Consider the following 113,998-nt stretch of genomic DNA (forward strand, 5'->3'; position numbering starts at 1 on the left):
GTATAGTTAAAGCGGCAAAACTTTCCAGAGACAAGGCCCCACTCTCATCAAAAGTCAATGGAACTTCGGTCTCATCTACATGTCCCCACAGGATAGACTAGAGAGGTGTGAGCTGGAACATGCATTAAGGCATGATCTGCACCAAATGTTAGAGCGACCTAGAACTGGCCAACACTACAAAATTAGGTTGACCTAGCTATGTTGCTCAGGGATGTGAAAAATTGACACCCCTGAACAATGTAGTAAAGCTGGCCCAAGCCCTGGTGTAGACATAATGCTTCTCGGAGAGGTGGATTTGCTACCTTCCCTCACTGAAAAACAGATGAACCCCTTCCGTTACTATATTAAGTGCTTCTGCTGTAGCTTTTCTAGCGTAGACATACTCCCTAGCTACATCACACAGGCTTGCAAATTATTTCATTGACTTAGCTACCACCTCCTGCAGAGGTGGAAAAACTCCTGTTAACATGAAGCATCTACACTACAGTGCTACAGTGGCACAGTTGCAGCAGTGTAGCTGTGCTGTGTAAATATACCCTAAATGTTATACAGTAACTGCCCAGGGAAGACTCTGCTAGCACATACTAAAGGCTGCCTAGTTCACCTTAACATATTCCATAGTCCTGTTCCTGCCAGCAGGATCTACATGGAGCAGATGCAGTGCATTACTTAATGCGTGCTGCAATTCACACATACACACACCTGATAGTCTGTATTGCGAGGCTGAATACACAGTCCCACGTTGCCTCCCCAATGCCCCAGCTGTCCCATGGCAAATTCCACAATGCAGTTCCACATTGTCAATATAAAATCTGTAGTATATTGAAACTGAAAATGTGGGAGTGTATAAACAGAGTTTAGTATAAAAAAATAAATAACACAGGGGATACTGTACTGGATTGTGATCTTGATTTCCAAACTATAGAATGTATACATAAAAATTCCAGTGAATTTCCAGTCTGTCTCATCAGATACTGCACAGAATCCAGGGACCTTGCCACTGTATTTAGGCCCAACTTGCGGCTGCATATATGGGGGCTTAGATATAAGAAAAGCAGGAAAATGGATGCCACAAGTTAACAAATTATTTGAAAAAGATGCTGATTGTTATTCAAGAAAACCATGCATCGTAACAAGTTTTGTTGCCTTCGAGGAGGAGATTATTTTGTAAAGAAGAATCTTGGTTGTGCATTTATAGCTTGCAGCTAAGAGGTCCCAGTTAGCAGTTAATCAGCCATTCTGTCTCCTGTCCCTGGTTTGGGGGGAGAAGAGGGAAGGAGGTGGGAAACAAACAGGCAATAAATTCCAAAGGCAGGTATTCTGTGATAAGAGGTGATGATGAGTTGAAAAGCAAAAAGGCTGTGGGAAAACAATAGAACAGGCAGGGAAAACTTTAGCCATCTATCTCAACCCAATCTTGCTCAATGCTTACCAGAGCAGAGGTCACCACCATCCATAGCCCATGAGACTCCTGATGTATTCTTTTCATTCACCAATAATCTACAAAGAGATTTAGGGTGAAATCCTGTCCCCACTGAAGTCAATAGGAGCTTTGTCAACAATTTCAGTGGAGCCAGGATTTCACCCCTGAGAGTTTTAAAGCAACCTTGAGCTCCAAGACAAACAACTGTCTTGGGAGCATGAGAGAAATACAGGTGAGTTGAGAGAGTGGGGCCTAGAGAACCTATGTTCATTTGAGGATCTACTAGCCTGGAGGAAAATTCAGACTGGAACAGCCAGCCATGAGAAACTGAATCAAACAATGGAAGCCTGGAAACCAGAGTAGAGGTTTAAACTGGAAGATAAGACACCAACATCAACTAAACACTGGACCGGCCAGGGGAAAGCAAGGGACTGACACAAATGGCTGGGGAGCTGATTTGGTAAAGTGGTGGTATTCCCAGTAATTCTAAGAAAGAAAGAAACACACACACACATACACACACAATTACATTACATTTCATTTAACATTAATTTTTCACCACCTTCCACAGTTCCTATCAGCCCTCTTGTCAGGCAATCACACTGGCTCCCTGTTCTGAGAATAAGGCTTAAATTATTCTAGGTTCTAGTACAGTAGACTCTGCATACACTTATCAACAGAGCTTCAAGACCATCACAACAGATATTAAACTGATAAGAACAGGTATAACTTAGATAAAAAAAATTTTCCCCCAAGGTCCCAGAGACACAGACAAGGTTTTCATCCCGAAGCCAAAAGACCAAAATCATCAAGACACTTGATCATGGCCTTGCATACGCCAAAAGACTACTCACACTTGATCTTAGCTCACAGAGATGAGAAGACCATCACAACATGCAGTTAAGTGGCCTATATGCCAGTCCAAAACAAGGCTCTTTTATATTAAGAGATACCAGCGGACTTTCCATAAATTTCTCACTTAGAAAATACTTGTTACACACTGGAACACCCCAAGTGATTCTCACAAATGCTGTATAAAAGAACTGTAGCTGCAACGTATTTATAAAGAGAAAAGATTAAGATTGAAACTTCATACATTTTAGATTGTGAGCTCTTTCTGTTCTGTGAGTACATAGCTCCTAGCACGATGGGGTCCTAGCCCATGGTTGGGGCTCTTAGGCACTATGGGCATACAAATAATAAATAAATAAATGAGTTGCCACTTAATACATGCAGGATGCATAAAAACATTTAATACAAATAGATTAAAATTCAGTTAGAAAAATTAACTGCACCTTATGAATGTTATTGCAACAGTATCATTGCACTCTGGGGGGTATGAATCAACGTTCACGTTGCACTCCTTGTCAGTACGTGGCCTGGGCCGGGAAGCTAATGATCCAACCAAATTTGGTGATGAATCCTGGTCACGTGTCACCTGAGGCATGTTGCACATATGCTAAGAAGAAGAAGATTAAACATTTATTTAAAAAAAAAACAACATAAAAGAGAAGACTGCATTGTACTTTGATTACAACAGGCCGGCTTCTGTGTGTCACACTTGTTACTGTAAAATAACTGGTTACTATATTGTCAAAATGACATTATTGAATGAGCAACCAAAGATTATATGATAGCAGTGTCCTAGGATGGAATCCCGTTGGTCACTAAAAATGGTCACCTTATAGCCAAGAGTTGTGATGGCAAAAAGAAACCTGGTGCTTGCCCAGGTACAGCAGTTTCATTTTCACCTGTGCTGTCTACGTCCCCATGAGAAACTCTGTTATTTTTGTACTGACATTCACAACACAGTGTAGAATCAGAACCCCTTATCAGGCCTTCAGCAAAATCCACTTTTCAGAGTGGTTGAAATTTTCCCGTGGAAGAACAGAAAAAAGAGCAGTATCAACAATAGTCCTGCTGTATATTATCCCATCCATTATTGTATTTGTAAACCTGCCCTTTGGTAGTAATTTGCACTTGTTGCCACTACTCCGCTGTCCAAAGCTCCCCTGGGCCAGGATCGCCAATGGAACAATGCCAGTTTACACCAGATGAGAATCTGGCCCAGAAGGAACCAAATTCTGATCACATTGACACCGTAAATCCACAAACTGAACAGGAGTACTTGTGGCACCTTAGAGACTAACAAATGTATTTGAGTATAAGCTTTTCTGGGTTACAGCCCACTTCTTCAGATGTACAGAATGGAACATATAATAAGGAGATATATATACATACAGAACATGAAAAGGTGGAAGTAGCCATACCAACTCTAAGAGGCCAATTAATTAAGATGAGCTATTATCAGCAGGAGAAAAAAAACCTTCGTAGTGATAATCAAGAGGGCCCATTTCAGACAGTTGACAAGAGGTATGAGGATACTTAATATGGGGGAATAGATTCAATCTGTGTAATGACTCAGCCATTCCCAGTCTCTATTCAAGCCTAAATTAATAGTATCTAATTTGCATATTAATTCAAGTTCAGCAGTTTCTCATTGGAGTCTGTTTTTGAAGCTTTTCTGTTGCAAAATTGCCACCTTTAAGTCTGTTACTGAGTGACCAGACAGTTTAATGTGTTCTCCTACTGGTTTTTAAATGTTATGATTCCCGATGTCATTTGTGTCCATTTATTCTTTTGCGTAGAGACTGTCCAGTTTGGCCAATGTTCATGGCAGAGGGGCATTGCTGGCACACGATGGCATATATCACATTGGTAGATGTGCAGGTGAACGAGCCCCAGATGGCGTGGCTGATGTGATTAGGTCCTATGATGGTGTCACTTGAATAGATATGTGGACAGAGTTGGCATTGGGCTGTGTTGCAAGGATAGGTTCCTGAGTTAGTGTTTTTGTTGTGTGGTGTGCGGTTGCTGGTGAGTATTTGCCTCACGTTGGAGGACTGCCTGTAAGCGAGGACTGGTCTGTCTCCCAAGCAGGGGTGGCTCTAAACATTTTGCCGCCCCAAGCACGGCATGCAGGTTGCCTTCGACGGCTTACCTGCGGAGGGTCCGCCGAAGCCGCGGGACCAGCGGACCCTCCGCAGGCACGCCTGTGGGAGGTCTGCCGAAGCCGCGAGACCAGCAAGCCACCGAAGGCAGCCTGCCTGACGCCCTCGCGGCAACCGGCAGAGAGCCCCAAGTGGCTTGCCGCCCCAAGCACGCGCTTGGCGTGCTGGTGCCTGGAGACGCCCCTGCTCCCAAGGTCTATGAGGGTGAAGGATCATCTTTCAGGATAGGTTGTAGATCTTTGATGATGCACTGGAGAGGTTTTAGTAGGGGGCTGAAGGTGACGGCTAGTGGCGTTCTGTTATTTTCTTTTTTGGGCCTGTCTTGTAGTAGGTGACCTCTGAGTACTCTTCTGGCTCTGTCAATGTTTTTTCACGTCAGCAGGTAGGTATTGTAATTTTAAGAATGCTTGATAGAGATCTTATGGGTGTCTGTCTCTGTCTGAGGGATTGGAGCAAATGAGGTTGTATCTTAGAGCTTGGCTGTAGACAATGGAACATGTGGTGTGTTCTGGATGGAAGCTGGAGGCATGTGGGTTAAGTATTGCAGTCAGTAGGTTTCTGGTATAGGGTGGTGTTTATGTGACCATTGCTTATTAGCACAGTAGTGTCCAGGAAATGGACAGCTTGTGTGGATTGGTCTAGGCTGAGGTTGATGATGAGATGGAAATTGTTGAAATCATGGTGGAATTCCTCAAGGGCTTCTTTTCCATGGGTCCAGATGATGAAGATGTCATCAATGTAGCGCAAGTAGAGTAGGGGTGTTAGGGGACAAGAGCGTTGTTCTAAGTCAGCCATAAAATCCAGAGTATCTCCATGCAAGGACTCTAGCAGCTCAGGATCTTTATTTGTGTTAACAACTCTTTTATCACCTCAAGCATCAATAGTTTGCAGTCTGATGAAGAACAAGTGATAGACGCTGCTTCCTAAAGTCAGCTATGATTAGTCATATAAGTACACTTGAAGAAGGGAACTCAGTCATTGTGGTGATCATTATAGCTTCCATGCCCTGAAGTGAAGAGGCTTTGAATGCCTTTTCTTGTGGTGACAGGAGACAACTTGGAGAAGAGAACTAGGTCAAGAGAAGAAACATATCTGAAATGAGTTCCTGGACTGCAGACTCTTAGGGGGAGGAACTATGTCTTCACATATGTCTATACAATACCTAGCACAATGGGGCCCTAATACTGATGCTCTGTAATAGAAATGTTAATGAATTTTGATACTAAGAGGATTTTGTTCCCCAGAAGGCTCCCTGCCAGATAAAGAACAGGCACGTACTAGGTGTTTGCAGTGGAGGTCCCTCGCAGAGGAAAGTTGGGGATAACTGATGCAGTTTCCTGCATTTTAAAAGTGTGGTATTACCCTGAAAAGTTACTCTGTGAAAATGACAGTTTGGTTTCATATGCACTGATTTCCATCTCACATTTGCTCAGTTTGAAAGTGAAAAGATGTTTTTTTTTTCAAATTGCCAGCCTTGCAAACTGCCTTGAGATTGAGCATCAAGATGGGCTCCTGCATTTCATGTCACCAGCAGTAGAGGTTATAAAAGCCAAGTCAGCCATCCTCAAGTGAAACCTCCCAGTCTCCAGATCATGCCTTCAGCAATACCTCTGCAAACTCATTCAGTGAGGTTAACTGAGGGCATAATCTGAAGACAATAGGGTTGTTCTGTGTGCCTGTCTCTTTTGAGTTTTCATTTCTCAACTCACTATGGAGTTCCAAGAGAGCAGAGGGGTAAGGAGCCATTTTACTGCTCTAGGAGCTGTCTGTGCCTGTTTTTATCCTTGGAGAGGAAACTGAAGTTTTCAAGGTGAGAGGAGCAGCGGTCTTCAGTCCCCTCTTCCCTCAGAGCCTGGCAAGGACAGGAAAGAGGGGACTCCTTACTCTCAGGGAGCTAGCAAAGAGACATATCACCAACTAGAACAGTCTGTTAGGAGTCTCTTGACTTGGGAAACCTGAGTTGCTTCTACTTTACCTACTGGACAGAAGTGAGAGGCAGTGTGTCCCAGGGGACAGAGCACTGGACCAGGACTCAGGTGACCTAGGTTTTACCGCCAGCTCTGCCAGTGGTTTGCTGAGTGATTTTGGGTACGTCCCTTCACCTCTCTGTGCCTCAGCTTTTACAGATAAGGCTAACAATACTAACCTCCTTTGTAAAGCACTTTGAGGTCTACTGATGAAAAGCACTGCATAAAAGCTAGGTATCTCTATTATTAAGGCTGGGAGTCCCCAAAAACCCAAGGGTAGACAACAGCTCCTCCTGCAGTCCTCAGCTGGAAATCCCCCTTCATGGTGAGTCCTCACTTCACTACCCAGTGAGGAAATGACAGGTGGTGGAGCAAGTCTGCCTCGTGCCAGAGGAAGAGTTCTCCCTTGGCTTTTAGCAAAACTCCTTTACTTTAACCCCACGCTATGACCCTCAATCCACTGGATGTACCAATAAAGTCATGTTTGCTACTTAAAAATGTTTACGATTCATCTATACGAGCCACGCAACTGACACAGGGCAGAATTGCTCTTTTTATACTGCATTTTGTTGTGCATTTTTCCATGTCTCTGCAGTCATCCATGCAGAGTTGTTGGCACCATGGGGGTACAAGTGATGTTTCCAGATTTTTAAAACAACGTGGATCCTTGCTTTTTCCAGTCACAAGAGAATCCAGTTCCTTGCTGCCATCCACTCACAGTATTGTTGCTCTGTCCTTTATCATCTTTGCACAACAGCTTGACACATAGAAGTTAATGCCCCATCAGGAAACACACTAGTACGGACTCAGTTCATCTGGATTAAAGATGCCTTTCTATTTGTTCATAGTCTTTCATAAGATCAGAGAGGATGTACATTACCCAGAGCGTAGCAGCAAACCCATGTTTGTTTTTGTCACTATCCCGTCCTCGGACTGTTTTGCATTATGATCTTTCCATCTCTCCAGCCACTGATTTGTAACATTCATATCTAAAAACACATCCCTCACATGCCAAGTTTCCAGCTTCCCCCAACAACATGGATTCACTGACAGGAACTTGAGGGTGGCAGGCCTTGGTAAACCAGTAGCGCAAGTTTCTTTGACCTTTTCCACCTTTCCAGCATGACAACTTTCATGGTCCGGGTTGTAATTATTCTGCCACTTTTCAAGAATCTTGTCTTTGTTTAAATTATTGAACTCTGATATACCAGCAGCTTCAACAGTTACCATCTGTGTTTTTTATTATATAACTTTAAATCAACTCCACTCTCTCAGCTTAGTATTTTGCAAATCCAAAGGCCACTGAACTGATGTTTGCCTTGTTACCACCACACTTTTACATTTCACTGACACTCTCCAACTCACTCATGCACTTGCCCAGAGACTGAGTACAGGTGGAGGCAGCAAATAAGCCAGTTAGGTATGTAGTTAGCCTAATTATGCATGAGTGATGGCACTTATGTAGAGTAGGAACACGTAGTGAGAGCAAACAGAGGGAATGGGTGATTACTATTCATGTCGGCATTTAAGAAAGCAGCACAGTCCACTGTGCTTATCTGGGGCTTATGGCATCTGACACCAAGGCAAATACAGTATTTTGAAAAAATGTTAATCAAATATTTTCTTGGAGAAATTCTTTTGAGAAAGGGGCCTGATTCTGTTTGCGTACACTGATTTTATACCTTAACACACCACTGACTTCCAGAATCATACTAGTGTTCTTGAGAAGAGAACTTGGCCAAAAATGTTTAATTTAAAACATATCACTGGTTACGCTTCTTGGTATTTATTTTTTTTTAATGTCCAAAATGTGTTTGGAAAAATAGCTACTTTTCATAGTTCTTTTTAATATAATGTGCTAGTTCTATACACTATTATAATATCAATGCAGTATTTCCAAGTATGACTGTGTTACATGTAAATATGTCATGAATACATATGAACACAAGAAAGCATGTTAATGTTATATGTGACTTCCCAAGTGGTCTCCAAATAAAGGCAAATTACAGAGCGACTATATTCATTCTGATCAGTGCACAGATATGCAGATCACATGTGCTGCAGTACTGAGACACAATGAGATGTATTAGTGGATAAAAATCCTTAAAAACTGAACTTCTCAGAGTTTGTGGCTTTTAGTCACAGTCTCCTTGTTACCTTAATACAGTTATTTCAGGTCTAGCATTATTTTATAATGATTCTAATAAGAAAAAAATTCTCAGTGGAAGGATATGAGACACTCTTCTGAATCATTCTTTAATCTGTTCATTTACACAGATCTACAAAAACCACCAGATGTCCCAGCAGTTCATCTCATGCCAGTTTTTCATAGGTACGTGTCCTTTGGGCTGGCTGAGGACTTGGTGTATGACTGATGGGGAGAGCGGATTCAGAGTGGTGTAAAGCAGCCTAATGGTCTAAAAAAACCAGTCCATTCACTTCAGTGGAGTCACACTCAGTTTACAAGAGGTGATCAGTTTCCTACCATGAGTCTGCAGATTACTGACAAGGGGCCTGACATTGCTTGCTTTTCTCACTTGAACCAGTCTGCTGAGGTTAATGGGACAAATCACATAAGGTAAAAAGGATTCGGCCCTTAGCCCATAAAGACCCTTCTGATAAAATCAATCAGACTGTAAACCAGTTTTGGTGCAGGGAACTTTTCCTTGCCTTTCATACCAATAATGCAGTGTAAAGAAATTCAGTCTCTTGGCCATTGTAAGATTTATTTATTTTTATTTTGTCACCAATGCTTAGAAATACTGATCACTGATATGGCCCACACCTGAACAATATTCTTACATAGGCTTTTTGAACTGCAGAGGAACAATGTCAGAGTCCAACACTTCCATTTTGTTTGGTAACTTTATAACTTCAAAACAAACAACTCACATATTGGACCAGATCTTCACCTTGTGAAATCAGCCTGCATTGATTGACGCCAGCTGAGGACACAGCCCTTATTTTTTTGAAAAAGGAAAACTAGTTTTAACCCTAGGGACACATTTCCCATTTTTCCAGGCTAATTATACATTCTTGAGAGCAAAGCAAGGAGTGAGGAATATAAAGGGTTTGCACTCTCTGTTCCCCTATACTTTGCATAGTTATTTGCACCAGTCCAAAGTGCATATACAATGCCTCCATTCTGTTTTGGTGGAGTTTTATGCCCACTTTGCTCTGGTATAAATGCCTATGCAAGGTGCAGGGAAGAGAGAGAATTGTGCCCACTGCCTCCTTTCCTAGAGCAGAGAAGTAAGAGCGCTGGCTGCAGACGAGGTGAGGCGAGGAAAGGCAAGGCAAGGCTGCACAGGGAATCAATGAGGAGCAGCCAGCAGAGCCACAGGCAGTGGAGAAAAGAGATCAGGCTGCAACAGGAGGCTTAAGAAGGGGAAGATGGGAGGGGGAAAGGGGACAGCGGAGAGAGAGAGAGCGAGCGAGAGCGCAGTATAAAAGCATCACTCACAGAGCTCACTCCTCTCTAAGGAGAAAGAGGGGGAGAGAAAGCTGGACTGGAAGAAGAGGAGGGCCAGCCACTTGCAATCACACACACACACTCGGTGGCAGGAGAGAGTGAGAGGAGCTGGCCTAGGGTCATTGCAGGAGAGAGACAGAGAGATGGAGCCAGGTATCCAGAGCGCAAGCAGAGCAGATCGCTAAAGCTCTGCAGTCCAGTCCCCCTGCTGCTGCTGCCGCACTGGGAGTTTAGCTCCGAGGAGAAGGAGGGGACAGGCACCAGTCTACCCCGGATTAGCCCAGCAGGGGAGGAATCCGCAGCGCCCGCCTGCCCGCCGCTCGGCAGCGGGATGAAAGGGCAGCAGCAGCCCGCAGCAGCATGAGGGCAAAGGGAAGTTGCCGCCGCCCTGCCGAGATGAGTGTCCCCGAGGCTGCAGCCCGCAGCACCGGCAGGAAGAGGAGGAGGAGGAGCGGGGCTCCAGCACCTCAAGCTCAGAGCTAAACTCAGCCCCGGGGCGAGCGCTGGGCGCAGAAGGGAGTCACCCCTCTCCGGGGCAGGAAGGGAGCCATCCGCCCTGGGATCCGGCTGTCAGAGGGCTCGGGGGATAAAGCCGTGCCTAACGGCAGCCTTATAGGGGGTCGGTAGGGCACTGCCTGGGAAGGGGGCGCAGCCCGTGCAGTGTCAGGGGAAGAGCCAGAGATCGCGCAGCGGGTTCGGGGGCGCCCGGCCCGTGCACTGTAAGGGGAACTGGGGGCGCAGCAGTGCAGTGTAAGGGGGACTGGAGGACTAGGGCAGCCTGTGCAGTGTGAGGGGGGTGCTCAGCCCGTGCAGTGTTAAGGGAACGGGGGGGGGGCAGGGGCGCCCAGCCCGTGCAATGTAAAGGGAACTGGGGGCGCAGCAGTGCAGTGTCGGGGGGGGGTAGGGGCCCCCAGCCCGTGCAGTGTCGGGGGGGGGTAGGGGCCCCCAGCCCGTGCAGTGTCGGGGGGGGGTAGGGGCCCCCAGCCCGTGCAGTGTCAGAGGGGTACGAGAGAGCTAGGACAGCCCGTGCACTGTGAGAGGGGGCGCCCAGCCCGTGCAGTGAAGTGAGGCTGGGGGGCTAGGGCAGCTCGTGCAGTGTGAAGGGGGGCTAGGGAGAACCAAGTCCCGCACCGTGGTGGGGGAGGACCGCGCAGCTGGCGGAAGCCAGCGGCCTCCCCTCCGCTCAGCCTGCAGCAATAGCCCGCGGTGTCCCGGCACCGGCCCCGCCATGTGAGGGAGCCCAGCGGCCGCTCCCTGTTCGCCTCCCCCTGGATGCGGAGCGCGGCCCGGGCCCCCGCAGCTCCCACCGGCTGCAGGCTGCCCCGCGCGCCTGGCTCCCCAGCCCCCCGCCCCGGAGACCCCCTGGCGAGCCCATGCGGACTCCGGAGCGCGGGGCTGCCCGCCGAGCCCCCTGCAGCAGGCCCGGGCCCCGCTACCTGCTGCCCCGCGCAGCAGCCGGGCAGCGGCGCGCTCCTCTCCGCCGCCTGCTGCTGCCCCGGGGCCTCCCGTCCCGGCGTGGCTCCAGCGTGGCCTGGCGGCGCCTCCACCACCCCTGCCCGGCCCGACGGCGGGGCGGCTGCTCCTGCCGGGGCTGCTCCGGCGGCGGCGGCTCCTCCTCCTCCCCGGCTGCTGCCGCCGCTCCTGCGGGGCCCTAAAGCCGCCCGCTTCAAGAGGATGGTGCGGCTGGCGGCGGAGCTGCTGCTGTTACTGGGGCTCCTGCTGCTCACCTTGCACATCACCGTGCTGCGGGCCAAGCCCGATCCCCCGCCGGCCAACAGCACCCAGGGCCAGCCGCAGGTGAGTCCCGCCCGCGGGGAGGGGAGAGAGGCAGGGGCGTTTCCAGCCGTGTTTGCAGCGCTGCCATGTGGCTCCGGCCCGGGGAAAGGGGGTGGAGGGGGGGGGGAGCCTGCTTGATGCGTTTGGGGGCGGGGCGCCGCCCCTCAGCAAAACTAAAGGCGTGGGTGGGCTGCCCCATTGCCTGCCGCCCTCCTGAAGCCGGATCGGAGGCAGCCCTCGGAAAGTGCCCCCATGGGTGGCACGAACGTGGGGCTGCACGATGTCCATGTGACAGGTGCCGGGGCTGGGACCTGGCTTGACACACGCGTGCTGCTGCTGTTCACGTGCAGTAATGCCCCTAGGAATGGGGCGGGGAGAGAGGGAAGCTTGAATCGCCTCCTTCCTGGTTACCCCCACGCCGTATAAATGCTCCTGCCCTCGGGGGCTTGTCACGTCTCCAGCCTTACAACGTAGACGGATTGTTTGAATTCGTGCGAAGTGGCAACCAGAGCCTCGTGTTTGCGCTGCGAAGGTGCGAGTTCAGGGGGCCTGCACGAGACTAAATGAGATGTAGAGGTGTTGTGAAGCCACCGGGGCTGAAATCTCTGCAACTCCATGCCCCCGTCTTCCCTACCCCATCTTTTCTCCTCCTCCTTCCCAGCCCTCTCCCTCCTGCTTGTCACAGCCATTCTATCCCGACTTGGCGACTTGTCTAGCCATTCCCACACCCACTTTTATCAAACTAGTGTTTTAAACTGCTAGTTGCATTCATATTGCCCTGGGGTGGGGAGAAGTAGATAGGCGTAGCTCCCAATTTTTCTCATATGATTTGGTAAAGTTGCAAGTATTTCAGAAACTTCTGGAGAGACTTGCTGTATTTTTGCTGACTTATTAATGTCATTTTCATGTAAATGATGAAAGCAGACCTCTCCATGTGCCAAGGCTCAAAGGTGGGATGTGAGGTGTGGAAAAGACCCCAGTGAAAAACACCAAAAATAATTCAATTTCACCCTTCAGTGTAAATAACACTCTCTCTAACCCAAGCTTCATGATTCTTTGCTGCTGACAGAAATAATTTTCATTTCAACAATCAAAGGACAAAATGTGTGTAACACTAGTAATTTGGGACCAAAATGAGTGGTGCCCCTGGAAATGATCTCAGTGAATTTTAGAGCACTGTTTCTTGGGCTTTCCTGTTCTTCTGTTGCCAGCTATTTACAATGACTTGAGACCAATAGTGGAAGATGTAAGATCAAATTGAATACATCTTAAATCTCTAATAAAGTGGGTTTTTATACTGATTGGTTAATTTTTTTTCTGTCTAAATGCAGGTATAGAAAAAATAAAATCATACATTGTGCAAAGAACTGAGAAATATATAATTAATAATAGTAAATTTAAGTATAATTACATTAAAATCACTTCTTTCTTCTTCCTAGTTAATAGAGGACAGGGCTTCCTATTCAGCACTCCTTATTCCCCTTGGATACTTATTCTGCAATGCTCGATATGAAATCACTAGCTTCAGCGGGTCTCTGCAAACGTAGCAGTCCACCCATGCATTCTACATTGCAGGATCAGGCTGTTGCTCAGACCATTTCTTGTTGAACTAAATGGAAGTCAGAATTGAGCAAAGTGCCTTAATAAGGTCCATGGTTGAATTCTGTCTTATACACTGAAATTTTATCAGTACACTGACATTCCAGTTTTTTAATATCTTTAAGATTTCTAGTAATAATATTTTGTAAATGATGCTTGCTTTCCACATGAGTTCATGAAGTACCTTAAAATTATATTTTGTGGAAAAGTAAATTTGGAGAGGTTTTTTTATGAGGTGTTTTCTATCATTAGAATTACCCTGTATTTGCCTTTCCTGACAGGCTAATGAGGAAAACATCTGGGCAAATGGAAACATTAGGTGATACCATTTCTCAAAGGAGTTCTTTTTAAAGTACTACATAGGGATAAGGGTGAAAGAAAGGAAAAGTCATCCTCTTCAGAAAATTTTAGTAAACTAGTATCTATTTAGTTGACCAGCTGCTGTTAAAATCTGTTGACTTCCAAGAAGTCCCTATATCCTGTTTTAGAAAATTATCTGTTTATAAAAGAAGTCTTTGCCTTTAAGCACATGATGGGTTTAGCAGTTCAGTATTTTTCATAATGTTTTCCCATTTGTAGCATAAAATGTTTTGTGTACTTCCCAACTGAATTGATTTTGCAGTTATGTATTTGGGAGAGCATCTCTGTAACAGACATTAAGGGCAGAGAGTATATCAAACCATGGTGAATATTTGAACAGATGGAAATTTATCAGTCTGTTGCTTTCATAACTTGCAGGGATTCATCCTCTAGCCAAAAAATATTGTAATCTGCTCTAAAAAAATTGCATTTCAGAATGTTACTGGGCAGATGTTTTCATACAGGGTATTTTTATTTTTTAAAAGTTTGCTCTGGTAACAATTATTTTGTGCTGTTAAAGCACAAGATGTATGCTGCTCCCTTCCTGAATTCCTATGTGAAAAGTGAATGTAGAAAGTAGAGAACCATAACAGATAGATCCGTTGTTACAAATAACAGGTAGTAAATCAGGTTGCTGTTAGTTTATAATTTTTTTTTCAACTGGTTGATAAAATCCATACATATGTAACAGCGGTCAGCTTGATTATATGCACAGTTGTTTAGTTTGCTCAATATATACAGTTATTCAGGTTGTTGTTCTGTGATCCTGTATAGTCAGGGGTTATGGAAAGGTGTCCTGAAATCATTCAGTGTTTACTCTTTTTCTTCTCTTATTGATTTTTGGTATTCTGTCTTTGCTGCTCTGCTAGTGCTGTGAAGAGAAAATAAAAGCTACTTATGTAGTGGAATATATGATTAGATAAATTCTTCTTTTGATAAAATCTGTTGTATGCACAAACAACTTGTCATACCAAGAAGGAACTTTCTGTGCCACAACCATTTTGAAATGTAACTGAGTAGGAAAAGTTGCATCAAAACCTGCAGGTATACCAAAATTTTTAACACTTTAAACTCTGACCTGAATCGTTGGTATCACTAAGAGGGCAAATTAAAATGATATTTTCTACTTTATGACTAATATCTAATATAGACTATGACACTTTGGAATGTCAGTAGAACGATTTGAGTGAGTCAGGTGAGCATAAATTTGGCTCTATATGTGTGAATGGGAATTCAAGACGAAAGGGAAATGATTCAGTACATTCTTAAGTGCCTTTCCTACATAAGCAGCAAAGAATCCATATATATACTGCCCCTGGAAATTTCCACCACATGCATCTGAAGAAGTGGGTATTCACCCACGAAAGCTCATGCTCCAAAACGTCTGTTAGTCTATAAGGTGCCACAGGATTCTTTGCTGCTTTTACAGATCCAGACTAACACGGCTACCCCTCTGATACTTTCCTACATAAGGATGCCTTCTGGATCAGGCCTTATGGACTTCAAGTGTGGCTACAGATTTACAGACTATAAATAAAGGTATTTTATATTTATATGTAAAGGCCTTTAATTCAGTCTCTTTGGGAGAATCCATTCCTTCCCTTACTCCTTGCTCTTTCAAATAACAGAAGAGATTCCAGCATTTTAGAAGTGAGGTTTTATGTCTGACTTCTTTTTGCCCTCCAATTAACTCTCATCATCAGATTGGTAGATGAAAGAATTTCAGATAAAACTCTCACCCTTAAACAATTTGCTTCTCCCTCCATTCTTCTTTTTACTCTTGCTGTTCTCCCTACATGTGTGTCCATTTCCCAGCCATCTGGTAGGTGTTGTGCCTCCACTGCTGACCACAATGTTCTGGTAGCAGCAGCACTGGAGAGAAAACACTGATTCAACCCTAGTCATATTACTTTGCTGCTCCTGCCAGGGTTGTGCTGTGTGTAGGAGCACAGGTGTTACTACTGCTGCAAAGAGAGACAATGGGCTTGACTCACCATTGTACTACTGTTGGTTTATATTAACTGGAGAAACACACCCAAGCCTTCTTGTGTTCAGGGATGCACTCTTTATGGATTTATATTGTGCTTTCACTAACACTTAAGTACAAATAGCTGATGAGTAGCTCTTGGAATTTTTCAAGCAAAGATAGTTTCATAACACCAGAGACAGATGGGTTATAAGTATTTTATTCTATTCTCCAGCACACATTTTGTTGCTGCTAAACTTAGGACCCGATCCAGCAAAACCTTACTTCAGAGGATAGTTCTTATTTATGCAAGTATCCCCGTTGAAGTAATCTGAGCACTGTTTTACAGGACTGGCTCCCTATTTGCTCATGAAGATTCTATAGCAAACTTGATGGAATAAGGTGGCATGTTCCAATACCAGTTTCCTTTCTTGTTTCCTGTGGCAGTCCTTTAACATACAATTTATCTTACAACACATTATTAGAATTGCTGTAATTATTAACAGGTGTGTCCATAACTATATCTGAAAGACTGAGCTTGATAAGTTTATGGAGGGGGTGGTATGATGAGACTGCCTATAATGGCATATAGCCAATTTGTGACTGCTAGCAGCACATAGCTCCAGTGGCCAGTAATGGAACACTAGATAGGGAGGACACTGAGTTACTGCAGAGAATTCTTTCCCAGATATCTGCCTGGTGGGTCTTACCCATATGTTCAGGGTCTAACTGATTGCCATATTTGGAGTTGGGAACGAATTTTTCCCTGGGTCAGATTGGCAGAGACCCTAGGGGAGTTTTCACCTTCCTTTGCAGCCTGGGGCACGGGTCACTTGCAGGTTTAAACTAGCGTAAATGGTGAATTCTCTGTGTTACTTAAAGTCTTTAAACCATGATCTGAGGACTTCTGAAAATCACCCTTAATCTCTGGCTGAGTTACTGGAGTGGGTGGGTGAGGTTCTGTGGCCTGCGATGTGCATGATGGTCCCTTCTGGTGTATGGGGCCATGCTCAATCAGGGCAAACTGAAAATTACGGGGTAGACGATTCCCAAAACTAGTGTCTTATTCTAACAATTAGATTCACCAAGCCAGCCACAAAACAGCTTCTACAACACCTTACTGGTTATCAAGATACTAAAGCACAGATCTCCTGGGCTTCCTCCCACATAGCCAAGTCAAATATGATGAGAATTACTTTTAGTCTTGTTCACCATACATAAAGTTCTGCCAGTCTCAAGAGATCAGACACATCACCCACCAGATCCATGAGTTTTTTCGTTCTTACCCAAATACATGCTTATAGCCGATTCTTATAAACTAAACTAAGATTTACCTAAAAAGAGAAGAGAGAGTATTGTAGTTAAAAGATTGTTATACATACAGCTATGGAGAAAGTTCCTAGGTCAGTTTCATAACAGAGATGGTAAGATTGCTAATTTGTAGAAAGTATTACCAGAATCAGTTCCATAGGTTATAGTCCAGTGGTTCTCAAACTTTTGTACTGGTGAGCCCTTTCACATAGTGCGACCCCTCCCCCTTATAAATTAAAAACACGTTTTATATATTTAACACCATTATAAATGCTGGAGGCAAAGTGGGGTTTGCAGTGGAGGTTGACAGCTCGTGACCCCTCATATAATAACCTAACAAACACTTGAGGGGTCCCGACCCCCAGTTTGAGAACTCCTGGCATAAGGGGTCGGCAGGGGAGGAGGAAGAGTTCTTAAAATGTTGATGTGTTCTCTGCTGTCTGTGGTAGGAAGTGTTTCAGTGCTTTATAATGTGTACGTAAGCGTGCAGCTTTGTTGTTTTTACTACTCTTTAGGAATATTTAATCAAAATGCAACAAGATATCCATTCGGATACACAGTAACATACCACAAAATTCTTCAGTTGCTCTATCAATCTAAACAGGATTGCTGTATATTTTTGGAGACTTTTAGGCTGAGGATTTGGACCCTAATTGAGGGTTTCTCAAACAGGGGTCGCCGCTTATGTAGGGAAAGCTCCTGGGGGTTTGGGCTGGTTTGTTTACCTGCCCCATCCGCAGGTCCAGCCGATCGCGGCTCCCACTGGCTTCGGATCACTGCTCTAGGCCAAGCTTCCCGCAGCCCCCATTGGCCTGGAGCCAGTGGGAGCTGCAATCGGCCGGCCCTGTGGACGGGGCAGGTAAACACACCGGCCTGGCCCACCAGGGGCTTTTTCCCTACACAAGCAGCGACCCCTGTTTGAGAAACCCTGCCCTAATTCCTATTAATTTTAAAGAGGATTCGGCATCGAAATCACATAGGCATCTTTGAAAATCTTTGTGTTAGATTTTTCCATTGATAGCTTTCAGACAGCCATTGGCCTGTTAAATAAAATGAGTGATAAGCAAGCACTCCTCATAAGTGATTTTAAGGCACTAAATTGTGATCTGCTCGATCAACTGTAGTATCTGAGTGCCTTCCAATAGTGCCTGAAGCAACATGACTGACTTCTGTCGTATGTGGTTCATTTCTCTCATCCTCTCTTCAGAGACTTGCAAGCAGAGTGTAAGTTTTTGTTTTGGTCAGGATGTTTAGTTTCTGTTTAAGGGTACATGCTGCTCTGTCTGTGTTCGAGAAGGCAGGTTGAGGGAATGTACCCTACACTTGGAGAAGGTGGTGAGGTTTGTGAGGGTCCTTAGTTTCTGTGCGAGTTTGATACACAGATTCTGACTGGCCCTCGGATTGTGTTTCCTGCCATCTGATAGTGTTCCATTGTGCTGGAAAAGTGGATTTGTTGACCCTGGTCTTCATCCTGGAGCTTTAGGTGATCTGTTAGATATGCCACCTTCAAGGTAAATACCAAGACCTTGAACTTGATTGGATACTCTTGGGGAAGTTAGTGTAGAGAGCGGGGACAGGTTTGACATGCTTGCCATAGCTTGTGGTGTTGAGGAGATGTGCTACAGTGCTCTGTATTAGCTGGAGTTTCCTAAGGGCTGATGTCATGATGCCTGGGTATATCACAATATTTTATTCCAGGTAAGGAAGGTGAATATAACCAAGGCTAGGATCAATGTCTGCCAGAATAGGACAATCTCCTAGTAACCCGTGGTGACAGGAAGTGTTGATTGTGAATGCTGCTTTGTAGAGAGTTTAGCATCAGCTAGGAATTGGGAGCACTCCTGAACTACAGGCAGAATTTACTAACTCTGGATGCGTATCATCAGCCAAAGGAGGCTGCACCATGCACATTTATTCCAAGTGTTTTCCTCTGCCCACCAACATAACCTTTGTCTTGTTCACATTCCGCCTCAGTCAGTTGTTGTTCATGAGCTGATCTCATCCAACCACTTGGCCATCTTGGTGGTCGTTGCATGGTCATATATGTGGTGAAAGATTAAGTAGAACTGCATTGTCTGCATAGTGCTGGTATTTCAGTCAATATCATCTTGCCAGTTGATTTACTGGCTGCATGTAGATGTTGAAATATAACCAGAGAAAGAACTGATCTTTTTTGGAACTCCACAAACAAGGGCTAAATCTTGCCATCTGTACTCAAGTTAGTGATCACTTATTCTCAGGAGCGAATGGGACTACTGGAAAGTACCTACCAGCACCAGTAAGGGTTCCAGAGCATAGCCCAAAGAATTTTGTGAGCCCATCTGAACTCTGAAAGATTGTTGTACAAGTACATCAACTATCTTTAAACTTTATTTTTAAAGTATTTAATGCCAGAACCTTGGACATCCATGTAGGATCAGACTATTTCTTTTTCTTGTTTATTACATTTAACACACTATGTAAGAATATTGAAGAATGATCACATAGGGCCTATGATTAACTAGAACTGTGGAGTGGTTTTTATACAAAGAAAAAGCATTTTACAGTAGTCCCTTGGAAAGTTTAGCTTCACTTGATGAAGCATACCTCAGTCATGCAAAGAGAAATAATGACTTGTCAATTCTTTCTTTAAGCAAAGAAATTTAGCTTTTTTAGCTTATAAAAATGGTAAGCAAGTGTAATATTCCTGGTGGTTTTCCAGAATAGTCTTGCCAGTGCAATTCATTTCTAAGTTTAAGAAATCGTGTAGTTCTGTTCTTGGGACAACTTTGAAGAGAGAGATGGCTTCCAATGGAGCAAATAAGGGCTTGTCTTATTACAGAATCTTCACCAGTTTAACTCAAATCAGTTTTTAAAAATGAATTTAGTTAAACCAGTGCAAACCCTTGTGTAGATGCTCTAAGTTTAAACCTGGCGTATGTGGATTTAAACTGCATCTGTATACAGGCATGCCTGGTGCCAGCTGACTCCATAGAAAACAGATTTAAACACCAAAAGTGAAATCCTGGCTCTACTGAATTAAATGAAAAGTTTTGTCATTGATTTCAGTGGGACAGGAGTTCATCTGAAGTTGCTCTGCTTTAACAAAATCATTTAAAAACCACGTCTTTAGTTAAACCAGTGCAACTTTGTGTGTAGACAAAATCAGCTGAGAGTGTGAGTATGCCATTGCATCAAATACCAACTTACTTCAAGCTAACCCAGAGACTGCCCATGAAGTGTCTCATTTGTATACTGATTTTTTTTTAATGAAAAACATGGGCTTTGAAGAAGCCATCACATTCACTTTCATTGAAGCTGTGACATCAGCAAGAATTTAAACAAGAGGTTCTAGAGATAGAAAGCTAATATTAAAATATTTTGCTCTTCGAAAGGCATTTCCCATTTGAAGATCTCAGACCTTTTTAAAAAAAAATATTAACTAAGCCTCATCTGATCCACGTACCTTATCTCCTAGAGATAGATTCGTTTACCAGTGGAAAGTATGTGTAGTGGGATACAGCAACTGTTTGTAGGACCATGCAACACCAACAGTTTAAAATGGGAAGTTATCAAAGAATACTATATCTAATTAAAGCTACAGAGGACAATGTGAGGTAGGCGGAATGTGATTTCTTGAGCTGGAATGTGTCCAGGACACTAAGATAAACACCCCACTCTTGTCAACCCTCCCTCCAGCTCTGCTCTTACCTGTATCCAGACATTTACCATGGGATACTCCATTATCATTGCTGGTCAGGCCTTTGGCTTTCCCTGTCATTAGAAGATCACACCTTCAGTTGTAGGGACTTCAGTTCCACTCTGAAGCACTGGTTCAGTAATTAAGAAATGGAAAAGATAATCCAAAACAGGAAGTGGTAGTACTTTTTTTTTTTTTTAAAGAAACAGACTTGAATCTTCTGAAACTAGTTTAAGAAAGACTTTTAAAGTGTTGTAGCATCAGGATTATCTGAATGAAGGAGAAGAGTCAACTTAGTTTACAGTCCTGTAGTCCAGTCAAAGCCCTGGTATGGCAGGCAGTGCCTGTTTCCATAGGGCCAGCCCTAAAGCCCAATGAAGTCATTGGAAGCTTACCTTCTAGGACTTGCCACAGCACAGCAGCATTCAAAAACAACAACAACAAAACAAAAGCTGGTGTTGGTCCTGCTTTGAGCAGGGGATTGGACTAGATGACCTCCTGAGGTCTCTTCCAATCCTAATATTCTATGATTCTAAGCCACAAAACAAAAACATGCTTTCTCTTTCCATTTCCTGGAGGCTACATCTACACTTGGAGCCAGGGATGTTATTCCCAGATGGTGTAGATTTACCGGCATTGGCTCTGCTTGATCTAGTGCGCTAAATGTAGTAGTGTACTCGAGCCAATGTGCTACAAGTTGCTAATGCCACGGTAGCACAGTCAGTGAAGAGCAGTGGCACGGGCTAGCCACTCCAAGTACATACCCACTCGGGGCAACTAGCCCATGCTACCACTCCCACTGCCCGTGCTACCGCAGTTATACTACTATTTTTAGCATGCTAGCTTGAATGGAGCCAGCGCAAGTATATCCATGCAAAGTAGGAATTACACCACTAGCTCCAACTGCCATCTCTCTCAAATATACCTTTCTTCATCTGAGCTAGTGGGGGAAGGGAAACTCACTACAATGTTTCTAGGCCATGTAAATATTGCTAGGTGACAAGTGGTGTGTGAAATGAGCGGTTGGGCTGAATCCAATTTCCCAGAGGGTAAATGTTCACAATACAGACCAAGCTCTCAGTTGGCACTAATTGCCACTGTCAACAAGGGTGACAATGAGAGGCCAAGGATTGGCTTTTCTGTATCAGTGCACTTTTGTGGTATTTTTTTTGGAGTAGTTCGTATTGCAAGTTCCTGTTCTGTGGATAAACAGTTGTCTTCATTATTCATGGCTGATAGTATAGTACCAGCCATGAGCACTCAATTGACTGTTGAAAAATTAAAAAAAAAAAAAAAAAAAACAGCTTCATCAGTGCACAAAGATCAATCTTTAAAAAAAAAAAATTATGGTAGGTCCCAATAATTTCAAAGCTAATCTAATATTTTGCATTTGCTACAGCATAATAGAGCATGTGCATTCTCAACCAAAAAAATGCATTTTTAAACTATTAACTATTAGGTTTTTAAAATGTTTCTTTTGAAAACTTAAGGGAAACAAAGCAAAAAATGTTACCTCATTTACAATTTTGGTTTACCATCTTCATGTTTCTGTTTTCTCTTTCATGTTCAGTTGTCTTCAGTCATTGTGTTTGATTTGATAAAGTAGGGCAACTATTGTACTTTTTTCCTCTGAATGTTGGTTGGTTGTCATTGTTTGTAATGTGGCCCCTGGGGACTCTGGAGACCAATCTTTTGTTTGTTCATTCTTCACCATTAATTTGTATGGTTTTTTTCATTGCCAATTTTGATTGGATAGTTTAATCGTATGGGGGATTTTTTTCCAAATTCAAATTTTGGTTTTGAAAGTTTTTACTAACAACTCAGTGGCAAATTAAAAAGAAAAATAAGTCTAACTCAAACTGAGTGAAATTCCTTTTTTTTTTTTTTTTTGTAATTTTAATTTTATTTTTAAACCAGCCCAGTACCCACCAAGTTAACTGAGGACTTATCACAGGGAATCAGCTCTTCCAATGACATCATGTGTCATGTTACACAGATGAAGGGCAATGTATAAATAGATTAGAAAAATAATGGCTAGCTACACAGTGACATTTTCTAACCTCTTTTTGAGGTGGGTACGCCTAGTTATTTTTCAGTAAGCAACCTCTTTCTTTCATGCAGGATCATAAACTTTGTTCTCAAGCTCCTTTAATTTGGTTTGCAAAAGTTAGCCATTCTACCTAAATAACATTATTTCAAGGTTTTATTAACTGGGCTTTTGCTCAGTCTCATGTTTGCTGTTCCTTCTTATCCTCTTGGACTTATCTATAGCAGTCAGCTATATCTACCATCCTTCTTCACTATTTCTGCTCAGCTTTTGGGTAGTCAGGATTTTACATGTTTGCCTCTTATCTACAAGTACCTGGTTGTCTACTCTGAATGTTGAGTAAACTTGATAAGTCTTGCTCATATGACTTAACTGCGATTGCAGTGTAGTTGTAGCCTTGTTGGTCCCAGGATATTAGAGAGACAAAGTGGGTGAGGTAATACCTTTTATTGGACCAACTTCTGTTGGTGAGAGAGACAAGCTTTCGAGACACACAGTGGTTCCTGAAGAAGAGCTCTGTGTGTCTCAAAAGCTTGTCTCTGACCAACAGAAGTTGATCCAATAAAAGAGATTATCCCACCCACCTTGTCTCTTTTCGCTGCTAATGTCATTCAGGATTCAGTCTTGACCTCATCATTGTTCTCTTTCTTCTTGGTGAATGGCAGATAGAGATGAACGACAGATCTGTTTAAGTATCGATACCTGCTATTCATTTTCAAATTATTTGGTGCCCAGAATATCACATGCTGGATGCACCAGGATTCTCTGATGACTAACGTGGCCCAAATGTAAGTCTTTCTATTGACCATGAACAGCATTATGTCCTTTCCCTGGATTCCACTTCACTGAATGAATGATGCAGCCTGCAGTAGCTGTATCGTTCATGGATCTGTCCATCCTTTTCAGTTGCAGTCTTTTTTGTTTCTTAATTACACAATTCATGGTCTCACCAATATCATTTCCTCATTATTTCTAAAATAGAATTTTTGAACTTTCTTTGCTCTTCTTTACCACCATTTTGGTTCATGCACCAATTTTCTGTTGCACTGGTTATTGTCAAACTCATTGCTTCCTTTGAAAAAAAAATTTTAAAATTGCTGTACCTCCTAGTTTTTTCTGTGTTCTGTACTGTCACATTACTTTACACTGACTGCCCATGAAAGTGAGAATCCAGGTTGAAGTTCTGCTGATGATCTTTATGATTGCAGAGACCTCCACTCTATTTTACATTAGGGAGCTGATTTCAGTGTACTTCCACGGTGGTTTCAACATGCATATCATGACCTGCTACTAGATAATCTACAGCTACCACTTGTGTATTCAAAACTCCAAGCTTTTCAACACCTTGCTCCATTTTGGAATTCTTTGACCACAGAGAAATCTGGTTAACCAGCCCAATTGCTATTTCAAATATAAACTTAAGTATTTAACTTTTGAACATAAACTTAAGTATTTTTAGTATTTAACATTTGAGCTTGTGTTGTAATTTTAAGCACTTGTACTAAATGTATAAATTTATCAATAAATTATAACAACTGGAAATTTGGTGTGAAAAATTCCAGAATGAAAACATTATTCAAAAGTCTGAAAACTTCCTGTGTTTTGTGTTCTACCATCATGAAATTTAAGTATGCAAATAACATGAGTATACAATTTTCAGCTATAGATTTAATAATGAATATGACATCTGACAGATTAATCTAGAAGCATGATGTTAGTATCTTGGCAGACTGCTGAGCAAATATATCTTGATGTAACAAGAACATAATGAAAATTGTGGTATGAATATATGTTTTATAATTTCTTGTGGGGAAAGAAAAGAGGAAAAATAAATTGACATTCAAACCAAAGACATTCAAAATTCTCTGGATAGTTAAATATGTTGTTTTTTATATTACAATTTCTCATTGTTTTCTTAGTTTGAAAAAAGTGATTCGAATACAACTAATGATAGAAAATAATTTTAGCATTTAAATGTTTCCTTTTATGCTTGTAAATTCTTTTGAGTGGTTAAAAGAAAAGATAAGTATGTTGTATGCATAATCTGAGGTATATTGAGAGATTTCAAGGGACTTTTGTATAGCACAAGTCTGTCCAAAATATTATTTAAAAAAAACAATTTGTTTCTTTGTGATCACATACTGAAAATTGAAATAGTGATAGTCAAACATTTGGAAGTTCCAGATTTTAGTGTTACGGGTTGGGTTGCAATCAGCTCCACCACTGTGCTTTACGTTAACAGATTTAATGGTGTCAAATTAAACTATTCCCTATTGCCTTGACTTTTTGTTGCATCCACCTGTTGTCGCCCTTTAGACACTTTAATAATAAGGGTGTGATCTTTTTTCAAAAGCTCAGAGTTGGCTGAAGCATTCTCCCTTTAAAGTCAATAAGAGTTTCATCATTGGCTTCTATGGGGGCAGAAATTAGGCTAGTTTTCACAGAATCACAGATCATTAGGGTTGGAAGGGACCTCAGGAGATCATCTAGTCCAACCCCTGCTCAAAGCAGGACCAATCCCCACTTCCCTAAATGGCCCCCTCAAGGATTGAACTCACAACCCTGGGTTTAGCAGGCTAATGCTCAAACCACTGAGCTATCCCTTCCTCATTTTAAGCCCTTTTGAAAATCCTACCCTAAATTCTTCAGAGCTTTTAGTTATCTATATATAGTGCCTAACAATGGGTCCCCAACATAGGCACTGCCACAATACAAATAAGAAAGTGATAATTTAAAGAGAGAAAATACGGAGTGCTTAAGCAAGCTGTAGAAGGAAATGTTAGTGTAGTGACAATTGTTGCCCTTTAATACAAATGTGTCCAAGGGAATATTGTGACAATAAGTCTTGAATGCAGAAAATGCCAGGCCTGAAGTCTAAGTCATTGGGAACATCACAAAGAAACTAGATGACTAACATTTCCATGAATTTTCCACTACTCTTTAGGCAGTTGTGAGAGCAGTGATCACTCATTTACCCATCACTAAGAGCAGAACAGTTCCAGCGTTGTTGTTGTTTTTATAAAACATTTGAAATTGAAAATGCCAAAAATCCAAACAAAGTGAAGGATGAATTATCACTATGTTAAAACTAATAGGTAGCTACTTCAGTCATTCAGTTAGGCAGCAGCATGATATTTTATCAGAGGAGTGGGGGGGCAGGTGTAGGACTGCTCCCTGCTTTCTTTCACTTCCTTTTGCCCTTTGTTTTTTTTCTGCATCTTAGAGAACAATCGCAGCTGTTGGTCACATATTTTATGTTCTTCTCTTGTCTTGGAAACAAACAAGATGGCAGCAGGTATGTCGTTGCTCACCTCTATGAGGGTATAGTCATGCAGTCATCTAGACCCTTTCCACCTTGAGTAGCTTTTCAAGAAAACCAGAGAAGAAATTCAGAAGGATGATATCCCTCTCACTACTCTATTGCATTTTCTCCATCTAATCACTCTAGGTTGCAGGTCAGGACTGATTTAAACATATCTGGATAGTATGGTCAGGGGCGGCTCTAGGTATTTTGCCGGCCCAACCATGGCAGGCAGGCTGCTCTCGGCAGCTTGCCTGCGGGAGGTTCCTGGTCCTGTGAATTCAGCGGCACGCCTGCGGGAGGTCCGCCGAAGCCGGGGACCAGCAGACCCTCCGCAAGCATGCCGCCGAAGGCAACCTGCCTGCCGCCCTCGCGGTGACCAGCAGTGCGCCCCCCACAGCTTTCCACCCCAAGCATGGGCTTGGCGTGCTGGTGCCTGGAGCCGCCTCTGTGTATGGTGGTACACGCCAGGCCAGATCCTCCAGTGATGTACATTTGCCTAGCTCCATTATCTTCAGTGGAGCTATGCCAGTTTTACACCAGCTAAACCACTGGCTGAGAGTCTTCTTCCTCGACTTTCTCCTGTTAAGAGCTGGCTGTTCTTCACAACTAAGCCTTTCTGCACAGTCACATGTGCATAGCAAAAACATCCCTCCTGCAGAGATAATCAGGGCCTTGGGGAACCTGGATCTTTTCTGATCATGAGTCCACCTTGATCCAGAATGTTTTATTGTTATGGTTTAATACAGCACCTAGGAAAGGCTTTGGACTGTGCGGAAACTGAAGAAAACATTCTGCTTAGAAAATATCCGTTTACCCCCTTTACCTGTGTAGTCTTTGATATCAGTGCTCAGATACTGCAATGCCAGGTGCCAGTAGAAATACTAGATACAACCCCCCCACCCCCAGGGCGTTGATTGCTTTCCCTCTCTTAACAGTAGAGTTTCTGACAGAGTAAACCCTGTTCTTAGTAACGTCTGCTCAAGTCCCAAGCCAATGTCCAGTGAAGCCAATAGAAAGGTTCCCATTGTCTTCAGTTAGTGTAGCATGGCCCTTTTAAAGCCCCAGGCACTCTTATGTGCTATGTAAGATAGATGAAGATGGAGTTCCTGCCTCAAAGAGCAGAAATTCTAAGATGAAAAGGAAGAAACAGAGAGGTACAAGAGTGGAAGGAAGAGTGAAGCGGACACTTTGCTAATGCAGTCATATAGGATACTAACATACATACCATTTCAGGATAGTGACTCGGGTTTAGTTCTCCTCTCCCCTTCTCTCTCTTCACCCCCCCTCAAAAAAGTCAGATCATTGACAAATTCGCTTTAACATGTCCAGTAATGGAAAACTCATATTAATATTTGAATATTAATATTAAAACGGGATTCAATACAGTGCATGCATTTCTTGTATGTATAAGCAGAGGAATATCAAGTAGGAACAGGGAGGTTATATTACCTTGGTATTTGGCACTGGTATAACCGCCAGCGGAATATTGTGGCCAATTCTGGCGTCCACAATTCAAGGAGAATGTTGAAAAATTAGACAGGGTTCAGAGAAGAGCCACAAGAATGATTGAAGAATTGAAAAACATGACTTATAATGAAAGGCTCAAGGAGCTCAATCTATTTATCTTTTCAAAGAGAAGGTTAAGGGGTGAACAGATTGCAGTTTAAAAACCTACAGAGGGACAGAAATTTGATAATAGAGGGCTGTTAAGTCTAGCAGACAAAGGTTGGAAGTTTAAGCTAACCACATTCAGACTAGAAATAAGGTGCAAATGTTTAATAGTGAGTTAATAGTATAGTAACTAACCACTGAAACAAATTACCATGGATTCTCCATCATTGGAAATTTTTAAATAAAGATAAATGTTTGTTTAAAAGATATGCTCTAGTTCAGCCACAGCTGTTGGATTTAAAGCAAAAACTTATTCAGAGAAGCCCATGGCCTGTATTGTGTAGGAGGTCAAACTAGATAATCGCAATGATACCTTCTGCCCTTATCTACCAATCACACATCAGCTGTGTAGGCATCGGACACCATCAAGTGTATTCCTCTGATGAGGTCTAGTTTGAAATGATAGAGACAGCTTGTTGGGTTAATGCACTTGTGAGGGTTCCAGATTCAAAGCTTGTGAAGTTTCAGTAAGCACTGTGGGCCTGAAACAGATAATAGTTTCTGGATTCTGAAGAATACATAAAAAATGAGCCAGATTCTCACATCTGATCTGGCTTCTGGGCACTGTTGAGGTGGTGCAAAGGAAGCAAAATCTGTAATTAGCAAGCAGAGAACTCTACTGGCAGGGGGAGCTCTCAGCTTGCATAAAACAGATGTCTCCTGCCTACTCTCCACCACAACACAGAGTGAAGGATAGAGCTCTGTTTCACAAATTCTCAGGTAGCATAAGGTCCTTTAGGGACTACAGCAGAACCTCAGTTACGAACATCAGAGTTACGAGTTGACTAGTCAACCACACACCTCATTTGGAACCAGAAGTACATAATCAGGGAGCAGCAGAAACAAAAACAAACAAAAAAGCAAATACTATACAGTACTGTATTAAACATAAACTACTAAAAATAAAGGGAAAGCAGTGTTTTTCTTCTGAATAGTAAAGTTTCAAAGCTGTATTGAGTCAATGTTCAGTTGTAAACTTTTGAAAGAACAACCGTAATATTTTATATAGAGTTACGAACGTTTCAGAGTTACGAACAACCTCCATTCCCAAGGTTCTACTCTGTATGCTACTGGGTTAAACTGGAGCAGCCCCATGGCTGCTCTAACTCATGCTGGTGCTGGGCCAGCCAACAATTTATCTGAAGAATAATGCTGTCTTATGGTAGCCAAGCAGTATGAGCATGGTAGCAGACCACCATTTGTCATGTTTACATTCTAAGGGACTTCACTTTTTCAGTCTGGGGTAGAATATTGAACTTTGAGGTGTTGGCCTCAACAAAATTCTGGACTAGGTTCCTGGATTGAGATACATTTGGAATTAGTATCTGTCCTATTCAGGTTCTTGTACATCCCATATCACTATAGTAATCTGTCACCAATCTCTTCCCTCTACACATACCCATTTTTGGCAAATGAGTTCTGTCATACTGCCAAGTGGGAAGAGAGAAAGGAATCCTCTGTCTATACCAGGGATCAGCAACCTTTCAGAAGGGGTGTGCCGAGACTTCAGTTCTTCATTCTAATTTAAGGTTTTGTGTGCCAATAATACATTAACGTTTTTAGAAGGTCTCTTTCTATAAGTCTATAATATATAACTAAATTATTGTTATATGTAAAGTAAATAAGGTTTTTAAAATGTTTAAGAAACTTCATTTAAAATTAAATTAAAATGCAGAGCTCCCAGACCAGTGGCCAGGACCCAGGCAGTGTGAGTGCCACTGAAAATCAGCTCGTGTGCCGCAGGTTGCCTACCCCTGGTCTATACTATCCACTGCACTGCTGAAGTACAGTGCATAGAAAATTCCTGACTCTGTCTTAATCAAAAACCTATTGTCTTTTCGCCTTGTTAAGAGGAGAAAGCTCTGTTAAGAGGTCACAAAACAGCCACAGCCTGACCAAAATAAATGTAGAAATGTATTACATTGCTCTTTAGAAGAACTATTCTACCATTTGGTTAGGAATATTCCTTTGTGCATTAAGAGGTTAATTTTCAGCCTGATGCATTGGATTTAGCTGTTCATCATACTTAGTGGTTAAATTCTGTATGTATAATTGAAAATGTATCCTGTTAGTGGGCCAGAGTCTCATGTCACCTGTGTAATATTATTGGGATCCATCAGACAGCACAATTAAAGATAGTCCTAAAGTTCTGCTTAACAATGTGGAAAAAGAACTAGATATCAGTACAAAGGCATGTCAGTTGTGGTGTGGCTCTTTTTTATAAATTGAGCACACCTGCAATAAAGTTGGCAGTCTGCACTAGTGTCTTTGTCTGAAATCAGTCTTAATCCATAGCTGATGCCTTCTGATACAGCTACTCACGCAAAACCAAAATGCTAGTACGTGGTGTCAAAAACATTACAAGTTACCCCAGTGCAAAAACAGAATGACTCCTGAAATCAACAGGAGTTGCACTGGAGTAATACAGGTGCAACAGAGCATAATTTGAGTCTTTAGCTTTGCCTGTGAGTTACAGCAGTGCAATTTTATTAAATTTTAAAGTTGATCTAGTTACAACGCAAACCACTAATACAGGCATGGTTACATCAATTTAAACTTCACTTAGATCAATTCAATTTGTCAATATATTACACAGAGCTATTCTAAGTTGATTAAAGATAATATATTTGATAATTCAAGTTCTTCAATTTCCATTTTACTTTTTGAATACACCACTTTCATTTAACAGATATTTTTCAAACCGTGGGCCAGTCTACTAAGAGGCCATCCTTAAGAAAATTACAATTTCCTGTAGGAGACTGTATGGGTGCATGCATACATGCACTCATTAGGGTTGCCACCCAGCTGGATTTTACCCAGACGTTCCAGTTTTTGGCTTCTGTGTCTGGGTCCCCTTTAGGGTTGCCAGGTGATGGGTTTTCGACTGGAAAATCTGTTCGAAAAGGGGATCTGACAACCCTAAATGGCACTCAAACCTAAACTCCGGTTACTGCGGGATGGGGGGAGGCGCCAGGTCATTAACCCACACCAGCTCCTGCTCTGCTGGGGCCGCCTCCTACATGCAGGCAGGCTCCTTGAGACAACCCAGCAAGCAACGGGGTGGGGGAAAGGAGCGAATGATGGGGGCGGTGCCTTGGGGGAAAAAGCGTGGCAGAGGGCAGTGCCTCAGGGTCCAGTTACCAGCAGTTAGAAAGGTGGCACCCTAACACTCATGTTTTCAGGGCTGAGGAGAGAATTAAATCAAGATGGAAGCCATAACGTTAATCCCTGCCTACCTGGTTACTAACCATCTGTAAGAGAAGAGTGTATAAGGCAAATATCCATTACCAAAGGTATGTCTTCACTGCAAAGAAAAACCCATGACTCTGAGTCTCAGAGCCTGAGTCAGGTGATTTGGGTTTCTGGGGCTCAGGCTTGCGGAGCGGTGTTCCCCCTTGGCTCCGAGACTCACACCCCTCAGCCGGTTTCTGAGCCCGACTCCAGCCCAAGCATACATACACTGATATTGTTAGCTCTGCAAACTGAGCCTAGTCAATTGATCTGGGCTCTGAGACATGGCACTGCAGGTTTTTCTTTGCAGTGTAGACAGTAAACGGAAATATAGCCCCAGGTTACTATACAGTGATTACAGAATTATTTTATTGATTGGGCCTTGATTTTACTGACCTCCATCCTTCAATTCTATATCAAATGTATCCCTTCGATTACATCTGATTCACTTACCTTGTATTTCCTGCGCAAGAGACTGAAATAATTCAGCAATACTACAGCAATGAAAGCCTTTTATAACTTCCCATTTTTAACATGACTGTAGCGTCTGCAAATGTTAAAGACTCCTGAGAGTAGCCCGGTAACTAAGATGGATTACATTTCTTATTGTATGAAGATGCAATGTAGATGTTGGTGGCATTGTGTAACTGATTTTTAAGATTAGTCTGGATTTAGTTCTGTCAATGTTCACTACGCAGATCAGATAGTAACAAAATAGTTAATGATTCATGGGACATGAATGCTGCCATTTCACTTTAGTTGAAGAGCATGGGTATTTATTTTAAATCATTTTTTGTTAATGTCGTTTTCTTGAAACCAGTCAGATTCAAGTGTTAAGCCTAGCTAAAATATATTTCAGTTAGTTCAGTAAAATAGTTATGTATAGTGGAAGCCTTATGGACTATGGCTAGAATGCACAGAGTGTTTGAAAACCTGTAACCACAGTGATAGTTTTTTAAAAGAATGTTCACCGCATGGGATTTTTAAAGGTGTTCTATTTTCCCGCCCCCCACATTACAGCTTCACAGTATTGTACATGATGTCCTATAAAGAAGATATATGTCTGTGACTGAGCTTTGAAAAAGGGCCATGGTGCCTATTCCATTTAAAGGGAATGAAGTCAAGCAGTAAATTTGCTGGTTGCCCTTTTCATATTGACTGCATCTCAGCCAGGAGTTGGTCTTTGATGTTGTAACAATAGAGAAGAGGCAGAGGAGGAGGATTATGACCTCCAAAACATCGAAACAAGTCTGCATTCACTACAATTGTTGTAGACGACAATCCATGTATATCACAGGTCTGCACCACACGCTCCACCTTAACTGTCTGTGGGAAAGGAGGGCGTCTTGGTATGAGTAAGTAGTTTGCAGTTTCTCTATTGTCAGAACTACCTGTTCATTATTTCCACCTCTCTCTGGGCTTTAAATATTTCTTTTCTTTCTTCATCTTATTCTCTTCTATAACCTAAAGGAGGGGTGGGAAAACTGTGGCCCCCGGGCCACTTCTGGCCTGTCAGACCTTTTTAATCCAGCCCTTGAGCTCCTGATGAGGAACAGGGTTGGATTTGCCCCGCTCCGGTGCTCCAGCCAGGGAGCGGGGTCAGGGGCTTGCCCCGCTCTGCGCATGCCGTGGCTCCATGCAGCTCCCGGAAGCAGCGGCATGTCCTCACTCCAGCTCCTACACCTAGGGGCAGCCAGGAGTCTCCACACGCTACCCCCGCCCCAAGCGCCGACTCTGCAGCTCCCATTGGCCAGAAACCGCAGACAATGGGAGCTGCAGGGGCAGCGTCTGCGGATGTAGCAAAGCGCAGAGCTATCTGGCCACCTCCACGTAGGAGCTGGACGTGCCACTGTTTCCGGGAGCTGCTTGAAGTAAGTGCCGCCCGGAGCCTGCACTCTTGACTTTCTCCCATGCCCCAATCCTCTGCCACAGCCCTGATCCCCCTCCTGCCCTCCAAACCCCTCAGTCCCAGCCCGGAGCACCCTCCTGAACTCAGGGTGTAGGGAGCATAGTTGGGGCAGCACTGGAGGTGCAACACTAACTCTGCATCACTGTGAAGATGCCCTGACACTGGGGAGAGCCTCGTGTGGTTGCAGCAGAGATGCTTTGTACTCGGAAGACCTGGGCTATAGATGGAGATACTAACACATCTCTAAAATGAGCAGTAATTAAGCCTGATCATTAACTTGTCCTATCTCTAGCTGCCCATCTAATCAAGGCTGCTGAGATGGCGGGAATGCCAGGATAAGATGCTATCGAGTCACTAGGTTTCTTGTTGATTTGGTGGATGATCCCCTGGTTATGTTTGGCAAAGGTCAGGTGACCATACATCTGTCAGCCACAACTACCTCCGACCACCAGGCTTTGTTGACTCAGCTGTGGACACTGGCAGGTGTGGCGAGCATGGAGAAATACCAGAAGGCAGTGTTGTGCAGTTACTCATCTACCCTGACAGCTCTCTTCTGCAGAAATCAGCTGAGTTCAAATATGCCACCGCTCTGATTCAGTCTAGGCTGATGACCATTTAAGAAAAAGGAAACTTTTAGCAGCAGTTCACAGACACTGTTCCCGACCAAAGCTCTGTCTCCTTTATCAGGCCCAGATGATGCAGGGTCTTTGGTTTCCCAAGATGCAGACTGATGAAAGCAAACTGGCCAAAGCTCAGTTCAGTTAAGGCTGGTTAAACGTAGCAACTAGAGTGCTTAAGGAGAAACCATTAGATCCCACAGTGCTTCTGAAGTCACGGGTACCTCTAGGGGCCAAAAATGCCTTTCTCCATCTTGTTTGTTGTGCCACTTGTGACCATTTCTCTTGGATGCAGACCCTGCCATAGTTACCCATGCCTTTGTCCCTCTCCAGGAATAAAATTGTTTTTTCTTTTTTTTAAATAGCATATTAAAAGTGAGTCAAAAATAGGGCTTTGCATGGAATGACTGTTGCTGAAATAAGATTTGCTTGTCACTTTATGGATGGTCAGAGTAAAGTCGAGTTTAATGTTATCCGTGTGATTGCTTTGGGTATTAACATTTTAATTCTTCCCACTGTCCATTATGAGAGGAATTTTCAACTGAAGTCAGTGCTTGAGTTTTTGCATACATCAGTGGGGAGGGGGACTTAAGGGGATATGCCAGGTCCCCACTACTCAGTTCTGCGTTTCTTAAAAAGAAAGATAGCTGAAACACCAGTCAGCCTCCCCAGCACCTCTCCCCCACAAGACATACTACCATCACCCTCAAAATTTGAGGGCTGACTACAATGCTCAGTATTGGACATTAATCCCTCCCACTCAAACACAAAGTGGAATTAAACAGCAACAATGAAACATATGTGACCATTATTCTGCTAATACGCATTTCTAACTTTACTCTCATGAGTGGTATTGGGAAAGTCAGTCAGACTACCCATATGAGCAGTTACATGTGTAAGAGTTTGCAAGATTGAGGCCTATTTAGGTAGCAATTTGGTTTTGGTTTTAAAATTAAGGCCTACATTTTCAAGAGCAACTTTTGGTGCCCAAATGGAGACACCTTAAAGAGCCTCAATTTTCAGAGAATAGATGCTCTACATTTCCTGAAAATCAGGTACTTTTATGAGGATTCAAGTTGGGCATCCAAGTGTTGTGATCCCAAAAGTCACTAATCACTTTTGAAAGTTGAATCCTAAACAAAATAGCCCATGGGAAACGGTTAGAGGGTGATCTTACCAAAAAATGAGGCCAGGCTAATGCCCAAATTATACATGATTTTGGCATAACTGTCCAGCCTGTGTCCCCACTGCACCATTTAAATTTTTTTTACAGTAATTGCCCAAAACATCTGGGGGCAAATGCTAAGAAATTGACCAATGCCAGAATCTCCTCTACTCTTCTTGAATCTCTCTTCCAGCCAAGACAACATTTTAAGTAAGGTTTGATTCTGCCCTTCTCACCAAAGCCACTGAGCAACCTCACTCATTTAGCTCCTAGCAGAGTGAAACAGGTGCTTCTCTACTGCAGCCTTTCCTGACTTCTGCTTCTCTTTCACTCTCTTTGCTTTCTCTCCTTTTTTTGGCTTTCACAGTTTTGTGCTCTCCTGACCTTGCTGACTGATTGTAGTGGCTTCTCCTCTGCCGGTTCTCCAGTCTTCTTCCGCTATGCCATGGGTTCCTTAGTTCTTTTGTAGCGTAATCTGCATTACTAGAGGGGAGCAAAGAGAGGCAGTCACATCAGCCACCTCCCTTTCAATTTGCAGTCACATAATGTCCCTGTGGCAATTACAGACATTTATTTGGAAAAGTAGTATTAGGAAAGTAATGTAACTAAGCAGCAGGAAGCAAGGAAGAGCGAGCAATATATAGCCAGCCACCTCACCACAGACCATCAGCAAGCGCTTCACAAATTTGCAATTTTTTCCTGTATACACACTGGGGCATCTCATCCAGCTCCAAGTAGATGCACCTCTCCATCCCAGTCCAGATCTTGTTCACTCTAGCCATTTCTCAGACATCTCCTTTCAGATGTCCCACTGCTCTCTCCACAATTGAACTGCTGAATTCAGAGGAAGTTTTAAGATGCCCAAATCATTAGTAAGGGGACACTGGTACCAAGCTTGATAAAATGGTCATCAAACTCCTCAAAAGTAGGGTCTTAAAGCTTGCAGGCTGAGATTAATTCTCAATAGAATTCCACTGTAGGTGATGGATTTACTTCTAGGATGAATTTGACCATCAATGTTAATGTCATTAACATCCAGGTGGCTTCAAGCATTCGGTGCAGCTAATGAGTTTAAAGACTCAGTTAATTTATTGCAAGAGTAACTTAGACTTCAGTAGTGACCTGCAGGGGGTGGGGGTGAAGAAATGAAGATAAATATTTTTTTCACCTACCTGTCTGATTCAGAGGCATCTGCCTTGTTCAGTTCCTGTATGATATTCATTTCCTGTCGGCAGTCTAGTGGAATGCCCATTGAGTTGTTTGAAATTGAAACTCAAGTCATGCTTCTTTGATAGGCTCTAGAAAATAGTGAAAGAAGAAGGGAAGCTGTTTTTAAATAATATTTTTGTATATAGATGGTGTATGTATAGTATAAGAAGCCTGGTTCTTTTAATGTCTGCTTGCTCAGTTTCTTCCCCTTGCAACCGCGCCTCCCTCCCCCCACAACCTTCCAGGGGCAGAAGGAGGACATAGCATCCTCTGTAGCTTGTTTCTGAAGCAAGAAAGCTTATTACCATTGTGTATGCAGATGCAAGTTATTCCGTTGGAATTCAGTCATTCATGTGACCCTTACCCCCCAATCCTTTCAAAATGGAGATGCTCACATTGCACTTCCAGGCTTAAAAATATATTGCTTATATAATGAGCAAGGGAATAGATGTGGTATGTGACCTTGACCTCATCATTTCACGTCTCTGCCTCAGTTTCTCTGTCTAAACTGGGGAGGATATTTACCTGACATGACTGTTGCAGTGATTAGTATCTGCACAGTGCTTTGAACATATGAAGCACTAATTATTATTGGCAATTGTTGCCTCCTCCCCCCCCCCCCAAAGCCAAACAAAAAAAGGTGGGGGGAGTGAATGGGAGAGGGGCAGGCAAGCAGACTTGCAGTGGTTTGGTGGTGTTTTCAGTATCCAAGATGCTAGTGAGCACAGGAAACATCACGTTTTTCAAATATAACATGTCTGCTTTCTTGCTTCCCTGTTATTAACTTTTGATTGTGTGATTAAGTCATCCTGTAGCTTGTGACCCACATGGAATTAACACTTTCAAGTCACCAAGGAAAACATCTGCCAGATACTACAGCCGGAATATCAGACCCTTCTGTAAGCCCAGGGTGAATATTTAGTGGCCTTTAAAAGGAAGGCATAGATGCAGGGAGTAATTGTTTGTTGGAAACTATAAATGGCTGAAGGAAACATTGAAACTGTGAATTGTTTTCAAGCAAGGTCATTTTTTCCGCTTGGGAGAGACAAAAACTTCAATTATTAGCCTGGTTTACATCACTGAAATCATAGTCTTAGTGACTGAGTGGAATGAACTTGTGAAATATCATCTTAAAAAGCCACAAGATCATCTTAAAAAGCCACAAGAAGAATTTTAGATGTAGGTATCTATTGTCTTTCAATTACACTGACTATACATGCTGACCTGTAAAAACCAGACCAAAATATTGCATTCAAACAACATTAGCACTCTGGATTTCTGGAATATTTTTGTGGCTTTGATTCTAGCTTTTAGCAGATACTTTCAGTCTGCTAGGACTTGCTTATTGTGTGTAAAAGATGACGTGATTTCTAAGTATTGGGATTTAGATTACATAGACAAAATTCAGCCTTAGTGTAAACAGGTGCAACGCTATTGAATCTTGCTCCGCACTGAGATGGCTAAAGGCTTGATCCAGTGCTTGTTGAAGTCAAAGGAAGGGTTCCTGTTCACTTCGGTGGGTGATGGATCCCACATCCTTGGTGATGGCCCCTCAGACCAGGGTTGCCAACCCTCCCGATTTCGCTGGGACACTCCCAGAATCAGGCTCGATCTCCCAGAGGCTACTGAAGCCAAACCAGGAGATTTTAGGTGCTGAAATTCCAGTGGCACAGCAGGACTAAGGCAGGCTCCCTGCCTGCCCTGGCTCCGCGCTGCTTCCAAAAGCAGCTGGCGCAACCCTGTAGCCCCTGGGGAAGGGGCCGGGAACTGCAGCCAGTGGGAGCTGCAGGGGCGATGGTTGGGGGTGCGGGCAGCGCACGGAGCCCCCTGCTCCTCCCAGGGGCCGCAGGGATGTGCCAGCTGCTTCTGAGAGTGCCGCGGGGCCAGGGCAGGGAGAGAGCCTGCCTTAGCCCCACTGCGCTGCCTGGCTGGAGCCTACACCCCACACCCCCTCCTGTCCCCAGCCCTGAGCCCCCTCCAAGAGCCTGCACCTCCTCCTGCACCCCAGTGCCAGCCCTGAGTCTCCCTCACACCCAAACTCCCTCCCAGAGCCTGCACCCCTCACCCTCTCCTGCACTCCAATCCCCTGCCCCAGGGTCAGCCCAGAGCCCCCTCCCACACTCCCGAACCCCTTGGCCCCAGCCCAGAGCCCACACCCTCTCCCACCTCGCACCTCCCTGCCCCAGCCCAGTGAAAGTGGGGGAGAGCAAGCAATAGAGGGAGGAGGGATGGAGCGAGCAGGGCGGGGGCAGGGCCTTCAGGCAGGGGGCAGGGCAAGAGTTTTTGTGTTTATCCAGTTAGACAGTTGGCAACCCTAAATCAGGGTTGAGGCACGTTAGCAGAGAAGTTGGCATCGCTGCCTTGCTGCACCTGTTCTGTGGACACTTCCTTGTCCAAGGTGGTCAGGACAAGATCTTGCACCAGTCTTAAAATTTAAAAAAGCTAGCAGAATTAGTACTTCCTGTTGTAACGCGATGGTACTGAAATACAAGTGAAATAGGTGGCCTCTGTTTCAACCGTTCCTTTGTATTTTCAACTATGAAGTCAATAAGTTTTTTGCACACAAAGCTGTTGCTAGCTAATGTTTTAAAAGGGAGATTTTCAGAGATACAAAAGGCAATTGGATGCTCACCTCCCGTTTAAGACTTTGAAAAAAAAATCTCCTTAATAACAGTTAAATTTTGTGCTGCTCCTCCTCCTTTAAGACCCCACATAATTCTTCCCCTCCCTGCATAACAATCCCCATAGCTTTATCTGCTGCAGAATAAGTGACTGTGTCCTGTCTTTAAAACAAATAACTTGCAATGGAGACTCTTTTTTCCCCTGCTGACCTGGAGCTCTGGCCACAGATAAATCCCCTTCTATTGTAAAAAGGTTTACAGAGATTGTCAGTTCCTCACCTTAAGGATGAGCTGTGCTGGTTGTATTTTAACAAGTGATGAGAATGTGAAAGATGAGCTAGAAATGGAGCATGAGGATATCAGCCATCCTGTAGAATTTGTGTTCAAAAACTGTAGCAAAGAGATTCCAACTTTGGGGATAGGAGGGTTGGGTTTGTCCCAATCCTCTGAAGGAAAAAACATTGTTTGCAAGGACTTCAGATCTGGAACCAACATTCACCAATATTGTGAAAGACAAGGAACCTGGCAAGGAAGAAGTCACCCCTGAAACTGAGTTAAGGATGGATTGGCTCGAGACCTTTCTAAATGCCGTATTTCATTCAGCAAATGAATGAGTCTACACATAAAGGAAGCATAGGTATAACTTTGGCCTTGTGCTATAGATCTGGGGAATTCAGAATAGTAAACACGAACAGTTCATCTACACAAAACAGCAAAACCCTAATCCTGCTGTCCTAAATCATGGACCAGATTCAGACTGGGTGCAACAGCAGTGAAATTGTATTCACTTAAACTAGGTCTGAATTAGGCCTTGCAGGATGATCCTTTCAGGAAATGGAGACCCTAGCTTTCCTAATACACTTCTACCCCGATATAGCGCGACTCGATATAACACAAATTCAGATATACCGCAGTAAAGCAGCGCTCGGCGGGGGCGGCGTTGTGCACTCCAGTGGATCAAAGCAAGTTCGCTATAACGTGGTTTCACCTATAACGCGGTAAGGTTTTTTGACTTCCAAGGACAGTGTTATATCATGGTAGAAGTGTATTATGTACATAAGAATGGCCATACTGGGTCAAACCAGTGGTCCATCTAGAACCAGTTTCCTGCCTTCCAACAGCAGTCAGTGCCAGATGTTTCAGAGGGGATGAATAGAACAGGGCAACTATCAAATGATCCATCCCCTGTCGCTTGTCGCAGCTTCTGTCAGTTAAAGGTTTAGGGACACCGAGAGCATGGGGTTGCATCTTTGACCATAAGGCTTTTTGAGATGGGGCAACCAGAACTGCATGAAGTATTTAATATGTGGGTGTACCATAGACTTATATGGCAGCATCGTGATATTTTCTGTCTTCTTATCAATTCCTTCCCCAATGATTCCTAATATTGTGACAGCTTTTTTGACTGTTGCTGCACATTGAGCAGATGTTTTCAGAGAACTACCCACAATGACTCTAAGGTCTCTTTTTTCTGAGTGGTAGAAGCTATCATTTTGTATGTATAGCTGAGATTGTAGTTTCCAATGTGCATTACTCTGCACTTATCAGCACTGAGTTTTGTTTAATTATGTACATGTGCTAAGTTACCTTGAGTCATATTTTGGTTGCTTTGGCACTTTGGGCAGTGGGACTCAGATACTATTGCAATGGGCAATGCTACAAAATCGCCAGCTAGCTAGACAGAGGTCACCTCAGCAGCCCTCAGGCCTGGCAACCACATCATGAACACAGAGTAGAAGAAGAGTAGCACTAGGCAATGTAAGTGGTCCCAGAGGGGGGAATAGCTAGGTCAAGATATAGTCAGTAGGGCCCAAATCCACAAAGATACTTATGCAACTAAGTTCCAATTATAGGCACCTGGGTAGTTGCCATCTAACAGGCAGTTTTGCAATGCTTTGAGCAACAGGGGGCAAGTAAATACTAGTTTACTATATTATGACTGAATACAGCAGGCCAGAGCATCAGTTGATGTAAGTCAGCATAGCTCCACTGATTTCAGTGGGGGTTATAATGATGCATTGGCTAGAAATTTGAGTCAAAATTTTTAGAGAGAAACTCGAAGGCACTGCTGCCTTTGCATCTGCTTTGCTCCTTTTGCTACATATTTCTTTGCAATGAAAGAACAGTCAGACCATTTTTGTGGATCACAGATGGGACACAGATACAAATTTTATATCCATGCAGGAATCTAGCCATTAGGATTACCATCAGCATAGGGAAGAGGTTCTCAAACTGTGATCCGCAGACCGAGCTCCATTCAGGTGGTCTGCAGATAGTTCCCTCTAAGGTGCATGCCTGGGCGGCCACACATGAGAAAATGAACAGCCCCCTCCTAATTAGTGGAGCCGCGCAGGTGTGGTTCCACTAATTAGGTGCCTGGACCCTGGAGAAGACGCACATGTAAGGTGAGGTGGTGGCCTTGGTGGGAGGGGGCAGTGGGGTGAGGTAGGGGAAATAGGAAGAGGGGAGAATGGCATGAGAAGAGGGGGTGGGGTGAATTTGGGACGCGCAGGGTTGCAGCGACCAGAGAAAGAGGCAACTTTCTCCAGCTCCAGGGCTGCGGCTGCTGGGGAGAGATAGCCCTCCTTTCCAGACCTAGCTCGGGGGGCTGCTGTGGTGAGAGAGAGACCCCCCCCTGCTCCTTCCCAGCACCAGCTCAGGGGCTGCTGTGATGGGGGAGAGACCCACCCACCCTCCTTCCCAGACTACTGGTATTAAAATATGAGTTGTGTGTTTTTATTTGTAAAACAAAAAACACTAATTATAATTATTATTATTATTATTATTAAGGGGTTTTTTATATTGTGCTTTTATCCAAAGTGCTTTTCAGTAGTTAGCTAACGGTACAAACAACATTTGGAAAGATCATTACATGGTCTATCAAGACCCTCAGCAATTTTCAAGTGTTCCATGAAAAAAGAAGTTGGAGAACCACTGGCATGGGGTACTAACCCTGGAGCCCTAAAGAAATGTAACCATACTTTAGGTATAGCAACAGCTTACCTTACATATAACATCACAAAACATCCCCTCTAACTGGACAGCTGATTTTGTCAGGGTCAGGATATTTCTAGCTAAAATAAAGCCCTTCACCTTCCAGGGCAAAGGAAAAGAGTCTAACTCCCCCCCTCCTTCCCCTCCTCCAAGCAACTGCACCCTGGTCTTGGTGGTTTTATAATGGGGACACCTGCCTGCTAAGGATTTAATTAAAACCACCAGTTTATCTTACCTCTGGCACTGAACTATTGAATGGCGGTAAGCATAATAGTAGCCACTCACTCCTGTTATGTGAAGGGGTATTAACTTTTGTAACCCCAATTCAGGTCAGGTAGAAATGTACTTGAGTCTCTTACTAGCAATCTTGTGTGTCACCCTTGTTACAAGAGCTACAGGTCAATACTGCATTTGAATTTAAACCAATGATACAGAGAGCTGGGGCTGTGCATATCTCTTACTAATTCCATCAGCTATGTAGGCTGCATTAGTGTAGAAAATTAAGATGCTTCTGAAATCACAGGAGAAACCCTTTATGAAGTGGATATTTAATTTTGCAATAGAAGTCATCAGATACCCTGCCCCAAAACAGTAAAATGTCACATTTCTTCATTGGTTTCTGTCTGTCTGAATTTGTTTTATAGCAGCAATAGTGTCTTTTGTCAGACGTACTCCGCGCATAACTGGGAAACTGTTTAATCACAGTGTTCCAAGATACTGATGTAAATTACTCATTATCTAACAGTAATCTAAAGCCTTAAACCAGTGTGCCTGTCAGAAACACGTACATTAGCTGAAGGTGGCTAGACTTTACAATTAATCTGTCTATTAAAATTACATACGGGCTCTGTATGTGCCATCTCCTGTTTGCATGCCTTTAATAACTAGCACTGTGATTGACGGTACTCAGTGTTTGGGAAGACCTTGTTACCTCAGATGCCCTTTATTATGCCTCTCTAATGTGTGATAACAGTAGGTAAGCTTTACCCTGAACAAGAGTTTACTGAGGGCTCTTAGTTTTTCATGTTACTGAGATTACTTTTCTGCCTCTCTCTCCTTCCTGTCCTCTGCTCACTCTTTGTTTAGGAGGAAAATGATGGTCATTTAAAGGAATTATAAAGTCTTTAAATCATGATCTGAGGACTAAATATTTCAGCTAGAGGTTCAGCTACAGGAGAGGGGTGGGTGAGGTTCTGTGGCCTGCAGTATGCAGGAGGTCAGACTAGATGATCATGATGGTCCCTTCTGGCCTTAAAATCTGTAAGTTTGTGTCCAAGTGAGTTTGAAGGCAGATGAGTAAGAGCTGTCCAGTTCAGCATGTGATGATCTTTTAACCCTGCGAAGTCCAATGTGAACTTTGCATTCAGTACTTCTGTTTTGATTTCGCTGTGGGACAAAACCAAACCACTTTACGATAAGGATGCCCTTTTATTGTTTTAGGTCATTAGGGGGCATGATTTTCAAAAGCACTTTTTGATCTTGCACCACACTTTTGCAAGTCAGGGTGTGAAGGCCAATCATTTCACATGTGGATGCCTAAAGTTTGGTGCCCATGTCCATGATGGGGGGACCTGCTGGAAGACTGAGATTGTCAAAAGATCCTGAAGGAGCGAGGGTACCCAAGTAACATTGAATCTTATCTCATCTGGTCTGGCTGCAGATTTATACTATTGTAATGGAATGATTCCCTGAGAGCTGAAGCTGAACTCTTTGGAAAATTCTAGTGTTATATTTTACATACTTGGGTGCCTAGCTTTGGGATGTACATGTAAGGATTTGTGTGCACCTTGCAGAACGTACAAAGACTGCCTGAGCAATGTTGTCCTGGTATTCTGCTGTTTGCACACAAGCTGTCTGTCTGATGATCTTCATCAATTTAAAGTTGGAGATAGGGGTCAGAGTAGCCAAGGCTGGGTTTTATTGTTGCTGTTTTTATTAATGGTGTTATTTAATGTATTCCTTTCTCCCCAGAACACCCTGGGTGCAGATGGCCATTCTGCTCCCAAAACCAGCTTCACGTTAAACCCCAAAGACAAAAGACAGTATCCTGACCACCAGGCAGCACACAGGCCATTCCCCAAACAGCGATTCAGGCAGGAAAATGGACACACATCATTACAAAGAGATGGACCCAGATCCTTCCTCTTGGATCTCCCAAACTTTCCTGACCTGTCAAAAGCGGACATCAATGGACAAAACCCCAACATTCAGGTACACACTTCATTAAGAATGTGATATTTTACACACTATGGAAAATGGCTTAACCCAACCACGTCAGCTTTAAGCTTTGCTTCAGTCCCTTAGTCGCTGCCAGCTGTGCTTTCCTATACCCTTCTTATGTGTGGTATCCCAACCCATAGTGTTGTTCTGTGGAGAGAGAGTCTGAATACTTTTTGCTTACCTGGACGTACAGATCCCAGTTCCCCCTGAGCCCTTCTGTTAATACCACTGATTGCACAGAGCTAGAGGTGGAATCATAGTTTTCTTGCAGATGTCTTTCTTTCATCCTCTTGTCATATCGATATTTTCCATTCTTTGGTTTTGGGCAGCGTTTTACCTCTTTTATTCTGTGGCCAACCACTGGCAATGTGACAGTCAGGAAGCTAGTATTTTGGAAATTATGGTCAGATTCTCATTTGTTACATCAGTGTAAATCTCAACTGATTCCACAGATTACAGTGGAATGACTGCAGATTAGATTCTCACCTAGGGATTAAAATCTGGCCCTCTGTTCAGAAAACAAAGAATTAAATGTTAATCTTAGCAGCAGCCACCTTGAGTAGAAAGTCCCTCTCTCCACAAAAATCTGATATGTTTTTAGTCAAAATCTTCTTCCTGGTTTTGGAATAACCTATTACAAGTCACTTGCATTAAAGGCAGAGGGTTAGGAAGAAAAAAATTAGCAATTTAATTTAGTGTCTCAAAGAAAAATCTGCATTAATAAGCAGTCACGTTTAACCAAAATAATGTAGTGAACTATTGATCTGCCTAAAACATGTGTTTACAAAAACATAATGCATGATTATAACTAGTTCTCTTATTAAATAAATTCCTGGCACACTATACCGATCCACGCACAAATTTATCAAGGTATATATCTCTCTATTAGGCATCCATGCCTAAAGATAAAGATGTACTTAAGTTAGTCACAGACATTATTAGGAAACAACAAAATGTAACAAAGCTGACGCTCCATTACTTCATAGACAAGTTGCAATATTCCAAATTTTTACAGCTTTGGACCTAGCACCATTCCAATATTCGACAGGCCTAGGTAGTAAATGTGTGTATTTTGACTGCATGTTGAATACATGCTTTCTGCTACTAGAAGCCTTCCAGTTATATATTCATGAATTCCTAGTGGAGGGTAGTCTGAGAAGCTGTACAAAGGCCTGAAGCTGCAGACTGAGGTAAATAGTATGCCACTATATGTATATATATATATTAACAAATAACAACGTAAACCACAGAATATAGAGGGGGGGAAATACGTTCCCTGGCAGGAAAGTTATTGAATGCTTAAAGCCAAAGAATGGATAAATGAGGAGTAACATTTTCTTGGCTTCCCAATACAAATTAATAATTGTTGTTGTCATTCTGAGCTCGTTTTTTCACTGGATGATGTGACATCTGAAAACTGGACAACACATGGAATGGTTCACCGGCGGCGACCATGGGGTCTTGGGCCTGAGAAACTTAGCCTTCTCTCACAGAAAACATTGGGTAGCTGGACCAAGATTTTACGGAAACAGGAGTCTAACTTTAGCCTCCTCAATTCATTTAGCACCTAATTCAATTTAAGCACCTAAATATGTGGCCAGAATTTCAGGCTAGTTACTTAGGTGCGTAAATAGGGATTTAGGAGCCCAGCTCTGGGCTCCTCTTTCTGAAAATATTGGTCCTGCTGCCCAATGTTTTCTGGGACATACACATAGACCAATAATGATACATTTAAAAATGAAGACATTTTCCCTATAAATTATAGAAGTATATTTTACAGACCTGAAAGTCAGACTGTGAAAACAGTTTGAAATGATATTCCCATGAGCCCTGTTTTACAGAGTGGTAAAGAAAGCAGTTGTTGTATCATGTCATAGTTATGCACTTGTCCACATTTTTTTTGTTGTTGTTGTTGTTGTTGTTACAGGGAGTGTAATCACAGTGTTAAGAAAACTAGCCCTGCCCCAAGGTTACTACTCTAACTACAAAGTCATTGTTGACTATAAAGTATTGGATCCAATACACTAGAAACAAATAGAGCCACAAAACAGTCAGTTCTAGTTAGAAGATCTATGGAAAAGTTATGAAATACTTTAAAAAAAAAAACAGCTGCTAAAGTTAAAGCACTGGCTGCTATTGTGGTGCATGTAAGCCCTTTGCAAGTAGTACAAAAAGGAATTTCTTACTGGCTTTTCTGTGATCTGCTAGCCCTGTAGAAGTTTGGCCCATTTTTCAACCCCTGCATCATTTCATGCTGCATTTGTACAGTTGTTCAGTATTGGTAAGGCAAGAGGTTGTTTAAGGGAGTAACCGCAGCAGCTGTTGCCATTAGTGTACTGTGGCTGGTTTTTAGCTTGGTGTCAGAGCTGCAGCCAAATGCACCATTGCACTTGAATAAACTAATTCATTGGAGGTCCTCTAAAATGTGAGGTGCTTTTTTAAAACCAGTGCCATATTTCCTTTGGGAGCACAGATTTTTTTCTTCCTCACCGAAAAGCCCTTTTGTTCGTCTCCATTGATTTGACACATGCCAGCTCAGTTACGCATGCAGACCTGCCAGTGTGGCAGGGTTACTCAACGTAAAACAGAATCACTTCCTTCCTTCCCATTAGCAACGAAAGTGAAATCACGTCAAGGGGATGAGGCCACCTATTTATTTTCTCTTTCTGAGCTTTTCTCTCCCACACCTTGCTACAACCCATCCAATGCTACCCAGCTCTGAGGGGGTGCTGCACTTGGAACCTGATACCCCAATTTTCATTGGAATGTTAGCTCTCTCCCGCCCTTGAATTTCGAGTCAAGTTTCCCACTCCTGTGGACCCTAAAGGGTGCTGTACTGTTGTGTCCCATTCTACTGCTCTGCGGCTACCCATTGCAATACAAACACCTTGGGAGTACAGCAGAAAAGGCAGGTGGTAAATGACACATGAAGCAGCTGGCAAGGGGAAAATCCTTGTGACTTGGCAGGTAGCAGTATTTTGTTATCCTGGGGGAACTTGATTCTTTGTCAAGTTTCATCACACACCAATTTACTTTTTAAAACATTAATGTGAATTTACACGGTCTGACAGCTGAATTCTGCAATGATGGGCATGTTAGAAATACTTGGACTCCAGAGCTGGAGAAGTGAAATCTCTGTGGAAGTATATAGTACACACTTTATTAATAATCCCTTTGTATCAGATGGGTTTAACACCTTGCAGTTTGCATTAGAGTGGTGTGTTTGGAAAACTGCAGCAGAATGGTGAGTGACTAAATCCATTTTCCTTAGGTCTATAAGAAAGAATAATATAATTGTTTAATAAATTTTAACCCAACTTTAAGAAGACATTAATGCTACTTTGAGATGTGCAATCCTTAATAATAATCCCTATAATAAGACTGCATAATAACAAACACATTACAAGTATAGCAGGGATAACTAAAAATTCAAAGATCTTTTTATACCTTAAAAATAACTTACTATTCTGAGTAATCTTTTTAAAATAGATTCCTATGGGATTTCAGATTACATCTGCTTGAAATGCACAGAGAGTTAATCGCGATAAACCGTATTACAATTTAAAAAATAGCAAAGAAGGACTGATTTTTGAAATGCCCCCTTTGGAAAGTCTTTTGTTTCCTTTTGTTTAGTTTTTGCTTTTAGAGTTAATGTGCTTTTAAAAAAAAATCCTGTTGATATTCAGCCTGTGATAGAACCTTCCAAACATAGCAAATTGTCTTTAAATTGCTACAAAGCACCTTGTTTATTCCCACTTATGGGATGCACAACACTGTTTTGCTTGGATCCGTACAGCCCACGAACTGTCACTTATAGTTTCAAGCATATGAAATCTATTTTAATTCTCAGTTTCTAGAAATTGCAGTGAATAATCTGTTGGAGTAATCATTTTGATTCCACCATTAAAATGACAAAATGTAAGACAAAACTGTCCAGCATATTTTTGTTTATCTCCTTCCCAGAGACTTATTTTGTTACAACTGCAAACTTGTATTGCTTCTTTCTATACAATCCCAGTGGAACTTCCTAATAGCCTCCCAGTCCATTTCATCTCAAATTATCTGACAGTAGTCAGAGGGGAGGCAGTGTGAAAATGTAATGGCTTGTTTCTCCAAAAAGGAAATGTGTGCATTGTTTTGTAAGTGCACAACTGCATTCTGTACTACTGAGCTCCAGCAGATCTTCAGCTGGAGCCATTCCACTTCTGATGTAATGTCCCTTGGCAGCTCACAGGTAGCGGGACGGACATAGAAAGTAAATGAGGTTTTATTTGAGAGAGAGAGGTGGGGGGTGTGTGTGTGTGTGTGTGTGTTTTGGTAAACCACGATTTTATTAAAACCAATTATATGAAACTGTGAACTCTTAATCCAATTGCCTTCATGTCCCCAGCATAACAGGCTATTGTGCTTTGTCTGGTTTATAGAAACCCAATTTTAAGAAAGTTCTGTCCAAAAGACGTTTGTAACATGTAGATGTATCTATACAATTTAGATACCCCCACACATTTTATGCATTAGATATATATGACAGAACCACCTCTACACTCTGGCTCCTTTGGCCAACCCAAAAGTCCAGTTTACTCAGCAAGTTGAACTGGGTTTACAGCTGCATTGCATTAATGTAGCAGCACAAAGCAGCCAGGGCATACCAATGACTCTGAACCATAATTTGTCTGTCTATGGTCATACCTTATTTCCATGACACAGGGACCCTAGATTCCTGATTGTTAGTACCAGTGTCTCTCTAAATACGTATGTATGTGTGCACCCAACATTTATTTAAGAGTTTCATAATTAATTCATTAATTTTTATGCATTGAAAAGCAGCAGAGGGGTGTGTTATAATGACTATACAGTATTATACAGATTTATTTATATGCATGAATGTATGTGTGGCTTAAGGATTTAAGCAGGGAATCTTGAATCTGGGCTGTTCTATTCCTGGTTGATAGTGGCCTGTCCTACTTTAGACAAGTGATTTAAATGTACCTCTTCTTACCCCTCTGGAAAGTGAGTATAATCAAACCTGTTTTAGAGGGCTATTGTGACAATTGCCAAAAAAATGCTTGAAGCTTCTCTAATGAATAGTAATATAAAATGTATATTTTGTTGAAAAAATGCTGACAGTCATTTATGATTAAAATTCCCACGGTAACCTTGGATATAAAAGGTATCTCAGGGTAAAAGAAGAATATAAAGAATCTGTGGCCACCTACACTATGGTTTCACATGCTAGTGCCAGCCCTAAATATTATAGTGTTGCAACTGTGCTACAGAAAAATCTACGAGGGTGCAAATGGTCTTACCAGCCAGTGACCAAGCCAACACTTGAGCGGATATTTAGCAAGCAAAGAGAATGCAACTGATTCTGTACTGCCTTGCACCTGGTGTAGTTATTTGCACCTGTGCAAAGCCAACAACAAAGGCTACCGTTCTGATCTAGCACATTTCACATGCGCTTCATATTCAGGCCCAATGAATTTAAAATGAGTGTTTTTCTTTTTCCTCTTCACAAACTTTTATCGACTTTTCCCCTGAAGACAGAAAGCTTCACTATAAAGGTTTAAGATGCAGGTTTGGTTCTTGTTTTGTTCAGGATTTTGGGGAGAGGGGCGGGGGGGGCTTTTTGCTCCAAGATTTGACTCAGCAGAGGTGGCAGAAGGAATCACTGAGTTTCTGGGCTCACTAATCCACGTATGGTTTATAACAGGCTAGCCCTAAAGGATTACAAGCCCTTTTTGCTAGATAACATCAGTCCCTTATCTCTGTTGTATAGAAGATTCCCCACTGATGCATGGACACTCTCTGAGGAGATGATCTGTTTTGGATTTTGCATGCTGACTGACCTGGCATAACTTGAATTCTCTAGGTTACCATAGAAGTGGTTGATGGCCCTGATACTGAACCAGAGAAGGATCTGCACAAAGAGAGCAGCAAGCCTAGCTGGCCAGTCCCATCCCCTGACTGGAGGAACTGGTGGCAGCCATCATCCACCATGACTCGCATGAGTAGCGGTGACCAGGACTACAAGCATGACAGCACCACCGAAGATAGCAACTTCCTAAACCCTCTTGGTGGGTGGGATAGGCATGCGCCCAACCACCGGACTTTTGAATCCAAGGAGCAGCCAGAATATGGTGAGTTCGCATTCCAGACCTCTTATGGGCACCTTGGGATTGTAAAACTAGTTTGGGGGAAATGAGAATGGAGAGACGTCGCTGAAAGTAGGCCAAGCAAAATAGCATTTTTCCAACATGTGGCTTTTGTTCATTGGCTTTTAAATACAAATCTGTGCAGATGCACAAACTAGGCTGTGGTAGCCACATTCCACTTGTAAATCTATAATCTTGAAAATTATACCAGTTATCTTACAAGAAGTTTTTTTTATTCATGACTATACTTTTTTTAAACAAAGGAAACAAGGTCTCATTTATTTTTAGTGTAAGGATAAGTACAAATTTAGAACCATGCGTGCAGTGATTTGGAAGCTAAAATGTAACTGGTGGATAAATGAGTGGGAACTACAACGTGGTCATGTTTGGTTGAGATATAAGTAAGGCAAGCTATATTGACTCGTGTAGGGAGTGGCATAGATAGCAAGAACATTTTGTGTGTGTAATTCTGTTCCAGATGTATCATGGGGAAAACAATTGTTTTCAGTTTGTTGTATGAAACAATTGCTGAAAACAGAAAGTAAAGAAATAATTCATCCTATCACATTGGTCTATAGCTGCACATTTTGGGATGACTGCTGGGAGGTGATTTAATATGCACACTATGGCAGTTGCAAGTGGCTCAGAGCCTTTAAGGATGAAGCTGTAAATCAATATATACTTAAGTAGGGCCCTACCAAATTCACAGCCATGAAGAACATGTCACAGATCATGAAATATGGTCTTTCTTTTGAGTGCTTTTACCCTATACTATACAGATTTCATAGGGGAAATGAGTCTTTCTCAAATTGGGGGTCCTGACCCAAAAGGGAGTTGCGGGGTGGTGGGGAGGACGGACACGAGGTTATTTTAGGGGGGTTGCAGTATTGCCACTTACTTCTGTGCTGCCTTCAGAGCTGGGCAGCCAGAGAGCGGTGGCTGTTGGCCGGGTGCTCAGCTCTGAAGGCAGCGCCCCGCCAGCAGCAATGCAGAAGTAAGGGTGTCGATACCATACCATGCCACCCGTACTTCTGCTATGCGCGGATGGAGGGCTGTTTGAGGGTCCCAGCTCGGCCGGCAGCAGTGCAGAAGTAGAGATGGCAATACTATACCATGCCATCCTTACTTCTGTGCTGCTGCTGGCAGTGGTTCTGCCTTCAGATCTGGGCTCCCGGCTAGCAGCTGCCCCTCTCCAGCTATCCAGGTCTGAAGGTAACCATGCCAACCTTACTTCTGTGCTGCTGCTGGCAGCGGTTCTGCCTTCAGAGCTGGGCTCCTGGCCAGCAGCCACCGCTCCCAGCTGCCAAGCTGTGAAGGCAGTGCCCAGCCAGCAGCAGCACAGAAATAAGGGTGGCAATACCATATCGTGCCATCATCATTACTTTCAGCCAGAAGCCGCCACGCTCCAGCTGCCCAGGTTTGAAGGCAGCACTGCCACTAACAGCAGCAGCACCACAGACGTAAGGGTACTATACCACAGCCCCCCCACACACAGACACAATAACCTTGCGAATCCCCACACACAACTCCTTTTTGGGTCAGGACCTCTACAATTACAACACAATGAAATTTCATATTTAAATAGCTGAAATCATGAAATTTACGACTTTTAAAATCCTGTGACTGTGAAATTGACCAAAATGGACCGTGAATTTAGTACGGCTCTATATTTAAGGTTTTAGGTAGAGCAGCATTTCAAAGCAGTGGTTTCATTCCCTGTCATTCATGTTGCATCATCTACACACACAGAAGCTGTAGCGTCCTGTTTCAGCCCTAGTTTCCCTTGTTTTGATTAGGTTTGAGTCTAGAGCCTTAACTAAGAGAGAGCTTTTTTGCTGAATTTTATATTTAAATATGTGCATAAGTATTGAATATCGTGGGCCAGAATTTTAAAGTCCTTTCTTCTTGTACCTGTATTTGTGGACAAATTTTAGTACTGCAAAAAGATGTACAGTGCTCTGCCACACCTAAGGACATCAGTGTTAAAAGAAGATTTCTATTCCCATTGCAGGGTCTCTAGGCTAAAACACCCATCTTTAACAGGGTTTATTATCCATGTTTTCTGTCCACACAAGCAGTAAAACAAACCATGTTATAAAATAGACACCTCTAACCCTGGCAGAAAACTATGCACTAGCCCAGTCCTTTACATAGTGAGAGACAAGAGCTTGGTTGGTCTTCTCGCAAAGGTGTAACCCTGAAGTGGCCTGTTTGATATCGGGAGTGAAGGCACACTAGGCAGTACACTCTATGCTCTGGACTTCCCAGATTAGTTCGTGGAATGTTTCACTTAATTTGGGCCCAGTCATGTTCGTATTATTTGTACTGTGGTAGTGCCTAGAAGCCGCAGTCATTACAGAACAAAATGCTGGTTCCTGACCCAAAGAGCTTTTAATGGTGAAGGATCAGGCCCTCAGTGACAACAGTTAGTCATTTAGTCAGTGCTATAATATTTTTATTACCATGAGTTTGAAAAGAACGTGTAATTCACTGCGTCAAAGTGACTTTTTCTATAACATGTTAGCTCTCTTGCTCTGATGTGTGGGGAGATTAAAGAATGAAACTGAAATATTTCCACATGCAATCAACTACCCAAACAAAATCCAACCTGTATTCTGTCCTAAAATCCAATTAAGTTTTGAATATCTTTGTGTGCTATAGATATCTTTGGAGGGGTTTATTTGAGGGGTGGGGAGGTTAAAGTAAATGTTTTTATTACATATCTGGTTGGTTTGTGATCAGAAAGCATATTCCTACTGATGGAAAAATAGTTGAAATAGATGTTTTGTTAGTTCATGACCCAGCTTTACAGCTGAAGATTCTCGGCTGCTAAAAGGTCAAAAGAGAGGAAATATTTTTTTCAAATAATGTTGCATGCACGTCCCTGAGGAGAGGCAAGTGTGAAAACCATTTAAACAGCAGGCTTAAGCCTGGCACTCAGCCCAGGTTTCAGGTAGAGACATCTGGATTCCATTCTTGCTATGCCTACTTAATAAAAACCACCATCTATACAGTAGTTTTTGGTAGTAGGGTTTTTGTTTTTCATTTCCTTCCTCATCTTTGTTCCTGTATAGATTATATTGATGGAGAGGGAGACTGGAGCCCATGGTCCATTTGTAGCGTAACCTGCGGGAATGGCAATCAGAAGCGAACCAGGTCCTGTGGATATGCCTGCACAGCCACAGAGTCGAGGACATGTGATAGGCCAAACTGCCCAGGTATGGTTAACAAATGGTCGTTGTTTTTAAAGAAAGAACCTGAATTATTGTTAGAAAGATCATTGGGGACAGAGCACTGGGTTTGGAGGGCTTCACCATACACGGTTAAAGGCCAGCATCACATTTGGGCCGTGGCTGGGTAACAGTGCTATTAAAAAGTGATGTTCCTGAAAGTCACTTATTTCGTATGTGAACTACCCTAAAATGTAAAAAGGCAGACCTGGTATTTTAATGTTAATGTACCATGTCTGTCTTTTACGTTTTAGGGTAGTTCTATTTTTATTTTTAAATTAACAAAGCATTTGTTATTAAATCCAATGTTGTCCCCTATAAGGGGTTAAACTTGCTACAGAAAGTTTCAGTCTAAAGGCAAACTTCTTTTGTTGGTGCAGTTACTTCTTGCCTACCCAACCATTCCGCGTGTCACAGGACTGAAGCGTTTTTCCAAAGAAATGTGCACTCGTTTCACCTAGAATGCACTTGGTTTTTTTATTTTAAAACCGCCTCATTACTATTATTTGAAAATAAGAACATACATTGCAATACATTTAATGTGTATATACTTGCCATAATGTCAGGAATAATGGCTCCATATTAGCTGTTAATATGCCCTTTAAAATATCATGCTAACTGTCTACAAAGTGGCTTTAGAGAAGTGGTTCTCAGACTAAGGCCACCGCTTGTTCAGGGAAAGCCCCTGGCGGGACGGGACAGTTTGTTTACCTACCACATCTGCAGGTTTGACCGATCGTGGCTCCCACTGGCCGCGGTTTGCTGCTCCAGGCCAATGGGGGCTGCAGGAATCAGCGCGGGCCAAGAGATGTGCTGGCCGCCCTTCCTGTAGCCCCATTGGCCTGGAGCAGCAAACCGCGGCCTGTGGGAGCCGCGATCGGTCAAACCTGCAGATGCGGTAGGTAAACAAACCAGCCCAACCCTAGTTTGAGAACCACTGCTTTAGAGGAGATCTGAAACATGGTCTTATACACTAGATGTTCTACTCCTGGGGGAATTCTGTGCCACTGCGCATGTGCAGAATTCATGTCCCTCACAGATTGCTTTGCTTCCCTGCAGAAAAAAGACTTTCTGACAGAAAAGCAAAGGGAAGGTGCAAGAGCAGTCATGCACCACTCCCTAGCTGCGCAGGTACATTGTTTTAGGCACCCAGAGCAGCCGGTGGAGACAGTCAGTGGGTCCTACCCTGAGCTGGGATCAGCTGCTAGTCCTGGCTGGGCTGGAGGCAGGAGAGGATGGGATTTTCTCTTCTCCTGTAAGGAGTGGCTGGAGCTGTGTCAAACCCACCCCTAGGAACCTCCCCCAGCTGCAGAAAGCTCAGCATCCTCTTCTGCTTCCTGCCCCCATCACTCCTCAACTGCGGGGGGAGTGGTCACTGTACGGGGAGCTGCTCCCCCATCCACCCAACTCCCTGTACATCTGGACCCTCCCATTCCCAGATATCTCCTCCAAGCCACACCCTGTACTCCCAGAATCCCCGAGTCCTCCATATCCAAGCCTCACCCCATTGAAGCTCAACCCCTGCATCTGGAGCCCCTTGAACCCAGACCCCGCTGCCTCCAGACCCCTCACTCACCCGGACCACCCCCCACTGAGCTCCCTGTACTCAACTCCCCACCCTGATGAGCCCCACCTCCCTGCACCAACCTGAGCCCCCACATCCAGACCCCCATGCCACTGACCCCCAAAAAGCTGCATCCAGACCCCCACCCCACCAAGCCCCACTCCCGCAGCACCCATAGTCCCCTACTGAGACCCACACACCCAGACCCCTCCTCTAAACCCCAACCATTTTCACCTGGAAGCCCCTGCAGAATCCCATTGCCCCTGCACCTGGAACCCCCCCCAATGAGCCTCTGTGCATCCCGATCCCCCCACACTGAGCTGCCTGCACCCGGATTGTCCCACACAGAATCCTCTCACCCTCATACCTGGATCCCCCCACACTGAGCCCCTCCACACTTGGATCCTGCCTGCCCCACACCTAGTGCACCTGGCAGGGCCTCAGGGTGTTTCTGGGGCAGGCCCAGTCCTTGTGCTGTGTCAGGGTTGGGTGCAGCCTCACCACTGAGTCCGCCTTCTGGGGGTGGGAGATCTCCCACCTTTGTGTAGCCAGTGGCCTGTGCTCCCCACTGCCATACTGCAGCCTCTGCGTTTGTTTATTGACAAATAAAACTTGCCACATTTTAAAATATTGTGCACAGAATTTTTAATTTTTTGGATGCCAAACTTAGGCACAGAATACCCTCAGGAGTAATGTTCTAAAGAGCTGCTGGAGTTTGAGTGAAAGGATTTTTGGGGTTTTTTTTAATAGACATTAAACCACAAAGCTCCTGTCTCTTAATACAAACCAGCAAGTCTAGAATTAAGGCTAAAATGCCATTCATCCATCTCTCTCTCTCTCTCTCTCTCTCTCTGTCCATTTTGCCTACAAATCGGAAAATTCTCAAAACCAGCAGGCTTGGCCCTTCAATGCCTGTGTACCACAGGGCAGATTAAGGATGTGGTTTTAGCTTGAGCTGCGTGTTGAGAGGCTCCTCTGCTTATTCATATTAATCCACATTTGCACAACCCATACAATGATGCAGCACGGAGGGTGATGCATTGGAGCTGTATAATTACACCACGGAGAGCAGTATGGAGCATCCACATAGGCGCTGACTCCGTGGGTGCTTTGGGACTGGAGCACCCATGGGGAAAAAATGGTGGGTGCTAAGCACCCACTGGCAGTCCCACTACCAGAACCTCCCCCTCCCCCCAGTGCCTCCTGCCCGCTGGCAGGCCCCACCGATCAGTGCCTCCCGCTCCCTCCTAGGGCCTGCCACAGATCAGCTCTTTTGCAGCAGCAGGAGGCACTAGAGGGTGTAGGGGGAGAAGCAAGGGCACAGCGTGCTCGGGGGAGGAGGTGGAACTGGGTGGGAAAAGGTGGAGGCAGAGCAGGGGTGAGAAGCAGCAGGGTGGCGGTGGGGCCTTGGGGGAAGGGGTGGAGTTGGGGGCGGGGCCTGGGCAGAGCCAGAGGAAGCACCCCACCAGCAGATTGCATTTCACCAACATTTAGCCATGTTTAGCTTCACAATTTGGATGGTAAAGGAAGTGAAAGACCTGAAATAGCTATAAAATCCTAAGTATGAGATCAGATGTTGCCACTGGCATTGCTAGAGATTTTTAAAGTCACTTGACAAGCAGTGTTTGGCAGTTACTCTCTCACATACACACCCATCCATCTCAGGATGTTAGTTGCTATTTGCTAGCCGCTGCAGGAAATACACTGACTATCTCACACACACACAAGTAATCTGCTTGTTGAACATTTTCCCGCATTCCCTCAGACCTGAACAACAATAGGTTAAATCCAGAAGAGGTCACCATCTCCCAGATATAGCCTCAGGTATTTGTTACCATCTAGCATCAAACCATGGCAGACTTGAAAGAATATATTATGTCACATTACAGACACCTGAGCTCAGTGAGGAAAATGTAATACGCTCTTCGAGTCTCTGCTGGTATTTTTAAAATGACCAGAGCAAAGCTCAGCTTCTACTGTCAGCAGAACCTCTGCAGCGAATTATTACCTTGGAAGGATTCTGGGGTATCTATTATTCTGCATCTACAGCTGCAGTTAAGGCAAAGCCCTTACAATAAATTATTGTAAAAAAAAGCCTGAGGCTGTTTTGAAGCTCTGCAAGGCCCTGGTTTGTATTACTGTCCACCAGTAACAAGATCATGATGAAGTTTGCTGGAGAGGGGATGGAAGGCTACATTAACCACACAGTTTTTGCATACCGAGAGTTTTCAGGGCTTACTTTTGAAATATATGATGCAATGGAAAAAAAAATTACTTGCTTAAATGCTTCTTTGAAGGGCTTTCATTTGAAGAGAATAGTAGTTAGCTAAATAAAATAACAGCAAAAGGGTGTTCATTTGAGCATAATACAATTAGTCCAGTAATGACCATGTTTTCACAACTTTTTTGTTATTCTATGGTTCTCTGTGCTAATGACAAATGCTTCACTGGAGCTTGCCAGGCACCCCTAGTTTCTAAGATTTTTGGACCATTATCTACATATTTGTCTCTTTCCTCCCAGCTCCTTTCACTCCTCTAGCTGCGGAAGAAAATGTAACTGAAGAGCAAAGCATACAATACATTTTCAGCTTGTTGAGGCAGGCGCTATTGCATTTACTCACTGTAAAACATTTGGTACCCTGCCAACATGTAAACATGAACATATTAGCAAGTCTCCATCAGTTTAAAAGGTGGAGCTGAGGTGGTCTCCAACCAATCCTGGAGTCTGAAACAGCAGTGCTGGAATGCAGGACCATAGGAGGCCCTGGAAGGGAGCAGAGGGTTGCTGAGAGGTAACTGGGGGAGCTGGGAGAAAGATAGAGGGAGCTGAGGGAGGCCTGGGCAAGCAGGGAGTGACTTTCTATAGAGCTGGTCCTGTCCCTGCCTCCCCCTACCTGTGCCAGGCTCCTCTCTCCACTATCCATGTGGTCCTGCTGCCAGACTCCAGCTCCACCCTGGGCTTCTGGCAGTTCTGTCCCCTGACGCTCCCCTGGCCGGTCCCCCACTCAGGCCTAGCATCAGCACCTGCTGGCTCAGAAGACTCTTTGCAGCTGGGGAGAGAAAAGAGCCACTTGATCTGGGACTATTGCTGTTCCAGCTCCAAAAAAAAGAATCATAGATTACTAGGGTTGGAAGGGACCTCAGGAGATCATCCAGTCCAACCCCCTGCTCAAAGCAGGACCAATTCCCAAATGGCCCCCTCAAGGATTGAACTCACAACTTTGGGTTTAGGAGGCCAATGCTCAAACCACTGAGCTATCCCTCCCCCCAGTGCCCTAGAATGTTCCAGATCAGTGCCAGATCAGCATTTTGGAGCATTTTAAAGCAGCTGGCGCACAATCTCCAACGGGTTTCATATTCCACGTTGTGCTTTACAGCTTTCACTAAGAAATTTCTCAACAAGTTGAGATGTCATCAACCATCCCTAACACATGCTAGGAAAAAGATATCTGGATACATAAACTTGGCCACCTAATCAAATGGATGGATTTTCATTGGTACTGAGCACCTGCAGCTTCTATTGGAATTCCTGGGAATTACTGGGCAGCTTTGACAAATCAGGCCACTTAGTTACATACCTAAATAGAAATTTAGGTGCCCTAACTAGAGCTTGGCACTGAAGTATGGAACCTTTGGCCTGGCTATTTAAAGGCCTGCCTAGCAAGTATACCAGTTATCTACAGGGACTCCACAAGGTCAGCCTGTTTCCCATCATTATATTGTTAATGTTTTCCTCCAGCACTAAATTCAACAGAGGCAATGAAATCAGAACTTTGGTGGTTTGTTTTTGTTTTTCATTGTTGTTTACTGTTAAGGAAACACATCTATTAGTTTGTGTTTTTGTCTTTAGGGATTGAAGACACCTTCAGGACAGCTGCCACAGAAGTGAGCTTACTTGCAGGAAGCGAAGAGTTCAATGCCACCAAGCTATTCGAAGTTGGTAAGCAGCTGGCAGTCTAGTATCTCTTACTGTAAAGAGACGAGCTCCTTTTAGGATTGTTTTTTAAACTAACACTATAATATTTGGGCTCATACACCTCTGTCTTTAACCCAAATGAGTCATATTCCAAATGGCTGTTGATTCTCATATTGTTAAGGAACAGAACTAGACCTCGGAATAGCTTGTTTCTATCTCTAGCTCTGTCACAGGATTCTTTTTGAATAACTTTCCGCAAATTACCAAGTCAGTGTCTGGGCCTCAGTTTCTCCAGTTGTAAAACAGCGATGCTGCGTCCTTACCTTACAGCAGTGCTATAAGGCTCAATGTTAACAATTTTCAAGCACTTCAGTATCCTCAGTTGAAAGGTGCCATAGTGGCGCTTTATTCATGATCATTTTTGTAAGAGTTACAGCTGTTGCTGATGTGCGGTGGATAATTTTATGAACAATAATAGCATTTGTAGCTATGGATGGCAAGATAGGGTCAACCAAATCAATCCTCAGGGCATGAGCTGATTGCTGTATGTAACTTTCTTCCATTCATGTACAACAGTGCACATAATGGGCCTTGTGTACTGTGAGGGTTTATCCCCTACCATCAAAGCATCAGGGATTGGTCGCTTATGGAGGTAGGATACTGGACAGGGTGAATCAACAGTGTTATCTGGCGTGCCAAATCCTAGTGTATGCTTGTAAGGCAAACTATAGTACTTGTTTCCAACCAGGCATATGACTTAAATGTACGGCAAACTGACCATGAAATCATTGAGTCAATATGTTTGCAGTATAGCTTCAGGCCCACACTTTGCTCACCTTACTCATGTGATGAGAGCTATTGAGTGCTGATGACATAAGTAATGTGGAATGAAGCCCTACGTGTGGGACCAGACCCCTCATTTGAGATGATTTGGCCCCCCCAAAAACCCAAATGTTCTACTCTGGTCACCCCTCCATCCCACACCAAAATTCATAGGTCTAGTGCCATTTGACCATCCTAATTTACAGACATTGTCTGATGGTACATCATGTAATTGACTGCTGTAGGCCCCTCTCTATCTTTGAACTGCAGCTGCTCGAAAGATCCTTTCGGAGAGGCAGAGGACGTGGCAAGGGAAAAACAAATGAAGCCCTAACCAAAGTATTTTTCATGAATACAAGGCTCTGCTTATCATCTTGGAGTCTTTAGTTTCATTACAACCCAGCTGAGCCTCACATAACATTTCAGAACCCCAAGTGGTGGCACAGGAAGGCTGTGATCTTGGGTTTGGAGCTGAGGGTCAAGAGCTAGGGCTGCCAGTTTCTATTCACAATTCTGATTCATTGTTTAATCTAGGGCAAGTCACTTAACCTCTCTGTGCTTCAGGTTCACTCACTTGCAAAACTGGGGTATGATGTCTACTGTACTTCACTGGGCTGGTGCCAGGTTTAATTGAAGTTTGTAAGACACTTTGAAAGCCTAGTAAGTGCCAAGGATCCATGTCGCTATGGCAATGTAATTCACAGTAGGAGGATGGCCTTTTCTCGTCATATTTTGCTTTCTTGATTCTCCAATAACAAGATACGTCACCACACTGCAAGCAGGCATGCTTTATAGCCCTTACTTGGTTACACAGAACTTTCTCTCATTGGTTATCTTCATTGTGTTATCTCTGTAGCTATATCATTTAATTTACATGCTGCATAATGTACCTTAAGGCATTTTCATCTCCCCTCCTCTCACAGATACTGATAGTTGCGAAAGATGGATGAGCTGCAAAAGTGAGTTCTTGAAGAAATACATGCACAAAGTGGTTAATGACCTACCCAGCTGCCCTTGCTCCTACCCCACAGAAGTCGCCTACAGCACTGCTGAGATCTATGATCGGATTAAGCGGAAAAACTTTCGCTGGAAAGATGCAAGTGGGCCAAAGGAAAAATTGGAGATCTACAAGCCGACAGCCCGATATTGTACCCGCTCTATGCTTTCCTTGGAGAGCACAACTCTAGCTGCGCAGCACTGTTGCTATGATGACAATATGCAGCTGATAACTAGGGGGAAAGGGGCTGGTACGCCAAACTTGATCAGCGTAGAATTCTCCGCAGAGCTCCATTACAAAGTCGACATTTTGCCTTGGATTATATGCAAAGGAGACTGGAGCCGATACAATGAAGCACGGCCCCCTAACAATGGTCAGAAATGTACAGAAAACCCTTCAGATGAAGACTATTACAAACAGTTTCAGGAAGCAAGGGAATACTGAAGGGATTGTCCTCCTCAGACAGGAAGATGAGGATCGTTTCCATAAAACTGCATTTGCTGCATTATCTATTTGAAATAGGGTTGGTCAGTATCTTTAGTATGAGTGTATATATTTGTATATAATACGTGTGTGTTTGTGTGTGTGTGTAATTTATATATGCGTATATTTCACACACACACACTTCTCTGCATACAAACATACACAAAACCTTTAATGAGAGAAGCTTTTAGAGCAATACAATGCATTTTATTTCAAAAGAAAGAAAACACCCAGGAAAAAATAGTGTGAAATTCTTGCTGAATAAAGGGTTTGATATTGATTTTTACATCAGTGTAAAGCTCTGATCCTGCTCCCATTAAAGTCAATAACAAAGCTCCTATTGATTTTAAATGATGCACAATTGGTCCCTAATGGCAGGGTAAAGCTAGGGGAAGTGAAATGCGAATCAGGTTCAAAGGCCCTGATTCAGCAAAGCACTTAAGCACATGCTTAGATCTATCACTGTACAGCAAACCACTTAATCACATGCTTAAATCCATTATAGTCAATGTGACTTAAGCATGTGCTTAGAGATCAGCACATACTTACCTGCTTTGCCATATGGACAGTTTTGGGGTTTTTTTGTATCAGGGCCAAAGAGCCTAAACTCTCAAACAGTTTTTATATGTAACTTATTTAATATAAACACAGCTGTTAAAAATAACACTTTCTCTGGAACTGTATTAATGAAAGTATTTAATCGTATCTCTAAGAAGAGGGGAAGGATTGTTGGGAGGGTAAGCTATTAATGATTGGAGGAGAAAACAAGTAGAAATGCTGAAGATCAGTAAACCAACGCCAACATTAATCATTCTTAGTTGAAGCTCCCCTTGCCCTTCCAGTCACTCAGGTGTTAGCTGTATATATGTGGTAAGGTTTCCAGGCGATGCAGCTGCCATGTTCCTTTGGGCTACATCAAAAGAATCTAAAATAAGGTCTTGGATTCTGCAAAGACAAATGACTGTGCTTAACTTCCCATACTGTGAGTAGTTCAGTGACTTCAATGGGACTATGCACAAGGGGCGAAGCTACAGCTGCTATGAATTATCATAGCTCCGTGGAAGAGAATGGAGTCATGACAATTCACACCAGTAGAGGATCTGCCACACTGTGTATAAATAAAGAAACTGTGTAAGTCAGTCTTTGTAGGATCAGGGGCTAACAGGCCAAAATTTGCTGAGGCTGAAGAGTGTACTTAAAAGGAAAAGAATGTTGACAAAAAACTAAGAAATCCCAGTTATCTCCTAATTCCTACATGTAATTAGAAGGGTTCTGCTATAAAGAAAGAAGTGCACTTTTAAAAAAAAAAAAAGAGAAACAGAATATAGACTTTTGAACATATTCACTGGGGTACAATACGTCACCTTCTTAATTCTTTGTCCTGACTGCACAGTATTATACAGAAAAAGCTATTCTTTAAAGAGTTTTTTGGGGGGAAAGGGATAAGGAGTTGTTCTCAGTGATTTAAAAAACCTGCGCATTATTTTTGTAAAGTATTTATTAAAATGTTGTTATAACTCATTCAATGGGCGTTTTTAACATGCCGGGCTTCTGTAGTTGGAATGTGATGGCCAGGAAAGAGACTTTTCTAGGCAAATGTTTAACTTTCAGATCTCTATGAAAAGTGAATCTATCAATAAAACCACAGTTAAACAGTTGGCACCTGCATTCTCATTAAAAACATAAAGAAAATTACAGTGTGCGAAAAGGAGTAATAAACACTTAAATTAGTGTGTCGGGAACTACACTGCTAGCTACATTTAGCTCATTTGAGTCCCAGTCAGTCAGTCATGCATATGTACTAAACATGAAACCTTATCCACTGGGATTCAGTTTATTGTACGAGAATTAATCAGAATTTAAAAAGGAAAACAGGCAGATCTCTTGGTTTTATCACAATCAACTGGCACCTGAGAAGCCAAGAATTGAGTAGTTGATCAGGGCAGGTCATCATATGTCCCTAAACAAAAGGACTGTTCCTCATTTCAGGATCTCTCCCCGTCATGTTTATAGAAACCAGTTTTTGTAAACCCTTGCGAGTCCAGTCCTGGTAAGGAGACTCTAGGCACCTGAGCCAGTGAAATTGACAGCAGATGGGCTAAACATTTAGGCACCTCAAGGATCACCCATTACAGAGGAAGGGAGTTTTATAAAAATGGACCAGTGTTTTGCCCAGTTAGCTGCCTTGAAAATAGAGGAAGTGATGTAATGAGCAATTTCTAACAGCATGGGATGAAACCAGCATCTCAGATTTCTCTGGGAGAGAGATGTGTAGACTCACATTAATTATATATTTGTGGAACTATGGAGAGGTTTTTAATAATACACCATTAACGTTCAACTGCACAACAAATATGGTATGTGGGGAAGGTAAATTATTTTAATCAACAAAGTGAGGAAAAGCTGTCAAGTCCCACTGCTTACAATGTGCCAAAATGAGAAACATTTGGCAGCCCATTACAAATGTTTTCAGCATCAGTATACGTTTTCCTAGCACTGGTCCTGGAGCAGAAATCAAGAGGAAAGAATTCTAAATTGCTGCAGACTAATAATAATAATAATAAAAAAAAAAAAGGTAAAAGCAAAATTAGTGCTATTGCATCTGAAATTACAACCCATTAGGTTTTGTATCTTTGCATTCAACAACTGTTAAAGATCACTGTCCAAATGTCTCCCTGATGTAACTCTCCTCTAACACACTGGCGTTCAGCCAGCCATGGATTTGACTCAGTCTCGGTAATTAAACAAATAGAGAAGTGGAGAGATCAGGGCCCTAACTTGCTAGAAACAGTTAAGATGAAATCTTACGATGTAGGTTACAATAGAATAAAGCAGGTGTATAAAACAAAGGGAAACATAGGGGGAACTAAACCATACGAAGCACCACACACACTGCCTTGCCAACCAATGTTTTGAAAAGATTTTTGACACTGTCCAAGAGATTCTTTGAAGAGTTAGCAGCAGCCATTATGCCTCCTAGAAGGAATTGGGGGCTATAGTACATTTCTGTAAGGCCCCTGTGCCCACTTGACTTTCCGTTAGGCTTTCTCCATGCCGCTAAATAAAAGCCCATTAATTTTGTCTTGTCTTTGAAGGGACCTGGCTGTATGTTGCTGTTAAATGGTGAGATTATGTTAACAAAACCTGTAGTGATGATCAGACATTCAGGCTACAGGCAATGTGGTTAAACCAGTGCGTCCCAACAGTTTTTATTAGCTGCTTATTTTTCCCCCTGTGATTTGCACTGTCAGTGGAATGCAGCCGTTGATCCAGACCTCCTTTGTAAAATGCTTTGAGATCTACTGATGAAAAGCACTATACAAGAGCCCCAGGTATCATTAAAGAGACCTGTCAATTAACCACAGTTAACTCACGCGATTAACTCAAAAAAATTAATCATGATTAATCGCACTGTTAAACAATAGAATACCAATTGAAATTTATTAAATATTTAGAGCCTACAAGTCCACTTAATCCTATTTCTTGTTCAGCCAACCACTAAGACAAACAAGTTTGTTCACATTTACGAGAGATATTGCTGCCTGCTTCTTATTTACGATGTCACCTGAAAATTAGAACAGGCACTTGCATGGCACTTTTGTAGCTGGTGTTGCAAGATATTTACGTGCCAGATATTCGTATTCCCCTTCATGCTTCAGCCACTGTTACAGAGGACATGCTTCCATGCTGATGATGATCATTAAAAAAAATAGTGACTGAACTTCTTGGGGGAGAATTGGATGTCCCCTGCTCTGTTTACCCGCATTCTGCCATATATTTCATGTTACAGCAGTCTCGGATGATGACCTAGCACATGTTTGATTTACGAACACAGTTACTGCAGATTTGACAAAACGCAAAGAAGGTACCAATGTGAGATTTCTAAAAATAGGTACAGCACTCGACGCAAGGTTTAAGAATCTGAAGTGATGTCCAAAATCTGAGGGGGACAAGTTGTAGAGCATGCTTTCAGAAGTCTTAAACAAGCAAAACTCTGATGCAGAAACTACAGAACCTGAGCCACTAAAAAATAAAATAAACTTTTTTCTGCTGGTGGCGTCTGACTTAGATGATGATGAACATGCATCGGTACACTCTGCTTTGGATTGTTATCGAACAGACCTGTCATCAGCATGGACGCATGTCCTCTGGAATGGTGGTTGAAGCATGAAGGGACATATGAACCTTTAGAGCATCTGGCACGTAAATATCTTGTGACGTCAGTTACAGCAGTGCGATGCGAATGTCTGTTCTCACTTTCAGGTGACATAGTAAACAAGAAGCTGGCAGCATTATCTCCTGCAAATGTAACCAAACTTGATTGGCTTGAGATTTGTAAATTGAACTTACATGATAAAGAGATTGCACTACAGTACTTGTAGTAGGTGAATTGAAATATACTATTTTGTTTTTTACAGTGCAAATATTTTATTAAAAATAAATAGAAAGTAAGCACTACACACTTTGTATTTTGTGTTGTAATTGAAATCAATATATTTGAAAATTTAGAAAACACCCACAAATATTTAAATAAATGGTATTCTATTGTTTTAAAAAATGAATTGCGATTAATGGCACTGTTAATCATTTGACAGCCCTATTAATTTATTATTAAAGGCTATTTAACTCAGAGAAACTGGTTTTCATGGTACCATTTCCAATAAGATTAGTGGGAGTTAAGTACTAATCTACTAAATCACTTTTGAAAATGGAACTCTGGCACTTTTGAAAGATTTACCCAAGATCATTTTGGTACACTATAGCAAGATACTAGAGACCCTGCATGGATCAATTCATAGATTATATAGACAGAAGGGACCATTGTGGTCATTTAGTCTGACCTGCTGTATAACACAGGCTATAGGACTTCCCTGAATTAATTCCTGTTTGAACTAAAGCACATCTTTAAGAAAAAACATCCAATCATGATTAAGTTTCCAGTGATGGAGAATCCACTACAACCCTTGATAAGCTGTTATCTGATTCCAGAAAAATGTTCAGTTCATTTCTCTCAGCAACTGTAGCCCAAGATAGCTAGCTAGATGATGATAGGGAGGATATACAGTAATTACAGAGCAAAGGAAATTAACTTGCACCCAGAACATTTTGATTAATGAAAAGTTACAAACTAGCTAGTTATTAGCCCCCCTGAAAACAGTTAATAGCCACTGCAAGTCCTGTCTAGTTGAGTATTGACGCAGCCTTCTGGTGCATTCAAACCCAAGAAGGCCGCACGTGCTGGCTATACATCAGCCCAGCCAACATGTTGGCCAGGTGCGTAAGTCCAAGGAGGCAGCTCCAAGCTCAGGAATTGCAAAACTGCTCTGGGGGGATGCTTGTGTTAATGAGCTCACTTCCTCCCATGTGCCACAAGCCCCTACCTTTGGCTGTCCCCACAGTGGGACTGTGCAGAGGTTACAATAACCCTAGGACTAAAAGTAAACCTTCCTCCAGTGCGAGCAGCAGTGAGGGGAAGGTCACTGGGCCACAGTCTAATTTAGCTTTTATATTGTTTTTAAACTATATGAATTGGGGGATCCTCAGATTATGCTGGAATGTCAGCGAGAAGGTTCCTAATCCACCACACCAGATACAGTTGGCCTCTCTCTCTAATCCCCCTGCATAGCTGGCATGGGCTCCTTCCCCTTCAGAGAGCTGTGAGGAGAAGAAATCTAGTTAAAAGGCCCTGTTATCTCTGGCAAAGCGTCAATGCTGCGCTAGCTGCCAGGGACAGGCACCTTCAGCTCCATAGCCCTTTAAAATTTCTTGCCTGCCTGAAATCAGCAACCCACCACCCAATGTCATTGCTCTGGGGCTTCCACCTGCTGGCTGGGGCACCATGCAGCAAGGACCTTCCCCAGAAAGAAGTCATTTAGGCTGTCTAGAATGCTCATAAGACCCCACTCCTACAAGGAATACTGGGGCCCTAGTTTTGTGATCTGTAGATACACAGCAAGAATCTACCTTTGGTCAGTACAATTACCCCAGGAACATTCAACAGCAAGTGTATGACACCTTTAGACTATCCTTTTAAAGTCAGTTGGAAAGTCATGTGAGGGGTGTATAACATGATCAAATTGCTCCATCGCTCTTGTGTGTGTTTACACTACGGGGTTGGGGGGTTGATCTAAGTTATGCAACTTCAGCTATGTGAATAATGTAGCTGAAGTCGACGTACTTAGATCTACTTCACTGCGGTGTGTCAAGAGGAGACGTTTTCCTGTCTATTCCCTTTGCGCTCCTTGTTGAGGGGAAGTACCAGAGGCGATGCTAGAGCGATTGGCGGTCAATTTATCACGTCTATACTAGACACGATAAATTGACCCCTGCTGGATCGATCGCTGCCTGTTGATCCAGCTGGTAGAGTAGACAAGGCCTTAGAACTCATAAAAAGAAGAAAGGAGGAAGGGCAAGTGGAGGAGAAAGTGCAGCAGTTTGTGTTGGGATGGGGAGAAAGCCATTTCCAGCAAGCTGGTAAGCGTGTGCATTGGTACCTGACTTAATGACATTTGTGTGGAAGCTGGTGAGCATGTGGGTTTTTTTTCCAATTTTTTCATCCATTTGCAATTTCCAATAGAAAAGTGTGTGGACAGCTTCCATTTTGCCTGCACTGTTGCAGACAAATTAAGGGGTTGACTAAGTAATTACTGGTTTCAAATGTATGTGTCTATATTTATATTGGTATGTGCGTATGTGTTTGTAAATAAAGGCAGGAAATCCTCCAGTCACTATTTTAGATCAGCCTCAGATATGACAATGGTTTGCAGAAAGCAGCATCCAGAGAACTAAAGCTACAGAATAGCAGTTCCTTATTGGACTGCATGAAGGGATGACGTTTAGCCCCAGATTTGACAAGCAGGCTGTCTTAGCTCTCTGCGAGGGGATGTGGCAAGTCGAACCCGCAGCAGCCAGGCCTTGACTCTAATGCTAAAAACATCAACGTTCTGAGGAGCAGGTTTATTCGTTTTCCCTGTAGCCACACTGGTAAAGCCACACATGCATTTTATAACTTTGCTAATTTTCTATCAGTTCAGGGAGATATATATTTTTCCTGTATTTGTGCTCTACCTTTAAAAAAAAAAAAAAAGCCTTTAACACACAAAGAATCTTTTCATTCCTTAAACACACAATTAATACGGCATTCAAAATTTGATATTTTGCTAGGGATAGCGATGTTAAATAGACTCAATTGGCCAAACCTAACAGGACCAAGGGTGGGTGGCTCTAGATTTCGAAAGGAGTGATTTGACAGTATTTCCCTTTTAAAACAGAGAAAATAACGCTTCACGTGTTAAACACCAGAGTCACTACTTATTACAGGATTAATTTTGATACCTTTACTCATGTTGGCCTACACATTGCTCCAGGAGTAGCACCGCTGACTTCGCTGTCTGCTTGTGGAGAGCTCTGTGCTGGCTTTACAACAAGCTGCAAGCAAACTGCAGAGCAGTGTTGTGCTGGCCCTGGAACAAACAGGAAGGCAGATTGTGACTCCCCATTTTCCCCTGCTTTGGAGGGAGGCAGTAGGTAGGTAGACCAAACAGCAACTGTGAAAAATCAGGACGGGGGTGGGTGATAATAGGAGCCTATATAAGAAAAAGACCCCAAAATTGGGACTGTCTCTATAAAATTGGGACATCTGGTCACCCTAGCAGTAGGGAAGTTCCCTCTCCTAGTCCTTTACTTTGTGCTGTGTATCTCCCCAGCATGCTGGTGTAGCTACACTAGCCAGTTCATTGGCCGACCAAGGTTCCACCCACTCCTCATCCCATCCCACACCTCCACAGAGGACAGTCTCCCTCCTTCCTCTTGAATCCAGGAAGTGGATGCAAGAGAGTAAAGGGCCATTGCCCAGTCACACCGTGTCAAACCTTAGTCCCAGATTTGGACCTTAGCGTCCAAAATATGGGGGTTAGCATGAAAACCTCCAAGCTTAGTTACCAGCTTGGACCTGGTACTTGCTGCCACCACCCAAAAAATTAGAGTGTTTTGGGGCACTCTGGTCCCCCTGAAAAACCTTCCCTGGGGACCTCAAGACCCAAATCCCTTGAGTCTCACAACAAAGGGAAATAATCCTTTTTCCCTTCCCCCGCTCCAGGTGCTCCTGGAGAGACACACAGACACAAGCTCTGTGAATCCAAACAGAGTGACTCCCCCTCTCCGTTCCCAGTCCTGGAAACAAAAGCACTTTCCTCTTCACCCAGAGGGAATGCAAAAATCAGGCTAGCAAATCCAACACACACAGATCTCCCCCTGATTTCTTCCTCCCACCAATTCCCTGGTGAGTACAGACTCAATTTCCCTGAAGTAAAGAAAAACTCCAACAGGTTTTAAAAAGAAAGCTTTATATAAAAAAGAAAGAAAAATACATACAAATGGTCTCTCTATATTAAGGTGACAAAATACAGGGTTAATTGCTTAAAAGAAATATGAATAAACGGCCTTATTCCAAAAGAATACAAATCAAAGCACTCCAGCACTTATATTCATGCAAATACCAAAGAAAAGAAACCATATAACTTACTATCTGATCTCTTTGTCCTTACACTTAGAAACAGAAGATTAGAAAGCAAAAACTACTTCTCCAAAGCTCAGAGACAGCAGGCAGACAGAAAACAAAGACCTCAGACACAAAATTCCCTCCACCCAAAGTTGAAAAAATCCGGTTTCCTGATTGGTCCTCTGGTCAGGTGCTTCAGGTGAAAGAGACATTAACCTTTAGCTATCTGTTTATGACACGCCCCCCAAATTGCAGACAGTGGGGAAGCTCACTGGCGGCGATTTCCTTCTAGAACTTTAAAATAAACAGATTACTACAACACATGCACCTTTACATATACTACTAAGTATATAACTAACAGACTTCTACATTTTAAGAACACTTTTTAACTACTGAATTCTGGGAAACTCTCACGGGAGACAGCATCAGCAACTTTGTTAGAAGCTCCTGTGATGTGTTGAATTTCAAAATCAAAATCTTGGAGAGCTAAACTCCAACGAAGAAGTTTCTTGTTGTTCCCCTTGGCAGTATGAAGCCACTTTAGTGCAGCAAGGTCAGTTTGTAGTTGGAACCGCCGTCCCCAAACATATGGGCGTAGCTTTTCCAGGGCGTACACAATGGCATAGCATTCCTTTTCACTGACTGACCAGTGACTTTCCCTCTCAGACAGTTTCTTGCTGAGAAACACGACAGGATGGAAGTTGTGATCTGTTGCTTCCTGCATGAGCACTGCTCCTATACCACGCTCAGATGCATCTGTGGTTACTAGGAATGGCTTGTCAAAGTCCGGGGCCCTGAGCACAGGGTCAGACATGAGCATCACCTTAAGCTGGGTAAAGGCCTTTTGACACTCATCAGTCCACTTAACTGCATTTGGCTGGGTCTTTTTGGTCAGGTCGGTCAGTGGGGCAGCGATTTGGCTGTAGTGTGGTACAAATCGCCTGTAGTATCCAGCCAAGCCTAAGAAGGATTGGACCTGCTTCTTGGACCGTGGGACAGGCCACTTTTGGATAGCATCCACCTTGGCCTGTAGGGGGTTTATGGTTCCTCGACCCACCTGGTGCCCCAGGGAAGTCACTCTGTTTTGGCCTATTTGACACTTTTTGGCCTTAACAGTTAGTCCGGCCTGCCTGATGCGCTGAAAAACCTTTTCCAGGTGTAGTAGGTGTTCGGGCCAGGAGTCTGAAAAAATGGCCACATCATCGAGGTAGGCAACTGCAAATTCTCCCAGTCCAGCTAGTAGACCATCTACCAGCCTCTGGAAGGTGGCGGGTGCATTTCGAAGGCCGAAAGGAAGGACATTGAATTCATACACCCCAGCATGGGTGACGAATGCTGACCTCTCCTTGGCAGGTTCATCTAGTGGTACTTGCCAGTACCCCTTGGTTAAGTCTATTGTAGAGATGAACTGGGCACGTCCCAACTTCTCCAATAGCTCATCGGTGCGTGGCATTGGATAGTTGTCCGGACGAGTTACCGCATTTAGCTTACGGTAGTCCACGCAAAAGCGTATTTCCCCATCTGGTTTGGGTACCAGAACCACTGGAGATGCCCATGCACTGGTAGATGGGCGGATTATACCCATCTGTAGCATGTTCTGGATCTCCCGTTCTATAGCAGCTTGGGCATGAGGAGACACCCGGTAGGGTGGGGTTCTGATTGGGTGAGCATTACCTGTGTCAATGGAGTGGTATGCCCGTTCAGTCCGTCCTGGGGTGGCTGAGAACAATGGGGCAAAGCTAGTGCACAGCTCCTTGATTTGTCGCCGCTGCAGATGTTCCAGGGTGGTTGAGAGGTTCACCTCTTCCACGCCACCGTCTTTTTTCCCGTCATAGTAGACACCGTCAGGCCACTCAGCATCATCTCCCTGGACTGTAAAGTGACAAACCTGTAAGTCTCTGGAATAGAAAGGCTTGAGAGAATTAACATGGTAAACTCTAGGTTTTAGTGAGGAATTGGGAAATGCTATGAGGTAGTTTACAGTTCCCAGGCGCTCTTGGACTGTGAATGGCCCTTCCCATGATGCTTCCATCTTATGGGCCTGTTGCGCCTTCAAGACCATAACCTGGTCTCCTACCTTGAAGGAACGTTCTCTGGCATGTCTGTCATACTAGGCCTTTTGCTCTTCCTGAGCATCCTTTAGGTTCTCTCTAGCAAGGGCTAAAGAGTGTTGGAGGGTGCTTTGTAGGTTGCTTACAAAGTCCAGAATGTTAGTTCCTGGAGAAGGCGTAAACCCCTCCCACTGCTGCTTCACCAACTGTAATGGCCCCTTAACCTCGTGACCATACACAAGTTCAAATGGTGAAAACCCTAAACTGGGATGTGGTACAGCCCTGTAGGCAAACAGCAACTGCTGCAACACTAGGTCCCAATTATTGGAGAATTCGCTGATGAATTTTCGTATCATGGCCCCCAAAGTTCCATTGAACCTTTCCACCAGGCCATTGGTTTGATGGTGGTACGGGGTGGCAACCAAGTGATTCACCCCATGAGTTTCCCACAGTTTTTCCATGGTCCCTGCCAGGAAATTAGACCCTGAATCTGTAAGGATGTCGGAGGGCCAACCTACCCTGGCAAAGATGTCTGTTAGGGCCAGGCACACAGTGTTAGCCCTGGTGTTGCCTAGAGCGACTGCTTCTGGCCATCGGGTAGCAAAGTCCACTAAAGTCAGTACGTACTGCTTTCCTCTGGGTGTCTTTTTTGGGAAAGGACCCAGAATATCCACAGCTACTCCCTGAAATGGGACCTCAATTATGGGGAGTGGCTGGAGAGTGGCCTTGACCTGGTCTTGAGGCTTTCCCACTCTTTGGCATACCTCACAAGACCGGACATACTTCGCAACGTCCTTGCCCATCCCCTCCCAGTGGAAGGACTTCCCCAACCGCTCCTTGGTTCTGTTCACCCCAGCATGGCCACTGGGATGATCATGGGCTAAGCTTAAGAGCTTCCCCCGGTACTTAGTTGGAACTACCAACTGTTTTTGCGGCTGCCATTCTTCCCGGTGTCCACCAGAAAGAATTTCCTTGTATAAAAGTCCATGGTCTATAACAAACCGGGATCGATTAGAAGAGCTGAGAGGCGGTGGGATGCTCCGTGCCGCCGCCCACGCTTTCTGAAGGCTGTCATCTGCTTCCTGCTCAGTCTGGAACTGTTCCCTTGAGGCTGGGGTCACCAGTTCTTCCTCAGACTGTGGACTTGGGCTTGGTCCCTCTGGAAGTGATGTAGGTGATGGGGTTGTTTCCGTTGCTGGTGCACCTGAGGGTATTTCAGGCTCTGGCTGAGCCTTTTGGGTATGGCTGTCTGTTGCTTCTGCCAGTTGTGGCTCGCTGGCGCCCTCTGGCGTTGAGTTTGAAGATGTGGTTGCACTTGCTGGTGCTGGTTGCTGTTCCAGTTCCGGGCCTGGGACTGGAGATGCTGTGGCTGTTTCAGTGGTAGGCATGGAATCCAGGTCCACTACCTCTGTCTGGGTCTCTGGTAACACAGACGGGGCGTCTGTGGACGGTTCAGGAACAGGAATGGGTCTGGAAGCTTGCCGGGTTTGGCTACGTGTAACCATTCCCACTCTCTTGGCCCACCTCACCTGGTTGGCCAAGTCTTCCCCCAGTAGCATGGGGATAGGATAATTGTCATAGACTGCAAAAGTCCACATTCCTGACCAGCCTTTGTACTGGACAGGCAGTTGAGCTGTAGGCAAGTCTACAGCTTGTGACATGAAGGGGTAAATTGTAACTTTGGCCTTTGGGTTGATGAATTTGGGGTCAACGAAGGATTGGTGGATAGCTGACACTTGTGCCCCCGTGTCTCTCCACGCAGTAACCTTCTTTCCGCCCACTCTCAAATTTTCCCTTCGCTCCAAGGGTATTTGAGAGGCATCCGGGCCTGGGGATCTTTGGTGTGATGGTGGTGTAATGAATTGCACTCGCATGGTGTTCTTGGGACAGTTGGCCTTGATATGTCCCAGTTCATTACACTTAAAGCATCTTCCATCTGATGGGTCAGTGGGCCGAGGTGAGTTACTGGAGACTGGTGAGGTGGACGAATAGGGCGTCTGTGGCTTTACTTGGGTTGTATGTGGGGTCTTTGGCTGTCCTCGGTTGTAAGGTTTATGGTCGGTGTGCCCCCTGGGGTAATCATTCCCCTTGACAGTAGCTTTCTTGCTTTCTGCCACTTCCATCCATTTGGCTCCAATCTCCCCCGCCTCAGTGAGATCTTTGGGTTTTCCATCTTGTATGTACCGTGTGATGTCTTCAGGAACACCATCCAAGAACTGCTCCATTTGTATGAGGAGGTTCAGTTCTTCCAAGGTTTTAACATTGTGTCCTGATATCCAGGCCTCATAATTTTTTGCAATGTAGTAGGCGTGTTTGGGAAATGACACATCTGGTTTCCACTTTTGGGTTCTGAAGCGCCGACGGGCATGATCTGGGGTTATCCCCATTCTGTATCTGGCCTTGGTTTGAAAAAGTTTATAGTCATTCATTTGCTGCTTAGGCATTTCAGCTGCCACCTCTGCTAAAGGTCCACTGAGCTGTGACCTCAATTCTACCATGTACTGGTCTCGGGGATGCTGTACCCAAGACAGGCTCTTTCAAAATTTTCCAAGAAGGCCTCGGTGTCATCATCCGGCCTTGTAGGTGGGAAATTTCCTGTGCTGTGGAGCAATAATTGGCGCCGGGTTGTTAGGGTTGGCTGGCACATGCAGCCCAGCTTTTGCCAAGTCCAGTTCATGTTTTCTCTGTTTTTCCCTCTCTTCATTCTCTTTTTGTTGTTTTTCCATTTCTTTTTGTTGTTTTTCCATGTCTCGGCGGTGGGCCGCCTCTTCTTCTTCTTGCTTCCTTCTGTGGGCCAACTCTTCTTCTGCTTGTTTCCTTCGGTGGGCCACCTCTTCTTCTTCTAGTTTTCTTTTGTGTGCTGCCTCTTTGGCTGCCTGTTCTCTTTGGTAGGCTGCCAGTTTGATGCTTTCTTCCTTTTCTTTCAGCTCCAGTTGTCGCCTGTGTTCAGCTTCTTTGAATTGCTCTTCGGCCTCAATTTTTGCCTTAGAAGTCATGATTCCTGTTTTCTTGTGTTGGGGTTCCCTCCGGTGTTTATCTTCTGAACTGCAGGTTCTCTGTTGCCTCCTGAAGTCTGCCTAGCAACAGTGCCTTTAGCTAATCTTCAATGTTAAGTAAACCTGAAAAACCACTTTATTTGCATGTATATAGTGCTGGTATCTGCCTCCTAATGGGAGTGCTATTGCATGACAAAAGACCTGTAACAGCTCCTTAATGGCTTCTTGCTTAATATGCAAGCCACAAACTGCCAGAGAGAGCAGAAAAAGAAATTCTCTCTGGTTCCCTTTTAAAACCAAACTGTTTCTCTCTGCTAAAAAGCCCCTAGCAGAGAAAAGAAAAATAAAATATTTCTACTGGCTTCTGGATTCTGTCTATCCTCCCACCACTGCCACCATGTCAAACCTTAGTCCCAGATTTGGACCTTAGCGTCCAAAATATGGGGGTTAGCATGAAAACCTCCAAGCTTAGTTACCAGCTTGGACCTGGTACTTGCTGCCACCATCCAAAAAATTAGAGTGTTTTGGGGCACTCTGGTCCCCCTGAAAAACCTTCCTTGGGGACCCCAAGACCCAAATCCCTTGAGTCTCACAACAAAGGGAAATAATCCTTTTTCCCTTCCCCCCCTCCAGGTGCTCCTGGAGAGATACACAGACACAAGCTCTGTGAATCCAAACAGAGTGACTCCCCCTCTCCGTTCCCAGTCCTGGAAACAAAAGCACTTTCCTCTTCACCCAGAGGGAATGCAAAAATCAGGCTAGCAAATCCAACACACACAGATCTCCCCCTGATTTCTTCCTCCCACCAATTCCCTGGTGAGTACAGACTCAATTTCCCTGAAGTAAAGAAAAACTCCAACAGGTTTTAAAAAGAAAGCTTTATATAAAAAAGAAAGAAAAATACATACAAATGGTCTCTCTATATTAAGGTGACAAAATACAGGGTTAATTGCTTAAAAGAAATATGAATAAACGGCCTTATTCCAAAAGAATACAAATCAAAGCACTCCAGCACTTATATTCATGCAAATACCAAAGAAAAGAAACCATATAACTTACTATCTGATCTCTTTGTCCTTACACTTAGAAACAGAAGATTAGAAAGCAAAAACTACTTCTCCAAAGCTCAGAGACAGCAGGCAGACAGAAAACAAAGACCTCAGACACAAAATTCCCTCCACCCAAAGTTGAAAAAATCTGGTTTCCTGATTGGTCCTCTGGTCAGGTGCTTCAGGTGAAAGAGACATTAACCCTTAGCTATCTGTTTATGACACACCGTCACAACCTGGCCTGGAATAAGGTGCTACTCAGCAGGAGTCTGGCTAGCCAGACCTGGTCTGAAATGGCGTGATGTACTCTTTGGGGGTTTTGAACCTTGCAAAGTAACTAGGTCCAAGGAAGGACAGCGTTCCAGCTCCCCTACATACACCTAGGAAACACACAACTCAAACTGCGGGTGGATGTTGGTAAAGCTGCATTAGAAAACCAGATTCTATACAGCCTAGACCCAGTGAGTGCCCCTTACCTCATTCCAGAGCTATTGTTCCTCCTCCACTGTCCCAGCTGTTGCCTTCTGCCCCATTTTGGGTGAGAGGAGTCCAGCCTCTTTGTGCTTGAGACACAAAAGCCTCTCTCTCTCTTCAGGAAGCATGCTGGTAAACAGTGAGTCTAGTCTTCTTGCCTTGGACAGGCAGGCAGAACTGTAAGGACTTCGTCAGTACCTGTGACGATGGATATTTCAGATCATAGATAAACGCCTGATGCAAAATTAGCCCCTACTACAGAATATACAATTCAAACATTGTGGCCTGTGTTCTGCCTTGCGAAACGGTAACTGCCAAATATGGGCCTATAGCTACAGACAGATACCTGGGTATGTTAGGGCTTAGTCCTATTTCAGAGACGGGCGCTCCTGGGAGTCCCCTATGCTGGGTGAGATGGTGTTCCCTCAGCCTGCTCCCTGACAGCAGCAGGGCACTAGAGCAGGCAGCCCAGCTTCTGTCATTGTAGGACAGGGCTGCCCCTCTCCAGTGCTTCTGACAGCTGCCTCGGTAACAGATTCAGTGGGACTCCAAATTCCACTCTCACACCACAGCCTTCAAGTCAAAGGGAGAAAAGGCAGAATTCGGCTCTCAGTTAACTAATGAGTGTCATGACTCCTGTTACCCCGTGATGGCACCTGTCACAAGAGGCTTAGCACGAAGTCTCTTCCCCTCCCACGTGAAGACATTCCAGCTGCTGCACTGCACTGAGACACTTCAGGGGAATGACAGGGGACATTTCACACGTTCTGATAACATCATAAGCCTGCTGCATTAAGCAGCAATGAATGTTCCCACTGTGTGTTTGCTGGGCCTTCATTCATCTAAGAACAGGTACCAGGCTTTTTTCTTTGGGAAATGTTCTTAAAATGGAATCCAGTGCTAGCTTCCAAAGGGCTAATACACAGCACAGTTTTCTCCCTTTCTGCTCTCTCCTTCAGGCGCATCTAGCTAGACAGAATGGCTCCCAGTAAGGCCCCTCCAGCCACACTACAAAAATAGCCATTGTGAAGCACAGCTATCACTCTCCTACCTGTGGGATCAGAGCACACACTCACAGCTATGCTAGGCAACCATACTGTAACCATGATGAAAACCTATGTGAGAATCAGCTCAGGAATGAGAAAGGAGAAAACATAACAGGAGTTAAGACAACTAGGGTGACCAGATGTCCCGATTTTATAGGGACAGTCCTGATTTTTGGGTCTTTTTCATATATAGGCTCCTATTACCCCCCCGACTCCCTGTCCTGATTTTTCACACTTGCTGTCTGGTCACCCTAAAGACAACTCACTAAGTCGAAGGATGTGGAGATGGTAGCTCATGTCAAAAATGGCCACTTTAGGGCTTGGCCAAATTTAAAGGATCAGCCCTGGACAGGTATCCTGTAACAGAGCCACCTTACAGGGCAGGAAGTCAGTAGGAACCAGGCAGGTACCGAGGAAGGTGCACTTAGGGAAGGCGTTGCTGTCTGTATCACAGCTAGGCTAAGGAAGTCTCCTTCATAAGGTTTTGATATGGATCCCCCATCACCGCCAGGCCTCCTAGGCAAGAAGGCCTGGTTCTAACATGGTCTGACCATGCGTTTCTTTCGAAGCTGGTTAGTTATGCAACGAGGGACAAGCCTACGGAAAGGGGCAGCCAACAGGCAAACAGGGAGCAAAAGGCATCTCAACTTTTTGATACAAAGAAACCAAAATGGTGTTTTAATCCTTGTCTGCATCACAGCTCTTAACTACTGTATATTTGTTAGTGGTTAACATTGGTGGTGAACACGTATTTTAATCGGTGCATGGGACTCCCTTAACTGTGCCTGTGTAACAGGTTTGGCCAGTCAGGCGTCCTTCCTCCCAGCACCTCAACATGAGACAGGACATCCTGGAGAGCGCTGCCCCACTGCTGCAGACGCTGTCTTACGCCTGTGCTCTGTAAGTGCTATATCGCTCCTGAGCCTCTATGGGCGAGTTACAAATGCACAGATAGGCCACGTGGGGGCTGTGGATGCACACGCTCATTGGACCCACGTGTTGTGAAGAAAGCTGCTGCATGACCACAACTCGTTCGTGTTGTAACTGAGTTGGATGAACCAGCTAGCAATATACACCTGTAACTACATGGACACTTGGGTGATTCCCTTTCTCCAACCTAACTAAAAATAGTATCATGCTTGCCTCATCTGGCCATGGGAAACAGCAAATTGGGGACAGAGAGACAGGAAGGATAGTGTGTTAACTGCTTTAGCACCAGATCCAATGGATGGGAGCTGAAGCTAGACAGTTTGAAGAGGAAATTAAGTGCCAGTTTTTGACAGTAAATGTAATTCCCTGGAACAACTCATCTCCATCTCTTGTAGTCTAACTCAAGACTGGATCTCTTTTTTAAAAAATGGGCTATAGCTCAAACCAAACTTATAGGCGCAATACAGAAATTCCTGGGTGAGTTTCTTTGATACGTGTTACGCAGGAGGTCAGACTCGATGATCAACATGGTCCATTCTGGCCCTAAAATCTATGAACGGAGAGCTCAGTGAATACCACATCCAATACAACCTGTGGGAGGAACTGAAGAATGAGAATACAGCCTCTGTTAAAATGGGACCTTTGTACAATGCCACTGCTCCTACTACACGTGCACTTCCAGGGGACTATCTTCCTTAAAAATTCCCACCATTACTAATAAATGATAAGTACGTTCCAAACACTTCATGACAATTCCTATCCCCAGGAGCTCACAGTCTAGTGACAGAGGTCAGGGAAGGGGAACAACAATAGGCAACTTACATACAGATCAGTTGATCCCAGCCACAGCATGGTAGATGTGGGTCTTTAAGAGGGACTTCAGAGTAGACAGGGGCACAGGTATTGGCAATGTTGAACCATTTACGGGACTGCCAGTGTGGGCCAACTATCAGCATTTTAACCACCATGTTGTCTAACTCCTAAAAAATGCCGACAGCTGCTGCCATGTTGTGTACACCCGCACTCTCATTGCTGCTACTTCCAGTGGAGCTGCAACAACTGTGGGCAATTTTAATTCAAAGTCTAGCACAAAGCCAAAGGAGTGCCACAGCAAGTAGCTGGGACTTTGGTTTTATATCTCATCCAGGACAGCATCCCCTCCACCGCGCTGGGGCATTGCTACAGCGCTAACTCAGCTGCCACCTACCAACCTGCCAACACTACGTCCTCCAGCACCTTGCTGCCTTCGGAGGTTTCACACCCAACCGGTCACAGAATTCAGTGCTGCTTCACTTACAAGATTTGAAGGAATCAGCACATGGCTTAGCATGGCTGGCAGCTCCCACTTCACAAGTGTGACCTATCACAAAGACTTCCTTTAGAGCACCTGGCTGGAAGTGATTGCCACTTCCTCGTCCTGCACAAGTAAATAGGAGCAAAAAAAAAAATTTTTAAAAATTTAAAAAAAATTAGCAGTTCAGCATCAAGAAAGCACAGCTAAGAGAAGAGCTGATCTTCATCTACTGAGACACCCTACACAGGAAGCCAAACAGATCAAACCATGATGCTTTTTATTGATCACTGTCAACTTAAGAACAAGTCTGTTCGAAACATACAATCTGCACAAGGACACACACCTCTCTCCACCCTCCTCTTCTGAGACCCAGCAGCCTTGGAACCCTTCATAACATTCCACCCTCAGGAAGATGATTTAACAAGTCCACAGCGGTGCTGGAATAAATACAGCACGGCTCCCAATGCTCTGTGTTATTCAGCGAAGAGGGGAGGTTTTTATAGATACAAACCTCTATTGATCTCAGATTCTTGAACGCTTTTCTTTTGAAACTGTATATGATGAAGAAAGAATGGCCTGGACTGGGAGATAATGGAAGAAATTCAGATGTGTGAGTCTTCGTCGTATATTGGAAAAAAGGAGGCCCTGGACTAACCCAGTGTGTCAAATGAAAACTCTTCACTAGTGTGTGTGTGTGTGTGTGTGTGTAATGATTTGCTTTACTAATGTTTCCCATTAATAGAAATAAGATGTGTTATAGACTGACATGGCAACTCAAACACAGCAACCTGCAAATGGCATTAGCACCCAGATTTCTCTTTTTCTATGAGCTGTAAAAAACAACTTGCATACAAACAATGGGCCAGATCCTTCACACACTCAATGCCACGGAAAACATCTCGTCTTCAGCCAGAATAGGACTGGATCCAATGTGTTGTTTTTACTCTTACCACACAGCAACAAGCAAACTTTTTCCATTCTCCTCTCTTTTGGCATGGAACAAGAGTAGCTTGTAAATTGCTTCCAGGGATTTCAAGTCAACTTCAGGGAAACAAGGGAACAACACTATCAGCAAGTATCGTGTCAACTGTTTTACAAGAAAACAGTTATGAGACAAATAAAGGTTCTAAAGAACTGGAATCTTTCCTTTTCGGAATAGTTGTACTATGTCTTAGGCTAATTTTCCACAAATTAAAATGCACAAAATCTAGTGTCTCTCTTTTGCAGTAGTTTACCCTTCTGTAGAAGCTTCCTTCCAAGGGCCTCACAGCCCTTTACAAACATTTGTGAATCAAGCTTTGCAATGTCCCTCTGAAGTAGCTGTTTTGTGAATAAGGAACTTGAGGTTGTTAGACTTGCCCCATGTCACACAAGAGTCTCTAACAGAGAATAGATAACATATAACTCTCAAATCTTGTGCTTTGACTCCAAGACTATCCTTCCTTCCATACAGCCATATATACATACTACTCCCCTTGTATTGCACTGGTACTATTACCTACTTTGCCCCAGCTTGTTCTATGTTTGTTCTAGAATCTATGTTGTTGTTTGTTACAATATAAAAAGAAAGTTTAACATTAAAAAAAGCAAGCAATTGCTAAATTACACGTTAGTCTTATAAGGAAAAAAAAAAGAGATAAAGTGCTTTGGCACTCCTGTAAAGAAACATTTTGCATGGGGTTGCTAGAATGAGTCCGAGTCCACAACCTTTTACCTGTCAGTCACCATTTCAAATCCTGCCCAAGACATTAGTGGGGAAATGTCATTAACTATCTGATGACTGGTCAATGGTGCCAGTTGAGTTGCTCATAGACAGGCATTCCCATCACAAAAAGCTCAATCGTAATTGGTCCCATGTAGACAGATTCACCCAAGAACTCCAAGACTGAATGAGCAAGGATACCGTAGTGCCCTCTAGTGGTCCCACCTGTATCTGGCTGAGGCTTATTGATAGGTCACTTGTGGGGTAACTTGCACTACTGTTGCCTATGGTATGCAGAAACAGAGAACTTCAGCAGGTTACTAATATATAATATGGGGACTTCAGGAGACTGCTAGCTGGAAGCCTAACTACTGTCGTATAGTTAAAATAGTAGAACTTCCTAGTGTGAATGCAGTTACATTGCTATAAAGCTGCTTTACGCAGCCATAGCTATCCCATATTGGGAGGGAGAATAAGCTATCAAGGTTATAAGGTACCTCTATACCAGTGTAATTGCACCCACACTACAGGCTGTACTGGTATAACCATTTATTTAAAATATAACAACCCTAATCAAAATAGCGCTATCCCCCAGGTCTTACTAACAATGCTGTGACTGTCAAGCCAATACTTTTCACAAGTAATAAATTTGCTCAATTTTTTTCCCCAAAAGTTACTATGGAAGGCTCAGGGGCTGCAATGTCGTCACCTCACAATTAGAACAGTACCCAGTTCCAAAAGCGAGGATCTGTTTGCAATTTTAGCCAGACGGCGACTACTCACAAAGTTAGATATGAGCTGGACCTACCAACAGATCATCCTGGAGGAAGATTCCAAGCAGCACATCACTGTAAATACTCACAAAAGACTGTTTAAACACAATCAGTTACCTTTTGGTGTGTCCTCAGCCCCTGCTATTTTCCGAAAAACAACCCTGGGGGATTGAGTCAGGGGATTCCACATGTACCACAAACACAGGTACCACAAACACAGAACATTTATAACATTTAGCAGAAGTGCTGAACAGGCTAACAGAAGCAGGTCTGTGCCTAAAAAGGGGTAACTGTTCCTTCCTGGCACATAAGTGGGATATAAAGTGAAAGCTCAGGGGCTACAGCCAGAGAGAACGAGAGAAAGTTGAAGCAATTTGGGATGCCCGTGCACTCAGGAATATTTCAAAGCTGAGCACTTACTTACGCTTGCTGCATTATTACAGTAAGTTTTTGCCAACGTTATCAACACTTCCAAAGCCTCTGTATATGCTACTCAAAAAGGGGGTTACATTGGAAATCAGCTCAGGAACAAATGTTTCAGGATTTTAAACTCTTGCTGCAGTCCTGGTCCGTGATCAAGCTAAGAAAGAACCAATCTTGACTTGTGCAACGTCTCTTTATGGAACTAGCGCTGTTTTAGCTTGGTGGAGGGAGGATGGGTCAGAAAAACCAATTGCATTTGTGTTCTGGACACTGCCTTCTGCTGAACATATTAGATCACGAAGGATTAGCTGTTATCTTTGGGGTGAAGAAGTTTCACAAATATACATATAAGTTCTGTTTACAATTTGCAGCTATCACAAACCGTTGATCTGATTATTTATTGAGATGAAAGCTGTTCCACAAATGGCAGCACCCAGAATCCTGAGATGAGCTATGACAATAATGGACTATGAATAGTCTATTCTACACCAGGCCAAAGCTGGTAAGACACTGTGAAACGCAGATGCTCCCGCCAACATAGCTTCCGCCTCTGGCAGAGGTGAAGTAATTATGCCGATGGGAGTGAGCTCTCCCATCAGCATACAGCGTCTACGGCAGAGCAGCTGCACCGATGCATCTGCACCGATGTGGCCCTTCTAGTGTAGACATGCCCTCAAAGTGATGTACATTTGAAAGGTCTGATCTTTGCAAAGCACAAAACTGAGATTTCTTGGACTTTTGCTCCAAGAGACTTGCTGGAATGTACCAGGGCTTGGAATAGCATGAGAACATGTAGTCCTGCGTCCAGGAAGACTTTGTTCTCTGTGGGATGAAACCTAAGCTTTCATTTCAGAAGTCACACGGAGGAGGCACAAAGACAGGGTAAGTGTGCATATGGTGAAAGACTAGAGAACGTGCTTGTTCCTCACAAGCATTTTCTTGGAGCCTAATAAATCCCTTATGAGCCACCTATAAGAGGAGTTCTATCTTTTGCAATGCTGCACAGCTCAGCCATGAGCTGGCTTACCCCAGCAAAGCCTTGTACACTACATTCAGACAGAGATTGAATAATAGGGCCCTGGTGTTTTAGCCAGATCCCAAACTTGGCCTCTGATATTCTGGGTACAATTTTGCACCCATAATTAAGTATAGATTCATAAGAACTGCCATACTAGCTCAGACCAATAAACCATCTAGACCAGTGTCCTGTCTTCCGACAGTGGCCAATGCCAGGTGTCCCAGAGGGAATGAACAGAACAGGTAATCATCAAGTGATCCATCCCGTCGCCTGTTCCCAGCTTCTGGCAAACAGAGACTAAGGACACCATCTCTGCCTATGCTGGCTAATAGCCATTGTTGGACCTATCCTCCATGAATGTCCCATCCTCCATAAATTTATCTAGTTCTCTTTTGAATCCTGTTATATACAGGGCAGTTAGTTTTCTAAATGGGCATAACTGTGGGTACAAATAACTATACCTGCATTTCTAAGCACAAAACTGCATCCACTATGTGGAGGACCATTTTAGCTTCAGATCTGTTCCTTTGGTTACTGTTCCATTGAGGCAGAAAATTGCCTTTAGCCAAACAGTAGTAACAGCAAAGGTGCAAATCCATTCCTGTTTCCCCTCTGCTAAGGTGCAGACTCTGCTCCCCAGCCCCATTCATATCAATGCTGAGTTAGAAGTGGTTACAGGCATGTGCAGTTTGTCCCTTTCCTTCAGTTAAAAAACTGGCAAATACAAAAACATGACTGCAGTGCATCAGCTCCCAAGTCTGTGACTGCTCCTCTCCTGCTAAGCAAATATGGGGACCCCTGCAAAGCCCTCCAACTTGCCTCTTCTTTTTCCCACTAGTGATATCCCAGATTCTGTCAGTGACCTCCCCCTAGAGCATCACAGTAGCTGGTTCCTGTCTCACAGGTGATACGGAGAAGCACATCAGAGAATGTGTCCAGAACTGGGTCCAGTCAGGCATGTAGCATAAGAACGTTTCCCATCAAACAGGAGGATGAAATCTAGAAAGTGCCATAAGCAAGGGCTGCAATAACGAGGGCTGTTACGGAGCTGTCAGTCAGCAGCTTGTACCCTGTGCCATGCAGCACAGGAGTCTGGGAAGAAAACATCATATTAGCATCTCAGCCACCTCCTAATGGGGCTGGGCTGCCCCCACAGCTGCAGGTTTGGCAGCATTTTCTGAACTCTGGCTCCCCATTAATGACAGCAAGGAAGCTCTGACTGGTTTGTTATTTCATTAGGAGCCACCCAGCATGAAGGGAGCTCCAGACAGTCCTCCTGCTGAAAGAGGAGGAGGAGAAACCTGCTGCTTCTCTGCAGTTGGACTGAGCCAGCAGCCTCCACTTTGGAAAACTACACTGGCCCAAAGAGTAGATCCTAAGAAAACAGCTGGTGCTGCTGCTACCTATGCTGTGGCTGCAGCATTTGGATTGAGCCTGACAGCTGAGAGAGGATTGACTGCAACCCGCTGGGCCTGAAAGAAAAACAAAAGCTGCTACCATCTTAAAATTGAGTTCATGTCTCTTGCCATTACTTTGCCCTGGCTGTACATTCATACCCCTCCAGACAAGGCTTGAGATCACAGGTTTCTGCCAGAAGCCGAGAGTTCCTTAGACATCAGAACAATAATGGTTTTTACTTATTGTACTTCTCAAAGATCTGCATATACCAAACACTTGGTTCTTATTCTTAGCTTAGAGACTTCTCACAGCACCTTAAAAAGCTTCAGCTGGCTACAACATACAGTTCTGCCTTGTTCTAAAAAGAAGTTCTGTGATGTCCTCCACAACCCACACAATTAATCCAATTCTACTCTCCAGTGTAAATCCGGAATAGCTCCATTGACACCACAAGGGTTACAGCAATGCAACAAACCAGAATTTGGCAACAGTATCATAGAGCAGGGGTAGGCAACCTACGGCACATGTGCCAAAGGCAGCATGCGAGCTGATTTTCGATGGCACTCACACTGCCTGGGTCCTGGCCATCGGTCTGGGGGGCTCTGCATTTTAATATAATTTTAAACGAAGCTTCTTAAACATTTAAAAACCTTATTTACTTTACATACAACAGTTGTTTAGTTATATATTATAGACTTATAGAAAGAGACCTTCTAAAAACGTTAAAATGTATTACTGGCACACAAAACCTTAAAATAGAGTGAATAAATGAAGACTCGGCACAGCACTTCTGAAAGGTTGCTGACCCCTGCCATAGAGTCTTTATTTTAATGAGAACTTTAGTAATTTAAGGGCTGCTGCTGTCAGGGAGCTAAATTTAAAAAAAATCTAACCTACTTATATATTTGTAGCAGCTCAGTGGACGCAATAGCAATCTGCCTAATTTGATAAGATTGTGGGTCCTTTAATACATGGAAGTATCTGTGCATATATGACAATCTGGCACTTGAGCTGTTTCCTTTAGCACTGCAGATTTCACAAGAGACATGAAAGATTTCAGCGGGGCTGGAAAGTCACTTTTGATGAAATCAGACATAGCTCCAGGGGTTGCAGTCTTTAGAATTTGTGCATACTGATGATATGCGTCTTAAGATACATTTTGGCAATCTCATGCCATTTTCAGAAATCCTTCTGGGAACAAAGCAAACACACGAGAGCATGAGGATGACAGAACTGGCTCAGCTACCGATGGGAATTTCTTGAAGGAAAGAAAAGAGGTCTCTTTCATGTGATGGCAAAAGTGTTAGGAAAGCAATGATTCCTTCTCCCAGTGAATGGTGTGACATTGTTAAGCCCTTCAGACCAGGTAAAATTCATCGCAAAATTTCTTTGTACTTATCTGCACTGTGACGCTGTCCCAAAACATGGATCTCTGCACTCATTTCACATGCAGAAATTCCATGAATTATCATTGGAAGGTCAGAGTGTGAAATGATCACTGAATATGCAATAAGTTATATGCTGCTAACTGCAGTTTGCAGCATGCATTAAAATCCAGATTTTGAAAACTGCTGTATTTTTTGAATACGCAAACTAGTGAAAAAACAGATGGGTGTAAACTGATTTTTCTTTAAAGTTACTCATGCCTATTTTACCAGATTTAAAATTTTTATTAAGATGATGTTTAAAAAAAGGGGAACGGTACAGAGTTTAAGCATAGAAGTTTCTGGTGATCAAGGAATAACGTACAGATTATCGAGGGGTGCAAAGTTCGGTTTAAGATCGGATGGCATAAGGAATACATAATCTGCAATACCCCGATTGGAGGTAAAAGGTTGATGGGTCAAAGTACAGACATTGAGATATGAGGGTATGAAGTTCATGTAATGGCTGTGTTCGGGTGCAGAGTATAATGAGTGGATACGATTATGAGGATGGATCGACCCCTCATTTGGTGAGATTTAATGTTCAGAACGATGTCACTCCAGCTCACGCCTCCTAGTACTGTCGGTGACTGGTGATGTGCTAGATGTAGAAGGCCCTGGACCATCAGATGGTGTCTGAGACCATGAGGAGCCGCATGAGAACATGCTCGTTGCAGGGGTCCCAGGCGCCCAGGGCTCCGAGGATCAGGGCATCCATCTGCACCTAGTAGCCCTTCGCTCTCAGGGTGTCAGCCAAGGGGGCGTACTTCTCCAGCTTACATGCTCAGGCTTTGCAAAACACTGGGGTCCTGTTCTCAAAGGAGACCATGACATCAACAAGGATGATCTTTTCTGGGCCTCGTCGGTGATGACAATGTCAGGTCGTAGCTGGCTGTCGGTAGCAGGTATGGCGCAGTTCAGGGAGCTCTCCCCCAGGATTGGTGCGATGGCTTTCACCAGCTGGTTCTGGATGGCGTTGTGGCGCAGCTGCCAGGCTCTGGAGTGGGGTTTGCAACTGCACAGGATGTGGGGCAGGGTCTCGTTGGAGTAGCCACACTTCCTGCAATGCTTGTCTCAGTTCCCGTGGCGGACGGCTCCACTAAGCGGGCCACAGTTGAGCTGGGCACAGTTGATGAACTGCCAGTCGGCGAAACAGGTGAGGCTGCCCCCTGCGAGGAAGTCTGTTTTATTATGCAGAGCACTATGAGTGCATTGGCTGCTCAAAATTTTGCAGTGCTATAAATAGGAAGAAGCTTATTTGTTCTATGACTTGGCAAATGACTTCTGGGGAGCGTTGGGCCAGGTAACTCCTTTCAATTTGCATTTCAAATGATAAAGTTAAAAGTGGAATACAGCAAGTGAGACAAGATATACATCAGTTGATACAATCATCTGTTAAGAGAGGTAGCCATCACCTATGGATAGGGCTCTGTGTCTGTCACGGAGGTCACGAAAGTCACTGACTCTGTGACTTTCTCCAACCTCCTTGACTTCTGCAGCAGCCAGTGTGGCTCGTCCCACCCAAGCAGCTGGCCCCACAGCAAGACACACCGGCCACTGCTCAGGCAGCCCCAGGCAGCTGGCCCCAGGGACCGACCGAGCAACAGCCAGTGCAGCTGGCCCTAGGGATCACCTGAGCAACAGTCCCAGGGGCAGCAGAAGTGGGGGAGGATAGGAGTGAGTTGTGTCTGGGTCATTGTTGCTAGGCAGATTTAGCACTCCACATCCAGAAGTGTCTGGAATTGGATGTGGTACTTTGGGATTTGCTCAATAGGTTCCCTGGAGCAGGACTCAGACTCAATGAGAGCAAGCAGTCAGGGCAGCTGCTTTACAAAAGCCATGTGCCCTGTGTGGGCTCATAGACTCAGACTTTGAGGTCAGAAGGGACCATCATGATCATCTAGTCTGACCTCCTGAACACTGCAGGCAACAGAATCTCACTCCCTCCTCTAATAGACCCCTAATCTCTGGCTGTGTTACTGAAGTCCTCAAATCATGGCTTAAAGACTTCAAGTTACAGAGAATTCACCACTTGCACTAGTTTAAACCTTCAAGTGACCCCTGCCCCATGTTGCAGTGGAAGGCAAAAAAAAAAACCCTGGTCTCTGCCAATCTGACCCAGGGGAAAATTCCTTCCCAACCCCAAATCAGTTGTCTCCTGAGCGTGTGTGGCAAGACGTGCCAGGTCTGGCAGAAGCTCAGCCCAGGAGCAGAACGCAATACTTAACTGGGTGGTTGGTTAATCAGTTAGCTGACTGGATAACTGATTTCAGCAGAGGAAGAGGAAGAGTCTGCATGGATTCCAGCTGAAGATTCCTACAAGCAAGTGGAGGGAAGATGTTGTTTCTGACTCAACAGATTGTATAGATTTGGTGAGCACACACTCTAACTGAGACTTAGGTGAACTCAACCTAAGCTTTTGGGAACTCTGAGTTTCTTCTCACAGTGTTTCTGTGGGGACAGACCTGTTTAGATTTAATTTTTCTTTATTTACATTCATGCATAATATGAAGATAATGTATGTGGATTATAAAATAGTTATGTTGTAAAAAGTAAATTGTTAGTATTTATTATGTTTCTTTAGCATAAGATTTTATAAAGTTGATATTTAGTTAAGTTCATTCCTTTTGTTCTTTTTGGGACTTGAATGTGGGGGGATTGAGCCTGTGCAATCCTTAGAGACTGAATTCTGGGTCTCCAGCTGCTTTTGGGGGAGTTGGGTTTTTTAGGCAGTGGAGAAGGGCAATGAAGAGACTCTAGCCCACTCAAAGGCTACACTGTGACTCTAGACACCCCCCTGTACTCACACCCTACACACTACTGCAACAAGAGTTATAAAAAATATGCCTGTGAGGTATCATTAAAAAAAGAAACAACACACTGGCCAATAATATCCCTGTGAAATGTATGTGACAATGCCGAACATGGAATTATGGATGCTCCCCGATATTAGGCTTTAAAGGCTGCAACTAAAACGTGTTTAAACCAGGCATGTCAGGGGGAGTTGAGAAACATGTTTTCTCAAGACAAAGGAAAGAGGCCAACACATCAAACCAGATGTGAGCCCAGTTCAATGGGCTATTCATTTGTATCAGAGGCTGCAAGAAGAGAACGCTGGCATTGTAAAATTGCAGCAGAAAGCATCACATTGGAACACATACCAGGGAAAACCTTCATCAAGATGGAGTCGGCACCCTGGATAAGACAAGAGACTGAACCCCAGGAAATCAATCTGACCCTTGAAACAAAGGCAGACATCAAGCTATAAGGACACACAGAAAGAGTTTGGATTATCCTTCACCCAAGGAAACAAAGAAAACCAGTATGTTCGAGACTGTGTGGACCGTGGCTCAGAATTAGTCAGTTATTGCTAGGAAAGAAAGATTGGTGAGGAAACAGTCTTGGACATAGACTGTAGCTTGTTAAGTTAGGTCTGAGCGATTAAAAGGCGTATATTGACTTCTGCTTGTAACAATTTCTATCTTTATTCCTTCTACTTGGCATCACTTCACCTATGTTCTTGTGTTGATAAACTTGTTTTGCTATACACCAACTGTGTTGTATTTGAAGGGGAGGGTGTGTTTACCCCAATTCAGTTAATCAGCTGCAATGAGTCTTTAAAAGAGCAGTGTACTTAATATCACCTTTGAATGTAGTGATAAAGGCTGTGCATTGAAGAAAAACATCTCTAATGTGCTCAAGGGCTGGAGGTGACTGACTTTGCTGCCTGGTAAGATTTCGACTGGAAGAGCCTTGAGGAGTTTGCTAGTGAGGAAGACAGACTGGTGTGGCAGGGAGCTGACACAGTCTAACCGAAAGGGAACACCATGACTCACAGTTCTGGGTGTCCCCAGCAGCATGTTACAGGTGCACAGGAATGCTTGCGTTCCTGGGTAACAGCAGTAGACAGACTGCTCTATCAATGGCCACCCATGCTAATGAAGCCAAACACATGAGTGATTTCACATTCCCCCTGGTGATGTCAATGCGCGCATGGAGATGGAACACACTCAGAAAGCCAGACCCTCAGGTGGTGTGTGAATCGAAGTTGCTCTGTTGGGATCAATGAAATGATGCTGATTTACACCTGCTGACAACCTGGTCCAGGAACTTCCCATTTCAAAGTAAGTACGACTAAAATCCACCCCCCCCCCACCTCCCAGCATTTAGTTTATGTTAGAGAAGAACAATAAACCATAGAAGTAAGGCTCTGAAGAGGAAATCCTCAGTCACAATAAAAAATGTTGTGCTTCATCATCTGCCTCCCCTAAAATATTTCAACAAAGAGACACAGACAGAGGGATTTTCCTCACAATGACAACTATAATTACCTTCACCAAAGAAAAAGAAGTTGAACAGGAAGACTTGCATACCTTATGTGGAAAATATCATTCATCTGTGCCAACTGCACTGGAGACATTTTTCAGGAATATCTCATCCATGCAAAAATATGGCCATCGTAACACTGCCAGGATCAGTGAGGCCTCAGATAATCCGCTGCACAACTGACAGTCTGGAAGCTCAGGAAACATGGTGTAGGCTTCATTTCTTCTAAGATTTCTATTATGATTAAACCCCTTTGAATCACTTGTAACAATTGATTCCTTACCCCTCCCCTCCTAATACTTTGAATTTTTATACTACCTTTATCTAAGACTCTAAACAACCTTACATTTATTTGTACCATAGTAGCCTCAGCTGAGATCAGGCCCCCATTGTGATAGATGCTGTCACATTGGGAAAGAGTCATTGTCCTGAAGGGCTTTCAGTCGAAGGCCCCAAACCTACAAACATTTACAAACATGCTTATGATTAACTTTACTCACATAGATCAGGGCCTAAATTAAGTTTCACAATTATAAATCTGCTTGGTACACCAGTATCCTTTTACATGTCTGGAACCTAACCCACAGAGCCATTAAAAGAACTTGCCAAGACGGGCAGCAAGAGTGGCAGAGATTAAAGAGAAGAACTCTGGAGTCCTGGCTAGCTGACCCCTCACTCTCACCAGCCATCACCAATTCTGTTACACCTGTTTCGGACCTTTAAAAAACTCAGAGGAACAAACAGCGGGGAATATTTTCTAACCTCTGTCAAAGGGAAAGAAGTAACAAAAATAAAATACCAAAGTGCCACATTAACTAAGGATATGCCCAGAATTTATCCAATTAGGAATTATCCAATTACAAATTCTTCCCATCTTGCCTGACAACCACAAACTTTCAGAGTGGAGAATACACGGAGACTTACTTGTTGGAGTCATTTCCACCCTTTCAGAAGCTTTTCCTGTCCCTTCTTGGCCACGCACAAATTCCCATGTCTGGCAATTTTCTCAAGATGCCCATCCATTTCTTACAAGAACACTGCATCATTTAAATGATGTGCCCTGTCAGGTCACTCTTTCATCTGAATTGCTCAAGATCCAAAGATACACAGGGCATAACCAGAGGAAAAATAGAGCCCTCAGTGTAAAAGTTGGAGGTAAAGCCTTTGGAAAACGATCCAGCAGCTGCAGAACACTGGGGTATTTGTTTGTCTAGACTGAGCACATCAGTTCCACTGTTCCTAAAACTCCCAAGTGCTGTGTTCACTTCACCACATTCCCCCCGCGAAGCAGAACAGGGCATTCAGCATGGCCCAAGAAGTGAAGACTGAGCCATGCCAGTCTCTTAATGTAAAAACACTCAGCTCCCTCTCAGCCATTAAAATGAATGAAGAGCAAGAGTGTTTGGACAAACATCAGCCAAAAGAAACCTTGGAGGCAGCTAGAAGGCTACTGCTTCATACAACATAGACCATGTTTCCAAATACAAATATTACACTTGGCAAAGGCTGCCCTTTGCTTCGTGAGTTATGGTGCTTTTTTTTTTTTTTTTTTTTTTTTTTTTTTTGGTTATCTTTGAGTTTGTGCAAGAGGTATAAATAGCTAGGCTGGTATTAAATGACCTTTTCATATTTTGCAAAGTATCAAATGGGCCCCAATCCCTGGAACAAATGCACACAATGCTCTTTTGTGCCTGAGTTTTTGGTGCTCGGTTTCTAACAGTTACAAAAAACTATCACATAACTGAAAAATCATGTCCAAGGGCCAAATGTAAAAAAAGAACTTTCCTCTATGAACTCCCTTCCAGAGAGCTGTCTGTAGAAAAACACATCTGGTTCAGTCTTATTTACATGTGTACATACATGCCTGCTAACCTTGCAAAGGAACAGTTAGTTACTGTTCTTAATGCACTATGGCCCAGTCTACACTATAGACTTCTGCTGGCATAGCTGTGTCACTCAGGGGAACGAGGAGTGTAACGATCTTGGGGTTCATTACATAACAAACCAGTGAACGAGAAAGGAATACAACTTGAATAAAACAAACTAGAGAACATCTCTGGTGAACTGCTGTGTTCCCAACCCGGCCTTCAGAGCACATCTCCAAATTCCTATGTTCCTAAAACGTCCTTGCAGCCCGTGCTGCTTCCCACAGTTTCCATTGGCCGGAAATGGTGAACCACAGCCACTGGGAGCTGCGGGCGGCCATGCCTGCGGATGGTCAACGTAAGATTGCTCTGATGGGCCATAGGTTGCCCACCACTGCCCTAGTCTGTCTGGACTATATAAGACCTTGGACGCAGCTGATTTTTAGTGGCACCCCTTTGGACCCAAGTATTAGAGGTGTGACACTCTGGGTTAAGATATGGAAGATCACAGGCCCTTCTGTCAAAATAATATTTCCACTTCTGATTTTCTTTCATCTTCTATATGATTTAATTGTTATGAGATTTCAGCAAGGAGATCTGATCCTTCTTCCCATTAGCAGCTGAGCTGGAGAAAAACCATTTTCCAGGAATGTACTTCAGTAAACCTGTAATCTTTTATGCAAATCAACCCTGCTGTCAAAAGTCTTTTTCATAAGGTTCTTTACTGTCCGTACAGATCTTTCCACAAATCCATTTGATTGAGGGTAGTTTGGATTTGATGTTTTCTGATGAAAATCCCAATCTATGGCAAATTGCCTAAAATCTTCACTGGAAAATTGTGGCTCGTTATTGCTAGACACTTCATCTGGAATTCCATGTCTGGAGAAGATTCCCCTCATGCTGGCAATCACTGACATACTGTTAGTACTGTGCAATGTGCACATTTCTGGATACAGAGAATAATAATCTGTAACTATTAAATAATCCTTTGATTGCCAGGTAAGTGAATAGCTACCTTCTCATAAGGCCTTTGTGGAACTGGTTACCACATTAGTGATATCATGATTGATCTGCAGTCAATACAGCACCTCTTGTGCTTGTTTGCACTTCTCAATTCCTAAATGACCCTCGTGGATCTTCCGTAGCATTTCTTTACAGAGGCTCATTGGAATTACAACCTTACTGCCCTGGAAAATCACCCCATCTATCACAGTAGTTTCATGCCTGCAGTTCCAACAGACTCTTATACTTAGACAGCAACTGCTTATTTCTTCAGGCCACCTTTTAATGATCACTTCTTTAAGGATTCCCAATGATTCATTTTTCTCTATTTCCTCTCTTATTTGTTGTAGTTTCCTGTTACAATTTAACACTCAGCAACTGATCTCCCCAGTAGCCAAGCAGGCTTCCACAGCAGGCTGAGGGGCAAAGAAAAGAGACAGAGCAGACCATGAATTCTTTGCAATGTTGAGAAACTGACTATGTTGAATGGCTGAAGGAGAGGAGGGAATGACATCAGACCAAATTCTACAAATCCATGGCGGTTGCAAACATTCAGCACCTTGGAGTACTGGACCCTTTCACTGTAAATTCCCTCCACCCACCCACCTCCGGCCCATGCTATACTGCTGCAGTTGAGATAATCAGGGATGTTCAAGATGGATCAGCAGAGCATTCTCCCTTTTCCTTGGAATGTTCTCCGTCCTCAGGTCTGAAATAGCCTTCTGCAAAACTCATCTACTGGAGCAGGCATTGGTGTACGGCTGAGACAGTCAGAGGCTGGATTTCTGCCCAGATGAAATTGTGGTGGGGGTTGAGTCTATGTGGAGTTGAGCAAATAATTGTGTTTTCGGTTCGGTAGCCAAACCTCAAAATCAAGCAATCAAATCAATCAATCATTTCAGGTCAACCTGGAAAATTCAGTTTTTCAATTTATTTCCAGGTGGTTTGTGTTACTTTTTAAATAAGTCAATTTTTATTTCTTTTCTTCTTTTGGCCAAAACTATTTGCCAAATTCAACCTAAATTTGCATATCATTTTGGTTGCTCCAAAACTGCATTCTTCAGCAAATAAACTACTCACTCCCCAAAAATTCACCCAACTCTAGGCTTCAGCTGTTTTGGGCTGATGACCAGTTTTGATGAGCTGGGAGAAGGAGAAGAGATGCTGCTTTAGTTACTTTGTGCCTGTTGTTCCCTATTAAACTGTGTTTACAGATGTGTCAGAGACTTTTAGTGGTATTAAGGTTGAGCTCTAAATAAATACAGGAGCCTTCCCTCCTTACCGCATATGAATTGCCGCATTGTTATTCAGTGCCCACAAACTCATGTGAGGGGAGAGGCTGCAAAGCTATAAATCTTTACAGAACCTTGCTCATTATTTTGGGGGTATCTTCTCGCATCAAGACACCAGTTAGGGAGGAATAGTGACAGTCACTGATACAGATCCTGACAGAAGGATATGAGAAAGGTTTAACCAACCTCCCCCAACAGGAATGGTGGTTAATTTTAGCTCCTTACACCGCTGTATGGGTGGTGGTGTGCATTTCAGGAAGTGCCTGGCCACAGTGCTATAGAGCTGTTATTACTGGTCAATCCTAATTAAAAGGCTTCCTTGCGTCTTGCAATCAAGGGTTCTTGACCTCACTTTCAGATCACATATTTGGCTGTGAGAAGCTGCCTGTTTTCCTGCCAGCACGATGCGTCCCAGAAAATTTGCTTAGCGAGGGTTAAACAAGATGCTTTTATTTTGCTTCATGCTCATTTTATATTAAAATAGCTATTCCCAAATGAAGGTGCGAGACAAAGAAAATATGCCACAGATTAGGAAAAAGCCACATTCTATGTGAAAAACCTACAGCCACTGGCCATTTGGAAATGCTTATATTTTTACCACCACTCAATTAGTACTGGGTGGTGAGCTTCAGGCTGTCATTAGAGGTTGCCAAATGATCCAAAGTCTCTTCTGTAAGTAAGAAAATGGGAGTATTAAAGTGCAGAATAAACAAGCAGAGCGACTGGGGTGTCTGTTGGACTCTAGTGTGGTCTTGGTCAATGGACTGGGAGTCAAAAGAAGATTTGTGCTATTTTCTGTTCTGCCATTCTACCAGACCTAGGGGTGATCTCAGTGTCAGCACCTCTGGCCCATAGCTCATTTCAACCACAGGCCCCTTTGAGTAAGAACTTTGCTGGGGGAGGCAATGGGTGTTTAACCTGTGGTCAAGTCAGTGGATGATTTCATGCACATCTTATTGAATAACAAAAGTCTGGTGCAGCAATATGAAAGTTGCACACAAAGGGAGTTCAGCCACTGGCTGGGCACTCCATTGCTAAATAGTGAGACCCTGCCAACTGGCAGGCACAACTGAGTCCAAAGGTATACAAGCCACGAGGCACACTGACCTTCCTTGTTTTGTTTTCTGTTCCCTATTACTATGGTGTTACAGGAGCTCTACAGAGGGCCATTTCTATCCTGACCAGGGGAACGGGAACAAAGCTGCTGCAGTGACTTGTAAGCACTGCTGCAGAGAGGTAATAGACTGGGGGGGGACCACTGAGAACAGCTGACACATTTTGGGAGGGGAGAGGTGAATGGTGTCAGGGTGAATGGTGCTGGGGGAGGGGGCAGCTGAAGAGGTGACAGTGGGTACATGGTTATTGGGAGTAAGTATGTGTGATTAAGTTGGCAGGGAGTGGTGCATAGTGGGCTTATCTTGTGTGTGTGAGAAACATGTGTAACATGAAACAGAGGGAGAGCAGTGATATGGGCCCGTGGGTGCATACTCATGAGAGAGAGAGAGAGAGAGAGAGAGAGAGTGTGTGTGTGTGTGTGTGTGTGTGTGTGTCCAGGTCTGAGCATGCAAGAGCACTGTTTGGGCTGGATTAAGCCTCATTGAAATGGGGTGTAACCACCCTCCTTCAGTTAAGATGGTTGTAGGAAGCCAGTAAGAGGCTTTATGGAACCAAGAGCCCAAACAGCAGGGGTCTCCAGCCAAACACGGGCACTTGTCACCACCCAAAAAAAAGGCACATGTGAGGCTGCTTGGGAATTTAAACTATGTAAACAGAGGGGCATCACTCGATATTGTTTTGAGTAGAGGGATGTGCAGGAGAGATAAGCTGAGAAAACCACCACAGAAATAGTCAGAGAAGACAGCAAGAAAGCATCAGCCACAGACAAAGCAAGCTCTAAGAGCATGGCCCTGAGAAAAGCCGAGAGAGAGAGGGTTTTGGGGCCAAGTGGTGTCTGAAAGGGGCTTGGAACGGTGAGCAAAGAAATGGCCTCGTTTGATTCCTGCTGTGTTCAGGGAAACATGACTTTATGGACATTCTTTGTAAATCAATGAAAGGGCATCACAGAAATGCCTAACTCCACCACCAATTTCTCCTCCTATCTGGAACCACAGGCAAGACCTCAATTTTTTGGCGAGCCACTCAGGTCAAAAGGAGTAATAAGGGGTCCTGAAAATAAAGATGGCGATTATGGTAAAGAGCAAATGTATGTCCAGGGCCAGTGTGTGGGAACAGGTGGGTGATTGAACATTTATTTGTCCAGAGGTGCGTAAGTTTGTCTGGGTGAGCAATGAGTGAGAAAAGGCGCATGTCTATATTACAGCCACCATTGTGATCAACAGACTGGGTACTGAACCGGGGATCTCCAGAGCTAAAAGTTACAGCTTGAGCTAACAAGGCAGGGCTCTGTGAGAACTTAAATCCGCTGAGGATTGCCACAAAGGGAGACCTCAAACACACATTCACCAGTGGGTTACATATACACAGAGTGTAAGCATATGTGACTGGTTGTATGGGCAGAAGTGGGGAAGCTGTGTAACTATAGTAAAGTTGGGCTAGCAGATTGTTGTGTGGGCTGGTAGGTTCTCCTGTCAGTTTTACATGTCTAGTTTTATAATTTCTCTCTCTCACACTCACACCCTTTACTGATACAAACTAGCACTTCAAATAGCTGCTTCTCAATAAGGTCCTCTCAGGTCAAATGAATACCAACCACCCTTACCACACCTGTTCTATTAGCAATCTCTCCCGTTGATCTCAGACTTAATCCAACTACTTAGGAGATTTCTTTCATTTAAAAAGTACTACCAGTATTCCTTCCAGCATGAAAACCTTGCTCATACACTGAGAAAACTTGTAAAACTGTGTGTAACAGTGTCCTGACTCACCACCCCTAAACCTCAGCCTTGTTAGCACATGGGAAGTAGGGCAGTCCAGCCAGGAGTAAGTGCCTTGCTCGCCTCTGGGCCTAACCTCCATCCCCAACAGTCCTAGTTTACTTACTTTCAGGGTAGGCCTCAAGGCCCATTTCTTTCCCCCTGGCTGGGAGGACTCTGGTAGGAGACAGGAAGACTTAAAATATGTTTTTGGCTATTGCGTTATATGTTACTTATTGGTCAAAGTGGGGTTATTGGAGCAATGTTTTTTTTAACTTGTCAAAGGATAACCACTCTTACTGAATGAGTGCATAAATGAAACGTTCAATTCCTTTTCTGACACATCACAAATGATGTCTAAGTGCCCTAGAGAATTTCTGACACTGACTCCCACGTAGCATGGAAAAACAAGGGAGATGGACCGGAATTCTTTCAGGCATAACTTAAAAGGAGTAATAAAGTAACAAATTGTCATTCCTCAGTTTAAAACCTACTGCTGTTCACTGTTCTAAAATGAATAGTGCCTCACAAGACAGCCAGTCTTGAGGTTTTTTCCCCAAATACTGACACTCTTCCATGTAAAATAAATAGTTGAAAGATCCCCTAGGCTCCTTCCAGCATAAAGTGGATCCACAGATGAGAGCTGGGTACAGGACTGTTGCCTTTCAGAGGTGAGATGTTTACTTTCCATGGGGAGGAAGTTTCCCCACCCTCTGTATACAGACATCCATCTGCCAAGAAACTGTGCAAGAACAGCCCCAGAGGCCACTGTGTGCCGCCTCTATCACTCATGTCCCTGGCAACTGTTGCAAATTATGTGTAACCTGAGGATGATTCGAAGGTTTTTGCCTGGCATGACTCTGAAATGGTTTATTGCCTAGTTCTGCTGAACAAGCCAGCAAGGCAAGAAGTTTATTAAACAGCCATGAATCCAGTTTGGCAGGACACTGAACTGTACCTTTGCTGACTTACATCACTGCATAACTCACTCATGACTCTAGCCCCGGCGTGGGTCCTGTTGAAAACACAGGGATCATAGTCAAGAAGGTCTGATGTGCCCCATTCCTTGCTTTGGCCTTCCCTTTTTACTCCATTAAGATGTAGAACACTATCTTCTCAGATGTTGACAAATGAAAGGAATTTCTATGAGAAGATAGAGGGTGCAAGAGAAATGGACAGCCCGGGATTTAGCTGGTGAGGACGTAATGATTTATAGCAACATTTGAGACAGGTCATTAAATGCAACCTCCTTGTTGGATACCCTGCTGTGCAAGATATTTTCTTGTAAATGGTTTGCCAGCCAGCTTTTCATAACCAAAGTAGACTCACCGATTTAATGCCCAGGCCCTTGTCTTCAACATTTTAAAAAATAATACGTCTTAAAGCTGGTTACTAATTAGTTTGGGGTGGGCTCTCTAAATCATCCAAATCTTTCCATTGATCTTCAAGTTGCCCTCCTCACTAACCCTTCCTCATCACCAGTCAATAGGCAGTGTAGGACAGCAGTGTGAACCTAATTTCTTCAAAAACAATTGCTCCCTTTCTGAGTGGTTATTTTGTTTGGGGGAAAGGGAAGGATGTTCACTCAAGATTCTGCCAAGTAGGAAAGAGAACACACACAGTTTGCCCAGTACTAGTTTTGTCTAGCCTAACAATGAAAGCCCATTTCTGAATGGAATCTAGGTTTTTTGACAGATTTTTTTCCTCAGGCTTTTCATAGTCCTACAAGGAAACCTGTGTCAGTTTGCATGTGCCACTCAACCTACCTGCATTTTGCAGCTTTGCAGATCCATTTCTAGTTCCTGACCCTTTGGCTTCTCTCCTGTTTCTTGTTTTTTTTTATGAGTCAGATGATAACTCTGGCCAGTCTATAGCAGTCAAAGATGACATGTTGGTAGCTTGCCCATAGTATCTGTTCATACTGACTAGACCTTTCAAAGTACTTCAGTCCTTTGATTTCTTCATCTGTTTTCAAAGGACCTCCTTAATGCATCTGGGCATTCCTGATTGTAGTCCAGTTACTCAAAGAAATATTTCATAATCTGTATTTCTTTGAGGAACTCATGTATTTTCCTTCCAGGGTCTCTAGTTACTTTGTATGACTGTGACCAGATGTGGAAACTGTTACTTTACTCTGTTTTGTACACATTTTCTTGACTATCAATGGAATTTCCAGAACTAGAAACCAGTTTAACATCTGCACCTCTGTGTGAGCTCAGAATGACTCCATTCAAGTCAAGGCAAATGGTTGTCCCACCAAGTTCATCTGGACAACTGCCTAGAGTTTCAAGTGGCTAGAGTAGTTCTCTGTCCTCTTAATCTCTTTGGACTTGGTTGCCATGCATGTTAAGAGCAATGAGAACTCCGGGGCATACTGGCCCTTCCAGGCTGGAACAAGTTAAAAGTCCTGAATGAAGCAAGGGAAATTCTCTTGCTCCCGGAGCAGGAGGTTTTACTGATTGTTACTTACATTGTTTACAGTAGTACCTGCTGGGTGCTTACCAAGCCTTCATTAAGGACAGTCTTTTCTCCAAAAAGCTCACAAAACAAGGTATCTAAGGATAGACTATTGGTCACCTGCATCCCATTTTGTCTCACAACCACCTATATTCTGGAGTTCCTTCTAGATGGGATCTGATTGGGTCAGACTCCTAGCTTGTTGAAGGTCCAAGTCTCAATGTTAGGAGCCTTGTCACCTATTTCTTCCACTTCTAGTGCTTTTTTGCAGCCCTGAGATGATGTGAGGAGGCTAATAGAACAATCTGATGCTTCAGGTAACCCCTGAACCTTCTGTTTTGAAAATATGGAGGAGTCTTTGCCAACAGGAAAAAACATTTTGCCACAAGTACATTGGCCAGGAGAATTAGTAAGTTTGAGGGCCTTCTCTCAGTGAGGTGAAAGCTCTGCGCATTTGTTGTGGTTGGGACATCCAAACTCAGTTTATACAAAACCAAACCCCGAATAAAATCTGACCTGTTTTTAGTGTTAAATAGGGACCATAAGCAGAACAGCAAAGCAACCTTCTCCACTGTTTCAAGAGGGTAAATTCAGGAGTCTTTCAGGCCTACAAATTGTACATAAAAGATCTTCCATTCCTGTGAGCACGCACTTGCCTTCTTCTTGAGCAGTATAGTATAGTCGTGCAAGTAACTTTGTCATATGGCCATGTAGTGTTCAGTGCATTCTTGTATCGCTTTAAAACGGATGTGTTTTCTTTGTTTGATATGACTTTTGGACATAAGATTGTCTGCAGTCTTTCCCTTGGCTGTCTTTCAGTAAAACCCTTTATGAAGGAAAGAGAGAAAAGTCAAAAAACAAAACAAAACACCCCACCCAAAAAAAGACAAACCCACCTCAAATAAGAACTGGCTTGTCCTCTTCATAGACTCATAGACTCTAGGACTGGAAGGGACCTTGAGAGGTCACCGAGTCCAGTCCCCTGCCCTCATGGCAGGACCAAATACTGTCTAGACCATCCCTAATAGACATTTATCTAACCTACTCTTAAATATCTCCAGAGATGGAGATTCCACAACTTCCCTAGGCAATCTATTCCAGTGTTTAACTACCCTGACAGTTAGGAACTTTTTCCTAATGTCCAACCTAAATCTCCCTTGCTGCAGTTTAAGCCCCTTGCTTCTTGTTCTATCATTGGAGGCTAAGGTGAACAAGTTTTCTCCCTCCTCCTGATGACACCCTTTTAGATACCTGAAAACTGCTACCATGTCCCCTCTCAGTCTTCTCTTTTCCAAACTAAACAAACCCAATTCCTTCAGCCTTCCTTCATAGATCATGTTCTCAAGACCTTTAATCATTCTTGTTGCTCTTCTCTGGACCCTCTCCAATTTCTCCACATCTTTCTTGAAATGCGGTGCCCAGAACTGGACACAATACTCCAGTTGAGGCCTAACCAGCGCAGAGTAGAGAGGAAGAATGACTTCTCGTGTCTTGTTTACAACACACCTGTCAATGCATCCCAGAATCACATTTGCTTTTTTTGCAACAGTATCACACTGTTGACTCATATTAAGCTTGTGGTCCACTATGACCCCTAGATCTCTTTCTGCCATACTCCTTCCTAGACAGTCTCTTCCCATTCTGTATGTGTGAAACTGATTGTTCCTTCCTAAGTGGAGCACTTTGCATTTATCTTTATTGAACTTCATCCTGTTTACCTCAGACCATTTCTACAATTTGTCCAGATCATTTTGAATTTTGACCCTGTCCTCCAAAGCAGTTGCAATCCCTCCCAGTTTGGTATCGTCCGCAAACTTAATAAGCGTACTTTCTATGCCAACATCTAAATCGTTGATGAAGATATTGAACAGAGCTGGTCCCAAAACAGACCCCTGCAGAACCCCACTTGTTATACCTTTCCAGCAGGATTGGGAGCCATTAATAACTACTCTCTGAGTATGGTTATCCAGCCAGTTATGCACCCACCTAATAGTAGCCCCATCTAAATTGTACTTTCCTAGTTTATCTATAAGAATATCATGCGATCATTGATCAGTTCAAGAGCTACACCCAAGTAGACTTGACTCTTGTAACATTATAAGATATAACACACACAACTATTTTTCTAGTGTTTCAAGTTTCAAGTTACATGTCAAGTTATGTTTAAGTTTCCTCCAGTTGGTGGAGATTTGTTTTATTACTGGTTACTTTCCAGTTGTAATGGATCATAGAACACCAGGTGCCCACGAGGGGGGAGGGAGGGAGATAAAATGTCCTTATCTACCCATAATTTTGCCTTCTCTGAAGTAGGCACCTAGTGCTCCATGAGATCCCATTAATCACCTAATATGCATTAAATTCTTGGTAGAGGATAAATATTTCAGTCCTTTCTTTTACCCTTGTAGAGTATGCCTTTGGAGAAAGACCTTCATATTCTCTCATGTTGGAATCTGGGTTTGCTGTAAGTCTTCATTTACATTTTTGTATAATAAATGAATAAGTAGATAAAAAATAAAATATTCCGTCCGGAGATGACTAATCTTTCATAGTATTTATTTGCTGATCAAGCCCTTACACACTTATTGGAAATACTAGCAGAAGCCATTGGCTGCTGAACTACTCTCCCATTCCTGTGGATAATGCTTTTTTTTTTTTTATGTTCACTAATTTTCTTGGGTGAGTGGTGCTAAATCCTGTCCAGTCTATGCTGGTTCATGAAAGGGAGTTGGTGGCTCTCTAGTTTTCTTCTGTTCTCTCGTATCAAAAGTTTGGCCCATTATATTTACAGCTTTAAAACCCTGCATATGATCAGATCCTAAAACGAGAATGAGGCCAACTCTCTGCTTGCTCCCTGCCTCTTAAACGTCATCCCTCTCATCTCAAACAGCTGCTTGATCTTCAGAAATATTCTCAGACATCAAAGCAAAGAGTTTATATGATGAAAATAAATAGTTCTCTTTTGAACTATGGCAAAGGTGGAAATAGTAATTTGCTGATTAAATAAGCAATTCTCAGAACAGCACTACCTGCTGGCCTTACAGAAGTTGGGGTGGGGCGGTTTGGTTGGTTGGCTTTTAAAAGGAATCTCCTTGCTTGGAAGATTAGGAGGAATAAAGCAGTTGTAATTCGTCACAGAGCACCCGGTGCCCAAGAAGGAGAAATCTTTTATAAAATAAGTTCTCTGGACTGGATTGAACCTTCCCTGGGAAAAGTCCAGCCTCACAATTTAACACATATGGACCTAGCTTTGTATAGAAATCTCTTAAACAGTTATTTGGCTCAGATAAGTTTGAAGTCAACATTCTCCCTGAATTTTACCACCTGAATTTTACAGCACAGTAAAATCTTATTTTCAACTCTTACAGAACTCTCCTTCCAAGGATCTCAAAGTGCTTTACAATCATTCCCCACAAAAACCCTGCACTTGCTTGAAGACTTCATATCCTCTCAAGAAGGCTAGCCTCAGAGCTCGAGGAACCATTCCTTGATCAGTTCAAGAGCTACACCCAAGTAGACTTGACTCTTGTAACATTATAAGATACAACACACACAATTATTTTTCTAGCGTTTCAAGTTTCTGCTATGGTTCCCAGTAAAACCAGTCAATCATGCATTTTTTATATATCTGCAACAATTAATTGAAACTGGACAACATGAGCAGCATACATTAAAAATAATTCTAGTCAGTACAGTGAGTAGGCCCCTTATTTGCAAGCTTTATCCAGCATCACTTTACTCTTGAGTTCAGACTCCAACCACGTTCAAGCTCCAGTTGTGACTGCATGCCAACCATAGGGTTTCCACCTGATCATCTGTTTTGTGAGGTAGCTCTCCCAAGAAATATGTAATGGGGCTCAGTACACATTGACAGCTGTCAAGTTGTATAGGCTCAGGATCATCCCTGAGGCTCCCATGTTTTGTACCTCAGAAATGGCAGCCCTAGTCAACTGACAGATAGTATTTAGTTCCAGTCCTTAATGGTCCAGAGATATCAGACTTCAAAGTCAAAGTCTATTTTAGGTCATTTGGAGAAGTTTTAAATTATATCTATTTTAAATGTACCCTCTCCTCTGAGCCCTGTATGTCAGGATTCACACTAAGACATCTGTCTCTGCAAGTGGAAGGATGCAAGAAATGGTTATGTATGTGGTAGGTACAGAATACATGATGGTCAGTGGTGGTATCATGGTTTTATTAGCACTCACTTAGGATGCTGGTGGTGTTGCCACTAGTGATTAATATAACAATTCAAAATCACACAGCCATAAAATGTTTGTATTACACAACACCATGTATCCCGTATATATTTTCAAAATGGAAGACAAAAAGAGGATTGCTTTTTGAACAAGTGCTCTATATGTTACCACCTTTGTAAAAATCTGCTCAAAATGTTTGGCTCGTGTAGAGTGTTCAGAACAAATCTAGGTCTGGCTTCATTAAATCATTTGCCTTGAAGATACTAAATTCTATTTTTAGGGCTTTCCCCAAAAAACCATTTCTGAACATAAATCAACCAATATTGATGCCCAGCAGAGAATAGTTTGCAATCTCCCACTCTCAAACAGTTGTATTAAAGTAGAAAGCATTCAGCCATAATTTCACAGGGTCAACCAGATCATCTGCATAGACCATTCTCTTTCTGGTACATTCCAAAATACCCATTGCTCAATAAAATATTATTTATCGTTATGAGTTGCAAAAATTGATTGACATTGTTTATATTAAGGAGCTAAGATTATTTGTCCCTTTTGAAAGAATTGCCTCAAGGGTAAATTCCTGGATCCACTGAAGTCAATGGAAAAGCTCCCAGTGATTTCAGTGGAGCCAGGATTTCACCTCAAACATTCACCCTGATGAGCAAATCTAAGAGGCTCTTTCTTTAAAAAAATCAGTTTTTATAGTCTTAAAAAAACATTTTTAAAAAACAAATATTTATCAACATGAATAACAAGGCAGCTTATACTCAATATTAGGGACATTACAAAAATTCCCTCACTATATATATAGTATCTTTGGATGGCAAATATAGTTGAAGGGCTTGAAATAACAGTACATAGCTATTCTGAAATAATGGTATTCTTTTAACTACCTTAGTCACTGCATACATATGTATTGTTCCTTTCATTTACAGCATCTCCTGATATTTTCCCATATGCTCATTCCAGTCTTTTACCATCTTGTACCCCTGGGCCATATTTAAGAATAGCAACCTCTGAATTTTTTAAGCAATACTTCATAAGGATTGATGAGCTTTTAAAAAGCTGTCTGTTAGTAGCTGATTCAGAAAGATTGCTATCCCTGTGCAGTGTGCTTTACTGGAAACATTAATATGACATAAAACTAAGCCTGAAAATAATGTAACCAAGTAAAACTAAGGCCCTGACTCAGCTAGGGGTGGGATTTTCAGATAAGATTAAATGACTAGGGAACACACGCTTCATTGAAAGCCAATAAGATGCACGCTCCTGTCACTTAGATGCTTTTGAAAATCCCACACTAAGAAAAAAAAATTAAATTAAAATTGTGTTAATTTAAAAGTGTTAGCCAACAGATATTTGGCATGTTTTTAAACACCACTTTGCACTTAATGTAGATGGGTTTAACACCTTCAATTCACATTAACTGGTCTTGGTCAACTCTACAGGGGACTCTCCCTTATTCACCCATGAAAACTCATGCTCCAATACGTCTGTTAGTCTCTAAGGTGCCACAGGACTCTTTGTTGCTTTTTATAGATACAGACTAACATGGCTACCCCTCTGATACTCTACAAGGGGAACATTTTCCTAATACAGACATGGCCTAAGAAATTAAAAATAGCAAATGTAACACCCCAGTAACCATTAAGAACTAGCTGACAAGTGCTCCTAATATGGGAGTTCTCTGGTAATGGAATTAATCACATGGATTGCAGACGCCACAAGTGAATGGGCTCCCTCTGGGTTTTCCATAAAAAGCAAAAAAGCATACAAAACTTTATTAATAACAGCACCATCTGTCAGGGTTTTGACCCTTAGTAAGCTAAAAGTATGGTGAATTCAATGGCTACTAATTCTGAGGCAGCAGCATGGAACTTGATTTTGCTGTCACTTGTATGTCCACAGGCTTTTACAGTCAGACCCATCCTGTGTTTGGCATAAAGACCTTGCTCACAAATAAGAAATTTCTCCTTCTGCCCTCACTGGGCAGTACATGATCCAGTACTTGAGAAAACATCCTTTTAAATAAAAACCCTGGCCCAGTAAACTAGAGGGTGCTTTTCTTGTTCCTGTTTCTGCAGAGACACCATCGAGGATGAAGGAATCAGGTCGTGGTCTCAGCTATTCTGTGCCATTTACAGTAAATAAGGTAGTGTAATATAAACCAATGCTTAACCAAGCTTCTCTGATGTTCTTGCCTCAATTATGTTCTAAGCAGGGACGGTGCAAACATTCAGGTGACCTAGGCGGTCGCCTAGGGCCCTGGGATTTGGGGGGCACCATTTTCTTCGGCAGTGACCACGGCGGCTGGATCTTCAGCTGCCCCAGTCGCCGCCAGTGTTTAGGCAGAGGGAGCTGGGGCAGGGGAGCGCAGGGAGGGCCACCTCCAGCAAGTAAAGGGGGAGGGAGGTGGCACGCAGGGGAACTTCCCGCCCCAGCTCACTCCTGCCCCACCTCCTCCCCAAGCACGCTACAGCTGCTGCACTTCTCCCATCTTCCAGGCTTGCGGCGCCTAAGCCGATTGGCGCCGCAAGCCTGGGAGGTGGAAGAAGTGAAGCAGCGACGGCTTGCTCGGAGTGCTCGTGCTCGGAGCAGGGGTGAGCTGGGGTGTGTGTGTGTAGGGGGAGTACCTCAGGGCAGAGGGTGGGGCATGGGGAGCTGCTGCAAGGGGGGCGCCTCAGGGCAGAAGGGGGGAGCTGCTATGCGGGGGGCTCAGAGTGGAGTCACGGGGGGCCACAAGGTTGGAAGTTTCACCTAGGGCATGAAACATCCTTTCACTGGCCCTGGTTCTAAGCTTTCTTCTTGTGCTATACCTTTAATTTTACAAATCAGTTTGCTTTCTTTCTGCCCACAATAACTTCTCTGACTCTTTTTCACTCTAGTTCTTATTTTTAATCAATTTGCTTGCTCTGCCTTTTGAACAGAGCCTTTGTTTCCCTACTCAGACGCATTTTAACTAACTTTTCCTTCAACTGCCAGCCAGTCCAGATCCTTGCCTACATAGTACAGCATTGCACTGCCAATACAGTGTGACCAAGGAGCAGGATTCTCTCATGATCTGTAAGGTCACTTTGAACAGAATGAGAAGGCTCTGATAAAAAAATGCCCTCGCTCCAACTACAGTAGCACTTCCACTATAGCGACCACTGTTGCAGCAGGGAATTACAGGTCCAAATTTTGCTAGTGTAGACAAAGTCTTTGAGAACCAGAAGCAGCTTTTTCCAGTAGAGGTGGGTAGGACACTGTAGTGTGTTAGCTGTGGGCAAAGGTTAGCTATTTTCAGACAGACAAATCTCCATCCTCTCAGTAGATTTTGATAAATAGTCAGTCAGTCATCTTGGCACATGGAGATTGGATCTTAGTTTGTCTTGGTCTTTAGAGTAGACATGGCAGCTAAAGGAACTCAAAATAATTCCACTGAATAGTCAAGTTATTTTTTTAAAAATAAATCTTGAATAAACTTTGTTGATGGATCAGTCCATGGGCTGATAAAAGTCCATTTACTGCAATCGCCATTAGCATTTTCTCATTCCATTTATTACTTAAACACAGGTGGCATTAAGCAACCACAATACTTTTTAAAAATAATTGTTTCAAATGTAGTTCCAATTTACAAAGTTGTTTTTGTTTTTTGCCAAACAGAACATTTGAAGATCCCGTCAAGAATGCCACTCCAACTACCATACTTACTCCCCCCCTTTTCTCACTTGTGGGGACCTGAGTCAAAATTTTCAAACCTGAGGTTGAGTGCCTGAGGTTGAGTTCCTAAATCCATTTTTGCCACCTAAATATATGTAGCCCAATTTTCAGAAATGCTCATTATCTAAGCGCCACTGAAGTCAATGAGAGCTGAAGGAGCTTTGCTCCTATTAACAGGGCTATTTTGATTGGTTCTGAAATACGAATGACAGAGTCCAACTTAAGGCACCTGATTTGGGAGTTTTAGCTCATTCGTCGTTAGTGGCATCTCTCTCCACAGTGGTTGGTCAATCCATCTCAAGATTCCTCTTTTCCTAGGCATACAACATACATCCCTTTCTCTAATAAGAAAAGCTTTCAGAGCTTCCCATATGTAATTGTTTCTTCACGCACAGACTTCATACTGGTCCTGAAGGTAAAGTGTTTTTTGGAATAAAAGGTATATAAATATTGTGTAGCTACATGGCACCTTAAAACAGGATGTCTGTAAAATGAAAATCAAGGGTCAGTTTAGAAGTAACCCCAAGACTGGTACTGAACTCCATAGCTGTTGTAGATGTCAACATTATAGATCATTCCATTTTCTCCATTGCCTTGTAAGGACTGCTGCCAATTGCCACTCTGAGAAAATACCATGTAATTTCGAGGCAGAGTATATGCTAATCGTCATTTAACCGGCTTCCCGAACTGTGGTTGCAGCCATGCAGCTGTTTTCCCTCCTAAAGTAGCAATCACTGGGGTCATTTTTCCTTACGGTACCGCCCAGTTTGGTCATGATGAACCACCTTTGGCTTGGCTTTAGGTTTTCTGGATAGTGTAAACACTAACATTGCAGTTCTTCAGAATATGGCCAAGCCAATTTTATATTTATTCCTTTCTTCTATTGTAGATTTTACAGCCAATGGCATTTTTGTGCTGAAATCCCGCATGGCCAGACTAGGGGGCTTTTATTTGTTTTGGTCAGGGTCTGGAGATCTTTAATTATACCCTTGAAAAAGTAAATACTCATTGTGTCCTATATAGTTTCTGTATCAGAAAATTTGGTCATTATAGGGTTAGGAGGAAAAAAAATGTTTATTTGACTTGGAAGACAGATATTACTATGAAGAATTAGGAGAATCATCACTTGTCAGCTAAACAGAAACCATGGAAACATTTGTGTGTCGTTAGTAACTGTCACATTTCAGGGCAACTGCTTCTGTATTTCTCCCTCTGTGATGCACTAAGGAAACCCACTCTAAGCTCTCAGCTCCTCGGCCATCACCTCTCCTGGGTAGAGACATGCGTCTCTTCCCATCTTGACCAGGGTTTTTGCAGGCTACGCAATTCCCTGTCCACATTTCAATATTCCCTGTAAACCAGACTACCTAAACAGGCCAGTGTCTGCACTTTGCTTTCTCTCCAAGGGCTATGATCAACATAACTGCCAGTAGTTATGAGTCCCACACATCTCTTTCTAAGAAAGCACACTGCACATATTCTAAAGGTGAAGGCATTACAGAGAAAACATATTTAAAACATTAAGAGAACCTACACATATCTTAAGTTTATAAGAGATCATCCGTGATCTCCAACAGGGGCTCTGGTAGGAGCCAGTCCTTCAAACTCCACTTAAACTTAATTCAATAAGGTGTTGCAAAGATATTGCAGAAAATTGCCATATTTGTTACACTGTCTTCAGCATAGATGTGTGTTTGTTGCCTGATCTGGTAATGTAACAATACACGTGATAGCCAAAAATGATGGTGATTCCACAGAGCTTATTAAAAAGTTTAAAAAGCATGATCTGAACTTCAGAGAACCATGTCACATATGATTCAAATTTGATTCAAATTCAAGTGTATTAATTCACTATTAACGGTGCATAGCCAGGCACTCAAAAGGAACTGCATACATTACCGAAGTCCAATCTTAAACAAGTTCTGAAATGTATATCAGTCTTCAGTGTTTACATACATGTGAATCTAAAACATGTTATACAGTTAAAGACTGTAACCATGTATATGCATAAAAGGGCATATTTACAGTTAAATATTCAAAATGCAGGAAGTACCAAAATGAAGGCTGAATATTCAGTTGTGAAACCTGAATGCTGCATTATTTTTTCCCCTAACATTTAATTTCTTAGTTTTTTTAAAAAATAGGTGAAAGGAGCAAAAGTAATCTCATAGCAGGCCCCAGTCTGCCAAGGTCAGCTGGGGTTTATCAACATCATCTGTAAAACATATTATTGTAGATTTAAGAAGCACAAGTCAGCTGAATGGCAGTTAAAGTTAAGGTCTTGATCCAGCAAATGCACTTGGGTAATTTCAAGCACAAATAGTCTAATTGCTTTTAATGGGACTAAGCACAAGCTTAAGTGCTCTGCTGGATTGGGGGGGAGGGCGCATACACATTCCCATACATGTGCTCATATATACATCATATATATGTTGTTTTAAAAAACCCTTAAGGCATATTAATCCCTTCCTATACCCTTGAGAGCTGTCCAGCTTCCCTCTCTCTCTGAGTTGTGTTTTTTCTTCCCAGTTTAAACAGATGCAAGGCAATTACAACTTTCTCTTTCATTTGCAAATAGAAACATACACAAAAAATATGGGGTAGGAGGATGAAAAGGGGATAGGAAAGTGCAGGCTAGATGATGAAGTTTCCAAAATTCAACTGCTGCCTTAAATACTCTACAACATCAATATTTAGATTTTTTTTTTTGTTTAATTTGGGAGGCGTAAGTTTACCAAGCATGTTTACTAAACACCTTTAAAACCAAGCAGACAGTGCTGCATCAGCTCACAGGTGGAATATATTCTTCATAACCATAAGATAGATTTTTTTAAAATGAAGACTTAAATTCTGTAGAAAAATGAAGGAGCTGAGAAATGGTGTATCACTGCTTACCGGTAGCATGTGATCCCTCCAGGGGTGTTAAATCCTGCTGCCACTGACTCCACAAGGTATTAAGAATATGACCCTTCCTTTTTGTCTTGATAGCTCAACACTTGTCCATACCTGTTCACCTCCCATCTTTATTTCTGCAGCATCCCACTATTGGTCTCCCTGGGTCCATGGCTTCTCCCTCCAAGTCCATCCCCAGACACAGCTGCTAAAATTATCTTCCTCATCTAATCACACCATCTCGCTTTCTCCAGCTGTTCTCCCCCCCGCCCACCACACCAAGTTTAAACATCTAGTCCTCTCCTTTAAGGCAATGCATAGATCCTGCCTACAACTAGATAACATTTACACTATTCTCCTTAGTCCCCCTCTCTGGGTATGTCTACATGGCAATTAAAAACCTGTGGCTGGCTCACGTCAGATGGTTCGGGCTTAGGGGCTGTTTAATTAGAGTGTAAGCGCAGGCCCAAGCCCCAAAGTCAACACTGCAGTTAAACAGCCCCTTAGCTTGAATCAGCTGGGATGGACCCGGTGCACACTTCTAATTGCAGTGTAGACATACGCTCAACATCAGAGATGCCAGCTTTGATGCCCCTTTGGCCTCAATATCACACTCCCATCTTCTTCCATTCATCCCTGTGAATGGAATGGCCTACCAGCTTCAGTAGGTCTGGACTCTACCTGTTCCTTATTCAAATACCTTCTCTTCCACAATGCCTACGAACATTAACCTGAAGTGGTAAAATGCCCTCTCTACCCCCAAACACACACACACACGCACGCACGCACGATATTACAATGTTTAATAGAATCTAAGGGCTTGTCTACACTGCGAAGTTGTTGACAAAACTTTTGTCTTTCATGGGTACTTAAAAAAGCCCCCTCGCGAAAGATGAAAGCTTTGCCGACACAAATGGCAGTGTGAATGTGGTTTTGTCGGCCAGAGCACCCTCCTGCCGACAAAGCTAATGCCGCTTATGGGGCTGGAAATATTTTCTCGGTAAAAGCGCTGACTAAGCACAGAAAAAGAGCATTTACACATGCTGACTTTTAGCGACAAGGCTGTGTCATTAAAAGCTGTGTGGTGTAGACAAGCCCTTAGTTACCATCATCTTCTAGGTCTCCTAATGTGACGTGCCTCCTCTCTATCTTTTACATTGTAAGGCTCTAGGGTAGGGACTGTTTTTGTGCCTTTCCTGTTCTGCCATTACTCCTAATATTTGCCACAGTCAAGACAATTTTCCTTTTCCTCTTTACAAGATAGATATTTTTTCCTATTTAACATCAAAATAGCTTTTTTTCCCCCTCTGATGAGTTCACCTTATTCACTGCTTGTTTAGCCCAGTATTTGGATTAATATATCTGTACCTTGGAGAAGAGAAAACCCATGAACATTTAGGGAACTATTAATACAACTGATTTTGCATATTCTAAAAACTACAAAGTATTTTTCATCTATTTCTTCATAGAAGAGGATTTATAAAATGTTTTAAGCGTGAAGCTCAAAATATAAGCAGATAGAAGCAATAGATCATAGGAACTGCATTTTGAATGAAATGAAGATATTTCACTTTCGTAGGGTTTTTACAAGAAAGCAGCACTGGCTTAATTTAAATGAGTTTAGCAACACTTTGTTAAACTGGTGCAAAATTTCATGTGGACATATTTTTCTTCACGAGTATCTTATTTCAGTTTAGATCAACTCTGTAAGAAACTGAGTTAGCTTAAGTCAATTTCTTGCAGACTTCACCTAAACCAAACAAGCCACTCATAAATTAAAATAGAAGTGCACACACAATGTTTTACGCCAGTTTTGCTACAGTCTGTTTAAAAACACCTCTTTAGTGAAACTGGTGCAAATTTAGAAGCAGACACAGTGACCGTTTTACAAGATTAAAAGTAGCTGCTGTTAGAGGCCTGGTCTACACTACGCGTTTATACCAATTTTAGCAGCATTAAACCGATTTAACGCTGCACTCGTCCACACAAGGCCCTTTATATCGATATAAAGGGTTCTTTAAACCAGTTTCTGTACTCCTCCCCGATGAGAGGAGTAGCGCTGAAATTGGTATTGCCATATCAGATTAGGGTTAGTGTGGCCGCAAATCGACAGTATTGGCCTCCGGGCGGTATCCCACAGTGCACCACTGTGACCGCTCTGGAAAGCAATCTGAACTCGGATGTACTGGCCAGGTAGACAGGAAAAGCCCCGCAAACTTTTGAATTGCATTTCCTGTTTGCCCAGCGTGGAGCTCTGATCAGCATGGGTGGCGATGCAGTCCCAAATCCAAAAAGACCTCCAGCATGGATTGTACGGGAGATGCTGGATCTGATCACTGTATGGGGAGACAAATCTGTTCTATCACAGCTCCGTTACAGAAGACGAAATGAGAAAGCATTTGAAAAAAATCTCCAGGCTATGATACAGAGTCCACAGCACAGTGCTGTGTGACAAGCGTAACGGAAAGCCAAAGAATCAAATGGACGCTCATGGAGGAAGGGAGGGGGGGACTGAGGACTCCAGCTATCCCACATTCTTGGCTGAGCTCCCAATGCCTGTAGGGTCAAACACATTGTCCGGGGTGGTTCAGGGTATAGCTCGACAATTTACTCGCCCTCTCGCCCCGTGAAAGAAAAGGGAAAAAAATCGTTTGTTGAATTTTTTCAATGTCACCGTATGTCTACTGCATGCTGCTGGCACACACGGTGCTGGGGCAATGAACAGCAGCATCCTCTCCTCTCCCCTCCCCGGTGGCAGATAGTACAATATGACTGCTATCCATTGTCATTATGAGCCCGTGACTGCTCCTGGCTAGCCTCAGGTGAGGTCGACCGGGGGTGCCTGCGTAAAAATAGGAATGACTCCTGGTTATTCCTGGCAGATGGTACAGAACGGCTGGTAAAGGTCCTCATCATAGCAACTGGGGGCTGAACTCCATCAGCCCCTGCCCCTCTTTCATGTCTAAAGAAAAGATTCTGTACTGCCTGGACTATCATAGCAGCTGGAGGCTGCCTCCCCCTCTTTTTATCTCACTAACAAGCCAGTGTTTCTTATTCCTGCATTCTTTATTACTTCATCACACAAATGGGGGGACCCTGCAACGGTAGCCCAGAAGGGTTGTGGGAGGAGGGAAGCAACGGGTGGGGTTGTTGCAGGGACATCCCCTAGAATGGCATGCAGCTCATCATTTCTGTGGGATCTGACACAGAGCAGCTGTGCTCTCTGGTTCTCTGATACACTGGTTCTCTAGTACATTTGCCCCATATTCTAGGCAGGACTGACTCTATTTTTAGATACAACATAAAGGAGGGAATGACCCCCCAGGTCATTTTTGTCTTTGTGCCCCTGGCTGACCTCAGTGAAGATCAGCCAGGAGCACCCATGACAGCAGCAGACAGTAAGAACGACTGATAACCGTCATCTCATCGCCAATTTACAATGGCGCAGCAGACGGTACAGAACAACTGGTAACTGTCTCTGCTACCTTGCAAAGGCAAATGAATGCTGCTGTGTAGCGCTGCAGTACCGCCTCTGTCAGTGGCATCCAGTACACATAGTGACAGTGACAAAAGGCAAAACAGACTCCATGGTTGCCATG

At 43.4% G+C, this 113,998-nt stretch overlaps 1 protein-coding gene across 2 annotated transcripts; it reads left to right on the forward strand.

Annotated features, from left to right (window-relative positions):
* The first annotated feature begins 11,547 nt into the window (after positions 1-11,547).
* ISM1 (isthmin 1) lies at positions 11,548-62,280 on the forward strand. Of its 2 annotated transcripts, XM_050952168.1 has the most exons (6): positions 11,548-11,670; positions 43,304-43,543; positions 49,422-49,689; positions 52,779-52,922; positions 58,349-58,438; positions 60,160-62,280. In XM_050952168.1, exons 1-6 carry the CDS (start codon positions 11,548-11,550, stop codon positions 60,675-60,677), a joined length of 1,383 nt encoding a protein of 460 aa, XP_050808125.1. In that variant the 3' UTR covers positions 60,678-62,280. The 2 variants fall into 2 exon arrangements, with proteins under 2 accessions (XP_050808125.1, XP_050808126.1); XM_050952169.1 differs by lacking the exon at positions 43,304-43,543.
* The last annotated feature ends 51,718 nt before the right edge of the window (positions 62,281-113,998 follow it).

This window comes from Gopherus flavomarginatus, chromosome 4 (assembly GCF_025201925.1).
Source record: "Gopherus flavomarginatus isolate rGopFla2 chromosome 4, rGopFla2.mat.asm, whole genome shotgun sequence".
NCBI lineage: Eukaryota > Metazoa > Chordata > Testudines > Testudinidae > Gopherus > Gopherus flavomarginatus.

What these genes read in the sequence shown, in the direction of transcription:
- ISM1 (XM_050952168.1), top strand. Translation starts at nt 11,548, where the DNA reads ATGGTGCGGCTGGCGGCGGAGCTGCTGCTGTTACTGGGGCTCCTGCTG. An exon ending in GCACCCAGGGCCAGCCGCAG is followed by an intron (nt 11,671 to 43,303) that starts GTGAGTCCCGCC and finishes CTTTCTCCCCAG; the next exon opens with AACACCCTGGGTGCAGATGG. An exon ending in GACAAAACCCCAACATTCAG is followed by an intron (nt 43,544 to 49,421) that starts GTACACACTTCA and finishes TGAATTCTCTAG; the next exon opens with GTTACCATAGAAGTGGTTGA.